Source organism: Elgaria multicarinata, chromosome 3, assembly GCF_023053635.1.
Source record: "Elgaria multicarinata webbii isolate HBS135686 ecotype San Diego chromosome 3, rElgMul1.1.pri, whole genome shotgun sequence".
NCBI classification, from domain to species: Eukaryota; Metazoa; Chordata; class Lepidosauria; order Squamata; family Anguidae; genus Elgaria; species Elgaria multicarinata.
In genome coordinates, this window is record NC_086173.1 from 153,944,797 (window position 1) to 154,066,459 (window position 121,663).

General features: G+C 45.7%; 4 protein-coding genes across 4 annotated transcripts; all 4 read right to left on the minus strand.

Annotated features, from left to right (window-relative positions):
• Positions 1–12,878: 12,878 nt before the first annotated feature.
• Positions 12,879–20,610, minus strand: LOC134395578 (E3 ubiquitin-protein ligase TRIM7-like). The gene is made up of 6 exons (XM_063121739.1): positions 20,176–20,610; positions 16,901–16,996; positions 15,900–16,130; positions 14,965–15,094; positions 13,837–13,869; positions 12,879–13,427 (listed from the first exon to the last, which is right to left on the minus strand). Exons 1-6 carry the CDS (start codon positions 20,608–20,610, stop codon positions 12,910–12,912), a joined length of 1,443 nt encoding a protein of 480 aa, XP_062977809.1. The 3' UTR covers positions 12,879–12,909.
• An 18,172-nt stretch (positions 20,611–38,782) lies between these two features.
• Positions 38,783–76,436, minus strand: LOC134395579 (E3 ubiquitin-protein ligase TRIM7-like). The gene is made up of 7 exons (XM_063121740.1): positions 75,392–76,436; positions 43,099–43,194; positions 42,098–42,328; positions 41,359–41,381; positions 40,883–40,998; positions 39,734–39,766; positions 38,783–39,331 (listed from the first exon to the last, which is right to left on the minus strand). The coding sequence occupies exons 1-7, from the start codon at positions 76,031–76,033 to the stop codon at positions 38,814–38,816; spliced, it is 1,659 nt and encodes a 552-aa protein (XP_062977810.1). The 5' UTR covers positions 76,034–76,436; the 3' UTR covers positions 38,783–38,813.
• A 1,183-nt stretch (positions 76,437–77,619) lies between these two features.
• Positions 77,620–86,859, minus strand: LOC134396073 (zinc finger protein RFP-like). Its single transcript, XM_063122426.1, has 7 exons — positions 86,437–86,859; positions 84,819–84,914; positions 83,855–84,085; positions 83,197–83,219; positions 81,932–82,047; positions 79,172–79,204; positions 77,620–78,360 (listed from the first exon to the last, which is right to left on the minus strand). The coding sequence occupies exons 1-7, from the start codon at positions 86,842–86,844 to the stop codon at positions 77,855–77,857; spliced, it is 1,413 nt and encodes a 470-aa protein (XP_062978496.1). The 5' UTR covers positions 86,845–86,859; the 3' UTR covers positions 77,620–77,854.
• A 19,615-nt stretch (positions 86,860–106,474) lies between these two features.
• LOC134396083 (E3 ubiquitin-protein ligase TRIM7-like) lies at positions 106,475–120,960 on the minus strand. Its single transcript, XM_063122435.1, has 7 exons — positions 120,538–120,960; positions 115,954–116,049; positions 114,767–114,997; positions 114,086–114,112; positions 111,294–111,402; positions 109,491–109,523; positions 106,475–107,231 (listed from the first exon to the last, which is right to left on the minus strand). Exons 1-7 carry the CDS (start codon positions 120,958–120,960, stop codon positions 106,717–106,719), a joined length of 1,434 nt encoding a protein of 477 aa, XP_062978505.1. The 3' UTR covers positions 106,475–106,716.
• Positions 120,961–121,663: the final 703 nt, after the last annotated feature.

Sequence of the window (121,663 nt, forward strand, 5' to 3'; positions counted from 1 at the left end):
AGCATTTGCCTTTCTTGCAGCCATATCGCACTGTTGGCTCATATTCAGCTTGTGATCTACAACAATTCCAAGATCTTTCTCGTTTGTAGTATTGCTGAGCCAAGTGTCCCCCATCTTGTAACTGTGCATTTGGTTTCTATTCCCTAAATGTAGAACTTGGCATTTATCCCTATTAAATTTCATTCTGTTGTTTTCAGCCCAGCACTCCAGCCTATCAAGATCACTTTGAAGTTTGTTTCTGTCTTCCAGGGTATTAGCTATCCCACCCAATTTTGTGTCATCTGCAAATTTGATCAGCGTTCCCTGCACTTCCTCGTCTAAATCATTAATAAAAATGTTGAAGAGCACTGGGCCCAGGACTGAGCCCTGCGGCACCCCACTCGTTGCCTATCCCCAGTTTGAGAAGGTTCCATTGATAAGTACTCTTTGAGTCCGATTCTGTAGCCAACTGTGGATCCACCTAATCGTTGTTCCATCTAGCCCACTTTTAGCTAGTTTGTTAATCAGAATGTCATGTGGTACTTTGTCAAAAGCTTTGCTGAAGTCAAGATATATGACGTCCACAGCATTCCCACAGTCCACAAGGGAGGTAATCCTATCAAAAAATGAGATCAAATTAGTCTGACAGGATTTGTTCCTGACAAATCCATGTTGGCTTCTAGTAATCACTGCATTGATTTCAAGGTGTTTACAGATTGACTTCTTTATAATCTGCTCCAGAATTTTCCCAGGGATGGATGTCAGACTGACTGGTCTGTAGTTCCCAGGTTCCTCCTTTTTGCCCTTTCTGAAGATAGGGACAACGTTAGCCCTCCTCCAGTCATCCGGCACCTCACCCGTCTTCCATGATTTTGCAAAGATAATAGACAAAGGTTCTGAGAGTTCTTCCACTAGCTCCTTCATTACTCTTGGATGCAGTTCATCGGGCCCTGGAGATTTGAACTCATTCAAGGAAATTAGGTGTTCTTTGACCATTTGTTTATCAATCTCAAACTGCAATCCTGCCCCCTCAAATTCTGCTTCACTTTTTCCAGGGGGGTCATAGACCCGCTTTTGGGAGAAGACCGAGGCTAAGTAGGAATTGAGCACTTCAGCCTTTTCTTTGTCATCTGTTATCAATTTGCCATCCTCATTAAGCAGTTGAACCACCATTTCTTTCCTCTGTCTTTTACTACTCACGTATCTGAAGAAAGCCTTTTTATTGCTTTTAGCATCCCTCGCTAATCTCAGCTCATTCACAGCTTTAGCCTTCCTGACGCCATTTCGGCACTTCTGCGCCACTTGTCTGTACTCTTCTTTTGTAGCCTGGCCTTCCTTCCACTTCCTATATGTATCCCTTTTTGTTTTCAGTTCATCAATAAGCTTTTTGTGGAGCCACATTGGTTTCCTCTGTTGTCTTCTATCTTTTCTCCTTGTTGGAATTGTTTGTAACTGTGCCTTTAAAATTTCATTTTTTAGATACTCCCACCCATCCTGCACTCCTTTTCTCTTTAGGCTCCCTTGCCACGGGACCTTACTTATTATAGTTCTGAGTTTATTAAAATCAGCTTTCCTAAAATCCAGAGTACGTGTATGGCTACGCTCGACTTTTGTCTCCTTCATAATCAAGAATTCAAGTATGACGTGGTCACTTTCCCCCAGAGTTCCCGTAACTGCCACTTTATCCACTAAGTCATCCCTATTGGTCAATAACAAGTCAAGGATTGCCGATCCTCTAGTTCCTTCCACCACTTTCTGTAGGAGAAAGTTATCACCCATACATGTCAGGAATTTCTTGGAAGGGCCGCTTTTGGCAGTAATGGTCTCCCAACAGATATCAGGGTAATTGAAGTCCCCCATCACTACTACATCACACTTCCTTGAAACACTGGTAATTTGTTTCTCAAAGGTTTCGTCCTCGTCTTCTCCTTGATTGGGTGGTTGGTAGTAGACTCCGATTATCATATTCTTTTTATTCCTAGCCCCATTTATTTTAATCCAGATGCTCTCGACGGGGCTCCCAATCTCATCCGCCTGTATTTCTGTGCAGGGATAGGTATTTTTAACATATAGTGCAACTCCACCTCCCTTTCTATTTCTTCTGTTCTTTTTGAACAAGTTATATCCTTCAATTGCTATATTCCAGTCATGGGAGTCATCCCACCAAGTTTCAGTTATACCTATCAAGTCGTATTTGCCTTCATGTAATAAGAGTTCAAGTTCATTCTGTTTGTTTCCCATGCTCTGGGCATTAGTATATAGACATCGAAGACCATGTGTTTTATAGTCTGGCTTTGTTCCTACCTTGTTGCAGACACTATTTTGGGACACTGTTGGAGCTGTTCTCTGTACTGTGGTGCATTGGCCTTCATCCATTGTTGCCTCAAAATTTACGTTAAATGAGGAAATTCATTCCTCATTAATCTGGCACACCTGCTTCCAACGTTATCAACATCGATCCGATTTCTATGCTTGTTCTTCATATAATGAAATGTCAAAAATGTTTGTTCACAAAGATATGTGGAACAATCCCATCATATTTCGGTTTAGTAGCTGCTAGACATGTAATAATTTGTTCAATTTTAAACTAGACGTTAGTAAAATTAAATTCGTCTTGATATTCCTAACTAACTCATTGTCATTTTTGCATGGTAATATCACAAATTTCATGGTCTGTTTTTTAATATACTCTTATTTTCTCCAAAAAAAATTGCTCCGCACATGTAATTTTCAAAAATTTTCAAAAGTAGGGGGTCCATGGCTTAACATTTGAAAAACAAGGGGTCTGCAGTACTTAGCTAATTAGGAAGCACTACCCTAGATATTAAATTGTTATTATTATTATTATTACTATTACTATTATTATTTACATTTATATACCGCCCCATAGCCTAAGCTCTCTGGGCAGTTTGCAAAATTTAAAAGCAATCAACAATATACAAAATTTAAAACCATAAAAAGCATGAAATATAAACAAAAACAGACAATATCTGTTAAAAACAACTATTCTGGGGGTCGGTATTCTGGCACTTGTTACATGGAATCCCTAAAGAACAGCTTCCTTTTGTATCTGAATGTGCACCAGCATCAAGCTTGATTTTATTACATTTAACACATAACATTTTAAAATGGAATCCTATGTATGTTTCTGTTTAAACATACATAGGATTGTGCCCTAAATCAAATTAAGGATGCAATCCTAGGCATGTTTAGACAGAAAAACATACACAGCACCTGCATAGCATTGGGCCTTAAATGTGCTTTAATCCCCCCCCCCCCCCGGTCAAATATTTCAGGTCAAATACTTGGGTTGTATTGGGACAAATACTAACGTAGGTACTTTGCTGTTTGCTAAATATAAGCAAAATAAATGTGCTAAATTATATCATGTTCTTGGCATCTGAAAATGTTACCACCACCACCACCAAAACACCGTATCACTGCTGGAAAGTAAACTAGGGTAATATACTCTAATTCATTTGCTAATAGAGGTTTTCTTGTTCTGTAGGACGTCCCACCACCACCAGCCTATTCAGTGTTGATTGCTCTTGGATTTAGAAAACAATCAACGTTCACAAAACAGACACGGAGGATGATTGTTTCCTTAAGGCGGTGATGAATACCTGCTTTAACAGCGAATCCCATTAAAACCAGAATTTCCTTTGCATTATGCTAAATGCTGCAGTCTTAAGTCTCCAGTCTAAACAAAGCTTTGACCGTTGAAACTATTAACATCACCATTCAAGTCATCATAACAATAATTTCCCATTATGTTTCAAGGGGTTTCACAAGTTGATGCAGTATTTATCTCCCCCAACTCCCCAAAATTTAACTCCTATTTTTAATTAAAGCTTTAATGAAGTGGCTCTCCAGGATTTCAGGCAAGTTGATTCTCTCTCCCTTTCTGGCGAAAATGGGGATTGAACCTGGATGCCAACCCTGTGTTCTAGCACTGAGCTACAGTGCTTCCTTTTGCTGGATAATGGTGACTCAGCAAGAAACCACAAGAAAGGCAACAGCCCCCAATTCCTTCTTCTGCAACCATGAGAACCCTCTTTTCTCAAAGACCCAGGGGTGGAGGGGAGGAGAAACAAATCATATTGGTTTGTATAAAGTGAAAGACAGTTCAGAATTCCTCGTGCCCACCACCCTCCTCTCAAAAATTCCCCAAGATAGGCTCTGGGTGGAATAAAGGAGAGAAAGAAAGACCAGGATAAGAAGAGGAAAAGAAGAACGGGGACTGGAAATGAAGGGGGAGGAGAGAATTTCCCAAACCAAGTGTTCCTCTTAGAGCGGCAGCACGTCAGAGGAATTCAGGAGTGAGGGCTGCACATATTTAAAAGAAGTTATTGAGGTAAGGGACTGAGGGTTTTTTCTTCCTTTTTTTAAAAAAATAACACCATAATAAACCCTTTTAAAATCCCCAGCACTTCTTGGATTATGACATCATATAGCCCCAACTCTTTTTTGGTATAATTTTCTGCCTGCAACTATATGGGAGAAATTTAAGTGGAGGGGGAGGAAAAAAACCTTTGTGGAGCCTGATTAAACCCCTGGCTGTGGTGAAGCTACGGTACTTCTGCAAAAGCCAAAGGTGCCAGTTTGGGGAAGTGGGAACATAAGAAGGCCCCTGCTGGATCAGACCAGCCGTCGACCAGGGACCCACAAGCAGGGCATGAGTGCAAGAGCACCCTCCTGCCCATGTTCCCCAGCATAGGTGTACATAGGCATTCTGCTTCTGATACTGGCGGTAACACATCTCCATCAGGTCTAGCTTTCTCCTCCAGGAATATATCCAATCTCCCTTTCAAGCCATCCAAATTGGTCACTACATCTTGTGGTAGCGAATTCCATAGTTTAACTATGCACTGTGTGAAGAAGTTAAAATCAGGTGCCAGTATTTCACAGGGCGATCTGTCTTCCTGCCTGCTTTTCCAACTCCCCCTTAAAAATTTCATTGCAAGCAGATTCCCAGCAATGGATTTGTAAAAATAGAAAATGCGGGGGGGGGGGGGTTTGAGCAGATGTGGAAGGAAAGGTGGGAGTTTCCCCTCTAATTTAAAAGAATTTGGTGTCTTCATGCTAAACTCTCAATGGGCCTGTTCAAAAGACACCTTAAACCATGGCTTTAACCACGGCGAATAAGGCGTTTTCCTTTATTCGCCGTAGTTAAAGCCGTGGTTTAAGGTGTCTTCTGAACAGGGCCTATTAGTCTGCTAAGAGATGGCGAGTCCTAAGGCCTGCTGGTAGCTGTAAGGCCGCTGAACTCACTGGGAAGAATATTGGAGGCAGTGCGCCTCGCCTATGCACACCAGTTGCTGGGGAACATGGGCAGGAAGGAGGTGTTGCACACACGTCCTGCTTGTGGTTTCCCATTGGCAACTAGCTGGGCACTGTGTGAATAGAATGCTGGAGTACATGAACCTTGTTCAGATGCAGCACAGGTCATAGCCTGTGGGAGAGGGCCTTCTCGGTGGTTGCTCCAACGCTCTGGAACCCCTTTCCAGGGGGGCTAGGCTGGCTCCCTTTGAGGTACAGTTTCGGAGGCAGGCCAAAACATTTTTGTTTCAGCAGGCATTTGGAACTATACTAGACCTGTGTTAATGTACTAGATTCCCCCCACACACACACCTGTTAACCTATTACAGTTTTTAATATTTTAACAGGTTTTTAATTTTACTGTAGGTTTAATTCTATTTTAACTTTTGTAATTTATATTTCTATGTTTTAATTGTACTTGTTTTAATCTCATAAACCACCTTCAGTCCCACTACTGGGAGAAAGGCGGGATATAAATAAATAAATATAATAACAACTCTACCCTGTGCCTGTTTGGTGCATTCTCTTCCCCTTCTTATTGTTTTATCATGATTTCATTAGAATGTAAGCCGATGCGGCAGGATTTTGCTATTTCGTTTTACTCTGTACAGCACCATGTACACCGATGGTGCTACATAAATAATCAATAATCCACCAAACACCAGGTTGGGGAAGGCCTGCTCTAAACAAAAAAAGAAGTAGGTGGCTCTAAGTTGTTCGTCATCAGTTTTCCACAACCCCACAGTCACCTCTGCGTATCCTATTCTTCACCCTGTCCTCATGGTTTATCTGCTTTGGCAGAATGAGAATTTCACTGGTACTTTCTGCCTCCTTAGCGCCTTAACTCCCAATTTCCCCGCTTTTTGGTGTTTGGTGGAAAAGTGTACGTCCTTAACGTTGTTTTATAACCCGTAGGTTTTTTTATTGATTGAATTTCATGGATTTTTGTAAGGATTTTGCTATTTTGTTTTACTCTGTACAGCACCATGTACACTGATGGTGCTATATAAATAATAATAATAATAATAATAATAATAATAATAGTAGTAGTAATTCTTATGCCACTTCCATTTTGCTCATTCTAGGCTCCCTTTTCTAGCCTCCCGCTGACCTCTGTTTTTCTTTAACCCTTTTCTTCCCCATTCTGCAGTGACCACTCGCAGTAATTTCCCTGCCTCTTTCTCCTTCCTGACTTTTCTACCCCAGTTACCTTTGCCTGCATTCATTCCTCATTAATCCGGCACACCTGCTCCCAGTGTTGCCCTCCCCTCCTCCCAATGTGTAGGTGTTTCAGAAGCAATTCTTAGCAGCAAATAGAGACGAAAATGGGAACAAGCCAGCCAGCCAGTTTGGACTCATGCCAGCAGCCCCGGCTCTTCCCCCAACTAACTCTTACCACTGCACATTCCAGGGAAGGCATTTTGGGGTGGGCCGCCTCAGCAACCACCACCACCAAGATAAAACAAAACAAAATACAACTGCCCAGAAGAAGGGTGGGGAGCAAATACGGAGTAGAGAAGAGGGAGAAGGAAAACCAACTCTCCACACCCCCTCCTCCTCCCCAAATGAGACACGCTGCAACCGCTTTACAAACTCACACAGCACAGCAGCTGTATCCCATTAATAGAAGGGTGGGTTGGGCTGAGAGTCTGTGACTGGCCCAAAGTCACCCAGTGGGTTTCCATGGCCAAGTGGGGACTCGAACCCGGATCCCCCGACTCCCAGTCCAACACCTTAGCCACTACACCACACTGAGAAGTGAAAAGAACAGGCAGCAGATAAGCGCTTCGCCTCATAACTGCTCCCCCACCGTCCCCTCAACAGGTTTTAAAAAATAAAATACTTTTTTTTAAAAAAAAAATAAAACATACACACATTAAAAACAAATTCTAGAGAAATTATTGTGTTAAGCCATTGATGTAAAATGCAACAACAGTCCTGTGGCACCTTAAAGACTAACGCATTTATTTTGGCATAACCTTTCATGAACACTGCCCACTTCATTAATTTGTTTATTACATTTCTATACCGCCCAATAGCCGGAGCTCTCTGGGCAGTTCACAAAAATTAAAAACATTCAAAGTTATAAAACAACAGTATAAAACCATAATATAAATTACAATATAAAAGCTCAACCAGATAAAAACAGCCGCATTACAAAATTACGAATTTAAAACACCAAGTTAGAATTTATTTATAGACTGTTAAAATGCTGGGAGAATAAAAAGGCCTTCACCTGGCATCTAAAAGCATATAATGTAGGTGCCAAGCGAACCTCCTTAGGGAGCTCATTCCTCAGCCAGGGTGCCTCAGCAGGGAAGGCTGTTGCAAAACAACAGTTGCAAAACAACAACCTCAAAACACAGTAACTTACTTGGTGGTCTAGGTTTGCTGCTGCTTTTGGAGACTGAATCTCGTTTGGTTAATATTCTTGCTCTTTTCCTTCCTTTGGCGGCACGCTTAACACCGCCACTCTCCATCACTGCTTTAAGACACTCCACATCTCCCACGTGGCACATCCACAGCACTCCTGATTGGCTCAGAAATCAGCCAAGTAATTGTTGCCCTCACCTGTGCGTCATCACCTCTTCCATAGCCTGATAAGTAATTACTCCTAGGTGTGGGTGTGGGTGTCACAACCTGGGTTTGGAAGTGTGTCAACCAGTTCTGGATGGGGTTACACTCCCCCTGAAAGATTGTGTTCATTTGCAAACCCCATACAATGTTCATTCCCCACACACACACACACAAATATGCTCCTGTAGCATGCAGCTTGTGGCCTTAGGTTAACTAAAAATGCACTCAGCTTCTGAGCACCATTGGAAAGAGATGGTCAGCAGGTCAAATACAGACATTCACTTTAGCTCCAAGCCTGGCCAAAGCAGTAGCAGCAGCGCACAGTGGATGCCCTGCCCGATTCTTGCAGGGTAAGGAAAACGACTGGTTTGATTCAAGCATGTTTCTGAGGGAACTCCACCCCACCAGGTGGACAAGCAGCAGGCAACGAATTCGAAATCCTCGCCGCCACAGCTTCAGCCGCTCGGCGTGATTAGGGTGACCATATGAAAAGGAGGACAGGGCTCCTGTATCTTTAACAGTTGTATTGAAAAGGAAATTTCAGCAGGTGTCATTTGTATATATGGAGAACCTGTTGAAATTTTCTCTTCATCACAACAGTTAAAGCTGCAGGTGTCCTGCCCTCTTTTAAAACTGGTCACTCTAGTATAGCTTCTGCAGCTTTAACTGTTGTGTTGAAGAGGGAATTTCACCAGGTTTTCCACATATACCAATGACACCTGCTGAAATTCTCTTTTCTATGCAGCTGTTAAAGATATGGGAGCCCTGTCCTCCTTTTCATATGGTCACCCTAGGCTGGAATTTATTTATTTTTATTTTTATTTTATTTTTATTACACTTATATACCGCTCCCATAGCCAGGGCTCTCTGGGCGATTTACAGAAATTCTAAAATTGAGGTAAAAACAAGTATACAAAATTTAAAACTCTAAAACACAGAACATACACACATAAAGCAATTAAAAACCGATTAAAAACTAAACATGTGGGTAATTAGGATGTGCCGCCATATGCCTGGGCAAAGAGGAAAGTCTTAACCTGGCACCGGAAAGATAGCAGCGTCGGTGCCAGGCGAGCCTCGTCAGGGAGATCATTCCACAGTCTGGGGGCCACCACCGAAAAGGCCCTGTCCCTCGTTGCCACACTCCGAGCCTCTCTCGGAGTAGGCACCCGGAGGAGGACCTTAGATGTTGAACGTAGTGACCAGGTATATTCACGTCGGGAGAGACATTACGTCAGGTATTGTGGTCCCAAGCCATGTAAGGCTTTATAGCTCAAAACCAGCACTTTGAATTGGGCTCGAAAACATACAGGCAGCCAGTGCAAACGGACCAGAGCAGGTGTTATATGGTCAAACCTTCTGGTTCCCGAAATCAATCCAGCCGCTGCATTTTGCACGAGCTGCAGCTTCCGAACCATCTTCAAAGGCAGCCCTACGTAGAGCGCATTGCAGTAATCTAACTTGGAGGTTACCAGAGCATGGACAACTGAAGCCAGGTTATCCCTGTCTAGATAGGGGCGTAGCTGGGCCACCAACCGGAGTTTGTAGAAGGCACTCCGTGCCACCGAGGTCACCTGAGCCTCAAGTGACAATGATGGGTCTAAAAGAACCCCCAAGCTATGAACCTGCTCCTTCAGGGTGAGTGCAATCCCATCCAGAACCGGTAGAACACCCCCCATCCTGTCAGCGGAATCAACTACTAACAGCATCTCAGTCTTGTCTGGATTGAATCTCAGTTTATTAGCCGTCATCCAGTCCATTGTCGCAGCCAGGCACCGATTCAACACATCCACAGCCTCTCCTGCTGAAGATGAAAAGGAGAAATAGAGCTGCGTGTCATCAGCATACTGATGACAGCACACTCCAAAGCTCCGGATGACCGCACCCAGTGGCTTCATGTAAATGTTAAACAACATGGGGGACAAAACAGATCCCTGCGGGACCCCATACTTGAGAGTCCACGGGGCTGAGTAATGTTCCCCCAGCACCACCTTCTGTAACCGGCCCACCAAGTAAGAGCAGAACCACTGCAGAGCAGTACCTCCCACTCCCAGCTCAGCGAGTCGTCCCAGAAGAATACCATGGTCAATGGTATCGAAAGCCGCTGAGAGGTCGAGGAGAATCAACAGAGTCACACTCCCTCTCTCCCCTGTCTTTCTCCCAACATAGGTCATCATACAGGGCGACCAAGGCTGTTTCCGCGCCAAAACCAGACCTGAAGCCCGACTGAAATGGATCCAGATAATCAGTCTCATCCAAGAGTGTCTGGAGCTGGCCTGCCACCACCCTCTCAAGGACCTTGCCCAGGAATGGAACATTTGCTACCGGCCTGTAGTTACTAAGATTTTGGCCTGTAGTTACTAAGATTTTCCGGGTCCAAGGAAGTTTTCTTCAGGAGTGGTCTCAGTACCACCTCTTTCAGGCGGTCTAGGACCACTCCTTCTCGTAGAGAGGTATTAATCACCTCCTTGGCCCAGCTGGCTGTTCCATCCCTGCTAGCTTTTATTAGCCAAGAGGGGCAAGGATCCAGTACAGAGGTGGTCGCGCGGACCTGTCCAAGCACCTTGTCCACATCCTCGAGCTGTACCAACTGAAACTCATCCAAGATTACAGGACAAGCCTGCGCTCTGGAAGAGCTGGGCCTCCCTCCACGTGGCTTTGTTGATAAACCACTAGGGGGGAGCCCTGTGGGCGGGGCCACCTGGCGGTGCGTCGCAGCCAATCAGCAGCTCTTGGAACGGAAATTCCCCTTGATAGTAACCAGGTGGCTAAAGAGAAAAATGGCATTGGCGCAAGGCCAGATTTCCGCTCTCTAGATGTTCCCGATTTCAATAGCCCTCAGCGCTAGCTAGATATTGTAGTCCAGAACAGCTGGAGGGTGCCAAGTTGGGGAAGAGTATGCTTAATTGGAAAACCCCAAAAAGGGGAGCAACAGGCACATACTGAAAACGGTTCGGTGGTGCAAATCCAGGATGGGGTAATAGCCTATTTCTAAGCATATTTATCCCAATATACATTTTACTGTGCTCTTTGGAGTTGGTTTCTAGGGTATTTTTTAGACAGACAAGGTATAAATTGAAATAATAATAATAATAATAATAATAGTGAGCCTTCTCTATTTTTATTATTTCCCTTCAAAAAGAATAAAAACAACAGTAAATTGTGCCTCTTTGCATAAGAGATTTTCCCTAGAATGTTACAACAGCCTCCCTGAGTAGCAACAATGAATGAGGATGTTTTTGGTGGTTTGTTTGGCTTTTGGGGGATCATGGCTTGTGGAAGTGGAAGGCATTGCTTGGGGCTGGGGCATTTGTGGAGTTCTCCCTTTCCTTGGAACAGGACAGGGGTCTCAAGACAATTTGGGAACAGTGCTGTAGTCCCCAGAGACGGTCTATGCAGCCACAAGACATTTAGGAGCCCCAGAACGGAGGTCAGAAACAGTGCTTTGACCTTGGAGCCTGGAAAACGCATATCTGGCCCCCCTCTGCCTCCCAACTGGTGCAGAGAGAATACTAAAGTTTTGGTGAATGACCAGAAGCCTGCATGACTGTTTAATCAATGAATGGTTTGACACAGAATAATGGGCTCAAGTGACAGGAAGCCAGATTCCTACTGGACATCAGGAAAAACATCCTGACAGAGCAGTACAATGGAACCAGTTACCTAGGGAGGTTGTGGGCTCTCCCACACTAGAGACCTTCAAGAGGCAGCTGGACAACCATCTGTCAGGTATGCTTCAGAGTGGATTCCTGCATTGAGTGTGGGGTTGGACTGGATGGCCTTATAGGCCCCTTCCAACTCTACTATTCTATGAACACTTTTTCATTTCGTTATTAATCATCCTGTGCTGGAGAGTAACAGCAGGAAGGGTTACAAGGTACACCTGACTGCCTTAATTAAGGAAGGAGAGACTGGTGCACATAGGAATAGGGGTGTAGATGATGGTTTGGAGGGGGGGGTGACTTGATGGAGCCAGATTGCTGCAGCTTTTGAAGAAACACCACGATTCCACTGCTGTGGGGTTGCAGCCCCCACTGCTGTGGGGTTGCAGAAGGGGCATTGTTGTTGCAAGTCCCCTACTTTTTTCCTGGGAAAATCCCGCTGTGGCTTCAAGGTGGCTGTTTGCGTCATATAATCAGCACAGCGCCACTGTGCAGCCACTATGGGGCTTTCAAAATGCATAGACAGACAGTAGCTTCAGGGGTTGAGCAAACATTTCTCTTAGGAGAAGAAGCACATTGAAGCAGTGGTGGTGGGGGGAACAGGAATGCTGCCCACTTCATTAAGATTCTCCTTCTCCCCCCCCATTCATATGCATTGGACATGATTATCCAGTTAGTGTTTTACGCGGCTTTTATTATGTTTTTAAAAATATGTTTTACCTCTTTAAATGCACTTTGAAATTGACTCATGAGCAGAATTTGGGAACTTCTGAGTGACACAAAGGACAGCCAATCTCTCCTTGCTCAAAAATAGCATTTTAATGCGAATATCAACAAAACAGAACAGAAAATACATTGTGTAAAAAAAAACACACACATTACATATACAGGAATATCATCATTTTCATCATATGTGTACCATTCATTAAAAAAGTGGGGGGGGGAGTTATACACAGGTTTCAAGAAAAGCAGAACAAATACAGGACAGGGCTCCTGTATCTTTAACAGTTGCATAGAAAAGGAGATTTCTGCAGGTGTCATTTGTATACACGGAGAACCTCAGTTAAAAGTGAGGAGCTATACTAGAGTTACCAGATTGAAAAGAGGGCAGGGCACCTGCAGCTTTAACTGTGGTGATGAAGAGGAAATTTCACCAGGTTCTCCATAATATACACAAATGACACCTGCTGAAATTCCCTTTTCAATACAACTGTTAAAGATGCAGGAGCCCTGTCCTCCTTTCCATAGGGTCACCCTACCTAAACAGAGTGTGTGGGTTGGGGCCTGCATTGGCTCAGTCCTGCAGAGGAGGCCCAAAGCATGTCATAGCTGCTTTGGGTTCATGTACGTCTGTCCCCACCCTTTGACCAGCTTAAGGAGAGAGGATCAGTTGGGCTTTCCCCCACACCCTAAAGAAGGGGAGAAGGGTCTCCCCAGAGAACGGGCCTGCTAAGTATGCAAAGATCAGGGCCGCTGTATCAGCATCATGAAAGGCCACCCATCCCGCTTCATAGTTCAGACTCACGCGGATCCTCTTGGGGTCCTCCCTTGGGGACAAATGAAATCTGGGTGAGAAAAAGGAGGCCCTGTACTCACCATCCCACTTCCCGATATCCCAGATGCCTTCCTGAGGACTAGGAATGAACTCTCCCTTCCTCCTCACAGACTTTCTGGCCACCCCCACAGACCAGTTTTCCTCGATCCCCACAATGACATCCCAGAAATGTCTGCCTGCTGTGAACCCTTGACTTCCCAACACAAACGGCACGCTGTCAAATCTGTTCAGATTTGGGGGCAGAATTTGACGTTCCTCTCCAAGCCTTGCACTTTTTTGACCCGCAGACAGGATGAGCCGGGGATTCGCTGTGTCTGGATCCAGAGTTACTTTTGCTGTAGGGAAGGGGAGGAGGAGAAAAATGAGGAAAGCGAATGTAATAAATGGAATTCAGCAGAATGTTACATCCTCAGCCTAGAGACACATCACAGACAGCCAGGTAAGTGGCTGCTGCCTTTGTGTCCAGGATGTGGCCTGGGGCCACGGATGGAAGCAGAATGCTGAACCTAACAGACCCTTTTCCCAAGTGGATAGTTCTTCGTCAAGGACGAAGGATGCGTGCATGTGTGTGTGCAAAATATATGGAGATGAACATAGAACTGCTTGATCCGCCTTTCCTATTTGTGTCATTTATAGTAACAAGGAAATCAAACAAAATACAAGCAGGCAACTATCGAACATGGCCCCAATCCCTCCGCCCCGCCCCCCTATAATTCTGTGCCTCCATCATAACCCACAATTTACCTTTCTTCAGCTGAAATCCAGATATCAGAGTGTCTGGGGAAAGAAAGGGAACAGAGGCAAAACGTCACTCTCTTCTGCTTAAAGCAAGTCTTGGAACACCCCTCCACAACCCCGAAATCATTTGATGCCTGTTTGGCCAAAATAACCCACACAGAGAACCCAGTCAGCAGTAGAGTATATTTAAACCAGAATGGGTTATTGTATCATCTGCCAGTGACTGTGGATTATTTTGGATGCCTATGAAGTTAGATCATAAGAAGAGCCCTGCTGGAGCAGACCAAGGATCCATCTAATCCACTACTCTGTTCACACATGGGCCAACCAGCGACCAACAAGCAGGACATGGTGCAACAGCACCCTCCCACCCATGTTCCCCAGCAACTGGTGCACACAGGCTTGCTGCCTCGAATCCTGGAGTTAGCACACAACCATCAGGGCTAGTAGCCATTGATAGCCTTTGCCTCCAGGAATGTATCCGACCCCCTTTTAAAGGCATCCTAATTGGTGGTCTTGTGGTAGTGAGTTCCAGACGTACTGCATGAAGAAGTACTCCCTTTTATTTGTCCTGAATCTCCCACCAATTATCGGATGACCCCATTGAGTTGAGAGAGGGAGAGAAATGTCTCCCTTTCCACATTCTCTCCACCATGCATCATTTTGCACACCTCTATCACGTCTCCCCTTCGCCTCCTTTTGCGCACCAAAAGCAGTCACAACAGGTTCCACTCTGCTCTTCCTCTGCTTTAGCACTTAGGAACACCTTAAAGGGACCGAGCCAGCAGTGTCACTCATGGGAAAGGAGCATTGCTGCGGCGTCATGCAAACTTAGGTGGCAGGGGTTATTTGAGGGTAGAAAATCCTTGAACAACCCCTCATATCTGGGTTCCCATGACATGGGAAGCCATGGCAAGCTAGGAACCTGTGGATGTCATGCAAAAATGGTATTCGCAGGCACCTGGAAAGGCATGAGAACCCCACAGATAAATTCAGCCACGTTGGGTTGTCATATTGCGCAAATCACGTCTCTTTGTCTTCTCTACAGGAACACAAAGTTCCCAATCTTCCCACTCGGCCAACATTACAAGTGACCTTTGCCACTTGGAATCCTTTGCAACCCGTCTCTGGTACCTTGGAACTGCTTCAGGAAACCCCCTAGAAAGAGGTTTATATCAGATTGGTCCCGGATCCTCCACTTCAGTGCAGGGGAGAAAACCACAGATTTCTCAAACTTATTCTCCTCACACCTGCAAGAGAGAAACAAATGTTAAGAACGTAAGACGTGCCATGTTGAACCAGCCCCGGGGTCCATCTAGTCCAGCGCTCTGTTCACACAGTGGCCAACCAGCTGTCGACCAGGAACCCACAAAGCAGGACATGGCGAAGCTGCTCCCTTCAGTGTCCTTTTAGCCAAACTGAACACTTCCAGCTGCTGTAACCTTCCCTCATAGGGGAGATGCTCCAGTTGCTAGATCATTTTAGTTGCCCTTTTCTGCACTCTTTCCAACTCTTATGGTATCTTTTCTTCGGTGTGGTGGCCAGAACTGTACACCGCATTCTAAGCGTGGTCGCACCATGGATTTCTATAAAGGCAGCATGATACTGAGTGGGATCCACTTACTTCTTCAAGTTGTCTTTCATATCCTAGAGTGAAAGGAGAGAAATAAAAAGGAACTCAGTACATACTGCAGTGTGTAGGAAATCAATGACAACATAAATTTCATGGGACAAGTGGGGTCATTTCAGTGCATTACAAAGCAATCTGTTAAAAACTCTTAGAAACTGAAGCAGATAAACATATATTGGACAAGAATTCTTAAAACAAGTCAATGCCAAACATCCAACGGCAATTCCAGACTCAATGCCTAGCAGGGAAACAACCCCCTCGTTCAGAAAAAGTTACTACACTATCCTGATCCTCTTTTATATGATCTTGGACATAATAAACCCATTACTTGCAACACTGATTGGGCCTCTCCGTGTCTTATGTAACTAAAGAAAGCACAGAAAAACTTCAGAACTAACATTCCCAGGAAGAGAAACCTTGGCTGTTTTTGCTATCTCACCTGCAGGAGTTCATTGGCTGACTGTTGACGTTTCCCCTCCATTTCCTGCATCGTTCTTTCCACCGAAGAGAGCTTCTTCGAGATCTTGGCCAAGTGCTCATCCCGTTTCCATGCGATTTCCTGTTCCAACTTGGTCATCTGGACCAGGCGAAGCTTCTCTTGTTCTTCCAGAAACTGGTGCAGTTGTTGGAACTGCTCCACTGTCTTTTCGTTCTCGGCTTTCATTTGCTTCTGCAAAAAGAAGATGAAAAGAAGTCAGGCGCTAAATGTGTTCCTCCGGTGTTAAAGGAAAGATTAAGAGAATCACATGGGAAGGGCACTTCCAGGCCATAGAAAAAGAGTCATCCAACAACATTTGTAACATTTCTATACTGCCCTATCTGCTAAAATCCACTAAGATGGCACATTGTTTTAACTGCTTTTACTGCTTTTAAATTATATATTGTTTTAACTTGGTTCATGGTTTAATTTGTTTTTAACTGTGCATGTTTATTGTTTTATACTGCATGCTTTTATCTGTACGCTGCCTTGAGATCTTAATGATATAGGGCAGGATGCAAATGTTTTAAATAAACAAAATAAATAAATAAATCAATAAAAATCCATCAAGGCAGTGAACAGCAGTGAAGAAAAAATAAAATCTCTCTACATTAAAATCAAAAACAATAAAAGTGTTAAAGACTACATGTTTTAATAGACAAAACTGAAAAGTGCATCTTTCTACCCTTTCTAAGGGCCAAGAGAATGGCAACCAATCGTACTCCTTGAGGGAGGGCATTCTATAATTTTGGAGCAATTTGGGGGAGAAAAGCTCCAAAGGGGATTCTCCTGCATTAGTCAGGGGAAGAGTTTAATAGTCTTCCAAGGCCCCAGCTTTTGACCAATCAAAGGAGGGCAAACAATGCAGGTTCCGAGGAGCAGGGCTGCCGTGTGACTTCATTCCCTGCTGCACATTTCATGGTTCCCAGATAGTTGCACTTTCCAGCCACAGTGACACTTACCAGCAGGTCTTGGCTTTCCTTTTCCACGTCTGCTCTAGATACCAGAAATTTCTCTCTCTCCTTCCTCAGAGTCTCCAGGCAGCTACAAATGTGATCCTGAAGAGAAGACAAAAGTTCCAGTTTGGTTCCTCTGCAGAGATTTAGTCAATATATTTAGAGTCTACTGATAAACAAATACAGAGAAGTTTTTTTAAAAAAATTCCCTCGGTCTCCCAGCTGCCTTGGTTGTTATCCCAGTAAAGCAATATGTTGAATATGTTATGACATCCAGTTGGAGTGTGGCTTTATCTCTCCTTGAGATGGAGAAGGGAGGAACATTGCAGTCCACGAAATGGGGAGACTTACTCCATGTATAAATCATATGATAGTGCAATAAACTGAAGGCTGTGGTTGTAATAACAGAACAGAAACCCCACTGTGTTGGGGTGGTGGTCTTGCCCGAAGGTGAGTGTTTATTGGAAAAAAGTGTTCCAGGAGATCAGTTCGATAACTGGACAATGGGTCCACCTATCTCCTCATTTAACTCTGCTAAATTTATATAGGGGACCAGACATTAAGCTCTTAAATAAGGAATTAATAAACTATCTATCATTGGTGGCTAGATGGTTGATAGCTAAACACTGGAAGGATGGCAAAGGGCTTACAATTGAAAACTGGTTTCAAAGAGGTTTGGCAGATTGCCCTCTTAAAAAAGCCGACTCAAAAAAATGATTAAAGCAATAGGACAACTAAGTGAAGATAAATTTGAGGGGGTATGCTGGAAATTTATTAATTATGTGAATAAAGAAGAAGGTGGGAGAACACCTCCACCGGCATACTTAGAAACATGGATAACATAGGTGGAAGGGGAAAGAGAGTTAGTCCCGGGATGCCCTAAGTTGAATTGTATTGAATGGAATTTCAATGAAATGAAATTAACTAATCAATGTTAAATATTTTACACCCAGGCTTGAATAATTAAGTATATATATTTGTATTGACTCCGAATGTACATATGTGATGTGTTAGTTGCCCCTTGTAACCAGAATCACACAATAAGAAATTATTTTTTGAAAAAAGAAGAAAAAAGGATGGATCTAGGGAGTAGTCCCAAGCTACACACCTGCTCCTTCAGAGAGGGCAACCCCATCCAGAACAGGTCCCTTACCTAGAGATTATTATTATTATTTATTTATTTATTTATTTATTTATATAGCACCAACAATGTACTTGGTGCTGTACAAAATATACAAATAAAACAGCGATACCCTGCCTAGAGGCTTACAATCTAAAAACACATTAAAACATATGAAGGGGGGGGGGGGGAAAGGGGTTCACAAAGCAGAAATAAGAGAATAATCATAGTAATAAGAACAGTAGATCAAGCTAAAATACCAAAAGCTATTGAAAACAAATGAGTTTTCAAACGCGTTTTTAAAATCTACCATGGAACTCGTGGTACGTAGTTGCTCTGGAGGAGGCGAAGCTGGGCAAGGGAGAGACAGAAACTCTTGGGAGGGAGAGCAACAAAACATTTGAAGAAAGGTAGAGGGGGATGGTAAAGTGAAATGAGAGACGAAAGATAAGAAGGTTTGAATGTCAGTGAAACATTTTTAACAGTAACAAAGAATGAAGAGCAGGGGAGGGTTTGGGAGGGAAGACAAGCAAAACTGTTTTCGCCATGTTTAGTTTTAAGCGATGCTGAAGCATCCAGGCTGAGAGATCAGGCTGAGATCCTAGCCTGAAAGTCAGAAGAATATTGGGGAGAAGAGAGAGATACAATTGTGTATCAGGTGATATTGGAGGCAATGAGAATGGATAAGATTACCTAACGATAACATGTATAACATGAGACGTGAAGGCCTGGGGAGAAACCGGAAAAATTCAGGAAAAAAATTGTGTTTTTTTCGTTTTTTCCAAAGCCTTCCCCCCTCCCCCAAAATGGGGGAAATTGAAAAAAATGAAGAAAAAACGAATTACGGGATGTTTTACTTTAGCCTGATGAATAATTACATTTGATGTTCCTAAAGTAACAAAGTGACTTTCAATCTGTAAAAAGTGCTAATATTGCATTATTTCAATTTCCCCGAAAATTTCCGGGTTTTTCATGGGGAAAAAACCGGGGGGAAACGGTTTTTCCCCATGGCTTCAAAGCTTTCGGAAATTTCACATCTCTGCCCTTCCCCAATGCCCGGACTTGGGAACCTTATCGGGACAGCATTTTGTGGATCCCGCTTTTGCCCAGGCCCGGCCGTCTCACAGCTCTCCCAATTCGGGGCTTGACCCGTTTCCGTGCCCCCACGCCGCCCCCGGCAGCCGCCCCCTCCTCCCGCCCTGGCATCGCTCAGAATAACGCTCAACCCACTCGTTTTATGTAGCCAGAGAGAATGGGCGAAGCCGGGCAAGAGAGAGACAGAAACTCTTGGGCGGGAGAGCAACAGAACACTTGAAGAACGGAAGGTTCAAGGAGGATGGTCAAGTGAAACGAGAGAGGAAAGAGAAGAAGATTTGAATGTCAGCAAAACATTTTTAACAGTAACAAAGAATGAAGAGCAGGGGACGGTTTGGGAGGGAAGACAAGCAAAACTGTTTTCGCCATGTTTAGTTTTAAGCGATGCTGAAGCATCCAGGCGGAGAGATCAGGCTGAGATCCTAGCCTGAACGTCAGGAGAAAGTTCGGGAGAAGAGAGATACAATTGTGTATCGTCTTTATACAGGCGATATTGGAGGCAATGAGAATGAATAAGATTACCTAACGATAACATGTATAACATGAGACCTGAAGGCCTGGGGGGAAACCGGAAAAATTCAGAAAAAAACTGTTTTTTTTTTCGTTTTCCAAAGCCTTCCCCCCCTCCCCCAAAATTGGAAAAATTGGAAAAAATGAAGAAAAAACGAATTACGGGATGTTTTACTTTAGCCTGATGAAGAATTACATTTCATGTTCCTAAAGTAACAAAGTGACTTTCAATCTGTAAAAAGTGCTAATATTGCATTATTTCATTTCCCCGAAAATTTCCGGGTTTTTCACCGGGAAAAACGGTTTTTCCCCATGGCTTCAAAACTTTCGGAAATTTCACATCTCTGCCCTTCCCCAATGCCCGGGCTTGGGAACCTTATCGGGACAGCATTTTGTGGATCCCACTTTTGCCCAGGCCCGGCCGTCTCACAGCTCTCCCAATTCGGGGCTTGACCCGTTTCCGTGCCCCCACGCCGCCCCCGGCAGCCGCCCCCTCCTCCCGCCCTGGCATCGCTCAGAATAACGCTCCACCCACGAAATGGGGATTCGTCCTGACCTCGCACTCCCGGGCAGCCTCCTGCAAGGGAACCACGTCGTGAGCTCGGTGCGCCTGGGACCTCTCGCACACCACGCAGATGGGCGCCGCGTCGGCCTTGCAGAAGAGGTTCAGGGGCTCCTGGTGCCCCTGGCAGACTTCCCATCCTCCGCCCTCTGCTTTCACCGGCAGGCTCAGCTCTTTGGCGATCTCCACCATGTTGGCCAGCTGCCTGTTGGGCTGGAGGCTCCGCCGCTGAACTCTGGCTTGACACTGAGGACAGGGGGCGTCCCTGGCCGTGTGTGTGGCGGGCGCATGGCCCCACCACTGCCCGATGCAGGCCTGGCAGAAGTTGTGCCCGCAGTCGAGAGTCACCGGATCCGCGAAAAAGTCCAGGCAAACGGAGCAAATCGCTTCCTCTTGAAGCCTCTTCCTGGGGCTCTCAGCAGCAGCCATGGCTCCAAGCAGACACCAGGACGATGCAAAGAGGATTCGCTTGGTTTCTTTCTCCCGCCTGCTCCGCTTCCCCGCCCAGGCAGTACTTAACTGCAGGCCGGGTGGGCGCTCCCTTATGTAGCAGGGCTAAAATTGGAGGCAGAAGAGGAGGAGGGACTTGGGGGTCAGGGCCTTCCCCAGAGATGACCCCTAAGGAGTTCAAAACAAGGCAACAAAAGATGCAAACCTACACAGCCTCTGGCCATTGGGCCATTTCCAAGAACGTTTCCCATTGTTTCCAAGAATACCTTCCATTACTCACAGTTAGCTCACAACACACAATAGAAACCATACACCGCTTATTCGGACTATGAAATTCAATTAATTCTAATTAACAACACACATTACATTCAAATTCTGTGACTTGTTCCTTTAGGAATATGCAAAGGCCCCCAAATGTCACCCACCTTCCCACCTTCCCAGAGAGTGGCAGTTGAGGAGGAGAGGAGAAGAAATCTCATGTGATCATAATACTGCTTCCTTTCAGTGAGCAAAAGAAGCCACATTTCTTTCTTTAGGGCATTGTATCTCCATTAGCTAAGTAAGGCGGACCTCTTGTTTTTCAAATGCCAAGCCAAGGACCCCTACTTTTGAAAATGTTCTTATCTCTATAGTAGTTACCTGTGCAAAGCAATTTTTTGGAGAAAATAAGGGGTAGCCCCTAATAAGCAAAGGATTTTACGTATACTAAATTTAAAAAAAGACCATAAAATTTGTGATATTTGTGATATTACCACACAAAAATGACAATGATTGAGTTAGGAATATAAAGACGAATTTTATTTTACTAACATCTAGTTTACAACTGAACAAATTATGAGGGACGGTGTAAAAGCCAGAATGGAACGTAACAGGCCGGAACAACCCCATTATATTAAAAAAACATACCAAAAACTGTGGCATGTGTTAGCAACACTTGGGAACAATATTTTAAGACTAGAACCATTGAAATATTATATCACTATTAACCCCAAAACTCCCAAAACAACATCCGGAACAGAATGGGATGGCCGGAACGGCCACTTCTGAATGAGCGATATCAACCAAATTCACTTGTCAAGTATAATTCCACGGCAGGGATGCAATAAGACACAAAAAGTCCAAAGAAACTGCGTTCTGATACCCATTCCACGCATACCGCATATTGTGCAAACTGGGCCGGGACAGCAGCTTCCAAGTGAGGTATGTTAACCAAACTCACCAGACACACATTACCAGGTGAGCCTGATATAATAAGCTCCAAAAATTGCCCCCCAAACATGTTCAGATAACTGTTCTGGGCAAAAGTCCGTATTGCACAAAACAAGCCGTGACTGCAGCTTCCCAATGAAGTAAGTCAACCAAACTCACCAGACGCACATTACTAGGTGGGACAGATGGAAAAAGTTCCAAATGTTGCCCCGAAACCACGTTCCGATATCCGTTCCAGACAAAAGTCCGTATTGCGCAAAACTGGCTGTAAGGAGGAAAGGAGAAAGAGGGGGGGGAATGGGAATAGCAGCAGTTAACATAATATTTTGCCTTCAGTGTAGATTATTCATTTCTCACAACACTTTGGGCATTTGAATATCCCACAAGAAGCTTGATTTATCTCAAGGCAATTGAGATGGTACCAGCCCTGACATGCTCCCTCGCACAGAACCATGGTGTCCTTCTTGGGTTTCTTGCACTGATCACCCATTAAGCACAAAGACCAAGATGAAGTGTAATACTGTTGCATTGCTGAAGACAAGAACTGGATTGTAGAGAACGTTCCTTTCAGTGATTTTCTAGAAACAGGACTATTGAATTGCTTAATTTCTCCCTGATTTATTTGCTTCTTTATTCTCTGCTGCTGTCTCTGCATTAAACTTGGCCGTGGAAGAAGTGATTTGTGTTTGAGAAGTTCATTTGCAATCCATTGCCGTACAGGTACCATGTCTGCTGGGAAAGGGACAGGTGAGCCACTGCATAGCAAATGCGCAAAAACATACAAAAACACCACAGTTGTAAGAGTCTATCTGAATTGGTATATCAAGTGGTGCATGAATGGCCCGTTCTGACCAATCGATGGGGGAAGTGGACTGCATCTCTATCAATGTTTGCAGCATGTCACTGTATTTTGTGGCCATAGTATGTGTGGAATCAAGATACAAAATTATTCTCCGCTTGAAGAAAACAATCATTAATATCCAATGAGATCTGTGTATGTTGGTGAGAATGAGCCAGATGGCCTTCGCCATCACGTCTGAGTTTATTCCAAAGTTATATATATAGTAGTTGTAGACCCATTTAATTCCAGAGACTGCATAATAAACGGTTATCTGAACTTGGCTTCGGGGCAACCTTTGGAGCTCTTTATATCTGTCCCACCTAGTTATGTGCATCTGGTGTCTTTGGTTGACTTACCTCATTGGGCATCTGCCGTTACGGCCCATTTTGCACAATTCGGACTTTTTCCCGGAACGGGTATCAGAACGTGGGTTTGGGGCAACATTTGGAGCTTTTTATATCTGTCCCACCTAGTTATGTGCATCTGGTGAGTTTGGTTGACTTACCTCATTGGGAAGCTGCTGTCCCGCCCCATTTTGAGCAATATGTGCTATGCGCAGAACGGGTATCGGAATGGAGTTTCTTTGGACGTTTTGTGTCTTATTGCCTCCCTGCCATGGAGTTATACTTGACAGGTGAGTTTGGTTGATATCGCTCATTCAGAAGTGGCCGTTCCGGCCATCCCATTCTGTTCCGGATGTTGTTTTGGGGGTTAATACTGATGTAATATTGCAATGGTTTTAGTCCTAAAATATTGTTCCCAAGTGTTGCTAACACATGCCACTGTTTTTGGTATGTTTTTTTTAATATAATGGGGTCTTTCCGGCCTGTTCCATTCTGTTCCGGCTTTTACATCATCCCCATTCCGATACTCGTTCCTGCAAAAGTCCGTATTGGGCAAAAGAAGAAAGATGAAAGAAGCTTGTATTGGATTCTATAAGAGTTAGGAAGCCAGTGGAGGGATTTAAAAGTGGGGTGACATGATCAAAATGAGGAGCAGAAATAACCAAAGCATGAACAAGGGTCTTGACGGAAGAGAGGCTACCAGCTTCCTCAACAGGATGGAGCGTAACTTTCTTCCAGGAGGGTTGTAGTTAGCCGATACTAGATTTCGAGGAGCAGAAAAGGACAACCCCGCTTCCCAATTTGGGGGATGATGTATATTCATAGTGGCACTCCTCGCTCAGCCCAGCGTCTGCTGAACAAAGACTCGCTAATTGCTCTAACAAAAACCTGGAACTTGAATATTCCCGTTAATAGGATTAGCTCAGGCCCTGGGGCTGCATTGCAATGGCCAGGCCTGGCTGTCTGAAAGAAAGAGAGCGCAGAGAACAGGGCTCCATCCTGGAAAGGAAGATTAGTGGAGGGGCGGGGAATGGGGGGGTGTTTTACCACATTCCCTTGAACCAGGAAAGGCAGGTTTCCCCGATGTGCTGATCCTTCATGTAGCATATCATAGAATAGCAGAGTTGGAAGGGGCCTACAAGGCCATCTAGTCCAACCCCCTGCTCAATGCTACCCTGTGCCTGTTTACACCACTCAGCGCCTGTATGCATTCTCTTCCCCTCCTTATCGCTCTACTATGATTTTAATAGAATGCGGCAGGGTCTTGCTGTTTACTGTTGTACGCTGTACAGCACCATGTACATTGATGGTGCTATATAAATAAATAATAATAATAATAATGCAGAAATCCACCTGATCTACTGCGAGCTGGTTTCTACACAAAAGGAGTAGGCAGAATAGTGGCAGCACATTTGCTTCATATCTCAGGTTCTAATAATAGAGACTATTATTATTATTAATGAAAGGTGACTATAATCTGGAGACTACAGCTCACCCCAAGGGAGGGGGTCACCTTCCCGTACCTTGAATGCTCATGAGCATGGATGACATTTGAACGTAAGAAGTGCCCTGCTGGATCAGACCAAGGGTCCATCTAGTCCAGAACTCTGTTCACACAGTGGCCAACCAGCCATCATCGGCCAGGGATGACCAAGCAGGACAGGGAGCAACAGCACCCTCCAACCCATGTTCCCCAGCAACTGGTGCACACAGGCTTATTTGCCTCGAATACTGGAGGTAGCACACAACCATCAGGGCTAGTAGCCATTGAAAGCCTTTGCCTCCAGGAATTGATCCAACCCCCTTTTGAAGCCATCCAGATTGGCAGCCATCACCACACCTTGTCCTCAAAATGTACCCCTTAGCCATCTCCCCTTTGCCTTCTGTTTTCTTTCACATACCAACATGAAACCGCCAAATCCTCTGTATGCTTACAGTGGGGAGAGGGGAGAGGTTAAGTCACAAAAAGCCCGTGCATTTTCCCTTGTGAATCTGGGACATCCTCCCAACACTTCCCAAATGTGTACATGCACATGTGTATTCACACACACACACAGATTGATTCTCTCTCTCTCTCTGTGCACACACGCACGCACACAGAGAGAGAGAGAGAGAGAGAGATGGAGAATATGTAAGCAGTTATTGGGATCTTTGTCCAGACAGGTCTCTCGTGCAGCAGAAAGTATTACATTTAATATTACATTTAATATTCAGCTTTCTCAAGTACTGGTTGCAGTTCTTGTTCCCCTCCCATTAATTGTGACGCTTACAAGGAGAATTGACATTTTATCTTCGGTATCTTCTTTATATTTCAGATTTTTCTCTCTTCCCTTCAGCAGAATCGCAAGGTAGCTGCCAAACTCAACCTGAAAAGAAAGAGTAAGATTCCCATTTGGATCTTTGTTAGAGGTTTACTGAATAGGACTATTAAAATTGTCAATGGAAAAAAAGGTCGGGGGGGGGGATGTGAATTGTATATTATGTTTGTTCCCAGCTTGATATCCCAACATCAGAACCAGGAAAATATAGTGGTTAGCGCCAAAATTGGCATCCCAGATGTCATTGAAATACCACACCTATCATCCCCAACCATTTGCCTTGCTGGTTAGAGATGATGGGAGCTGAATGAATGAATTGTGTATTACGTTCACAGCCAATTACAAATTTTTGTACAGAAGAAGATTCAGGTAATTAAAAGTAATTAAATAAAACCAATACATTGTAAAATGGGGCCAACGTAGTTTCCCCCTTGGTTGCATCCAAATTGCATCCTGTGAGGTAGGCTGGGCTGAGAGTCTCCCAGTGGGTTTCCATGGCCGAGTGGGGACTAGAACCCGGATCTCCCGACTCCCAGTCCAACACTTTAGCCACTACACCACACTACACCCGGATGGTCACAGAACCATGTTGGACTACTTCATCCCAGCCACTACAACTAGCGGCCCTGTTAGCCTTGAGTGACAGGAGTTCTAGAGGCGGGTGACCTAAGTAAGACACCTACGCACACCGGGATGGAGTACGATATGAGGCACACCAGGCTTCAGTCCCCTCAAAGCAAAGATTCAGCCCTAGGATATGTAAAGAATCATTAGTTGAAAGCTCCTGAGCATGTGCTGAAGTTATTTCTGCGCAACTGCATAAACAAAGCTATCTCCTGTGCCTTCCCAGTAGGAGAGAGTAGACTTTGGGCAGCCTTGAATGCTGGCAGCCTATACTTTAAAAGCATAATCTACCTCACAGGATTACTGTGAGGATAAAATGGAGGGGAAGAACATGTACATGGCCTTGAGCTCATTGAGGGAAAAGCAGGAGGTAAATGTACAATAAATAAATAGTCGAGAGCAGGCCACTAGTGAAAGAATATAGGCCTCAGACAGAAGACACAGGGTCGCATGTGATCGGACGCCTGAGGGGAGATCAGGACACCTAGGGAGGAGCTACCCAGACTTCCAGATAGGCTGCTGAGCTTCCTTTTTTTTAAAAAAAAAATTTTTTATTCATTTTCAACACTATATAAACATAGATAAACATTACCAAAATATAACTGAAACAAAACACAATAAGAAAAAGAAAAACATCAAATATCTGCTGCATACATATTGAATGATTGTTGAGTACAAATATCAAAAACTATTACATATACCTTATCATACTACAACATCTTCGTTCTTAACATAAAAGTGCACCCCCCACCTCGGGATCATTCTTGAGTCCAAAATCTAATCGTTTCTTCTGCTGGCTGCTGAGCTTCCTACTGCATTGAGGAATCTGAAATAACATAAAGCACCTATTTATTTATTACATTTTTATACCGCCCAATAGCCGAAGCTCTCTGGGCGGTTCACCTACATACAGCAGTGAGAGGATGAGACCCATTCACCAGGCCTCAGTCACCTCAAAGCCAGGATTCATCGCTAGAACATGTAAACTACAATTGGATGAGGAGACACCTGAGCATGTGCAGAGTCCGTTTCCACACAACTATTATCTGCCAGCTTTTCCCAACGTGGTGCCCTTCAGTTATGTTGAACTGCAGTTCCTCAGCCAGCACCACTCACTAGCATGAGGAAAGCTGAAATTAGCAAATCCTTCTCCTGTACCTGGACTTGCTGCTAAAGGCTTATCTGAGGAGTAGATTTGGGGCAGCCTTGAATCCTGGTGGCAGAGGTTTTTCAAAACATTTAATTTAATTTATTATTGCATTGATATACCGCCTTTCCCCCTCTAATTCGGCAAATATAATCCTCTTCCTCTCCATTTCTTCTTTTTTTTTCTACAATACTTAAACATACACATTACATCCTCTCATAAAGAAAAACAACAACATACTACATAATATTGAAACGTAGAATATATAATAACTTATCAAAATTAACATAGAAGTGCACCCCCCACCTCAGGATCTCATTCCTGATTCCAGAATCTCATACTTTCTTCTGCTGGTGGTTTCCCACTTCCTTTAGAAAACACAAATATTAGGAACTGTTTCCAAATTCCTTCAAAATCATTTGATTTAGCTATACCTCTTCTCCATTTAATATTACTTGTCAATTTATCATTAATAGCTATATCCCATACTTCTTTATACCATACTTCAATAGAATATTCCCCTTGAATCAGAGGGGTGTGTGATCATCCTTGCAGAAGAGGTCCAGGGGCTGATGGTGTCTCTCACATTCTGGCAGCCTGGCCTGCGCCTCTTGATCTGTGGACTCTTTCGAACCTTTAGCCATTTCATCGACTTTGGCAGGGTCCGTTACAGACGGGTCTGAATTTGAGTTACCTTGAATTCCCAAATTGCAACGGGGGCATCTGGCCTGAGTGCGAGAAACCTCCCAGCATTTACAGAAGTTGTGCCCACACTCTAGCGTCACTGGACCGATGAAGTAATGGAGGCAGAAGGGGCAAGTCGCTTCATGCCGACCCTTCTTCTCGGGGATCTCGGCATCCATGGCTTCTCTCCTGGAAGGCAGGGCAAAGTTTCCTTCTTCAGCAGCAGCCATAACCTGTTCAGCAGCAGCCATAACCTGGTATAGAAATGTCACAGAGTTACGATCACAGTGAACTTTAACTTGAAATAGGACATATTAAAAAGTTTGGGATATGGCACAGAAGGCGGCAGAAAGTCAGCAAAAACGGGTCAGCCTAGCCCAGGCAAGCGCTTTCTGCTAACACAAAGCTATCACTGGACATAAATCACTGGACAATATCCTTAGGTCTTGGATATTGTTGTAGCTGTTCATTCTTCAGGCCAGCCCAGTGATGCCTTTTTAGGCTGCCTACAGCACATGAAAGATCAACAAGGAACCTGGCAATTCCATTATCTAGCTGCATTTATTTCCTCCGCTATCTAAGGTGTTGGGTGTTCTCATCCAGTGATTCAAGATGAGACCTAGATTGAAAACTCAAAGTTATGCGGACTAATCTAGACTCCGTGTTCCGTGAACAGAAAGGCTACGAGAGAGATCTGCGACTTCAGACGCTCCCAAAAATTGTTCTTTCAACCTAGAGCAGATTTTCAGAGTGCACAAATAGTTACAGTGTCAGAGGCAGTATGCCTGTATGTACCAGTTGCTGGGAACATGGGCAGGAGGGTTCTACTGCACCCGTGTCCTGCTTCTGGGTTCCTGGACGACAGCTAGCTGGCCACTGTGTGAACGGAGTGCTGGACTAGATGGAGCCTTGGACTGATCCAACGTGGCTCTTCTGTTGTTCTTTTGTACAGAGTATCAGGGAAAATAAGCAAAAGATATTTCCCTCCTTCTGCCATCTAGTGTGAGATGTTGATTTAACCCATCAGCAACTGCCTACGTATTTCTTCGATTGTAAGATGCACACTAATTTCAGTATCACCAAGGGGGGGGGGGAAACACCCTAAGACACACCCACAATTCTAAGACACACCCCATTTTCAGAGATGTTTATATGGGAGGGGAAAGTGCGTCTTAGAATTGAAGAAATAGGGTATTTATTATTGTTAATTATTATTATTATTATTATTATTATTATTATTATTTATAAAGCACCATCAATGTTCATGGCACTGTACAGAATAAAACAAAACAAGACAACCTGCTTCCAATGTTATCAACATCGATCCGATTTCTATGCTTGTTCTTCATATAATGAAATGTCAAAAATGTTTGTTCACAAAGATATGTGGAACAATCCCATCATATTTCGGTTTAGTAGCTGCTAGACATGTAATAATTTGTTCAATTTTAAACTAGATGTTAGTAAAATTAAATTCGTCTTGATATTCCTAACTAACTCATTGTCATTTTTGCATGGTAATATCACAAATTTCATGGTCTGTTTTTTAATATACTCTTATATTCTCCAAAAAAAATTGCTCCGCACATGTAATTTTCAAAAATTTTCAAAAGTAGGGGGTCCATGGCTTAACATTTGAAAAACAAGGGGTCTGCAGTACTTAGCTAATTAGGAAGCACTGCCCTAGATATTAAATTATTATTATTATTATTATTACTATTACTATTATTATTTACATTTATATACCGCCCCATAGCCGAAGCTCTCTGGGCAGTTTGCAAAATTTAAAAGCAATCAACAATATACAAAATTTAAAACCATAAAAAGCATGAAATACAAACAAAAACAGACAATATCTGTTAAAAACAACTATTCTGGGGGTCGGTATTCTGGCACTTGTTGCATGGAATCCCTAAAGAACAGCTTCCTTTTGTATCTGAATGTGCACCAGCATCAAGCTTGATTTTATTACATTTAACACATAACATTTTAAAATGGAATCCTATGTATGTTTCTGTTTAAACATACATAGGATTGTGCCCTAAATCAAATTAAGGATGCAATCCTAGGCATGTTTAGACAGAAAAACATACACAGCACCTGCATAGCATTGGGCCTTAAATGTGCTTTAATCTCCCACCCCACCCCCACCCCCGGTCAAATATTTCAGGTCAAATACTTGGGTTGTATTGGGACAAATACTAACGTAGGTACTTTGCTGTTTGCTAAATATAAGCAAAATAAATGTGCTAAATTATATCATGTTCTTGGCATCTGAAAATGTTACCACCACCACCAAAACACCGTATCACTGCTGGAAAGTACACTAGGGTAATATACTCTAATTCATTTGCTAATAGAGGTTTTCTTGTTCCGTAGGACGTCCCACCACCACCAGCCTATTCAGTGTTGATTGCTCTTGGATTTAGAAAACAATCAACGTTCACAAAACAGACACGGAGGATGATTGTTTCCTTAAGGCGGTGATGAATACCTGCTTTAGCAGCGAATCCCATTAAAACCAGAATTTCCTTTGCAGGGATTACGCTAAATGCTGCAGTCTTAAGTCTCCAGTCTAAACAAAGCTTTGACCGTTGAAACTATTAACATCACCATTCAAGTCATCATAACAATCATTTCCCATTATGTTTCAAGGGGTTTCACAAGCTCTGGCTGGGCAGGTCCGTTCCATGAAGTCAAGAAGAGTCGGAAGCGACTGAACGAATAAACAGCAGCAGCCCCATAGCTGAAGCTACCTGGCAGTTTACATCGGAGGAACCCACTTTTTAACCACAGCGACTAAGGCAAAGCGCCTTATTCACCAGGGTTAAAGTTCTGAGTAGGCACACATTCAAGTAGGCACACATTCAAGAAAGCTATAAAGACTAATGTCTTCTGGCAGGCCAATCCAGGGGAATTTTAAGATGTTTTTAGGATGTTTTTAACAATGTATATTATGATTTAATTCAGTTTATGCCCCTTACGCCTGGAACGCTCTTCCAGAACATTTGAGAACTACAAGTTCAACCGCAGCTTTTAAAGCTCAGCTAAAAACCTTTCTTTTTCCTAAAGCTTTTAAAACTTGATGTTGTGCAGACTTCTACTGTTACTTTCTACTGTTAGTTTTTCCCTACCCTGTGCCTGCTTACCCTTCCCTGTACCTGTTTGCATTCTCTTCCCCTCCTTATTGTTTTACTATGATTTTATTAGATTGTAAGCCTATGCGGCAGGGTCTTGCTATTTACTGTTTTACTCTGTACAGCACCATGTACATTGATGGTGCTATATAAATAAATAATAATAATAATAATAATAATAATAATAATAATAATATGTATTTTGTTGTTGTTCCCTGCCTCGATCAGAATAGAGAGACGGATAAGAAATAAATTCGATGATGATGATGATGATGCAGTATTTATCTCCCCCCAACTCCCCAAAATTTAACTCCTATTTTTAATTAAAGCTTTAATGAAGTGGCTCTCCAGGATTTCAGGCAAGTTGATTCTCTCTCCCTTTCTGGCGAAAATGGGGATTGAACCTGGATGCCAACCCTGTGTTCTAGCACTGAGCTACAGTGCTTCCTTTTGCTGGATAATGGTGACTCAGCAAGAAACCACAAGAAAGGCAACAGCCCCCAATTCCTTCTTCTGCAACCATGAGAACCCTCTTTTCTCAAAGACCCAGGGGTGGAGGGGAGGAGAAACAAATCATATTGGTTTGTATAAAGTGAAAGACAGTTCAGAATTCCTCGTGCCCACCACCCTCCTCTCAAAAATTCCCCAAGATAGGCTCTGGGTGGAATAAAGGAGAGAAAGAAAGACCAGGATAAGAAGAGGAAAAGAAGAACGGGGACTGGAAATGAAGGGGGAGAGAGAATTTCCCAAACCAAGTGTTCCTCTTAGAGCGGCAGCACTTCAGAGGAATTCAGGAGTGAAGGCTGCACATATTTAAAAGAAGTTATTGAGGTGAGGGACTGAGGGTTTTTTCTTCCCTTTTTAAAAAAAATAACACTATAAACCCATTTAAAATCCCCAGCACTTCTTGGATTATGACATCATATAGCCCCAACTCTTTTTTGGTATAATTTTCTGCCTGCAACTATATGGGAGAAATTTAAGTGGAGGGGGAGGAAAAAAACCTTTGTGGAGCCTGATTAAACCCCTGGCTGTGGTGAAGCTACTGTACTTCTGCAAACGCCAAAGGTGCCAGTTTGGGGAAGTGGGAACATAAGAAGGCCCCTGCTGGACCAGCCGTTGACCAGGGACCCACAAGCAGGGCATGAGTGCAAGAGCACCCTCCTGCCCATGTTCCCCAGCATAGGTGTACATAGGCATTCTGCTTCTGATACTGGCGGTAACACATCGCCATCAGGTCTAGTAGCCATTGATAGCTTTCTCCTCCAGGAATATATCCAATCTCCCTTTCAAGCCATCCAAATTGGTCACTACATCTTGTGGTAGCGAATTCCATAGTTTAACTATGCACTGTGTGAAGAAGTTAAAATCAGGTGCCAGTATTTCACAGGGCGATCTGTCTTCCTGCCTGCTTTTCCAACTCCCCCTTAAAAATTTCATTGCAAGCAGATTCCCAGCAATGGATTTGTAAAAATAGAAAACGCGGGGGGGGGGGGGGTTTGAGCAGATGTGGAAGGAAAGGTGGGAGTTTCCCCTCTAATTTAAAAGAATTTGGTGTCTTCATGCTAAACTCTCAATGGGCCTGTTCAAAAGACACCTTAAACCATGGCTTTAACCACGGCGAATAAGGCGTTTTCCTTTATTCGCCGTAGGTAAAGCCGTGGTTTAAGGTGTCTTCTGAACAGGGCCTATTAGTCTGCTAAGAGATGGCGAGTCCTAAGGCCTGCTGGTAGCTGTAAGGCCGCTGAACTCACTGGGAAGAATATTGGAGGCAGTGCGCCTCGCCTATGCACACCAGTTGCTGGGGAACATGGGCAGGAAGGAGGTGTTGCACACACGTCCTGCTTGTGGTTTCCCATTGGCAACTAGCTGGGCACTGTGTGAATAGAATGCTGGAGTACATGAACCTTGTTCAGATGCAGCACAGGTCATAGCCTGTGGGAGAGGGCCTTCTCGGTGGTTGCTCCAACGCTCTGGAACCCCTTTCCAGGGGGGCTAGGCTGGCTCCCTTTGAGGTACAGTTTCGGAGGCAGGCCAAAACATTTTTGTTTCAGCAGGCATTTGGAACTATACTAGACCTGTGTTAATGTACTAGATTCCCCCCCCACACACACCTGTTAACCTATTACAGTTTTTAATATTTTAACAGGTTTTTAATTTTACTGTAGGTTTAATTCTATTTTAACTTTTGTAATTTATATTTCTATGTTTTAATTGTACTTGTTTTAATCTCATAAACCACCTTCAGTCCCACTACTGGGAGAAAGGCGGGATATAAATAAATAAATATAATAACAACTCTACCCTGTGCCTGTTTGGTGCATTCTCTTCCCCTTCTTATTGTTTTATCATGATTTCATTAGAATGTAAGCCGATGCGGCAGGATTTTGCTATTTCGTTTTACTCTGTACAGCACCATGTACACCGATGGTGCTACATAAATAATCAATAATCCACCAAACACCAGGTTGGGGAAGGCCTGCTCTAAACAAAAAAAGAAGTAGGTGGCTCTAAGTTGTTCATCATCAGTTTTCCACAACCCCACAGTCACCTCTGCGTATCCTATTCTTCACCCTGTCCTCATGGTTTATCTGCTTTGGCAGAATGAGAATTTCACTGGTACTTTCTGCCTCCTTAGGGCCTTAACTCCCAATTTCCCCGCTTTTTGGTGTTTGGTGGAAAAGTGTACGTCCTTAACGTTGTTTTATAACCCGTAGGTTTTTTTATTGATTGAATTTCATGGATTTTTGTAAGGATTTTGCTATTTTGTTTTACTCTGTACAGCACCATGTACACTGATGGTGCTATATAAATAATAATAATAATAATAATAATAATAATAATAATAGTAGTAGTAGTAGTAGTAGTAGTAGTAGTAATTCTTATGCCACTTCCATTTTGCTCATTCTAGGCTCCCTTTTCTAGCCTCCCGCTGACCTCTGTTTTTCTTTAACCCTTTTCTTCCCCATTCTGCAGTGACCACTCGCAGTAATTTCCCTGCCTCTTTCTCCTTCCTGACTTTTCTACCCCAGTTACCTTTGCCTGCATTCATTCCTCATTAATCCGGCACACCTGCTCCCAGTGTTGCCCTCCCCTCCTCCCAATGTGTAGGTGTTTCAGAAGCAATTCTTAGCAGCAAATAAAGACGAAAATGGGAACAAGCCAGCCAGCCAGTTTGGACTCATGCCAGCAGCCCCGGCTCTTCCCCCAACTAACTCTTACCACTGCACATTCCAGGGAAGGCATTTTGGGGTGGGCCGCCTCAGCAACCACCACCACCAAGATAAAACAAAACAAAATACAACTGCCCAGGAGAAGGGTGGGGAGCAAATACGGAGTAGAGAAGAGGGAAAAGGAAAACCAACTCTCCACACCCCCTCCTCCTCCCCAAATGAGACACGCTGCCCCCTCAACCACTTTACAAACTCTCACACAGTACAGCAGCTGTAACCCATTAATAGAAGGGTGTCTTTTCTTTTAGACCCCACTCAGAACTAGTTTCTTTGAAAGACTCCTTGACTGGAATTTCAACAGATGCACAAGCAGGAGGTAAGGACGCAGTTTATTTATTTATTACATTTATACCTGCTTTTTTCCTCCAAGGAACCCAAGGCAATGTACATAACCCTCCTCCTCTCCATTTTATCCTCACAACAACAACCCTGTGAGGTGGGCTGGGCTGAGAGTCTGTGACTGGCCCAAAGTCACCCAGTGGGTTTCCATGGCCGAGTGGGGACTAGAACCTGGATCCCCCTACTCCCAGTCCAACACCTTAGCCACTACACCACACTGAGAAGTGAAAAGAACAGGCAGCAGATAAGCACTTCGCCTCATAACTGCTCCCCCACCATCCCCTCAACAGGTTTTAAAAAATAAAATACTTTCTTTAAAAAAAATAAAACATACACACATTAAAAACAAATTCTAGAGAAATTATTGTGTTAAGCCATTGCTGTAAAATGCAACAACAGTCCTGTGGCACCTTAAAGACTACCACATTTATTTTGTCATAACCTTTCATGGACACCGCCCACTTCATTTATTTATTTATTACATTTCTATACCGCCCAATAGCCGGAGCTCTCTGGGCGGTTCACAAAAATTAAAAACATTCAAAGTATAAAACAACAGTATAAAACCATAATATAAAATGCAATATTAAAGCTCAACCAGATAAAAACAGCAGCATTGCAAAATTACAAATTTAAAACACCAAGTTAAAATTTATTTATACTGTTAAAATGCTGGGAGAATAAAAAGGCCTTCACCTGGCATCTAAAAGCATATAATGTAGGTGCCAAGCGAACCTCCTTAGGGAGCTCATTCCTCAGCCAGGGTGCCTCAGCAGGGAAGGCTGTTGCAAAACAACAGTTGCAAAACAACAACCTCAAAACACAGTAACTTACTTGGTGGTCTAGGTTTGCTGCTGCTTTTGGAGACTGAATCTCGTTTGGTTAATATTCTTGCTCTTTTCCTTCCTTTGGCAGCACGCTTAATGCCTCCACTCACCATCACTGCTTTAAGGCACTCCACATCTCCCATGTGGCACATCCACAGCACTCCTGATTGGCTCAGAAATCAGCCAAGTAATTATTGCCCTCACCTGTGCGCCATCACCTCTTCCATAGCCTGATAAGTAATTATTCCTAGGTGTGTATGTGGGTGTCACAACCTGGGTTTGGAAGTGTGTCAACCAGTTCTGGATGGGGTTACACTCCCCCTGAAAGATTGTGTTCATTTGCAAACCCCATACAATGATCATTCCCCCCCCCACACACACACAAATATGCTCCTGTAGCATGCAGCTTGTGGCCTTAGGTTAAATAAAAATGCACTCAGCTTCTGAGCACCATTGGAAAGAGATGGTCAGCAGGTCAAATACAGACATTCACTTTAGCTCCAAGCCTGGCCAAAGCAGTAGCAGCAGCGCACAGTGGATGCCCTGCCCGATTCTCGCAGAGTCAAGAAAACGACTGGTTTGATTCAAGCATGTTTCTGAGGGAACTCCACCCCACCAGGTGGACAAGCAGCAGGCAACGAATTCGAAATCCTCGCCGCCAAAGCTTCAGCCGCTCGGCTTGATGCCTGCTGGAAGAGCTGGGCCTCCCTCCACGTGGCTTTGTTGATAAACCACTAGGGGGGAGCCCTGTGGGCGGGGCCACCTGGCGGTGCGTCGCAGCCAATCAGCAGCTCCTGGAACGGAAATTCCCCGCGATAGTAACCAGGCGGCTAAAGAGAAAAATGGCATTGGCGCAAGGCCAGATTTCCGGTCGCCTTGTGAAATCGCCGATTGAGGGCTTGAAGGGCAACTTACTTTCTGGATATTAAGTGACAACAGAGCAAATCGAAACTGATCGTTTATCTTTGATGCGGCAACACAAGTCACATGTCATGCTGCCTAGGAAAGCCTTCCCCAACCTGGTGCTCTCTAGATGTTCCCGACTTCAATAGCCCTCAGCGCTAGCTAGATATTGTAGTCCAGAACAGCTGGAGGGTGCCAAGTTGGGGAGGAGTATGCTTAATTGGAAAACCCCAAAAAGGGGAGCAACAGGCACATACTGAAAACGGTTCGGTGGTGCAAATCCAGGATGGGGTAATAGCCTATTTCTAAGCATATTTATCCCAATATACATTTTACTGTGCTCTTTGGAGTTGGTTTCTAGGGTATTTTTTAGACAGACAAGGTATAAATTGAAATAATAATAATAATAATAATAGTGAGCCTTCTCTATTTTTATTATTTCCCTTCAAAAAGAATAAAAACAACAGTAAATTGTGCCTCTTTGCATAAGAGATTTTCCCTAGAATGTTACAACAGCCTCCCTGAGTAGCAACAATGAATGAGGATGTTTTTGGTGGGTTTGTTTGGCTTTTGGGGGATCATGGCTTGTGGAAGTGGAAGGCATTGCTTGGGGCTGGGGCATTTGTGGAGTTCTCCCTTTCCTTGGAACAGGACAGGGGTCTCAAGACAATTTGGGAACAGTGCTGTAGGTCTATGCAGCCACAAGACGTTTGGGAGCCCCAGAACGGAGGTCAGAAACAGTGCTTTGACCTTGGAGCCTGGAAAACGCATATCTGGCCCCCCTCTGCCTCCCAACTGGTGCAGAGAGAAAACTAAAGAGGGAATTTGGAAGAGGGAGGGGAAAGGCCAGGATCCTGATTTAGTTTTGGTGAGTACCAGAAGCCTGCATGACTGTTTAATCAATGAATGGTTGTCACAGAGGAGGGCCAGGGTCTCTTCTCGATCATCCCGGAGTGCAGGACACAGAATAATGTGCACCATGTACATTGATGGTGCTATATAAATAAATAACAATAATAATAATGGGCTCAAGTGACAGGAAGCCAGATTCCTACTGGACATCAGGAAAAACATCCTGACAGAGCAGTACAATGGAACCAGTTACCTAGGGAGGTTGTGGGCTCTCCCACACTAGAGGCCTTCAAGAGGCAGCTGGACAACCATCTGTCAGGTATGCTTCAGAGTGGATTCCTGCATTGAGTGTGGGGTTGGACTGGATGGCCTTATAGGGCCCTTCCAACTCTACTATTCTATGAACACTTTTTCATTTCGTTATTAATCATCCTGTGCTGGAGAGTAACAGCAGGAAGGCTTACAAGGTACACCTGACTGCCTTAATTAAGGAAGGAGAGACTGGTGCACATAGGAATAGGGGTGTAGATGATGGTTTGGAGGGGGGGGGGTGACTTGATGGAGCCAGATTGCTGCAGCTTTTGAAGAAACACCACAATTCCACTGCTGTGGGGTTGCAGCCCCTAATCCCTATGCAGAAGGAAATGGTGGGCTTCCTGCAGCCATTCAACTCACTGGAGTCCCCTGGGCTTCTGGCAGCCAATCAGAGGGTGGCATCCACCGGAAACTGGAAACTGCCTCCACCTCAACAATGGAGCAAGTACAGACGGCAGAAGGGGCATTGTTGTTGCAAGTCCCCTACTTTTTTCCTGGGAAAATCCAGCTGTGGCTTCAAGGTGGCTGTGCAGCCACTATGGGGCTTTCAAAATGCATAGACAGACAGTAGCTTCAGGGGTTGAGCAAACATTTCTCTTAGGAGAAAAAGCACATTGAAGCAGTGGTGGTGGGGGAACAGGAATGCTGCCCACTTCATTAAGATTCCCCTTCCCCCCCCCCATTCATATGCATTGGACATGATTATCCAGTTAGTGTTTTACGCGGCTTTTATTATGTTTTTAAAAATATGTTTTACCTCTTTAAATGCACTTTGAAATTGACTCATGAGCAGAAGGTAGACTTCTGAGTGACACAAAGGACAGCCAATCTCTCCTTGCTCAAAAATAGCATTTTAATGCGAATATCAACAAAAACAGAACAGAAAATACATTGTGTAAAGAAAAACACAAACACTACATATACAGGAATATCATCATTTTCATCATATGTGTACCATTCATTAAAAAAGTGGGGGGGGGGAGTTATACACAGGTTTCAAGGAAAGCAGAACAAATACAGGACAGGGCTCCTGTATCTTTAACAGTTGCATAGAAAAGGGGATTTCTGCAGGTGTCATTTGTATACACGGAGAACCTCAGTTAAAGGTGAGGCGCTATACTAGAGTGACCAGATTGAAAAGAGGGCAGGGCACCTGCAGCTTTAACTGTTGTGATGAAGAGGAAATTTCACCAGGTTCTCCATAATATACACAAATGACACCTGCTGAAATTCCCTTTTCAATACAACTGTTAAAGATGCAGGAGCCCTGTCCTCCTTTCTATAGGGTCACCCTACCTAAACAGAGTGTGAGGGTTGGGGCCTGCATTGGCTCAGTCCTGCAGAGGAGGCCCAAAGCTTGTCAGAGCTGCTTTGGGTTCATGTACGTCTGTCCCCACCCTTTGACCAGCTTAAGGAGAGAGGATCAGTTGGGCTTTCCCCCACACCCTAAAGAAGGGGAGAAGGGTCTCCCCAGAGAACGGGCCTGCTAAGTATGCAAAGATCAGGGCCGCTGTATCAGCATCATGAAAGTCCACCCATCCCGCTTCATAGTTTAAACTCACACGGATCCTCTTGGGGTCCTCCCTTGGGGACAAATGAAATCTGGGTGAGAAAAAGGAGGCCCTGTACTCACCATCCCACTTCCCGATATGCCAGATGCCTTCCTGAGGACTAGGAATGAACTCTCCCTTCCTCCTCACAGACTTTCTGGCCACCCCCACAGACCAGTTTTCCTCGATCCCCACAATGACATCCCAGAAATGTCTGCCTGCTGTGAACCCTTGACTTCCCAACACAAACGGAACGCTGTCAAATCTGTTCAGATTTGGGGGCAGAATTTGACGTTCCTCTCCAAGCCTTGCACTTTTTTGACCCGCAGACAGGATGAGCCGGGGATTCGCTGTGTCTGGATCCAGAGTTACTTTTGCTGTAGGGAAGGGGAGGAGGAGAAAAATGAGGAAAGCGAATGTAATAAATGGAATTCAGCAGAATGTTACATCCTCAGCCTAGAGACACATCACAGACAGCCAGGTAAGTGGCTGCTGCCTTTGTGTCCAGGATGTGGCCTGGGGCCACGGATGGAAGCAGAATGCTGAACCTAACAGACCCTTTTCCCAAGTGGACAGTTCTTCGTCAAGGACGAAGGATGCGTGCATGTGTGTGTGCAAAATATATGGAGATGAACATAGAACTTGATCCGCCTTTCCTATTTGTGTCATTCATAGTAACAAGGAAATCAAACAAAATACAAGCAGGCAACTATTGAACATGGCCCCAATCCCTCCGCCCGCCCCCCTATAATTCTGTGCCATCATAACCCACAATTTACCTTTCTTCAGCTGAAATCCAGATATCAGAGTGTCTGGGGAAAGAAAGGGAACAGAGGCAAAACGTCACCCTCTTCTGCTTAAAGCAAGTCTTGGAACACCCCTCCACAACCCCGAAATCATTTGATGCCTGTTTGGCCAAAATAACCCACACAGAGAACCAAGTCAGCAGTAGAGTATATTTAAACCAGAATGGGTTATTGTATCATCTGCCAGTGACTGTGGATTATTTTGGATGCCTATGAAGTTAGATCATAAGAAGAGCCCTGCTGGAGCAGACCAAGGATCCATCTAATCCACTACTCTGTTCACACACGGGCCAACCAGCGACCAACAAGCAGGACATGGTGCAACAGCACCCTCCCACCCATGTTCCTCAGCAACTGGTGCACACAGGCTTGCTGCCTCGAATCCTGGAGTTAGCACACAACCATCAGGGCTAGTAGCCATTGATAGCCTTTGCCTCCAGGAATGTATCCGACCCCCTTTTAAAGGCATCCTAATTGGTGGCCATCACTACGTCTTGTGGTAGCGAGTTCCAGACGTACTGCATGAAGAAGTACTCCCTTTTATTTGTCCTGAATCTCCCACCAATTATCGGATGACCCCATTGAGTTCTAGCATTTTGAGAGAGGGAGAGAAATGTCTCCCTTTCCACATTCTCTACACCATGCATCATTTTGCACACCTCTATCACGTCTCCCCTTCGCCTCCTTTTGTGCACCAAAAGCAGTCACAACGGGTTCCAATCTGCTCTCCCTCTGCTTTAGCACTTAGGAACACCTTAAAGGGACCGAGCCAGCAGTGTCACTCATGGGAAATGAGCATTGCTGTGGCGTCATGCAAACTTAGGTGGCAGGGGTTATTTGAGGGTAGAAAATCCTTGAACAACCCCTCATATCTGGGTTCCCATGACATGGGAAGTCATGGCAAGCTAGGAACCTGTGGATGTCATGCAAAAATGGTATTCGCAGGCACCTGGAAAGGCATGAGAACCCCACAGATAAATTCAGCCACGTTGGGTTGTCATATTGCGCAAATCACGTCTCTTTGTCTTCTCTACAGGAACACAAAGTTCCCAATCTTCCCACTCTGCCAACATTACAAGTGACCTTTGCCACTTGGAATCCTTTGCAACCCGTCTCTGGTACCTTGGAACTGCTTCAGGAAACCCCCTAGAAAGAGGTTTATATCAGATTGGTCCCGGATCCTCCACTTCAGTGCAGGGGAGAAAACCACAGATTTCTCAAACTTATTCTCCTCACACCTGCAAGAGAGAAACAAAAGACGTGCCATGTTGAACCAGCCCCGGGGTCCATCTAGTCCAGCGCTCTGTTCACACAGTGGCCAACCAGCTGTCGACCAGGAACCCACAAAGCAGGACATGGCGAAGCTGCTCCCTTCAGTGTCCTTTTAGCCAAACTGAACACTTCCAGCTGCTGTAACCTTCCCTCATAGGGGAGATGCTCCAGTTGCTAGATCATTTTAGTTGCCCTTTTCTGCACTCTTTCCAACTCTATGGTATCTTTTCTTCGGTGTGGTGGCCAGAACTGTACGCAGCATTCTAAGCGTGGTCGCACCATGGATTTCTACAAAGGCAGCATGATACTGAGTGGGATCCACTTACTTCTTCAAGTTGTCTTTCATATCCTAGAGTGAAAGGAGAGAAATAAAAAGGAACTCAGTACATACTGCAGTGTGTAGGAAATCAATGACAACATAAATTTCATGGGACAAGTGGGGTCATTTCAGTGCATTACAAAGCAATCTGTTAAAAACTCTTAGAAACTGAAGCAGATAAACATATATTGGACAAGAATTCTTAAAACAAGTCAATGCCAAACATCCAGCTAGACCAGCCTTCTGTTCCCCAAAATACAACAGCTAACGCTAACAAGGATACTTTTCATTAAAGCATCCTTGTAGCTTTGAAAAGCCCTGAAAAGCCTCACTGACACTTTTCCAGTTCATGCAGGGTACGCCAGCAATACAATTGTCTTTTCCCACAAGTCAGATCTTAGTAGAAAGTAGGAGGTCAAGACATCTAAGTCGAAGGCAGGAGGTCAAGACAGAAAGCAAGTGAAATGCAAGACTCTGACAACAGTGTTCCCCAGATTGTCGAGAACTTCTTAGTAAATGAAGAACGGCAATTCCAGACTCAATGCCTAGCAGGGAAACAACCCCCTCGTTCAGAAAAAATTACTACACTATCCTGATCCTCTTTTATATGATCTTGGACATAATAAACCCATTACTTGCAACACTGATTGGGCCTCTCCGTGTCTTATGTAACTAAAGAAAGCACAGAAAAATTTCAGAACTAACATTCCCAGGAAGAGAAACCTTGGCTGTTTTTGCTATCTCACCTGCAGGAGTTCATTCGCTGACTGTTGACGTTTCCCCTCCATTTCCTGCATCGTTCTTTCCACCGAAGAGAGCTTCTTCGAGATCTTGGCCAAGTGCTCATCCCGTTTCCATGCGATTTCGTGTTCCAACTGGGTCATCTGGACCAGGCGAAGCTTCTCTTGTTCTTCCAGAAACTGGTACAGTTGTTGGAACTGCTCCACTGTCTTTTCCTTCTCAGCTTTCATTTGCTTCTGCAAAAAGAAGATGAAAAGAAGTCAGGCGCTAAATGTGTTCCTCCGGTGTTAAAGGAAAGATTAAGAGAATCACATGGGAAGGGCACTTCCAGGCCATAGAAAAAGAGTCTTCCAACAACATTTGTAACATTTCTATACTGCCCTATCTGCTAAAATCCACTAAGATGGCACATTGTTTTAACTGCTTTTACGGCTTTTAAATTATATATTGTTTTAACGTGGTTCATGGTTTAATTTATTTTTAACTGTGCATGTTTATTGTTTTATACTGCATGCTTTTCTCTGTACGCCGCCTTGAGATCTTAATGATATAGGGCAGGATACAAATGTTTTAAATAAATTAATAAAATAAATAAATCAATAAAAAGCCATCAAGGCAGTGAACAGAAGTGAAGAAAAAATAAAATCTCTTTACATTAAAAACAAAAACAATAAAAGTGTTAAAGACTACATGTTTTAATAGACAAAACTGAAAAGTGCATCTTTCTACCCTTTCTAAGGGCCAAGAGAATGGCAACCAATCGTACTCCTTGAGGGAGGGCATTCTATAATTTTGGAGCAATTTGGGGGAGAAAAGCTCCAAAGGGGATTCTCCTGCATTAGTCAGGGGAAGAGTTTAATAGTCTTCCAAGGCCCCAGCTTTTGACCAATCAAAGGAGGGCAAACAATGCAGGTTCTGAGGAGCAGGGCTGCCGTGTGACTTCATTCCCTGCTGCACATTTCATGGTTCCCAGATAGTTGCCCTTTCCAGCCACAGTGACACTTACCAGCAGGTCTTGGCTTTCCTTTTCCACGTCTGCTCTAGATACCAGAAATTTCTCTCTCTCCTTCCTCAGAGTCTCCAGGCAGCTACAAATGTGATCCTGAAGAGAAGACAAAAGTTCCAGTTTGGTTCCTCTGCAGAGATTTAGTCAATATATTTAGAGTCTACTGATAAACAAATACAGAGAAGTTTTTTAAAAAAAATTCCCTCGGTCTCCCAGCTGCCTTCCTTGTTATCCCAGTAAAGCAATATGTTGAATACGTTAGGACATCCAGTTGGAGTGTGGCTTTATCTCTCCTTGAGATGGAGAAGGGAGGAACATTGCAGTCCAAGAAATGGGGAGACTTACTCCATGTATAAATCATATGATAGTGCAATAAACTGAAGGCTGTGGTTGTAATAACAGAACAGAAACCCCACTGTGTCGGGGTGGTGGTCTTACCCTAAGGCGAGTGTTAATTGGAAAAAAGTGTTCCAGGAGATCAGTTCGATAACTGGACAATGGGTTCACCTATCTCCTCATTTAGCTCTGTTAAATTTATATAGGGGACCAGACATTAAGCTCTTAAATAAGGAATTAATAAACTATCTATCATTGGTGGCTAGATGGTTGATAGCTAAACACTGGAAGGATGGCAAAGGGCTTACAATTGAAAACTGGTTTCAAAGAGGTTTGGCAGATTGCCCTGTTAGAAAAGCAGACTCAAAAAAATGAGGAAAGCAATAGGACAACAAAGTGAAGATAAATTTGAGGGGGTATGCTGGAAATTTATTAATTATGTGAATAAAGAAGAAGGTGGGAGAACACCTCCACCGGCATACTTAGAAATATGGATAACATAGGTGGAAGGGGAAAGAGAGTTAGTCCTGGGATGCCCTAAGTTGAATTGTATTGAATGGAATTTCAATGAAATGAAATTAACTAATGTTAAATATTTTACAGCCAGGCTTGAATAATTAAGTATATATATTTGTATTGACTCCGAATGTACATATGTGATGTGTTAGTTGACCCTTGTAACCAGAATCACACAATAAGAAATTATTTTTTAAAAAAAGAAGAAAAAAGGATGGATCTAGGGAGTACTCCCAAGCTACACACCTGCTCTTTCAGAGAGAGGGCAACCCCATCCAGAACAGGTCCCTTACCTAGAGATTATTATTTATGTATTTATTTATATAGCACCAACAATGTACTTGGTGCTGTACAAAATATACAAATAAAACAGCAATACCCTGCCTAGAGGCTTACAATCGAAAATCACATTAAAATATATGAAGGTGGGGGAAGGGGTTTACAAAGCAGAAATAAGAGAATAATCATAGTAATAAGAACAATAGATCAAGCTAAAATACCAAAACCTATTGAAAACAAATGAGTTTTCAAACGCGTTTTTAAAATCTACCATGGAACACGTGGTACGTAGTTGCTCTGGAGGAGGCGAAGCCGGGCAAGGGAGAGACAGAAACTCTTGGGAGCAACATAACATTTGAAGAAAGGTAGAGGGGGATGGTAAAGTGAAATGAGAGACGAAAGATAAGAAGGTTTGAATGTCAGTGAAACATTTTTAACAGTAACAAAGAATGAAGAGCAGGGGAGGGTTTGGGAGGGAAGACAAGCAAAACTGTTTTCGCCATGTTTAGTTTTAAGCGATGCTGAAGCATCCAGGCTGAGAGAGATCAGGCTGAGATCCTAGCCTGAAAGTCAGAAGAATATTGGGGAGAAGAGAGAGATACAATTGTGTATCAGGTGATATTGGAGGCAATGAGAATGAATAAGATTACCTAACGATAACATGTATAACATGAGACGTGAAGGCCTGGGGGGAAACCGGAAAAATTCAGGAAAAAAATTGTGTTTTTTTCGTTTTTTCCAAAGCCTTCCCCCCTCCCCCAAAATGGGGAAAATTGAAAAAAATGAAGAAAAAACGAATTACGGGATGTTTTACTTTAGCCTGATGAATAATTACATTTGATGTTCCTAAAGTAACAAAGTGACTTTCAATCTGTAAAAAGTGCTAATATTGCATTATTTCATTTTCCCGGAAATTTCCTGGTTTTTCACCGGGGGGAAACGGTTTTTTCCCATGGCTTCAAAGCTTTCGGAAACTTCACATCTCTGCCCTTCCCCAATGCCCGGGCTTGGGAACCTTATCGGGACAGCATTTTGTGGATCCCGCTTTTGCCCAGGCCCGGCCGTCTCACAGCTCTCCCAATTCGGGGCTTGACCCGTTTCCGTGCCCCCACGCCGCCCCCGGCAGCCGCCCCCTCCTCCCGCCCTGGCATCGCTCAGAATAACGCTCCACCCACGAAATGGGGATTCGTCCTGACCTCGCACTCCCGGGCAGCCTCCTGCAGGGGAACCACGTCGTGAGCTCGGTGCGCCTTGGACCTCTCGCACACCACGCAGATGGGCGCCGCGTCGGCCTTGCAGAAGAGGTTCAGGGGCTCCTGGTGCCCCTGGCAGACTTCCCATCCTCCGCCCTCTGCTTTCACCGGCAGGCTCAGCTCTTTGGCGATCTCCACCATGTTGGCCAGCTGCCTGTTGGGCTGGAGGCTCCGCCGCTGAACTCTGGCTTGACACTGCGGGCAGGCGGCGTCCCTGGCCGTGTGTGTGGCGGGCGCATGGCCCCACCACTGCCCGATGCAGGCCTGGCAAAAGTTGTGCCCGCAGTCGAGAGTCACCGGATCGGCGAAAAAGTCCAGGCAAACGGAGCAAATCGCTTCCTCTTGAAGCCTCTTCCTGGGGCTCTCAGCAGCAGCAGCCATGGCTCCAAGCAGACACCAGGACGATGCAAAGAGGATTCGCTTGGTTTCTTTCTCCCGCCTGCTCCGCTTCCCCGCCCAGGCAGTACTTAACTGCAGCCCGGGTGGGCGCTCCCTTATGTAGCAGGGCTAAAATTGGAGGCAGAAGAGGAGGAGGGACTTGGGGGTCAGGGCTTTCCCCAGAGATGACCCCTAAGGAGTTCAAAACAAGCCAACAAAAGATGCAAACCTACACAGCCTCTGGCCATTGGGCCATTTCCAAGAACGTTTCCCATTGTTTCCAAGAATACCTTCCATTACTCACAGTTAGCTCACAACACACAATAGAAACCATACACCGCTTATTCGGACTATGAAATTCAATTAATTCTAATTAACAACACACATTACATTCAAATTCTGTGACTTGTTCCTTTAGAAATATGCAAAGGCCCCCAAATGTCACCCACCTTCCCACCTTCCCAGAGAGTGGCAGTTGAGGAGGAGAGGAGAAGAAATCTCATGTGATCATAATACTGCTTCCTTTCAGTGAGCAAAAGAAGCCACATTTCTTTCTGTAGGGCATTGTATCTCCATTAGCTAAGTAAGGCGGACCTCTTGTTTTTCAAATGCCAAGCCAAGGACCCCTACTTTTGAAAATGTTCTTATCTCTATAGTAGTTACCTGTGCAAAGCAATTTTTGGGAGAAAATAAGGGGTAGCCCCTAATAAGCAAAGGATTTTACGTATACTAAATTAAAAAAAAGACCATAAAATTTGTGATATTTGTGATATTACCACACAAAAATGACAATGATTGAGTTAGGAATATAAAGACGAATTTTATTTTACTAACATCTAGTTTACAACTGAACAAATTATGAGGGACGGTGTAAAAGCCAGAATGGAACGTAACAGGCCGGAACAACCCCATTATATTAAAAAAACATACCAAAAACTGTGGCATGTGTTAGCAACACTTGGGAACAATATTTTAAGACTAGAACCATTGAAATATTATATCACTATTAACCCCAAAACTCCCAAAACAACATCCGGAACAGAATGGGATGGCCGGAACGGCCACTTCTGAATGAGCGATATCGACCAAATTCACTTGTCAAGTATAATTCCATGGCAGGGATGCAGTAAGACACAAAAAGTCCAAAGAAACTGCGTTCTGATACCCATTCCACGCATACCGCATATTGTGCAAACTGGGCCGGGACAGCAGCTTCCAAGTGAGGTATGTTAACCAAACTCACCAGACACACATTACCAGGTGAGCCTGATATAATAAGCTCCAAAAATTGCCCCCCAAACATGTTCAGATAACTGTTCTGGGCAAAAGTCCGTATTGCACAAAACAAGCCGTGACTGCAGCTTCCCAATGAAGTAAGTCAACCAAACTCACCAGACGCACATTACTAGGTGGGACAGATGGAAAAAGTTCCAAATGTTGCCCCGAAACCACGTTCCGATATCCGTTCCAGACAAAAGTCCGTATTGCGCAAAACTGGCTGTAACGGAGGAAAGGAGAAAGAGCGGGGGAATGGGGATAGCAGCAGTTAACATAATATTTTGCCTTCAGTGTAGATTATTCATTTCTCACAACACTTTGGGCATTTGAATATCCCACGAGAAGCTTGATTTATCTCAAGGCAAGAGAGATGGTACCAGCCCTGACATGCTCCCTCGTACAGAACCATGGTGTCATTCTTGGGTTTCTTGCACTGATCACCCATTAAGCACAAAGACCAAGATGAAGTGTAATACTGTTGCATTGCTGAAGACAAGAACTGGATTGTAGAGAACGTTCCTTTCAGTGATTTTCTAGAAACAGGACTATTGAATTGCTTAATTTCTCCCTGATTTATTTGCTTCTTTATTCTCTGCTGCTGTCTCTGCATTAAACTTGGCCGTGGAAGAAGTGATTTGTGTTTGAGAAGTTCATTTGCAATCCATTGCCGTACAGGTACCATGTCTGCTGGGAAAGGGACAGGTGAGCCACTGCATAGCAAATGCGCAAAAACATACAAAAACACCACAGTTGTAAGAGTCTATCTGAATTGGTATATCAAGTGGTGCATGAATGGCCCGTTCTGACCAATCGATGGGGGAAGTGGACTGCATCTCTATCAATGTTTGCAGCATGTCACTGTATTTTGTGGCCATAGTATGTGTGGAATCAAGATACAAAATTATTCTCCGCTTGAAGAAAACAATCATTAATATCCAATGAGATCTGTGTATGTTGGTGAGAATGAGCCAGATGGCCTTCGCCATCACGTCTGAGTTTATTCCAAAGTTGTATATATACTAGTTGTAGACCCATTTAATTCCAGAGACTGCATAATAAACGGTTATCTGAACTTGGCTTCGGGGCAACCTTTGGAGCTCTTTATATCTGTCCCACCTAGTTATGTGCATCTGGTGTCTTTGGTTGACTTACCTCATTGGGCATCTGCCGTTACGGCCCGTTTTGCACAATTCGGACTTTTTCCCGGAACGGGTATCAGAACGTGGTTTCGGGGCAACATTTGGAGCTTTTTATATCTGTCCCACCTAGTTATGTGCATCTGGTGTCTTTGGTTGACTTACCTCATTGGGCATCTGACGTTACGGCCCGTTTTGCACAATTCGGACTTTTTCCCGGAACGGGTATCAGAACGTGGTTTCGGGGCAACATTTGGAGCTTTTTATATCTGTCCCACCTAGTTATGTGCTTCTGGTGAGTTTGGTTGACTTACCTCAATGGGAAGCTGCTGTCCCGCCCCATTTTGAGCAATATGTGCTATGCGCAGAACGGGTATCGGAATGGAGTTTCTTTAGACGTTTTGTGTCTTATTGCATCCCTGCCATTATTATTATTATTATTATTATTATTATTATTAATTTGTTTATTTATATAGCACCATCAATGTACATGGTGCTGTACAGATAACACAGTAAATAGCAAGACCCTTCCACATAGGTTACAATCTAATAAGTTGTAGTAAACAATAAAGAGGGAAGGAGAATGCAAACAGTCACAGGGAAGAGTAAACAGGCACCGGGTAGGGTGAAGCTAACAGTATAGAGTCAGAACAAACTCAATATTTGAATACTTGACAGGTGAGTTTGGTTGATATCGCTCATTCAGAAGTGGCCGTTCCGGCCATCCCATCTGTTCCGGATGTTGTTTTGGGGGTTAATACCGATGTAATATTGCAATGGTTTTAGTCCTAAAATATTGTTCCCAAGTGTTGCTAACACATGCCACTGTTTTTGGTATGGTTTTTTAATATAATGGGGTCTTTCCGGCCTGTTCTATTCTGTTCCGGCTTTTACATCATCCCCATTCCGATACTCGTTCCTGCAAAAGTCCGTATTGGGCAAAAGAAGAAAGAAGAAAGAAGCTTGTATTGGATTCTATAAGAGTTAGGAAGCCAGTGGAGGGATTTAAAAGTGGGGTGACATGATCAAAAAGAGGAGCAGAAATAACCAAAGCATGAACAAGGGTCTTGGCGGAAGAGACAAATAAGAACAGTCGAATTCGAGTGATGTTGTACAAGAAAAAACGACAAGATGTAGCTACAGCCTCAATATGTGACAAAAGAAAAGTGAAGGATTAAAAATAAGACCAAGGCTACCAGCTTCCTCAACAGGATGGAGTGTAACTTTCTTGCAGGAGTGTTGTAGTTAGCCAATACTAGATTTCGAGGAGCAGAAAAGGACAACCCCGCTTCCCAATTTGGGGGATGATGTATATTCATAGTGGCACTCCTCGCTCAGCCCAGCGTCTGCTGAACAAAGACTCGCTAATTGCTCTAACAAAAACCTGGAACTTGAATATTTCCATTAATAGGATTAGCTCAGGCCCTGGGGCTGCATTGCAATGGCCAGGCCAGGCTGTCTGAAAGAAAGAGAGCGCAGAGAACAGGGCTCCATCCTGGAAAGGAAGATTAGTGGAGGGGCGGGGAATGGGGAATGGGGGGGGGGGGCGGTTTACCACATTCCCTTGAACCAGGAAAGGCAGGTTTCCCGATGTGCTGATCCTTCATGCAGCATAGAATCATAGAATCATAGAATAGCAGAGTTGGAAGGGGCCTACAAGGCCATCGAGTCCAACCCCCTGCTCAATGCAGGAATCCACCCTAAAGCATCCCTGACAGATGGTTGTCCAGCTGCCTCTTGAAGGCCTCTAGTGTGGGAGAGCCCACAACCTCCCTAGGTAGCTGATTCCACTGTCGCACTGCTCTAACAGTCAGGAAGTTTTTCCTGATGTCCAGCCGGAATCTGGCTTCCTTTAACTTGAGCCCGTTATTCCGTGTCCTGCACTCTGGGAGAATCGAGAAGAGATCCTGGCCCTCCTCTGTGTGACAACCTTTTAAGTATTTGAAGAGTGCTATCATGTCTCCCCTCATATCATAGAATAGCAGAGTTGGAAGGGGCCTACAAGGCCATCTAGTCCAACCCCCTGCTCAATGCTACCCTGTGCCTGTTTACCCTACTCAGCACCTGTTTGCATTCTCTTCCCCTCCTTATTGCTTTACTATGATTTTATTAGAATGTAAGCCTATGTGGCAGGGTCTTGCTGTTTACTGTTGTACACTGTACAGCACCATGTACATTGATGGTGCTATATAAATTAATAATAATAATAATAATAATAATAATAATAATAATAATAATGCAGAAATCCACCTGATCTGCTGCGAGCTGGTTTCTACACAAAAGGAGTAGGCAGAATACTGGCGGCACATTTGCTTCATATCTCAGGTTCTAATAATAGAGACTATTATTATTATTAATGAAAGGTGACTATAATCTAGAGACTACAGCTCACCCCAAGGGGAGGGGGTCACCTTCCCGTACCTTGAATGCTCATGAGCACGGATGACATTTGAACGTAAAAAGTGCCCTGCTGGATCAGACCAAGGGTCCATCTAGTCCAGAACTCTGTTCACACAGTGGCCAACCAGCCATCATCGGCCAGGGATGACCAAGCAGGACAGGGAGCAACAGTGCCCTCCCACCCATGTTCCCCAGCAACTGGTGCACACAGGCTTATTGCCTCGAATACTGGAGGTAGCACACAACCATCAGGGCTAGTAGCCATTGAAAGCCTTTGCCTCCAGGAATTGATCCAACCCCCTTTTGAAGCCATCCAGATTGGCAGCCATCACCACACCTTGTCCTCAAAATGTACCCCTTAGCCATCTCCCCTTTGCCTTCTGTTTTCTTTCACATACCAACATGAAACCGCCAAATCCTCTGTATGCTTACAGTGGGGAGAGGGGAGAGGTTAAGTCACAAAAAGCCCGTGCATTTTCCCTTGTGAATCTGGGACATCCTCCCAACACTTCCCAAATGTGTACATGCACATGTGTATTCAGACACACACGCACAGAGATTGAGATTTTATACACACACACAGAGAGAGAGAGAGAGAGAGAGAGAGAGAGATTGAGAATATGTCAGCAGTTATTGGGATCTTTGTCCAGACAGGTCTCTCGTGCAGCAGAAAGTATTACATTTAATATTACATTTAATATTCAGCTTTCCCAAGTCCTGGTTGGAGTTCTTGTTCCCCTCCCAGTAATTGTGACGCTTACAAGGAGAATTGACATTGTATCTTCGGTATCTTCTTTATATTTCAGATTTTTCTCTCTTCCCTTCAGCAGAATCGCAAGGTAGCTGTTAAACTGAACCTGAAAAGAAAGAGAAAGATTCCCATTTGGATCTTTGTTAGAGGTTTACTGTATAGGACTATAAAAATTGTCAATGGAAAAAAAGGTCAGGGGGGGGGGATGTGAATTGTATATTATGTTTGTTCCCAGCTTGATATCCCAACATCAGAACCAGGAAAATATAGTGGTTAGCTCCAAAATTGGCATCCCAGATGTCACTGAAATACCACACCTATCATCCCCAACCATTTGCCTTGCTGGTTAGAGATGATGGGAGCTGAATGAAAGAATTGTGTATTACGTTCACAGCCAATTACAAATTTTTGTTCACAAGAAGATTCAGGTAATTAAAAGTAATTAAATAAAACCAATACATTGTAAAATGGGGCCAACATAATTTCCCCCTTGGTTGCATCCAAATTGCATCCTGTGAGGTAGGCTGGGCTGAGAGTCTCCCAGTGGGTTTCCATGGCCGAGTGGGGACTAGAACCCGGATCTCCCAAATCCCAGTCCAACACTTTAGCCACTACACCACACTGGCCCCGGATGGTCACAGAACCATGTTGGACTACTTCATCCCAGCCACTACAACTAGCGGCCCTGTTAGCCTTGAGTGACAGGCGTTCTAGAGGCGGGTGACCTAAGTAAGACACCTACGCACACCGGGATGGAGTACGATATGAGGCACACCAGGCTTCAGTCCCCTCAAAGCAAAGATTCAGCCCTAGGATATGTAAAGAATCATTAGTTGAAAGCTCCTGAGCATGTGCTGAAGCTATTTCTGCGCAACTGCATAAACAAAGCTATCTCCTGTGCCTTCCCAGTAGGAGAGAGTAGACTTTGGGCAGCCTTGAATGCTGGCAGCCTATACTTTAAGCATAACCTACCTCACAGGATTACTGTGAGGATAAAATGGAGGGGAAGAACATGTACATGGCCTTGAGCTCATTGAGGGAAAAGCAGGAGGTAAATGTACAATAAATAAATAGTCGAGAGCAGGCCACTAGTGAAAGAATATAGGCCTCAGACAGAAGACACAGGGTCACATGTGATCGGACCCCTGAGGGGAGATCAGGACACCTAGGGAGGAGCTACCAAGACTTCCAGATAGGCTGCTGAGCTTCCTACTGCATTGAGGAATCTGAAATAACATAAAGCACCTATTTATTTATTACATTTTTATACCGCCCAATAGCCGAAGCTCTCTGGGCGGTTCACCTACATACAGCAGGGTTGAATATGAGAGGATGAGGCCCATTCATCAGGCCTCAGTCACCTCAAAGCCAGGATTCATCTCTAGAACATGTAAACTACAATTGGATGAGGAGACACCTGAGCATGTGCAGAGTCCATTTCCACACAACTATATCTGCCAGCTTTTCCCAACGTGGTGCCCTTCAGTTATGTTGAACTGCAGTTCCTCAGCCAGCACCACTCACTAGGATGAGGAAAGCTGAAATTAGCAAATCCTTCTCCTGTACCTGGACTTGCTGCTAAAGGCTTATCCGAGGAGTAGATTTGGGGCAGCCTTGAATCCTGGTGGCAGAGGTTTTTCAAAACATTTTATTTAATTTATTATTGCATTGATATACCGCCTTTCCCCCTCTAATTCGGCAAATATAATCCTCTTCCTCTCCATTTCTATCCTCACAACCACCACCCTGTGAGGTAGGTTGCGCTGCGAGTCTGTGACTGGCCCAAAGTTACCCAGTGTGTTTCCATGGCCGAGTGGGGTCTAGAATCCGGTGGAATTCCCCTTCCACCTGTCCCACCTAGTTATGTACATCTGGTGAGTTTGGTTGACTTACCGAGTTGGGCAGCTGCCTTTACGGCCTGTTTTGCACAATATGGACTTTTGCCCGGAACGGGTATCAGAACGTGGTTTCGGGGCAACTTTTGGAGGTTTCTACATCTGTCCCACCTAGTTATGTGCATCTGTTGAGTTTGGTTGACTTACCTCATTGGGAAGCTGCAGTCACGGCTTGTTTTGTGCAATACGGACTTTTGCCCAGAACAGTTATCTGAACATGTTTGGGGGGCAATTTTTGGAGCTAACTATTTCAGGCTCACCTAGTAATGTGTGTCTGGTGAGTTTGGTTAACATACCTCACTTGGAAGCTGCTCTCCCGGCCCATTTTGAGCAATATGTGCTATGCGCAGAACGGGTATCGGAACGCAGTTTCTTTGGACTTTTTGTGTCTTTTTGCATCCCTGCCATGGAGTTATACTTGACAGGAGAGTTTGGTTGATATCGCTCATTCAGAAGTGGCCGTTCCAGCCATCCCATTCTGTTCCGGATGTTGTTTTGGGAGTTTTGGGGTTAATAGTGATGTAATATTGCAATGGTTCTAGTCCTAAAATATTGTTCCCAAGTGTTGCTAACACATGCCACAGTTTTTGGTATGGTTTTTTTTAATATAATGGGGTCGTTCCGGCCTGTTCCATTCTGTTCCGGCTTTTACACCATCCCAAATTATGACATGTCTAGCAACTACTAAACCTAAATGCGATGGGAGAAATCATGCCTCTTTTTGTCCTGAACAATCCCTTCCACATCCGGTTCAGTATTTCCTACTTTTAATCTCAAATCTGGATCAACATCGATCCGATTTCTATGCTTGTTCTTCATATAATGAAATGTCAAAAATGTTTGTTCACAAAGATATGTGGAACAATCCCATCATATTTAGGTTTAGTAGCTGCTAGACATGTAATAATTTGTTCAATTGTAAACTAGACGTTAGTTCAATTAAATTCGTCTTGATATTCCTAACTAACTCATGGTCATTTTTGCATGGTAATATCACAAATTTCATGGTCTGTTTTTTAATATACCCTTATTTTCTCCCAAAAAAATTGCTCTGCACATGTAACTATCATAGAGGTAACAAAATTTTCAAAAGTAGGGGGTCCATGGCTTAACATTTGAAAAACAAGGGGTCTGCAGTACTTAGGTAATTGGGAAGCACTGCCCTAGATATTAAATTATTATTATTATTATTATTATTATTATTATTACTATTATTATTATTATTATTATTATTATTATTATTATTATTATCATTTATATACCGCCCCATAGCCGAAGCTCTCTGGGCAGTTTTCAAAATTTAAAAGCAATCAACAATATACAAAATTTAAAACCATAAAAAGCATGAAATACAAACAAAAACAGACAATATCTGTTAAAAACAACTATTCTGGGGGTCGGTATTCTGGCACTTGTTACATGGAATCCCTAAAAAACAGCTTCCTTTTGTATCTGAATGTGCACCAGCATCAAGCCTGAGAGTTATTACATTTAACATATAACATTTAAAAGTGGAATCCTATGTACGTTTCTGTTTAAACATACATAGGATTGTGCCCTAAATCAAATTAAGGATGCAATCCTAGGCATGTTTAGACAGAAAAACATACACAGCACCCGCATAGCATTGGGCCTTAAATGTGCTTTAATCTCCCCCCCCCCCCCGGTCAAATATTTCAGGTCAAATACTTGGGTTGTATTGGGACAAATACTAACTTAGGTACTTTGCTGTTTGCTAAATATAAGCAAAATAAGTGTGCGGAATTATATCATGCTCTTGGCATCTGAAAATGTTACCACCACCACCAAAACACCTTATCACTGCTGGAATGTAAACTAGGGTAATATACTCTAATTCATTTGCTAATAGAAATTTTCTTGTTCTGTAGGACGTCCCACCACCACCAGCCTATTCAGTGTTGATTGCTCTTGGATTTAGAAAACAATCAACGTTCACAAAACAGACACGGAGGATGATTGTTTCCTTAAGGCGGTGATGAATACCTGCTTTAGCAGCGAATCCAATTAAAACCAGAATTTCCTTTGCAGGGATTATGCTAAATGCTGCAGTCTTAAGTCTCCAGTCTAAACAAAGCTTTGACCTTTGAAACTATTAACATCACCATTAAAGTCATCATAACAATCATTTCCCATTATGTTTCAAGGAGTTTCACAAGCTCTGACGTGGGCTGGTCCATTCCATGAAGTCAGGAAGAGTCGGAAGCAACTCGCAGGGTAGGTTTGAAATGTGTTACTGCTGGCTTAGAAAGAAACAAGCCATCCTTTGCTCACTCCTTGCGCCCGCCTCGCAGGGTTGGTTTGCAATATGTTACTGCTGGCTTAGAAAGAAACAAGCCATCCTTTGCTCACTCCTTGCACCTGCCTCGCATGGTTGGTTTGCAATATGTTACTGCTGGCTTAGAAAGAAACAAGCCATCCTTTGCTCACTCCTTGAGCCCGCCTCGCAGGGTTGGTTTGCAATGTGTTACTGCTGGCTTAGAAAGAAACAAGCCATCCTTTGCTCACTCCTTCCGCCCGCCTCGCAGGGTTGGTTTGCAATGCGTTACTGCTGGCTTAGAAAGAAACAAGCCATCCTTTGCTCACTCCTTGCACCCGCCTCGCAGGGTTGGTTTGCAATGCGTTACTGCTGGCTTAGAAAGAAACAAGCTATCCTTTGCTCACTCCTTGCGCCCGCCTCGCAGGGTTGGTTTGCAATGCGTTACTGCTGGCTTAGAAAGAAACAAGCCATCCTTTGCTCACTCTTTGCGCCCGCCTCGCAGGGTTGGTTTGCAATGCGTTACTGCTGGCTTAGAAAGAAACAAGCCATCCTTTGCTCACTCCTTGCGCCCGCCTCGCAGGGTTGGTTTGCAATGCGTTACTGCTGGCTTAGAAAGAAACAAGCCATCCTTTGCTCACTCCTTGCGCCCGCCTTGCAGGGTTGGTTTGCAATGCGTTACTGCTGGCTTAGAAAGAAACAAGCCATCCTTTGCTCACTCCTTGTGCCCGCCTCGCAGGGTTGGTTTGCAATGCGTTACTGCTGGCTTAGAAAGAAACAAGCCATCCTTTGCTCACTCCTTGCGCCCGCCTCGCAGGGTTGGTTTGCAATGCGTTACTGCTGGCTTAGAAAGAAACAAGCCATCCTTTGCTCACTCCTTGCGCCCGCCTCGCATGGTTGGTTTGCAATGCGTTACTGCTGGCTTAGAAAGAAACAAGCCATCCTTTGCTCACTCCTTGCGCCCGCCTTGCAGGGTTGGTTTGCAATGCGTTACTGCTGGCTTAGAAAGAAATAAGCCATCCTTTGCTCACTCCTTGTGCCCGCCTCGCAGGGTTGGTTTGCAATATGTTACTGCTGGCTTAGAAAGAAACAAGCCATCCTTTGCTCACTCCTTGCGCCCGCCTCGCAGGGTTGGTTTGCAATATGTTACTGCTGGCTTAGAAAGAAACAAGCCATCCTTTGCTCACTCCTTGTGCCCGCCTCGCAGGGTTGGTTTGCAATATGTTACTGCTGGCTTAGAAAGAAACAAGCCATATTTTTCTCACTCCTTGCGCCCGCCTCGCAGGGTTGGTTTGCAATGCGTTACTGCTGGCTTAGAAAGAAACAAGCCATCCTTTGCTCACTCCTTGCACCCGCCTCGCAGGGTTGTTTTGCAATATGTTACTGCTGGCTTAGAAAGAAATAAGCCATCCTTTGCTCACTCCTTGAGCCCGCCTCGTGGGTTTGGTTTGCAATGCGTTACTGCTGGCTAAGAAAGAAACAACCAGCCATCCTTGCCGCACTTCCTTGTGCCCCCAGAAATGTCTGATGCCTGCCTGCCTTCCCTCCCTCTTCCCCTGCCTGCCTCGCAGGGATGGTTTGTGTGTGTCTTGCTTAGACTCAGGGGATAAGTCCTTCCTGCGCTCACTTAGACTTTTTGAAGTTCCAAATAAATTTTTCAAGTGTGGGAGAAGATTCATATTTTGGTTTATCTACTCCCCAATTCATGGCATGTTGCGGTTTCCTTTGAAATGGCCCCATTGAGCTGTCTGCAGCTTTAAATCCCTGAGATACTGGGGTGTCCGGTTTTCAAAAATTCCCCCAAAGTCAGGGGAGGCTTGGATTGGTTTGAGTCTTGGCATGCGTGTGTATACGTCCATGAGGTGTCATGGTGCTGAACTTGAGGCTTCTAACGTGAAAATTGACTCAGATATAGAAAGGGGTGTTGGAATTGGGGTTAGGGGTGCTGCGTTGGAGTTTAAAGCCCCTCCAAATCAGGGGATGATGGAATCTGCTTGAAACTTGCCATGAATGCGGATGTGCCTGTTTCCAAGTTTTTATCTGTCAAAATGTCGGAGAACAGTCCATGTCTGAAAATGGGATGTCCGATTTTCAAAAATTCCCCCAAAATCAGGGGAGGCTTGGATTGGCTTGAGTCTTGGCATGCGTGTGTATACATGCATCAGGTGTCATGGTGCCTAACTTGACATTTCTGACATGAAAATTGACTTGATTTGGGGTGAGTTAAAAGGTTAAAGCCCCGCCAAAAATCAGGGGATGATGGGATTTGCTTGAAACTTGCCATGAATGTGGATCTAGATGGCATCTGTGAGGGTGCCCACTTCAAAAAAAAATTATCTCTCAAAATGTCAGAGTAAATCCCATGTTTGGAAATGGGGTGTCCGATTTTCAAAAATTCCCCAAAAATCAGGGGAGGCTTGGATTGGCTTGAAACTTGGCATGCTTGTGTATACGTGCATGAGGTGTCATGGTGCCTAATTTGACATTTCTAACTTGAAAATTGACAGAGTTATTGAAAGGGGTGTGAATTGGGGTTATGGGTGATGCATTAGAGGTTAAAGCCTCGCCAAAAATCAGGGGATGATGGGATTTGCTTGAAACTTGCCATAAATGTGGATCTAGATGGCATCTGTGAGGGTGCCTGCTTCCAAGTTTTTATCTGTCAAAATGTCAGAGTAAATCCCATGTCTGAAAATGGGGTGTCCAATTTTCAAAAATTCCCCGAAAATCACGGGATGTTTGGATTTGCTTGAGTCTTGGCATGCATGTGTATACATCTATGAGGTGTCATGGTGCCAAATTTGAGATTTCTAACTTTAACAGAAAAAAAGTTGTAGGGTTTTTTGGATTTCAATGCAACCCTATGGGGGGGAAACGGAGCTCTGATCCGGATCTGGAGCTTCACTGCGAAGTGGAGCGGACTATAGGCGGATCGGAGCGGATTGGAGTGGAACCGATCCGGAAGTTGTGGATCTGGAAGAGAAGCGGATCGGGGGGTCCGTGCACACCCCTAGTTACAAGCAGGGCATACCCATCATACATAGCAATGAATTTTCTAAGATGGGGTTACTTTTGCTAACATCTCCCTCCTCTAAAACGTTTCACAGATCTATAAATCTTAGTTCATTGTCTATCTCTTCAGCGCATACCTGTTCATACATTACAAGCATTTGCTTGGTAAGAGAAGTTTCAATTAGCCGTTGGGCAAGCCCAAGAGCACAAGGAATAATACAGCATCTGAAAAGTACTAGCACCCTTACTACTACAATTAAGGAGATTACGATTGAGGCAGCCAGGTTTTTCCATCTTCTAAACTATTTTTCTAACCAGGCAGTTACAGGGTTATTTACTCCTTTTGACTCCAATGTATCTCGCAGAGCTTTTACAATTACTTCAGGCTCATTGATCAAACTGGGTATCATAGCAAAATCTCCTACAGTAAGGGGGTGTTCATAGAACAAGATCGCTTCTTGACCATGTTGGTTAGACATATTTTCGGCATGAGCTTTAAACCAGTTCCCATGCCCTTCTTGGATTAAAACAAGGAGGATCAAGATTAATTTCAATCCTTGGAGGAGAAGCACAGCTTATTGTAATGGTGGCTAGCTAAAGATTGAATTTATGCTAGGCGCCAATGATACCTGCCTGGCTTATAGTAGGGGTGAGAAGCTACTATGAACGCCTGTTCTCTTGTTACTTCAATACTGGGAGGATTAAGTGTAGTCACTCGTCCTTTTAGGAAGGGATTCTGGGTGTTTCGCCTGCCTATAGGGGAGCACCAGATACTATCTCTTCGTGTCTCCGGGGGCAATATGTTGGTCCACCCTTGCAATCTAGGGATTATGGGGCATGTGAGAAGTGTTTGTGGGCTCCCTCCCATGGACTTTATGAGTGATTATTTTAACTTTGTTTTCCCCAAGGGGAATACAAATATACTTAACAGTCTTCTCTGGATCCTTGCTAGATTCTTCTCCTGCGCTCTGAACTGCTTCTGGTGAGTCCAGAGACGAAGAGCTGTTGTCCTCTCTGTTGCCCGTGTCCTCCTGGCACGCGGGGCCAGGGGGAGGCAGGGGTGCTCCGTAGGGCTTGATTCTAGAACAATGAATCCATTTATTCATTATTATTATTATTATTTATTTATATAGCACCATCAATGTACATGGTGCTGTACAGAGTAAAACAGTAAATAGCAAGACCTTGCCGCATAGGCTTACATTCTAATAAAATCATAATGAAACAATAAGGAGGGGAAGAGAAGGCAAACAGGCACAGGGTAGGGTAAACAGGCACTGGGCAGGGTAAAACTAACAGTATAAAGTCAGAACAAAATCAAGTTTTAAAAGCTTTAGGAAAAAGAAAAGTTTTTAGCTGAGCTTTAAAAGCTGCGGTTGAACTTGTAGTTCTCAAATGTTCTGGAAGAGTGTTCCAGGCATAAGGGGCAGCAGAAGAAAATGGACGAAGCCGAGCAAGGGAAGTAGAGACCCGTGGGCAGGCGAGAAACATGGCATCAGAGGAGCGAAGAGCACGAGCGGGGCAATAGTGTGAGATGAGAGAGGAAAGATAGGAAGGAGCTAGACAGTGAAAAGCTTTGTAGGTCAACAGGAGAAGTTTATATTGGATTCTGAAGTGAATTGGAAGCCAATGAAGAGATTTCAGAAGTGGAGTTACATGGTCAGAGCGGCGAGCCAAGAAGATGATCTTAGCAGCAGAGTGGTGAACAGAAACCAACGGACTGATGTGAGAAGAAGGAAGGCCAGTGAGAAGAAGGTTGCAGTAGTCCAACCGAGAAATAACCAATGCATGAACAAGAGTCTTGGCAGAAGAGACAGACAAAAATGATCGAATCCTGGCAATATTATACAGGAAAAAACGACAGGATTTAGCTACTGCCTCAATATGAGGAATAAAGGAGAGCGAGGAATCAAATATAAAGCCAAGACTATGAGCTTCCTTGACTGGAGTAAGTGTAACATCATTGACAGTAAGAGAGAATGAGAGATGAGGAGAAGGTTTAGAAGGAAAAACAAGCAATTCAGTCTTTGCCATATTAAGTTTCAAACGACGATGAAGCAACCAAGCTGAGATATCTGAGAGACATGCCGAGATACGATCGTGAACATCAGGAGAAAGATCTGGAGAAGAAAGATATAGTTGTGTATCATCGGCATACAGATGATATTGGAGGCCATGAGATTGAATAAGATTACCCAAGGGCAACATGTATAAAGAAAACAACAACGGACCAAGCACCGAGCCTTGCGGAACCCCTACTGAAAGGGGAAAAGAAGAAGACGAGCTGCCATTAGCCAACACACTGAAAGAGCGACCCGCTAGATAGGAGGCAAACCAGTTATAGACAGAGCCACAAAGTCCAAGGTCATGAAGGGAATCTAAGAGAAGATCATGATCAACCGTGTCAAAGGCTGCAGTTAGATCAAGGAGAATAAGAACGGAATAATGGCCTTTAGACTTGGCAGTAAGAAGATCATTGGTAATCTTAGTAAGGGCTGTTTCAGTGGAATGCAAAGGACGGAATCCAGATTGAAAAGGATCCAGAGCAGAGTTACTAGAAAGAAAATCAAGACAACGAGAGTAGACCACACGCTGCAGGATCTTTGAAACAAACGGCAACAAAGAGACAGGTCGGTAGTTAGACAGAGATAGCATATCAAGAGTAGGTTTCTTGAGAATAGGAGAGACTGTAGCATGTTTAAAAGCAGAAGGAAATGAACCAGAGGACAGAGAAAAATTAATAATATGAAGCAAGGAAGGGAGGATAGCAGGGATAAGATTAATAAAGACGCGAGAAGGAATCGGATCACGAGAACAAGTGGAGGGCTTCGAAGAGCGCAGTATTGTATTAACTTGACAGCTGAATGATTTACAAGTCCTACTGAGTAAGGTCCCTCCCACTGGTCAGAATCGGGGTTCCACTTCTTCAGCAACACTTCGTCTCCCGCCTGGAAGCGATGGATCGAGGCATCAAGTGGCAATCGCTGGAAAGGTGCGGCGTACTTGTGGAGCTGCATCAAAACAGACTGAAGGGCAATTACATAGTCAAATAACATTTGATCTCCCATCTCCCACTTAATTTCCACTCTTATCCCAGTCAAAATACGCAGTGGAAACCTAAACATTAATTCAAATGGTGACACCTTTAAACCTTTTGGGGGCATTCTCTTAAGTTTGGTTAAAGCTAATGGCAGGGCATCCACCCAGTTCTGGGAGGCCTCTAATTGAATCTTTTTAAGTGTCTCTTTAAGGGACCTCCCACACTAGAGGCCTTCAAGAGGCAGCTGGACAACCATCTGTCAGGGATGCTTTAGGGTGGATTCCTGCATTGAGCAGGGGGTTGGACTCGATGGCCTTGTAGGCCCCTTCCAACTCTGCTATTCTATGATTCTATGACCTATTCATCCTCTCAACTTGTCAGAGGCCTGTGGCCGCAAGGGAGTATGTAGCTTCCAATCTATCCCTAACTCTTTTGCTATGCCCTGTACTACTCTAGAGGTAAAATGACTGTCCTGATCTGATTCCACAACTTCGGGCAGGGAAAAGCGAGTCACAATCTCTGACACTAACTTTTGGACTACAGTTCTAGCTTGATTATTTCGGCATGGAAAGGCCTCTATCCAACCTGTGAGTTGGTCAATAAAAACAAGCAAATACTTAAACCTTTTGGCTGGGATCATTTCAGCAAAGTCAACTTGAAGGCACTGATATGGGTAGTGGGCCCAGGGTCTTCCTCCCATGGCAGATGCCTGGGTGTCTTCTCCATGGTGTTGGTCTTCTGGCAGATGGTACAGGTTGCAGTTATTCATTGCGCTTCTTGGTGCATTCCTTTTCCAATAATGGTTCGTTGAAGAAGTTCGACCACGCTGCTGGCTCCCGGGTGTCCCAAAGTCTGGTGAAGATCTTGTAGGATTTTTCTCATAACTAGTTGAGGCAGCACAGCAAATTCTTCGGGGGTTATCCACCAACCACTTTCATTCTTCTGGGCCTTAGCCTCTTGGGCTAAGGCTTCGTCTGTGGGTTCATACACTGGCGGAGAAGGTTTAGCAGGTTACACTAAAAGATTCCTGCTTCTCCTTGTAGGGCAGCTTGTTTAGCAGCCTGGTCTGCCTTCTGATTTCTTTTTCTTAATTCTTTCTCGGGTGCACATCCATGGGCTCTCACATGCATCACAGCTACTTCAAAAGGGAGCATCAGGGCTTGCAATAGATCGTTGATGAGGTTGTCCATTGGCGATGATGAAGCCTCTTTCTTTCCATAGGGCACTGTGGGCATACAGTACAGAGAAAGCATAACATGAATCACTGTTTCAAACTTGAGGGCTCATGTCAAGGCAATCAATTCAGCTGCTGGGGCTGAGAAGTGCAGGGGGAGCCTTTCCTGCCATATGGTTTTCTCATTGGTAACGACAGCAGCACCTGCATGCCTCTTCCCTTCCGTTACAAAACTAGACCCATCAACAAAATAGGTTACATCGGGATTTTCAAGAGGAATGTCATTCAAATCAGGTCTGAGGGCCTTACTTGACGAGGCCTTAGCGCGCCTTCTGACCCGGTTTCCCTGCTGTGCGTCCAGATGACGCACAGGGGAATCCGGAGGCAGGTCACGCTGAGGCCTGGTCTAACGCGCCATAAGCGAATGCGCTTATGGCGCGCTTTTTCCCCAGCTCAGGCCGGGGCTGGGGGAAGTGTGGAGACTTCCGCGGCTTTTCGCGGCTCCTCGCTTACTCGCGAAGAGCCGCGAAAAACCGCGGACCTGGCACAGCGCTCATAGGAGTGCTGTGCCCATCGGCGGGGGGGAAGGATGGCAGGGGCAAGGATGGGAGGGTGGGTGGCACGGGGGGAGGGCGGGTGTGATCGCGCCGCTCGCCGCCCGAGCAAGCAGGCGAGCGGCGCTTGCCCGGGCAATGCCGCCCCATCCCAGGCATTGCCTGGGCAAGCGCCGCCTAACTGGCCTTTACAGAAGCGCCGGCCCTGGACATGCGCAGTGCAAAGGGAGAAAATACTGACCACCAGAGTTTTGTTTTGTTTACTCCGAGGTATAAAAGGTGACCGCACCCTGCGTCTATTGTCCGGTCTGCTACTTGCTCCCGGCACCGTGCTTGCAAGCAGTTATACTGCCTGTTTGGTGCATTCTCTTCCCCTCCTTATTGTTTTATTATGATTTTATCAGAATGTAAGCCTTTGCAGCAGGGTCTTGGTATTTATTGTTTTACTCTGTACAGCACCATGTACACTGATGGTGCTATATAAATAAATTATTATTATTATTATTATTATTATTATTATTATTATTATTGTTGTTGTTGTTGTTGTTGTTGTTATTATCATGAATAAATCTATGTGTTGCCTCCACTTTTGCCTGCTGGCTGATTCCTTGGGGCTTCAATCGGCTTTGCCCACAGGAGAAAGAACTTCTGAGCACACGTGGAGAAGATCGGGCTGCAAAAGCAGGTCAAATACGGACATTCACTTTCGCTCCAAGCCTGGCCAAAGCAGTAGCAGCAACGCACAGTGGATGCCCTCATAATCCTGCCGAGTAAGGAAAGCGACTGCTTTGATGCAAGCGCGTTTCTGAGGAAACTGCACCCCCACCAGGAAGAGGACGAAGCAGCAGGCAAGGAATGCGAAATCCTCGCTGCCAAAGCTGCAGCCACTCCCGCGCGAAGCCTGCTGGAAGAGCCGAGCCCAGCTTCCCACCCCCACACACACACACCTCCACGTGGCTCTGTTGACAAACACCGGGTGCTCCTTGTGAATGGGGAAGCCCCGTGGGCGGGGCCAACCTGGCTGTGCGTCGCAGCCAATCAGCAGCTCCTGGAACGCTATCGGATAGATTGCTCCGAAGCTCGTCACTGGAGGAAATCCCCTTGATCGGAATAACCAGGCAGCTAAAGAGGAAAGCGGCATTGGCTCAAGGCCAGACTTCCCGTCTCCTTGTGAAATCGCCGCTTGAGGGCTTGGAGGGCAACTTCTGTTCTGCATATTAAGTGACATCAGAGCAAATCTAAACGGATAGTTTATCTTTGATGCAGCAATACAAGTCACATATCTTGTTCAATCGCAGCTTTTAAAGCTCAGCTAAAAACTTTTATTTTTCCTAAAGCTTTTAAAACTTGATTTTGTTCTGACTTTTATACTGTTAGTTTTACCCTACCCTGTGCCTGTTTGGTGCATTCTCTTCCCCTCCTTATTGTTTTATTATGGTTTTATTAGAATGTAAGCCTATGCAGCAGGGTCTTGCTATTTTATTGTTTTACTCTGTACAGCACCATGTACATTGATGGCACTATATAAATAATAAATAAATAAATAAATAAATAATAATAATAATAATAATAATAATAATGTCATGCGGTCTAGGAAAGCCTTCCTCAACCTGGTGCTCTCCAGATGTTTCCGACTTCAATCAGGGCTAGCCAGAATGACCAATGGTTAGGAATGCTGGAAATTGTAGTCCAGAACCTCTGGAGGGCACCAGGTTGGGGGAGAGTATGCTTAATAGGAAAACCCAAATGGAAGAGTAGCAGGCACATACTGAAAACGTTCTGGTGGTGCAAATCCAAGGTAGGATAATAGCCTATTTCTAAGTACATTCATCCCAATGTATATTTTACTGTGCTCTTTGGAGCTGGTTCTTAGGGTATTTTTAGATAGGAAGGGTATAAATTGATATATTATACTATAGAGAGAGAGAGAGAGAGAATATCAACAAAACCGAACAGAAAATATATTGTGTAAAGGAAGAAAAAAAATTACATACTTGCAATTGGAACACCTGCTGGAATCTAGGTTTGGTCCAGCTGCTTTTACAGCTTTAGAGCCTCCAGCATTGTTAGAAACACATAACAGCTGAACTGACATGTTGATCCACAACCCATATATGTATGTATTTTGTAGCAGCAAATAAATATGATACTCATAGTTTAAGACAGGACTGGAATAGAGAATAGGAGTTCCCTATCTTGCCTAACCAATGGATGGTTGCTCTAGCATCTGTATCTGAAGCTTCTATGGACCTCAGGGTACATCTTTTTCAGCAAAAAAAAAAAAAAAATGTTTTGGGTTTATTGGACTCCACAACACCTTTTCAATAAGGGTCTGTCTAATTTGCCTCCAGGGCGCCCTGAAACTCTTTGTGTAGATCCTGCCCTACCTGGCCAGAAGAGGCGGAGGAGGAGGAGGAGGCGGCCCCGCATCGTCTCTCGCGGGGACGTGGCGAAAAGTTCCCGGGCTCGGCGGCTTCGCTGGGGAGTCCTTGCCGCCGCCCACCTCCCCGCCGGCCTCCTGCTGCCGGCGAAAGAGCCACCCGGGTTGGAGAGCTCGGCGGAAGAAGCCCCTGCCTTCTTCCGCCGAGCTCTCCGACCCGGGTGGCTCTTTCGCCGGCAGCAGGAGGCTGGCGGGGAGGTGGGTGGGGTGGCGGCGGCAGTGGCGGCAAGGACTCCCCAGCGAAGCCGCCAAGCCCGGGAACTTTTTGCCCCGTCCCCGCGAGGGGCGATGCGGGGCCGCCGCCTCCGCCTCTTCTGGCCAGGTAGGGCAGGATCTACACAAAGAGTTTCGGGTCGCACTGGAGGCGCACGCTGTAAAGGAGCACGCACCAGCAAAAGCCGGCCCTTGAACTGGATTTAGCACAGATCCCCAGAACAAACACTCACAGCTCACAATTTTGGAGGTTTAAGACCATTTATTTCAGGAAATGGGTAGGTTACATGGGATTAGCAACTAAAACTATTAAAACATGCATATATATAAGAACCCAGAAAAAGCAAGCCAGAAAACTAAAACTACAGTTCATACATCACCCAGCCATGGAGTCAGCCAGCACCCTGAACTCCCCCCACAAAGTATATTTTATAGTCTCTTTTCCTCCAACTCCTTCCCTCCTCCCCTTGGCTTCTCATACGTAGATCTTTCACACCTCCGCCTAAGATGTTAATGTCTCTCAAAGCCGGGCGGACATGCCTCAAGCGGTTCCTGGCATCACCATTCTCCCCCATGCAGCTGGACCGCTTATCTCCCTTTTCCTATGAACCAAAACAATAAAATTAACACATTAAAAGACAGGCCAGCCCCAGTTCCAATCACCCATCCCTTACACCTCCCCCCTTAAGATGGAATTTCTAGAAAATTCCATCCTACCCATACCTTGTTTTATTTGCTTACACATTGACCCCTGTACTTTATTCACTCTTTTGTGCCCACGCAGGGGCAGGGATTTATCCTCTTGATTCCCATTCCCTCCCTCCCGGTTGAAGCTCCGGGACAGTCCATCTGCCACAACATTCTCTTTGCCTTTTATATGGGAAATGGTAAAATCAAAGTCTTGTAACGCCAAACTCCATCGCAGTTGTTTCTGGTTGGTGTTTTTTACCCGGGCTAGCCAGCAAAGCGGGGAGTGATCGGTTTGAATCTGAAACGGGCGCCCCCACAGGTACGGGCGTAATTTCCCCACCGCCCAGACTATAGCCAGGCATTCTTTTTCAATGGTGGCTAGGGCCCTTTCCCGAGGCCAGAGCTTCTTGCTGATAAATGCCACGGGCTGCAGCTGCCCCCCCCCCCACCTTCTTGCAGCAGTACCGCTCCTAAACCTGCCTCAGAAGCGTCCGTCTGATTTACGAATGGCTGAAAAGATACTGACTAGCCAGAGGAACAAGACAAGGATGTCCGCTCTCGCCGGTCCTTTTTGTAATGGTTATGGAAGTTTTGGCGAAGGCACTAAGGGAGGATAAAGAATTAGAAGGAATTGGAGAGGTAAGGGAGATAAAGCTAAACATGTTTGCGGATGATACTTTATTGACCATTAAGAATCCATTAAGAAAATTAGAAAGAATTAAATATCAGTTGAGGGAATTTGAGGAAATTACAGGGTTAAAAATAAATTGGTCTAAATCAGAGATGATGTTGTTTAACTATACTAAGAAGGAAGAAAAGGATTGGGAATTTAAGGGGATGGAATTGAAAGTTAAGAATGAGATTAAATACTTGGGAATTAAAATTACAAAAAATCTAGAGAATTTAGAAAGGGAAAATTTAACGAGGTTAAAGAAGGAGGTATTAGAGAAATTGGAGAAATATAAAAGATTAAATTTATCTTGGTTTGGGAGAATAGCTTTGATAAAAATGAAGATACTAGCTAAAATTAATTTCGTATTTAGGATGCTACCTATAAAAATATCAGAAACCGAGATAAAAAGTTGGCAAAATATTATTAATAAATATTGTAATGGAGAAAAGAGAGCAAGAGTGAATAAAAATAATTGGTACCTAAGCCAAAAAAAGGGGGGAATGGGTCTCCCAAACATAAAATTATACTACGTAGCAAATAGATTAAGACATGTTGTAGAAGCAATTATGGGAGTAGGAGATTTATACTGGATGGAAGAAAAAATCATAAGTAAGGTAGAGATGAATCTGGAGAATGTTTTTTTTAAAGATGGAGGAAGAAAATGGGTTGGAAGTATAGATAATCCACTCCTGAGGACTCAATGGGAAATTTGGAGCAAATTTAAAGGGAAGCTGCTTCCGAGCAACTCTCCCTTAGCACCGATAATAATGTTAAAGAATTTCCCAGAGGATCTAAAGGGTAGATTATGTAAAATATTAAAAGAGAAAAATAAAATAAAATTAAAGGATTGGGTAAGAGATATTAAAACAAGAGAAGATATGGAAAATTTGTTAAAGGAGAAGAAGCTATCTTGGCTAGAATATGGTCAATTAGAACAATGGAATAAAAAGTGGATTAAAGATAATAGAATGTGCAGAAAGATGACGAGGTTTGAAGAATTAGTAGTAAGTAAGGAGAAAGGAAAAGGAGGTAGTATAGTTTCAAAAGGATTAATGAGTGAAATATATAAAATATTGTTAGAGAAGGAGTTTAGAGAGAATACAGAGAAAGTGATTTGGGAATCAGATTTGAAGATACAAATAGGGCGACAGAGCTGGGAGGGACTATGGAAACAAAGAGTGTTGAGAAGTTTATCAGTAAGAATAAAGGAGAATTATTTTAAAATTTTATGGAGGTGGTACCTAACCCCGGTTAGATTGAACAAGATAAGTGATCAACATTCAGCAAATTGTTGGAGAGGATGTGGGGAAAAAGGAACGTATTTACATATGTGGTGGCAATGCAAATATGTACAAAGATTATGGAAGATGGTGTTCTCAGAAATTGAAGAAATAGTGGGAATGAAAATAGAACAAACACCAAAAATAGCATTGCTGTCACTATTTGAAGATATAAAGTGTGGAAAAGGAACTATAGAGCTGATATCGAGTTTGTTGGTTGCAGCACGATTGATGATAGCTAGGAACTGGAAGATCCAAGGGGAATATTCTATTGAGGAGTGGTATAAAGTAGTATGGGATATAGCCATTAATGATAAACTGACATGTAATATTAAGTGGAGAAAAGGCGTAACTAAAATAAATGAGTTCGAAGGAATTTGGAAACAGTTCCTAGTGTTCGTGTTTACTAAGGGAAATGGGAAACCACCATCAGAAGAAACGATTAGATTTTGGACTCAAGAATGATCCCGAGGTGGGGGGTGCACTTTTATGTTAAGAATGAAAATGTTGTAGTGTGATAAGGCATATGTAATAGTTTTTGATATTTGTACTCAACAATTATTCAATATGTATGAAGCAGATATTTGATGTATTTCTTTTTCTTATTGTGTTTGTTTCAATTATATTTTGGAAATGTTCATTTATGTTTATATAGTGTTGAAAATGAATAAAAATTATTAAAAAAAAAAAAAAAAAAAAAAAAAAAGAAGCGTCCGTCTGATTTACGAATGGCTGATCGAAGTCGGGCGCTCGGAGGACTGGGGCCCGCTTCAGCTTTCCCTTTAACCCTTCAAATGCTTGCTGACATGCTTCCGTCCACTGCACCCTTATCGGTTTTCTCTTTCGGCATAACTCGGTCAAGGGGGCTACTAGCTGGCTAAAATTAGGGACAAACCTCCGGTAGTACCCTGCCAGTCCCAGGAAGGACTGGACCTGTTTCTTAGTCCGGGGGACGGGCCATTGTTGGATTGCCTCTACCTTGGCCTCCATAGGCTTTAACGCTCCCTGTCCCACTCTATGGCCCAAATAGGTCACCTCCCCCCTCCCGAACTGGCACTTGGAGGCCTTCACGGTCAACCCGGCCTCCCGTAGCCAGCTTAACACTTGGGATAAATGCAATAAGTGCTGCTCCCACGTGTCACTGAACACTGCCACGTCATCTAAGTAAACACACGAAAAAGCCCCCAGGCCCTCCAGAACCCGATCCATAAGTTTTTGAAAGCCTCCCGGTGCATTCGAGAGCCCGAAGGGAAGTACCGTAAACTGATAGTGCCCCCTAGGTGTGGAAAAGGCGGACTTCAAAGCCGCATCCTCGTCCAAAGGCACCTGCCAATATCCCTTGGTCAAATCAAGCGTGGAGATGAATTTAGCCTTCCCCAGTGTTTCTATCTGGTCATCCGTGCGGGGCATGGGGTAGGCCGCCACCGTGGAGACACTGTTCAATTTCCTGAAGTCCACGCAAAAACGGACCGACCTGTCCTTTTTAGCCACAAGCACGAGGGGAGAAGACCATGGGCTTTGGCTCTTCTTAATTACGCCCATAGCCAGCATTTCCTCAATCTCCCTATTCACGATTTCTAATTGCTTTCCATTTAGCCGGTGGGGTGGGGACTGAATGGGCGGGTGCTTCCCGGTATCAATGGAGTGCGTGGTCAGCGACGTTCGCCCGGGCAACCCCAAAAACAATTCCTCGAACTCCCATAAACACCGCTTTAGCTGCTTCCTCTGCTTGGGGCTCAATTCCTCTGGGACCTGAATGTCGGCCAGCCCCTCCTTCCCCCTATAGCTAGCCAAGACATCCAACCCTGCTTCCTCATCCAGGGGGTCCTCCCTCCCCACTTGACACACACGCACCACTCGCTCGAGGAACGGCTTCATCATGTTTACATGATACACCTTAGCCCGGCGCTGGCGGTCGGGGTCCCTTAGCAAATAGTTGACTTCATTTAACTTCTTTTCTACCACTAATGGTCCCTCCCACCGAACCGCCAGCTTTTCCGGCTTCAGCAGTTTCAACACCAACACTTTGTCCCCTTCTTGGAACACCCACTGTCTGGCCGTCCTATCGTACCATCTCTTCTGGGATTGCTGAGCCTGAACCAGATTCTCCTGGGCTGCCTCCCCCACCTCCCTCAATAAATTTTGTAAATTTTGCATATAGTCCACCACTGAGACTGGAGTAGGAGCGGTCCGTCCTTCCCAACCCTCTCGCAATAATTTTAATGGACCTCTTAATTCCCGCCCGAAAACCAATTCGTTGGCTGAGAATCCCAAGCTATCACTTTTAGCGTCCCGTGCCGCAAAGAGAAGGTAGGGCAGAGCCTGATCCCAATCCGCTGCATGTTTAGTGGCATACGCTTTCAGCATCCTTCCCAAAGTTTGGCTAAACCGTTCCACCAGTCCATTTCCCTCATGGTGATAAGCCGCGGAGGTGCACTGTTGCACTCCGGCTAGCTTCCATAACTCTTTCAGCATTTGCGACATAAATCCCCCTCCCAAATCATGGACCAACACTTTAGGGACCCCCACCCTGGTAAAAATCATCATGGCCTTCGCCAATTGTGGGGCGGAAATAACCGTGAGGGGCACCTCTTCCGCATACCGGGTAGCGTAGTCTACCAGCGTCAAGATGTACTTCTTCCCTGATCGGGTAGCCGGGCTAAAGGGTCCCAATATATCCACCCCCATCTTTTCAAACGGCACCTCTGTAATGGGTGAGGGACGGAGGGCTTTTGGATGATCCTTGTGGAACCCGACTCGTTGGCAAGCGTCGCACGAGGCACAGAAGTCCCGTACCTCTTGGGGGACCCCGGGCCAATAAAAGTCCGGGCTCACTCGTTCTAATGTTCGGCGGATCCCCAAATGTCCCCCCCACAGCAACTCATGGGCTGCTTCCAACACCTTCCCCCTTGAGGACTGGGGCACCACCAGCTGTTTCCTTTCTACCCCCCCTCCTCCTTTGGGCGAGAACTGCCGGTAAAGCCTTCCCCGTTCCCAAGTGAACACAGCCGTCCCCACTTTCCCTCTCCCCTCCGCCGGGCTACCCGCCGCCTCCCGACACTCCTGTAGAGTGGGGTCCTGCTGTAACTCCTGGCGAAACTCTGGCGTATCCAAACCCGCGGGGTTGGGATTCCCATCTTCCCCTCCCCTTTCGGAAGATTCAGTATTGGAAGGTTCTGTTAAAGGGCCCTCTGGTTCTTCCCCCCCCCCCCCAGCTCTTCTTTTCGCTGCGCCGCTTTCCCCCGGGTCGTCATCGCGAGCTGGGTAACTTTAAAACATAAGTCGTTACCCAAAAGGAATGCTGGCCCTTCCGTATGCGTGAGGATAACTATCTCCCCCTTCCACCCTTGGTACTCAATGTTCACTCAGGCCAGCAGTGCCTCGAACGGAGGCACCCCGTACGGGGTTACAGTTACGGTTCGACCCTCAAGTCTCTGTCCTGGCTTATGCAAACCCACATGGGCACTGCTAAGGTCTGCGCCGGTATCTCTTCGAGCCCGAACCGGCCTCCCATCGACCACTACACACTCACAGAATTTCCTGCGACTCCACTGGAGCTGGGCCGGGGTCACCAACCGCATGGAGACAGCCATCGCGGAACCGGGCTTCCCTGGATTTGCCGTCGCCTGTGCCACTCCGGCGGGCTCGGTGCGCATATACTCCCATTCCAGGTCAGCTACTTCCCCTTCGCTGTTGTCGCTCCAGTTGGACACCGGGGATGTCGGCGCCGGTGGGGCTGCCGCCGCCCGGACCACCGGCCGAGGAGCTGGGCCACCGCTTCCGCCTGCCTGCTTGGCCGCCAGCTTGGGACACTCTCTCTTCAGGTGCCCCGGTTCCTTGCAATAGAAGCACCCCCCACTCGCTTGGGGTCCGGTCGCCGCCGCGCTGCCTGTTGCACTCCCTTTCTCCCGGCGTTCCTTTCCAGGCCATGCCGCTTTCTTTTCCACCGACATTCCTCCAGGACGTCTCTCCTGGCCTTTCTCCATAGGCCGTGGAGTCCCTCCGGCTCCCTTCCGCTCGAACGTCTGTAGATGGTCTGCCATCTTCGCTGCTTCCATCAGAGTTGTGGGGTTCTTCTCTCCCACCCAAGCATCGTATTTTTCGGGGAACTGTCTATAGAGCTGTTCCTTGGCCACCAGATCTTTGGCTCCTTTCAAGTCTTTAACCCCCTCTGCATCCATCCAAGCCTCCATAGCTGTCATCATCCGAGTAGCGAAAGCAGCGAACGTCTCCTTGGGGTTTCTGGTCAGCTGCCAAAACTTTTGCTGGCAATGATCTGCCGTAAGGGCAAACTGCTCTTTGGCTATAGCCTTGAAATGCGTATAATCGTGGCGCAACTCCCGAGGGATGGTGGCTATCATTTCTCTCAAAGTTCCAGTAACTTGTGGCCGCAGTAGACTCATCCTCTGGTTCTCCAAGACTCCCAGCTCATCACACGCATCTTCAAAGAGTGCCAGGAAGGCTCCCACATCATCTCCCTCCTGGTACATCGGGAAGGCCCATCGGTCGAACCGCTGCCCCGGCGCTCCTCCTCTCTCCCTCTCCACGATCCTCAGGTGGCGGGACATCAGCTCCAAACATTCGGTATACATGCGCTGCACCTTCTTTTCCTCGCTCTCCCCCTTTGGCCCTCACGCCCAGGCCGTTTCCGTCCGCCGTTCCCTGCGGACGAGGGGTCTGTAGCAGCGGGGTTCCCTGCAGGTACGGGGCCTGCACGCTCGAGGTGTCTCCTTCCATCATCACCGTGGGAAATGAAATCTTCGGTTGGACCTCGAACCATGCCCTCTCCCGCTCCTCGCCTGGCGTCCAGAGCTGCACAGCATGTCGTCTCCTGGCCCTCTCCTCGGAGCTGGGTGTCCCTTGCATCCCCCACTCGGCAGTGGCTGGACTGGACCCCCCTTTCCGCTCGCTCCTGAGAGGTCGCCCCCAACAACTCTACTCCTGAAGCTTCCGCTCCCCGATTCTGAGACATCCCTGGCTGGCCTACTCGACCTTGTTTGATCTGGGTTCGAACCTATGCTTCGTCACTCTCCTTTTTCCTACCAGCGCTTCGTTCCTCCGGATCTGTGTCGAATCCCAGCACTGCCCACCATGTAAAGGAGCACGCACCAGCAAAAGCCGGCCCTTGGACTGGATTTAGCACAGATCCCCAGAACAAACGCTCACAGCTCACAATTTGGAGGTTTAAGACCATTTATTTCAGGAAACGGGTAGGTTACATGGGATTAGCAACTAAAACTATTAAAACATGCATATATATAAGAACCCAGAAAAAGCAAGCCAGAAACTAAAACTACAGTTCATACATCACCCAGCCATGGAGTCAGCCAGTCGCACTGAACTCCCCCCACAAGTATATTTTATAGTTTCTTTTCCTCCAACTCCTTCCCCCCTCCCCTTGGCTTCTCATACGTAGATCTTTCACACCTCCGCCTGAGATGTTAATGTCTCTCAAGGCCGGGCGGACATGCCTCAGGTGGTTCCTGGCATCACCATTCTCCCCCATGCAGCTGGACCGCTTATTTCCCTTTTCCTATGAACCATAACAATAAAATTAACACGTTAAAAGACAGGCCAGCCCCAGTTCCAATCACCCATCCCTTACACACGCAAACGCCTTCAGGACGCTGTGTAGATCCTCTCCAGGTTGCATTGCTAATACAAGGTAAGGTGAATACAATTCACAGCTTACATTCGATGCCGATTGGTTGAAAGTTTTTCCTTTGTCTAAGATGCACTTAGAATCCGCCAGACAGGAATGTTGGTGGTGGGTGGGTTTCTTAACCTTTCACCTGGAGCATAGACTTATTTCACAGAATGAAATTCCCTTTTACACACATCAAACACACATGAAAGATTCAAGAGATATCTCTTTTTACAAAACAGACTTATACCCCTTGACCATATTTTACATCTCTAGGAATTTCTTCGCATCTTCCTGGTTCTCCCGAATTGGGTCCTGGATAGCTGGCACTGTAAGCAACACACGGTTAGATGAAGCTGGCAACATATTCTTAAAGGCACTACAACAGATAGACACGCATTTCTTGTGCCCCACAACAGGTCAGAAAGATACATACCAAAGCTATAAGGAAGATAAAAAGTTGCTTTAACCATGAGAAATTCGGAAGCTAGCCATGAGAAATCAAGTCCCTGACACAATATTGTGTAATTTCCACACCTTTGACTCTACTAACTGAATTGTCAGACAAATTAAAAAAATAAATTCCTTCAAATTCTTCACACTCATGGTTATGTTTTAGCAACAGATGGCTGCTCGATTTTGCAGGGTGGCAGCTCTTATCCCTTGTATTTCTGCACTTATTGCTGCGATGGCTTGTGAAGTGTAATTCATCCCTTTGGCCTGTGCACAGGCTACCTTGTTTAGCTGCATGCTGTCAGCTACAGCTGAGCCAGGGACGCCCACCAGTGACACTGCTAGAGATACTGTTTCTGCTTTGCTCAGTAAATCTATGTTGCTGTCACATGACTCATCTAAAACTACACCTCGCTTTTTGACGGTGATTCTATGAATCAAGGCAGCTTTCCAGCCCCCCTCAGAGATCGCCCACCCCAACTTCTATCCAATCCCGTTTTGCTGCTTTCTGGCCTCGGGGGTGGAGACAGTTCAGTCCCCCACCCCCAGCAATCACTCCCCCCCTCCTCTCCTGGCGCCTCTCCAAATATCTCTCATTCCCTGCAATGAGGACTCGCCTTTACCTTGTACTCCTGGGCAGCCTCCTGCAAGGGAACCACGTTGTGAGCTCGGTGCTCCTTGGCCCTGTCGCACACCACGCAGATGGCGGCCTCGTCGTCCTTGCAGAAGAGCTTCAGGGGCTCCTGGTGCGTCTCGCAGACCTTCCACCTTCCCTGCTCCGCCTTCATCTCTATAGCAATCTCCACCATATTGGCCAGCTGCCTGTTGGGCTTCAGGCTCCGCCGCTGAACTCTCTCTCGGCACTCAGGACAGGCGGCTCCTGTGGGTGAATTCCTCCAGCACTTCTCGATGCAGGCCTGGCAAAAGTTGTGCCCGCAGTCCAGCATCACTGGAGCCGTGAAAAAGTCCAGGCAAATGGAGCAAGTCACTTCCTCTTGAAGCCTCTTCCTGGGGCTCTCAGCAGCAGCAGCCATGGCTCCAAGCAAAGTCCAGAACAATGCAAACTGGGTGAGTGTCGTCTCTGCTGCCTGCTCCTCTTCCGCATTGCTTTGCTGCAGGCAGGACGGGGCGTTCCTCTTCCTGGAAGTGCTGAAACTCGAGTCAGAAGAGGAGGGACTTGGGGTCCGTTGCCTTCTCCAGAGGATTCTCTTCAAAACACAGCAACAAGGGACGCTGCCTTCTACAGAGTCTGACCATTGGTCCATCAGGCTTTTAGGGTGGCCACGTGGCCTACTTTGTGAAGTGCAGTCCTCTACTTCACCAGCTATCCAGTCCTCGTCTGCCCTGTTAAAGTGCCGGAGCTATACTAGAGTGACCAGATTTAAAAGAAGGCAGGGCACCTGCAGCTTTAACTGTTGTGATGAAGAGGGAATTTCACCAGGTTCTCCATATATACAAATGACACCTGCTGAATTTCCCTTTTCAATACAACTGTTAAAGATACAGGAGCCCTGTCCTCCTTTCCATATGGTCACCCTATGTTAAACCGATCATGGCTCCTTCTCTTGGAGAAGTGGAAAAGAAAGAAAGCTGGCAAAGTGGTGGTGGTGTGCATGTGTGCTTGCTTGCATCTTCAAGTTCATGAACTACAGATGTGCTGGTTCTCTTACTCAAAAGTAAATCCCATTGATTTCAACTGCTAACATCACATGCTAGCTTACCTTTGAGGAAAGTCCATTGAACAGAGTGTCTTATTATTATTATTATTTTATTTATATAGCACCATCAGTGTACGTACAGAACAATGCCGATACACATACAGATCATGGAAGGGGGAGGGAGGTTTTCGGACAAGCATGAATGGAGGGGGAGTTGTCCAACTTACAACAACCAATAAACTGTAGGGGGAGGGACAAAGGAGATCAATGGACGAGGCCACGGTGAAAACAGCAAGGTGAGAGTGAACTTCAGTGGGGTAATGGCAATGCGTTACAGGAGAGGTGTAAGTTTGCAAGTTTTCATACGGTATAGAACCACTATATAAACGAAGTGGGATAATTCGAGGGAGAACCACAATAAAAGGGTACGTGGGATGAAGGCTTTAGTGTCTGCAGAGGTGTCAAAGTGTCAATCCACAGTTTGTAATTTCGTTATTCATCATCCTGGGCTGGAGAGTAACAGCAGGGAAGCGTGCAAGGGAGACCTGATTGTCTTAGTGAAGGAAGGAGAGACTGATGCACAGAAGAACAGGGTTGGCGGCGGAGGGTTTTAGCTCAAGCAGTTAAGCAGGCATTATCTCTACCCCCAACCCCCCACTTGTCTCAGAATGAAAGATGATTGAAGGGGGGAGGGGCAACAGGAACGTGGTTGACTTATGAGGAGAGACTGAAAGAACTGGGCATGTTTAGCCTGGAGAAGAGAAGATTGAGGGGAGACATGATAGCACTCTTCAAATACTTAAAAGGTTGTCACACAGAGGAGGGCCAGGATCTCTTCTCGATCCTCCCAGAGTGCAGGACACGGAATAACGGGCTCAAGTTAAAGGAAGCCAGATTCCGGCTGGACATCAGGAAAAACTTCCTGACTGTTAGAGCAGTACGACAATGGAAACATTTGCCTGGTAAGGTTGTGGCCTCTCCCACCCTAGAAGCCTTCAAGAGGCGGCAGGACAACCAACTGTCAGGGATGCTTTAGGGTGGATTCCTGCACTTAGCAGGGGGTTGGACTCGATGGCCTTGTAGGCCCCTTCCAACTCTGCTATTCTATGATTCTATGATTCCTTAGGTTCCCCTGCCTAAGGAAGTCGACCCTGGTGAGCACACACTCACATGCATTTGACATGATCAACTAATTAAGGTTTTATGCAGTTTTATTAATTTCTTTTAAAATGTTTTATCCTATAAATGCACTTTGAAATTTACTCATGAGCAGGAGGTGGACTCCTGAGTGACCCAAAGGACAACTGGCCTCTCCTTCAACAGAGTGCGTGGATTGCGGCCTGCCTGAGCTCAGTCCTGCGAAGGAGGGCCAAAGCATGTCAGAGCTGCAGTGGGTTTATGCACATCTCTCTCCACCCTTTGACCACCTTAAGGAGAGAGGGCCAGGTGGGATTCCCCACAAACATAGAAAAAGGGGTTAATGGTCTCCCCAGAGAATGGGGCTGCTGAGTAGGTGTAGATCAGGGCCGCTGTATCAGCATCATAAAAGGCCACTTGGCCCGCATCATAGTTCAGACTCACGCGAAACCGCTTGGGTTTCCCACATAGAGAAAGGCAGCTGTCAGAGGCCCAGTACTTACCATTCCACTTCCCCATATCCCAGACCCCTTCCTCAGGACCAGTGATGAACTCCCCCTTCCTCCTCACAGACTTTCTGGCAACCCCCACAGACCACTGTCCCTCATGCCTCACAACAACTTCCCAGAAATGTCTGCCTGCTGTGAATCCCTCACACCCCAACACAAACGGACATTCATCAAATCTCTCGGGGTTGTTGGGCAGATTTTGACGTTCGTTTCCAAGCTTTGCAGTTTTATGATCGTCAGACAGGATGAGCCATGGATGAGCTGTGTCTGGATCCAGAGATACATTTGCTGTGGGGGTGGGGAGGGGGGAGAAAAATGAGGAAAGAAATGATAAACACCATTTACCAAAACGTTACGGCCTCAGCCTGGAGACACATCACAGGAATTAACTTTACCCTAAAAATGCAGGGGAGGGGAGGAAACAACTGCCCAACCTTGGATGGCTTTAAAGGTTTTAAAGGAAAATTAAACAAATGGAGACTTTAGGTCTATCACGAGTTATGACAGCGATTCTCTCTCTAACTGGAAACTCCAATATTAATCTCAGTAGGTTTGCACGAAACTGACACCATGAATGTCCCCAGACTAGAAACATCTCATTAAACCAACAGACAGCTGATGAAAGCCATCATCAACTTTATTACGGTCACCGACCAGACATTGCACATGCACGAGAGTAGGGAAAAATTACATACAGATTTGAAAAGTATCCAACGCTTGGATGACTAAGAGAAAGGGAAGGAGATCCCCCTTCTTGCTCACCTGGAAGAGTTCCTCCTCCCCCTCAGACAGCCAGGTGAGTGGCTGCTGCCTTCGTGTCCAGCTTGGACCCTGGGGCCACGGATGGAAGCAGAACGCTGAACCTGACAGACCCTTTTCCCAAGTCGACAGGTCAAAGGATGATGGGTGTGAGCTTGTGTGTGTGCATAATATATGGAACTGCTTCATCCTCCTTTCCTATGTGTGTCATTTATAGTTTATAGTTTGAACGAAGGGGGAAATCGTATGAAATACAAGCAGGCAACTTTCACACGTGGCCCCAATGCCTCTGGCCGTGCCCCCCTATAATTCTGTACCTCTATCATATCCCACAGTTTACCTTTCTTCAGCTGAAGTCCAGATTTCAGGCTGTCTGGGGAAAGAAAGGGAACAGAGACAAAATATCACACCATTATACACAAAGAAAATCTTGGAACAACCTCTGATTCCCTCTTTTGTATCTAGTCATGCTCCTGCAGCTTTAACTGTTGTGAAGAAGAGGGAATTTCACCAGGTGCTGCATGCATACAAATGACACCTGCTGGAATTCCCTTCTTTATACAACTGTTACAGGAGATACAGGAGCCCTGTCCACCTTGTCATATGGTCACCCTAAATTGGGTCGATTTCCGCCTTTATTTCAAATAAAGCTTCAAGTGAATTCTGACATGTATCTCAGAGAGATGGTTTTGACCTGGGCTTTGACATCATGATAACCCACAATGGGTTACATAAGTGATAATGCTTTATTTAATCTATGGTGGATTGTAATCTGTTGGGAGATATTTTTTTTAACCCGTAATGGTTTACTTGGCAAAACTAACCCACGCATTGTAGTAGGTTTTATTTAAACCATCATGGATTATCGTGTCGTCTGGCAGTCACTGTGGGTTATTTTGGTGTCCTATGCAGTGGCAACGGCTGCTGCTCTGCTCTTAGCCAGCTTATCGGAACACCTTGAAGGGACTGAGTCAGCCGTGTCAATCAGGGAAACGAGCCCTTTCTCCATTGGGAACCCAGTTAAAACAAGCCAGGTAAAGCGCCCAAGACCACAATGACGACGAGGGAAAGTCTGCAGCGTAAATGGAGGAGGGGTGCAGGGTTTTGATGGTGCATCAGGTGCCATTTCACTAGAGGCGGCAGCGTAAGGGATTTGGTCCCGATCCTGCAAATCCCCAAGGCATCACCCCTGTTTTGGGTGCACCTGGGATTTTCGCTCCTTTCACAGTGCTCAGGGTTCTGTCAATGGGTGAAACAGCACCGCTTCTTGGGGGAGAGGACTGCAGAAGGACCGGGGGCGGAGGGGATGTTTTCGGTGGCGCTCAGGGGCTTTATAAGCGTCTCTCCTCGCTCGTGTGGTGGTGGATCGTGGATTATTAACAAAACAAGCTACTGCGACTTCCAAACACAGCCAGTGAGAGGGATCCCCTCCCCCACAAACTTTCAAGTTTGTCTTCTGCTAATGGGAATTTCCTCAATGTTCCCAATTTGTGGAATTTGAATACAAAAGAGTACATGCCCTACATTTGCTGGAGTAATTTGAACCAGAGCTGTTTCTACCATGATTGATTGATAGGATGAACTCATTGGGCCTCTTTGCATGTCACAACAGACCATCAGGGCTTAATTTACCCATCAGGGCTGTTCCATTGTGCCAGTGGCCTGCTGGCACCTGTTTTGTTCAAACTATAAATGACACAAATAGGAAAGGAGGATGGAGAAGTTCTATGCTCATCTCCATATATTTTGCACACACACAAAAATACATCCTTTTGACGTACAAACTAGAATGTCCATTTCCCCTGACACACAGACACATATCCAGACATGCATTCACACATGCAAGCGCACACATGCACCCCCTCTAGGACACCCCACCAGGAGCCCACCTGGGGACACCTGGAAAAGGCGAATGGGCACAACAAGGCAGGTAAGGGGAGTAGCCAGATGCCCCTCAGTAAAAACTCCATTTACAGCCATGCAAGTGGCACGTAGACACTTTCCCAGCCCCCTAGCCTTGTCAGCCCCAAAGGACACCGATTGAGTTAATCCCATCAAATCCACCCATCAGCTGGCTGCCCAGACCTCACCCTATAAGGGAAAAGTTAAGTGCAGGTATGCAGGGCAAAGGACAACTGGGAACAGGTATTTCACACTGATGGCGGTAGCCGGATATTCCCCCCGCCCAGCTCCAGTGCCACCTAACTTCAAGTAAAACATCACTTAAGTGCACTTTAACACAATAGGTCAGTTTCAAAATGACACTGACCAGTTAAACTCAGCCAAATCCCTAGGACTGCCCCCTAGCCACATCACCAATAGGGGAGGGGCTACAGAAGCAAAGCACATGGCAACCTCAGCTGCAATTCACCTAGTGACCACTGCATAGAAGTATATAAGCTATTGTCCTGCCCCAGCCCAGTGTGACTCTGATTTAGCAGTGTGAGCGCAAGGGTCACCTTATTCTCGAGAATAAATGTTAGGAGCCCAATGCCTTGTCTGTGAAATTTCGCGCGAGTCTTGATAATTGGACTTTGGCACACTAAGATTTGGCATAATTTATGCAACACTTTGACCTAAGAACTGTTGACTTGGGAAAAGCGTCTGTCAAGTTCAGCATTCTGCTTCCATCCGTGGCTCCAGGCTGGACATGAAGGCAGCAGCCACTTACCTGGCTGTCTGATGGGGAGGAAGAACTCCTCCAGGTGACCAGGCAGGTGGAACTCCTTCCCATACTGTTTTTCATGGCACCTGACTTGCCATGGATTGTTGTCATGCAAAAATTGGTTATTTAACGGCTGTTTAACCCTGAAACAATCCCTGATACCTGGGTTTGCATGACATGATAAGCCAGGACAAGCTAGGAAACTGTAGATGTCACGAAAAATGGCTTTTGCAGGGCAAGGCATGACAGCCACCATGGGTACATTAAGCCACAGCTGATTGTCATATAGGGCAAACCAAGCCATTTTGTCTTCTCAACAGAAACACAAAGTTCCCCATTTTTCAAACTCTGCCAATATTACAAGTGACCTTTGCCACCCACATCTGGACCAATTCAATGCACAGCGCGAAATACTTTACAGACACTCTTTAATACCTTGGAACTGCTTCATGAAACCCTCCAGAAAGGGATTTGTATCACACACCTCCCAGATCCTCCACTTCAGTGCCGGGGAGAAAACCACAGAATTCTCAAACTTTTTCTCCTCGCACCTGCATGAGAGAAATAAATGTTGACCCAGCTTCTGCAGAATCCAGAATTCCCCAAAGAAAGGTTGAAGGGAAGAAGGGAATGGCAGAAAGCCCAGGGACACGGGCAGGGCAGAGAGGCAGAGGGGGATGGAGGTGCTTTGTGGAGGAAGTGGACAAGGGGACAAAAACACCAATATTTAATGGTAATTTCCTCAGTGAAAAGTAAAAAATTATACCCTAACACTCCCTCTTTTTTATCCCTACTTTGTACTGTTTTATATAATGGTGTATCTTCTTGTTTTATATTGGTCTGTTGACTGTAAATAAAGAAATACAATATACGTAGATTTAAAAAAGACAAATTGATGCGTACACTAGCTCGACGTTTCGGGTCCTTAGGTTCTTCATCAGGAGCTGTACCGTCGTTGAGTATCTTTTGCAGTTTAAGCAGTCCTCCTCAGGACAGTATAGAGAAAGATACTCAGCATTTGTTATACAAACAAACCTCGATGACGGTATAGCTTCTGATGAAGGACCTAAGGACCCAAAACGTCGAGTTAGCATACGCGTCAATTTGTCTGTTTTAAATCTACGTATTATTTTTTACTTTTCACTGAGGAAATTACCATTAAATATTGCAATTTTTATTCAACACCAGAGTATACATCTCTCTCTCTTCCCCCCCCCCCCACCAGCTTTGTGGAGAAGCCTCTCCCTCACTCTGGCTCCGAAATCCACAAGGACCATGAAGAATAATCAATGGCTGTCGCCATGCAGTGGTGCAGCTCGGCCTGGACCTGGGGGGAGATGCATGGGGCCTCGCAGCCCTGGGGGTCCCCAAACGACCACCCAGAGAGCAGCAGATGAACAGGGCAGGAAGAAAAGTGCCGAGCTGATTAAGTCCAGATTGTTCTTGTAGTCAGGATGATGCTATGATTTAAGCGAGATTAAAATGTGAGACTGCACAAGTTCACAGCAATCAAGATTGGCCCATATTTGCATAATGTAATGGCCCTTTGTATGAGAATAGGAGGATTGCAAGTCCAAAAGGATGTTGCTACGTTCATCTGTGGGACTCTAACCCACAGTCCCCCACCAAACTCCACTCCTGCTGTCCTGAACCTTCCCAGTATCATGAGGCATGAAGGGAAATGAGTCGGATCCACCTACTTCCTCAAGGTGCTTCTTATGTCCTAGAGGGAAACGAGAGAAATAAAAGGGAACTAAGCACATGCCACTCTGTCTAGGAAATCATTGAGAAAATGAATTATGCAGAAAAGACGAAGTCATATCAGGGCAATAAAAAGCAATCTATTAAAACCTCTTAGGAACAGAAGCAGATAAACATATATTGGACAAGAATTCTCAAAATGAGTCAATGCCAAACATCCAACTAGACCAGCATTCTGTTCCCCAAAATTACAACAGCGAAAGCTACAAGGATGCTTTTAATTAAAGACACAGAAGCCCTGAAAAGGCTCACTAACACTTTTCCAGTTCACACAGGGTACGCTACCAATACAACTGCATTTTTCCAAATTAGATGTGCACAGAAAGCAGCAGGTCAAGGCAGAAAACAACTGAGTCTGACAACAATGGTTTCAGGACTATCGGTAAATTCTTAGTGAATCAAGGTTGTCAATTCCAGACTAAATGCCTAGCAAGGAAATAACCTTCTAGTTCAGAAACGTCCATGCAAAGATGAATACACTATCCTGTTCCTCTGGCTTGGGACATAACAAACCCATTAGCTACAACACTCATTGAGCCTCTCCATGTTTTCTGAAACTAAAAAACACACATAAAAGGTTCAGAACTAGTATCTTACCTGCAGGAGTTCACTTGCTGATAGTTGACGCTTCTCTTCCATTTCCTGCATCATTCGTTCCACGGAAGAGAGCTTCTCCGAGATCTTGGCCAAGCGCTCATCCCATGTCCTTGCGATCTCCTTTTCCACCTCGTCCATCTGGACCAGGAGAAGCTTCTCTTGTTCTTCCAGAAACTGGCGCAGTTGTTGGAACTGAACCACTGTCTTTTCCCTCTCAGCTTCTATTTGCTCCTGTAGCAGGTGAAAAGAAGTCAGGCACTGAATGCGTTCCTCCACTGTTAAGGGCCAGATTAAGAGAATCGTATATGAAGGACACTTCTACTAAATAGCCATCAAGGCTATGCTGACCCATATGAAAAGGAGGATGGGGCTTCTGTGTCCTAACAGTTGTATTGAAAAGGGAATTTCAGCAAGTATCGTTGCTTTTGCATGCAGCACCTAGTGAAATTCCCTCTTCATCAGAACAGTTAAAGCTGCAGGAGGCATACTACAGTGACCAGATACAAAAGAGGGCAGGGCTCTCCTGTAGCTTTAACTGTTGTGATGAAGAAGAAATTTCACCTGCTGAAATCTCCTTTTCAATACAACTGTAGAAGATACAGAAGCTCTCTAAGCTGGATCTTTATACCCTTTCTAACGGCCAAAGAGTGGCAGCTACTCGTAGTACTTGAGGCAACACATTCTCTAATTTGGGGAGAATTGGGGGGAGAAAGCCCTTTTTCCCTGACGAAAGGCTTCTGTGGATTATGGTGCACTCAAAGGAGCCTCTCCTGCTTTAGCCAAGGAAAGAGTTTTCAATAGACTTCCAAGGGCCCATCCTTAGCATGGCCTTTCATGGACATTTTAAGGGAGATCAGATCCAGTTATTCCAGCTGAGGAGCCGGGCTCCCTTGGTTCTTTATACCTTACAACACATTTCAGTGTTTCATCTACAGGTTTACTTTCCAGCCACAGTGACACTTACCAGCAAGGCTTGGCTTTCCTTTTCTGTGTCTGCTCTATGTGCCAGAATTTTCTCTCTCTCCTCCCTCAGAGTCTCCAGGCAGCTACAGATCCGATCCTGGAGAGAAGACAAAAGTGCCAGTTTGGCACCTCAGTAAAGATTTTACTCAATATAAGTATATTTAAAATGCTACCGAGAAACAAAGTCAGGTTTTCCCCCTCTGCCTTCCAGTGCTCTGTGTGTGCGCACGCACAAGGCTCTTCCAGCTGCCTCAGTCTTTATCCTAGTAAAGCAATGGGTTGAATAGATTCTGACATCCAGGTGGAGTCTGGGTCTATCACTCCTTGAGATGAAGAAGGGAGCAACGTCGCAGTCCATGAAGTGGGGGATCTTACCCCCTGTAAATATTTATTTGTTGCACTTATATACTGCCCCCATAGAATCATAGAATAGCAGAGTTGGAAGGGGCCTACAAGGCCATCGAGTCCAACCCCCTGCTCAATGCAGGAATCCACCCTAAAGCATCCCTGACAGATGCTTGTCCAGCTGCCTGTTGAAGGCCTCTAGTGTGGGAGAGCCCACAATCTCCCTAGGTCACTGATTCCATTGTCGTACTGCTCTAGCCAGGGCTCTCTGGGCGGTTTACAGAAATTCTAAAATTAAGATAAAAACAAGTATACAAAATTTAAAATTCTAAAACACAGAACATACACACATAAAGCATTAAAAACTGTTAAAAAAACTAAACATGTGGGTGATTAAGATGTGCTGCCATATGCCCGGGCAAAGAGGAAAGTCTTAACCTGGCGCCGGAAAGATAGCAGCATTGGTGCCAGGCGAGCCTCGTCAGGGAGATCATTCCATAGTCTGGGGGCCACCACCGAAAAGGCCCTGTCCCTCGTTGCTACACTCCGAGCCTCTCTCGGAGTAGGCACCAGGTGGAGGACCTTAGATGTTGAACGTAGTGACCGGGTATATTCATGTCAGGAGAGGCGTTCCGTCAGGTATTGTGGTCCCAAGCCGTGTAAGGCTTTAAAGGTCAAAACCATCACCTTGAATTGGGCTCGGAAACATACAGGCAGCCAGTGCAAGCGGACCAGAGCAGGTGTTATATGGTCGAACCTTCTGGTTCCCAAAATCAATCTGGCCGCTGCATTTTGCACGAGCTGCAGCTTCCGAACCGTCTTCAAAGGCAGCCCTACGTAGAGTGCATTGCAGTAATCTAACTTGGAGGTTACCAGAGCATGGACAACTGAAGCCAGGTTATCCCTGTCTAGATAGCGGCGTAGCTGGGCCACCAACCGGAGTTTGTAGAAGGCACTCCGTGCCACCGAGGTCACCTGAGCCTCAAGTGACAATGATGGCTCTAAAAGAACCCCTATGCTACGAACCTCCTCCTTCAGGGTGAGTGCAATCCCATCCAGAACCCCATCCATTTCATATCATATGAAATCCACAGGTTCCACTATCGATTTTGTGCATCCGAGTTTTACGCATTCCCGTCTCACAGCTCTCCCAATTTGGGCCTAGAACCATTTCAGTGCCCAAACCCTACCCCAGCCTCCGCAGGAACACACTCCGCCTCTCCCGGCACCTCCCACAATACCCCTCACACCCCGCAATGAGGACTCGCCTTTACCTTGTACTCCTGGGCAGCCTCCTGCAAGGGAACCACGTTGTGAGCTCGGTGCTCCTTGGCCCTGTCGCACACCACGCAGATGGGGGCCTCCTCGTCCTTGCAGAAGAGCTTCAGGGGCTCCTGGTGCCACTCGCAGACTTTCCACCTTCCCTGCTCCGCCTTCATCTCTATAGCAATCTCCACCATATTGGCCAGCTGCCTGTTGGGCTTGAGGCTCCGCCGCTGAACTCTCTCTCGGCACTCAGGACAGGCGGCTCCTGTGGGTGAATTCCTCCAGCACTTCTCGATGCAGGCCTGGCAAAAGTTGTGCCCGCAGTCCAGCATCACCGGATCCGCGAAAAAGTCCAGGCAAATGGAGCAAGTCGCTTCGTCTTGAAGCCTCTTCCTGTGGCTCTCAGCAGCAGCCATGGCTCCAAGCAGGCACGAGAATGATGCAAACAGGATTAGTTTCGTTTCTGCAGCCTGCTCCTCCTCCTCCTCCCCGCCCAGGCGGGGCTCAGCTTCAGGCAGTTCCTCTTCCTGGAAGCGCTGAAATTAGAAGCGGAACAGGAGGAGGGAGTCCATCGCCTTCCCCAGAAGATTCCCTTCAACTGTGCAGGCAAGGGAAGCAAGCTGCTTCCTGGGGCTCTCAGCAGCCTTGGCTCAAAGCAAAGTCCAGAATGATGCAAACAGCGTGAGTGTCTTTCCCCCCCCCGCCGTACTCCCCCTCCCCGCCCGGGGAACACGGAGCTGCATGCAGAATGGCAAGGAAGGCTGTGTCTGTTGCTCTTTCTAAAACTTCTAAAATTGGAGAGAGAATAGGAGGAGGGACTATTGGCTTTTTTAGGGGGTTGTCCCAAATATGTCCTGAGTTCAAAACATCGCATCAAAGGAAGCTGGCTTATACAGAGTCTGAGCATTGGTGAGGCAGGTGGCTCCTAGGACAGTGGTTCTCAACCTTCCTAATGCAGCGACCCCTTAATACAGTTCCTCATGTTGTGGTGACCCCCAACCATAAAATTATTTTCGTTGCTACTTCATATTTAAGTACTCTCACATTTAAGCCTTCACAAGACACCTCCCTCAGACTCCACAAATTAAGCCAGATGCAATGACAGCAGGTCTGTGTATTTAAATGCTTAACTGCCCCAGTCATGTGGGGGATCTACACTATTGCTTTTAATTTAAAGCACTTTGAAACGTTTTGAAAACTGTATATGCAGTGTGTTCTGCAACATATTTCACTGCACCTGTATTTTTGTTGTTGTTTATTCGTTCAGTCGTTTCCGACTCTTCGTGACTTCATGGACCAGCCCAAGCCGGAGCTTTCTGTCGGCTGTCGCCACCCCTAGCTCCCCCAAGGTCAAGTCTGTCACCTCCAGAATATCATCCATCCATCTTGCCCTCGGTCGGCCCCTCTTTGCCTTCCACTTTCCCTAGCATCAGCCTCTTCTCCAGGGTATCCTGTCTTCTCATTATGTGGCCAAAGGACTTCAGTTTTGCCTTTAATGCCATTCCCTCAAGTGAGCAGTCTGGCTTTATTTCCTGGAGTATGGACTGGTTTGATCTTCTTGCAGTCCGAGGCACTCTCAGAATTTTCCTCCAACACCACAGTTCAAAAGCATCTATCTTCCTTCGCTCAGCTTTCCTTATGGTCCAGCTCTCGCAGCCATAGGCTACTACGGGGAACACCATTGCTTTAACTATGCGGACCTTTGTTGTCAGTGTGGTGACTCTGCTCTTAACTATTTTATCAAGATTTGTCATTGCTCTCCTCCCAAGAAGTAAACGTCTTCTGATTTCCTGGCTGCAGTCAGCGTCTGCAGTAATCTTTGCGCCCAGAAATACAAAGTCTGCCACTGCCTCCACGTTTTCTCCCTCTATTTGCCAGTTACCAATCAAGCTGGTTGCCATAATCTTGGTTTTTTTGAGGTTTAACTGCAACCCAGCTTTTGCACTTTCTTCTTTCACCTTCGTCATAAGGCTCCTCAGCTCCTCCTCGCTTTCAGCCATCAAAGTGGTGTCATCTGCATATCTGAGATTGTTAATGTTTCTTCCTGCGATTTTAACTCCAGCCTTGGATTCGTCAAGCCCAGCACTTTTCTCACAGTTAAGCACACATCAGTATCAAAACTTGGCTGAAAAGAAAAACACTTGAGATTTCAAGGCTAAACACACACACACACACACCCCTCATTGCAAGGCAAGAGTTTATTTTATTGCTTGCATATGGACAACGGGAAGGGAAATAGGTGCACCCTAGAATGAGGAACCTACACAAAAACCTGAAGTTCTATCTGATATCCTTAGTTTTAAGAAATGCAGTTATGAATTCTTCTCTCTATCACAGATTCCTAACAAAATAGATTAAAGAAATTCTATAATTCCACTTAATAAAATGTCTGCCTTAAAAAAAAAAGTTGTTTAAATCTACAGCGCCTAAGAAATTATAGGTGTTTTAAAGTTAATGAATGACTAATAACATGTTACATTATGCTAAAGAATCCCCCAAATTTATGAAAATAATTTTTGAACACTGTAATCATAACCCATTTATTCAGTGGAACCCACTCCTTAATAAGTGCATGAAGGATTGCAGCCAGGAGATTATGGGAAACATTAAGATAAATTTCATGATCAGCAGTCAAGATCACCAGGCGGCGCCTTCGACTACGAGCTGCTAACCCTAACCCGCGCAGCGCGTTCCTGCCCCGCGCCCACGTCTTCCCGGGCGGCGTGGTGGACGCGGCCGACTTCTCGCCCGACTGGCTGCGGCTGCTGCCGGACCGGCCGCGCTGCGGGCTCAGCCCCGTGTGGGCGGGTGGGCTGCGGGCGCCGAGAGACCTTCCAGGAAGAGAGGGGCGCCGTGGCCGCGTGCGGAGAAAGGGAATGGATCCGGCCGGGACGCCCTGTTTATGAGGAAAGGGACGGACACACTCACACGCACACACACACGATCTTGCTATAGGGTGTGCGCACGTTCTCCGCTCACAACAAGAGCGGCGTGTGGACTAGCGCGAGGAGAAGAGAGAGAGAGCGCCGGGCGCATCCCGCCCGCTCACTTTCCTGGCAGGTTTCTTTCCCGCCGCCGGCGGTGTCGTGGGCGAACTCTGAGGGAGGATGGAGGAGCGGCGTCTCGGTTCTTAAGACCGTCGGAAATATGCGTTTTCCAATGGTCTTAGGCGATCCCTGTGAAATGGTCGTTGGACCCCCAAAGGGGTCGCGACCCACAGGTTGAGAACCGCTGGAGGAGGGCCTTCTCTGCTGCGGCACCCGGGAGCTCCCCTGAGAGGTCCGTCTGGCGCCTCCACTGTACTCTTTTCGTCGCCAGCTGAAGACCTTTTTATTCTCTCAGTATTTTAACACTTAATTTTAACTTGTTGCTGTTCTAACTCTGTATTTTAATCTTATATCAATTTTGCTGCGTGGTTTTACCCTGGTTGTGCTTTTTATACTGTATTTTGTATTTGTGTTTTCAACCTTTTTGTTTGTTGTTTATTCGTTCAGTCGCTTCCAACTCTTCGTGACTTCATGGACCAGCCCACGCCAGAGCTTTCTGTCGGCCGTTGCCACCCCTAGCTCCCCCAAGGTCAAGCCTGTCACCTGCAGAATATCATCCATCCATCTTGCCCTTGGTCGGCCCCTCTTCCTTCTGCCTTCCACTTTCCCTAGCATCAGCCTCTTCTCCAGGGTATCCTGTCTTCTCATTATGTGGCCAAAGTACTTCAGTTTTGCCTTTAATACCATTCCCTCAAGTTGGTTGTTTTATTATGGTTTTAATTTTTGTGAACCGCCCAGAGAGCTTCGGCTATTGGGCGGCATAAAAATGTAATAAATAAATTAAATAAATAAAATAAGGTAGGGTGACGGCAGGGCTCCTGTATCTTTAACGGCTGCATAGAAAAGGGAATTTCACCAGGTTCTCCATATATACAAATGACACCTGCTGAAATTCCCTTTTCGATACAACTGTTAAAGATACAGGAGCCCTGAACTCCTTTTCATATGGTCACCCTTCGTGACGCCCTCACCATTCCCACGGAGACAGCCTGTACCCGCAGCCTCTCCGAGCTCGTAAAAGAGACCTCAGAAAGGGGCAAAGGGGGGCATTTCTGGGGGAGGGGAGGGGATGTGAGAGTCTGGCTTAGGCAGCAACTCCAGGCCTCTGCAACCTCCTTTCCTCACCCTCCTAAAGTCGCTAGCTAGACAAGCAAAAAATCCCGCCTAGCTAGAGTGCCTCCCACTCTGCATTGGACACTCTTAAGCCTTGGAGATTGAGCATCCATAAGTGTCCTTAATGGCTTACTGCCTTTTAAAGAAAACTACAGAGGAAAGAGAGAGGGGAATAACTCTGGTGAGTGATCTGAAGCCTGTGTCATTCACCAGACTGGTAGAGCTGTCAAAGGGTTGATAAGCTATATTTTATTTATTTATTCGTTCATTCATTTATTGCATTTCTATACCGCCCAATAGCCAAAGCTCCCTGGGCAGTTCACAAAAATTAAAACCCTCAGACACAAATTGAAGTATAAAACAAACAGTATAAAAACACAACATAAAAGCACAGCCAGGGTAAAACCGAGCGGCGACGCAGAGATTTATTCAGATTTGAAATACAGATTTAAAAGAGCAAGGTTAAAAGACTTAAGATGATAAACTGTTAAAATGCTGCGAGAATAAGAAGGTCTTCACCTGGCATCGAAAAGAGTATAACATAGGTGCCATTACTAATCATCCTGGTTGGGAGAGTAACAGCAGGAAAGATCGTGGGGTACATCTGACTACCTTTGTGAAGGATGGAGATACGGGGGGGGGGCGATGGAGAGTTTTGGCTCAGGGGGTTGAGCAAGCCTCCCCCCCCACATACTTGTCTCAGCAGTGAAAGCTGATTGAAGCATGGGGGAGGGGCAACAGGAATGTTGTCCAGTTTGTTAGGTTCACACACACACACACACACACACACACACACTTGATATGATTAACTCCTTAAATGTTTTATCAGGTGCTTTATTAAACTTATGAGCCTCGTGTGGCGCAGAGCGGTAAAGCAGCAGTTTCTCCAGCCAAAACTCTCCCCACGGCCTGAGTTCGATCCCAGCGGAAGCTGGTCTCAGGCAGCCGTCTTGGGTCGACTCAGCCTTCCATCCTCCCGAGGTTGGTAAAATGAGTACCCAGTTAGCTGGGGGAAAGGTAATCATGGCCGGGGAAGGCAACGGCAAACCACCCCGCTATAAGGCCTGCCAAGAAAACGTCAGCGAAAGCTGGCGTCCCTCCAAGAGTCAGTAATGACTCAGTGCTTGCACGAGAGGTTCCTTTCCCTTTCCTTTATTAAACTTATTAAAAGTTTGCTTTGCCTTCTTGAAATGCGCTTTGAAATTAACCCTAAACCAATCCCCTTCAAAAAATGTGATATTTATTATTTATTGATGTCAATATTTTGTCAAGTAAAGGTTTAAGTGAACTCTTATATTCATCTGAGGGGCTGCCTATATGGTGTGGCTCCGTGATGGCACAGCGTCGCTTATACAATGCAGCAGCCACCGCAGAGCCATTCCTGGGCTTTCCCCTGAAGCTGCAGAGTAAAAAAAGTCAGGGAGATACCCCGACTTTTTCTCCTGGAGCGAGACAAGGACAACGCATCCGCTGTCCGGTGCCCCTCCAGAGTCAGGGCGGAGGCGTGGGAGAGCGGATGGCAACGTCTGATTGGTTGCTGTCCGCCCGGGTGGAGGGGAGGGAGTGGGCCCCGCTGACGGAAACCCCATACTTTCACTGCTGTGTGGGTATTACCAGCACCACCCCCACAGCAGCGAAAGTGCAGAGTTTCGCTTAGCGTAGCACCGACCTGCCACCATGAACGCAGCCCCTGAGAGAGGTGGAAGTGCGGGTAATCCTTCTCCAACTCTACTTTTTAAAAAAATATTCAAGTTCATCTTCTCATACTGGCGATTTCCTCAACATTCCCAATTTTGCATGTTAGTGGAGTTTGAATACATAAAAGTACATGTGCTATGTTTACAGAAGCAATTTTAACCAGAGCCCTTTCTACAATGAACTCATCATCATCATCATTATTATTATTATTATTATTATTATTATTTTATATAGCACCATCAATGTACATGGTGCTGTACAGAGTAAAACAATAAAATAGCAAAACCCTGCCGCATAGGCTTACATTCTAATAAAATCATAATAAAACAATAAGAAGGGGAAGAGAATGCACCAAACAGGCACAGGGTAGAGTAAAACTAACAGTATAAAAGTCAGATCAAAATCAAGTTTTAAAAGCTTTAGAAAAAAGAAAAGTTTTTAGCTGAGCTTTAAAAGCTGCGATTGAACTTGTAGTTCTCAAATGTTCTGGAAGAGCATTCCAGGCGTAAGGGGCAGCGGAAGAAAATGAACGAAGCTGAGCAAGGGAAGGAGAGACCCTTGGGCAGGTGAGAAACATGGCATCAGAGGAGCGAAGAGCACGAGCGGGGCAATAGTGTGAGATGAGAGAGGAGAGATAGGAAGGAGCTAGACTGTGAAAAGCTTTGTAGGTCAACAGGAGAAGTTTATATTGTATTCTGAGGTGAATTGGAAGCCAATGAAGAGATTTCAGAAGTGGAGTAACATGGTCAGAGCGGCGAGGCAAGAAGATGATCTTAGCGGCAGAGTGGTGAACAGAAACCCACGAACTGATGTGAGAAGAAGGAAGGCCAGTGAGAAGAAGGTTGCAGTAGTCCAACCGAGAAATAACCAATGCATGAACAAGAGTCTTGGCAGAAGAGACAGACATCTTGTCTTCTTAACTGGAGCACTCGGTACCCCATTTTGCTAACCCTGCCAACGTTACACGTGACCTTTGCCACATACATCTGGGCTAGTTCAATACACAGTGTGAAATCTTTTGCAGCCACTCTTTGGTACCTTGGAACTGCTCCAGGAAACCCTCCAGAAACGGATTTATATCAGAGAAGTTCCAGTCCCACCATTTCTTCTCATGCCTGCAAGGGAGAACCAAATGTTAACCCAGCCTCTGTTGACATTCAAATTCCCCAAAGAAATCCCCCAAATCCTGCTCCCCTGTGAGTAGCGTCGGGGGCGGGGCACATTGGATTGGGTACCACATTCATCATGTTTGGCTCCAGAATCATGTTTGGCAGCATGGTACGAACCCAGGCATTCATGTGACCTAATGAAATGGCTGGTTTTCGTTCTTTTTTTACAGGACCAAAACAACTACTGGGACTTTGCTTTGGAGAAGCTCAAAAAATGTGTTCCTTAATGGGGGGTGGGAGTTTGATTTGTAGATTATTCAGCCCTTGCTTGTTGAACCAGAATCCTCAAAGTACAAGGCAGAGTAAGCAGATGTTAATCCTGCAGTATTTGGCCCCCTGGCCTTAAGGATCTGCACCCCTGCTATTGAAACTACCGTATTTCTTTGATCGTAAGACGCCATCGATTGTAAGACGCACACTAATTTCAGTACCACCAACAGAAAAAAAAAACCTAAGACACACCCGCGATTCTAAGACACACCCCATTTTTAGAGATGTTTATATGGGGGGGAAAGTGTGTCTTAGAATCGAAGAAATAGGGTAATACATTTTGAGAAACGACTATTACATTTTAGAATGCAATACTAAGGACTGGAGGTACACTGTACGCATTTACCATGTCTGATTTAGTATAAAGAACGAGTGAAACCTGCAAAAATGGAGTTTTCTTCAAAGGGTTTTCAACCCACATCTTTACCGAGGCTTCCGCTTCCAGGTTTTTGTGGGATTAAGGAGCTGACCATATGAAAAGGAGGACAGGGCTCCTGTATCTTTAATAGTAATGTAGAAAAGGGAATTGCAGCAGGTGTCAATTGAAGTGGGTGAAATGCCCTCGTCATCACAACAGTTAAAGCTACACTAGCTATAGTAGAGTGGCCAGATACGAAAGACGGCCGGGCTTCTGCAGCTTTAACTGTGTTGATGAAGAGAGAATTCCACCCTCTTCAATTGACACCTGCTGAAATTCCCTTTTCTACATTACAGTTAAAGATACAGGAGCCCTGTCCTCCTTTTCATATGGTCACCCTAGATTAAGGTCGGCCCGTTACACATGTTTTTTTTCTGGGCTTTTCTTCCTCTGCTTTTCTAGATGTTTCATTATACAACCACTAGGTGGTGAGACTGTATAGCGGAATTGTGGAAATACATGAGGGTTTCGTGCCATTCACTGATATACCAGTCTTTCTTCGTTAGGAGGGGGTTCATTAAAATGGTTGCAAAGCACGGGATGGGCCCTGGAGTATGAGAACATTGTGTAAAGCCCCTGCAAGCTACCATGAGGGTGGAATCAAAAGTGTACAGTAAATGCCTTGTGTAGAAAAGCTCAAAATGCTGCAGTGTGGACTGGTTTTGCCGGATATTCAATTCTATTCCATTTCCCACCCCCCACCCCCGTTTTTCTTCCCAAGATCAGTCAGCATTCTGCATCTGAGATTTCACAGGGCTGATAAAACTCCTTTCTGTATTTTTGTAGTTCCTGGAAGATGAACCAGTGGGAGCAGGAAATTTAAAAAGATTTTGAATCCGTAATATTATAAAACACTTTGGGATAGTCCTGTTGGGTTTCCTTTTCTAAAACTAACACGAAGTACATCAAGCAGAGAAGAATCCTTTCTGTAATGCAATGATCTTTGTAAAAGAATAAGGGTACTACAGGTCCAAAAAGATGTTGTGACTTTCATCTGTGACATATTGGACTCCACAAACACACACCCAAAATGTCTGGAGGGCCAAATTCCATTCATGCTATCCTGAGCTTTCTCAGTATCATAAGTATGAAGAGAAAAGAGTGGGATCCACTTACATCTGCAAAATGTTCCTTTTATCCTAGAGGGAAAGAAGAGAAATAAAAGAGAACTCATCAGTGCTTGCCACTCTGTGACGGAAATATCGACAAAATGAATTCCACCACCAACATAGGGTCATTTCAGTGCAATGCAAAGCAATCTATTTAAAACTCTTAGAAATTGAAGCAGATGTATTGGACAAGAATTCAGAAATGTGTAAATGCCAGGCATCCATCTAGTCCATTGTCCTGTTCCCAAAAATTACAATAACAAAAGCTATAAGGATGCTTTTAATTAAAGGTACAGTAGCCCCCAAAAGCCACAATACCACTTTTCCAGGGTGCTGTTGCACCTGTGTTTTGCATGGAAAGAATTCCCCACATATCAGATCTAAGCAGGAGATCAAGACAGAAGCCACTGAAACAGGAGACTGAGAACAACATTTTCCAGATTGCCCTTAAATTCTTAGGGAATGACAGGTGGCTATTCCAGACTAAACACCTACTGTTGAAACAATCCTCTAATTCAGAATGGGCCATGCTAAGGGGGAAACACTCTCCTGTTGCTCTTTTATATTATCGTGGACATAATAAACCCAGTTACCTTTAACATAGTTTGGATCTCTCCAAGTTTGGTGTAAGTGAAGACACCACACGAAAGAATCAGAACCAGCATTATTACCACAAAGAGAAAACTTAGCAGGTTTTGCCATCTTTCACTCCCTGATTGTTGATGCTTCTCCTCCATTTTCTGCATCCTTTTTTCCACAAAAGAGAGCTTCTCCAAAATTTTGGCCAAGTGCTCCTCCTGTTTCCTTGCGATCTCCTTCTCCACCTTGTCCATCCGGGCCAGCAGAAGCTTCACTTGTTCTTCCAGAGACTGGTGTAGTTTTTTGAACTGAACCACTGTCTTATCCCTCTCTGCTTCCACTTTTTCCTGTAACAAGCAAGTGAAAAGAAGCCTGGAATATAATGTGATTCTGCAGTGTTAACAGGTAAGGGCTTTTCTACACCTGTGTTAGGTAGTGCGATTGTTTTTCTTCATGCGCAATATTTTCCGGGAGGTTTTCATTAGGGCTGTGCTCCACTTCTCTTTGGGTCGGAGAAGCAGTAGCGGATCGGGGTGCTTCGCCTCCCCTTAAGGCGGAGGCTAAGAGAGTCTGGGAGGGGCAGCGGAGCGTCACGGAGCGAATCAAGATGAAGGCAGATCCTTCCCCTCGATCCAGAGCTCTGAAAAAAAGATAAGGGGGCCTTACCTGGCACTGCCGCTGTCTGTGTGGCAACGGTGGCAGAGCCAGGTCAGGGGTCAGGGTGGGTCTTACCTGGTCTGTCGCAGCCCGTCACTGGCTTCACTTGAGCTCGTGGCTCAACCCAGAAGTGTAGGCCCCAAGCGGGGCCTAAAGTTCCGTGTTGAGCCACAGGCTCAAGTGAAGCTGGCAACGGGCCACAACGGACCAGGTAAGTGATGTGCATGAGGGGTGGTTATCTGGCCCTGCCGCTGCCCATGTGGCGACGGCAGCAGAGCCAGGTAAGGGGGGGGTCTTACCTGCTCCGCTGCAGCCTGTCGCCAGCTTCACTTCAGCTTGCAGCTCAACCCGGAAGTGTAGGCCCCGGGTTCAGCTGAGGGCTCAAGTGAAGCTGGCGACAGGCCGTGGCGGACCAGGTAAGTGGTGTGCGTGGGGGGGGGGGTTACCTGGCCCCACCGCCGTTCATGTGGCGACAGTGGTGCAGCCAGGTAACTCCATGGGTGGGGGGAAACTGAGCTCCGATTCGGATCCGGAGCTCCGTAATGAAGCGGACCGGGCCACAGGCGGATCATGGTGGGGCGGATCAGCCTGATCTGCAACTCCCGGATCAGGCCGCGAAGAGGATCGGGGGGGGGTCTGTGCACAGCTCTAGTTTTCATGACAGTGTGGCCTTTCAGTCATTTCAATAATAGATTGAATAAGTTACTACGATAAATTGAAGTCTGAGTTTATCACTTCCTGAGTAGGAGAACAGAGAGACATTGCAGTCCATGAAATGGGGAGCCCTATCACCCATAAAAGTCATAGGAAATCAAAAGGTTCCTTTATACAAATCTATGGTGCGGCCACACTTAAAACACTGTGTACAGTTCTGGTCCACCACACCTAAAAAAAAAAGAAAAAAGATATCGTAGAGCTGGGGGGGAAATGCAGAAAAGGGGAATTAAAATGTTAAAGTGAATGGAGCATCTCCCCTATGAGGGAAGGTTACAACACCTGGGGAGGGGGGAGGTTAACTTGGAAGAAAGGAGGCTAAGGGGAGATGTGACAGAGGTGTACAAAATTATGCATGGTATGGAGAATGTGGATAGGGAGGCATTTTTCTCCTCCCATAATACTAGAACCCAGGGTCATCCGATAAATTTGACTGGTGGGAGATTCAAGACAGATAAAAGGAAGGACTTCTTCACACAGCGCAGAGTTAAACTATGGAACTCACTCCCACAAGATGTGATGACAGCCACCAGTTTGGATGGCTTTAAAAGAGGGTTGGATGAATTCCTATAGGGGAAGCCTATCAGTGGCTACTAGTTCTGATGGCAGTGTGCCACCTCCAGTATCTGAGGCAGTAAGCCTATATGCACCAGCTGCTGGGGAACATGGGACACGGTTGCACCGTGTCCCATTTTGCAGCTCTCCCACTTTGGAGCTGGACCCAGTTCAGTCCCCCAACCCCATCCTAAGCAGTCCTTCCCCCTCTTCTCCTGCCCCGGCACCTCTCAGAATATATGATCTTTTGCAGTTCAAGCAGTCCTGAGGACTATACAGGGAAAGTGATTCAGCATTTATTGTATAAATAAACACTGGCAACGATGCAGCTCCTGATGAAGGACCTAAGGGCCCAAAACATCAAGCTTGTGTCTCTTTTAAATAATCTATGTATTATTTTTTATCGAGGAAATTACCATTAAATATTTCAAACTTTATTCAACACCAGAGTATACATCTCTCTTTTTCTTCAATTGCTATTGGTGTTTTTGTCCCCTTGTCCACCTCTCAGAATATGCCTCAATCCATGAAATGGGAGTCATCCTGACCTCGTACTCCTGGGCAGCCTCCTGCAGGGGAACCACAGCTTGGGCTCTGTGCGCCTTGGACCTGTTGCAAAACCACACCGGGGTTGCCTTCACAGTGCCGGGTTGGTGCCGCCTCCCTCCCAAACCCTGCTTTTTCCCTCTCCTGGGGCAGCACGGGGTATCTGGGAGGCCGGTGGCCCTGCCCTCTTCCTGCACGTTCCCCAACTAGCCACAGACGTCAGGGATGGAAGGAAGTTGGGAGCCGCTGCAAAGCAAGAGGCAGCTGGACAACCATCTGTCAGGGATGCTTTAAGGTGGATTCCTGCATTGAGCAGGGGGTTGGACTCGATGGCCTTATAGAGCCCTTCCAACTCTACGATTCTATGATTCCTCACTATCTGCCAGACTCCAGAGAGAGGAAGAAGGGGTGATTGATGAAGGCGCTGAGTGCCAGGGCACAAAGGATGCCACTGCTGCAGGAGAGACAAGAGAAAGGAGGCAGAGAAGGAGGCAGATGATGGGCTCTTTACTCTGCTGCTGCCCATTCAAAGGCACTCAGGGCAGGTTTTCTTTCTGCCGCCCCCTTCCTGGTGGAAGGCGACCAATCGCCAGTCGCCTTCCACTAGGCTCGGCCCCTAGGTTGACTCCAGATTGGCCACGGTGCGACATTACACAGCAGGAGCACTGCGTTGATGCCACTCCCTTAAAAAAAAGTCGGGGCAAATCACAGCATCACAGGGAAACCCCACGGTGGCTGCAAACTTGCCCCTGCGTTGTATAACCAACAGGGCGCAGATCCACAGCCACTGCAGGGCTGTCCCCGCATATAGACAGCCCCACAGATGGGGGGCCTCATCATCCTTGCAAAAGAGCTTCTTTGGCTCCTGCTGCCTCCTGCAGACGATCCCCTCCCCTTGGCTTCACCTGCATAATCAGCTCTTTGGCAATCTCCACCGCGTTGGCCAGCTGCCTGTTTGGCTTCAGGCTCCGCTGCCGAACTCTCCCTCTGCACTGAGGACAGGTGGCTCCTGTGGGTGAACTCCTCCAGCAACTCTCGATGCAGGCCTGGCAAAAGTTGTGCCCGCAGTCCAGAGTCACTGGATCCGTGAAAAAGTCCAGGCAAATGGAGCAAGTTGCTTCCTCTCGAAGCCGCTTCCCGGGGCTTTCAGCAGCAGCCATGGCTCCAAAGAAACAGCAGAACAATGCAAACAGGGTGAGTTTCGTTTCTCCTCCCTGTTCCTCCTCCCCACCCAGGCAGTGCTCAGCTACAGGTAGGATGGGGCATTCCTCTTTCTAGAAGGGCTGAAGCCAGAGGCAGGAGAGGAGGGGGGGCTTTGGGGGCGATTGTCTTCTCCAGAGAGTTCCCAAAAAACTCAAAATATAGCAACAAAGGACACTGTCTTACACAGAATCTGACCACTGGTCCATCTAGCTCAGCCTTCCTCAACCTGGGGCGCTCCAGATGTGTTGGACTGCAGCTCCCAGAATGCCCCAGCAGCTGGCTGGGGCATTCTGGGAGTTGTAGTCCAACACATCTGGAGCGCCCCAGGTTGAGGAAGGCTGACAGCTCGTAGGGTGACCATGTGCCCAACTTTACAGAGGAAAATCCTCTCTTTGAAGGAGTCCTCTATTTAGAAGGCTGCCTGGTCCATGTTTACACCAACATTAAAATCACTCCACTGGCTGCCAATTAGTTTCCGGGCAAAGTACAAAGTGTTGGTCATTACCTTTAAAGCCCTAAATGGTTTGGGTCCAGGTTACCTGCGGGATCGCCTTCTCCCATATAGTCCGCCCCGCACACTCAGGTCCTCTGGGGTGAACTTACTTCAGTCAGCTAAAACTCAGCTGACATCAGTTTCCCAGAGGACCTTTTCTGCTGTCGCCCCCAGATTGTGGAATGGCCTGCCGGAGGAGATTCGTAAAATTAACTCTCTGTGTGATTTTAAGGCAGCTTTAAAGACTAGTCTTTTCCAGCAGGCCTATCCAGATCAATGTTAAATCATGAATTTTTAAGATGTATTGATTCCTGTTCTAATGTTGTTCCCCGCCTTGATCCAAAGGGAGAGGCGGGTAAGAAATAAATAGATGATGATGATGATGATGATGATGGTGGTGGTGGTGGTGGTGTCTGGTTGAAAGAGAAATGGCCGACAGAAGGGAGAGCAAGAGGGAGGATGTGAAGTCACCCCCCATACAGCTGCCAAGCTGATCCTGAAAAGAAAGCAAAATGTTCCTGTTTGCGTCCTCCTTAGAGGTTTAATACAGATTACCATCAAAATGGTCAGTTAGAGAGGAAAAAGAGAAAGAAAATGCAGTTGGATTATACCCTGGAGCTGGGGTTGATGGAGTTGCAGTCCCACAAAAATTAGAGGGCTACCATGTCCCCATCCCTATGCTAGGACTGGGGAGGCCCACGTTCAAATTGCCTCAGCCATGAAGTTCTCACTGGGAAATTTGCTGTATATTAGCCTAGCCTACCTTGCAGGGTTGTTGTGAGAATAAAATTAGTGGTGAACCATGTACTTGCTGGAGGAAAGGGAGGCAGTAAATGTAGAATAAATACATTTAAAAGACAGGAGCGGGCATCTATTTGAAGCACATTTACGCAAGGAGAGCCAGGATATCATGTAACCTGGTACCTCAGGCTGGTCAGACAGCCTTGGGGGAGCTACTGTGACTTTCAGGTCGGTCGCAGAGGCTCCAGCCGCATTAAGGACACACAGGAAATATCCAAAACAGCCTTCCCCAACTTAGTGCCCTCTGGGCATACTTGGACTACAACTCCCATCATCCCCATCCAGAAAGTTCAGTGCTGGACAGGGTTTGTGGAAGTTGTAGCGGCAACATCTGAAAAGCACCTGGTTCAGGGCGGCTGGTCTCAGGCCCCTACGCACACCAGGGATGGGTTGAGGCCCACCAAGCCTGTACCCTCAAACACAGGATTCAGCCCTAGGACACGTAAAGTAGCCTTAGACAGGAGGGCTCCTGAGCATGTGCAGAGTCCAATCCCACACCACTGCTTCTCTCGTAACTGGGATTAGGGATAAAGGCTTCCCAGGGGCTCTGGGTAGGCTTGAACCCTGACAGCTCAAGGGTTTTCAGAACAGGCTTATTGTTAGGAGTCTGATGTATTGCACTCCCTCAGAGCATGCACAGAGTGCAAGCACACGTCAGCAGAGACAGAGGTCACTGGCAGCAGGCAGATGTTCACGAAGTGAAGGAATACTCAGACACAGCGTTTTTGACTACTAATCTAAGTTTACTTTACAAATATTTACATAGAGCGTAACATAGTTGAGGAACTTTACACAATAGCTCTTCACACAAACTCTCCACACCCTTCAATCACATGTCACATATTAATAGCCTTGTGAGCCAATCATAGTGTCCACATGCAATATGAACACCGGATTGCATCGCCAGGATTGTGTTGCTATGCCTCAAGAAAAAAACATGGGCAAACGGCCTTGGTGAGAGAGCCATCCAGCTGCACATCCTGGCCGCTCTCAGAGACCTTGAGATGGCTCTCTCAGAGGTTGTTACTTTTGTTCTTCAGTTCCAGAAAAACTTCCACTTAGATATGAACACTTTCAAATCAAATACCTGACACTTATTAGCTCTTCAAAATCAGTGTTGGAGAGATGATGTCTTGCCAACAGGATTCCATTGTCTGTCAAAGGAAAGATTGTTCCATTTGCTCTATTTATTTATTTATTAAACTTATATACCGCTCCCATAGCCAGGGCTCTCTGGGCGGTTTACAGAAATTCTAAAATTGAGGTAAAAACAAGTATACAAAATTTAAAACTCTAAAACACAGAACATACACACATAAAGCATTAAAAACCAATTAAAAACTAAACATGTGGGTAATTAGGATGTGCCGCCATATGCCTGGGCAAAGAGGAAAGTCTTAACCTGGCGCCGGAAGGATAGCAGCGTTGGCGCCAGGCAAGCCTCATCAGGGAGATCATTCCACAGTCTGGGGGCCACCACCGAAAAGGCCCTATCCCTTGTTGCCACACTCCGAGCTTCACTTGGAGTAGGCACCCGGAGGAGGACTTTAGATGTTGAACGTAGTGACTGGGTATATTCACGTCGGGAGAGGCGTTCCATCAGGTATTGTGGTCCCAAGCCGTGTAAGGCTTTATAGGTCAAACCCAGCACCTTGAATTGGGCTCGGAAACATACAGGCAGCCAGTGCAAGCGGACCAGAGCAGATGTTATATGGTCAAACCTTCTGGTTCCCGAAATCAATCTGGCCGCTGCATTTTGCATGAGCTGCAGCTTCTGAACCGTCTTCAAAGGCAGCCCTACGTAGAGTGCATTGCAGTAATCTAACTTGGAGGTTACCAGAGCATGGACAACTGAAGCCAGGTTATCCCTGTCTAGATAGGGGTGTAGCTGGGCCACCAACCGGAGTTTGTAGAAGGCACTCCGTGCCACCGAGGTCACCTGAGCCTCAAGTGACAATGATGGGTCTAAAAGAACCCCCAAGCTACGAACCTGCTCCTTCAGGGTGAGTGCAATCCCATCCAGAACCGGTAGAACACCCCCATCCTGTCAGCGGAATCACTCTAGCAGTACACAGTACTACACTCTAGCAGTAGCCACAGTCTGTCCACCGCCGAACATGAATATTTCACCTGATAAGACGAGCTCTGGTCCTGTGGCAGCATTACAAGGGCCAGGCTCTGAAGACCTCAAAGGAAGGGGTCTCCATGGAAAGGGAGATTAATGAGAGGAGGGAAGGTAGGTTACCACATCCCCCAGAACCAAGGAAGGCAGATCTCAGGACTACAAAGGTGTGTGTGATTCTTTCCACCACCTCAGCTCAGCGGTAAACTACGCGCTTTGCACTAAATGGCCGCAGGGTCAACCTCTGGCATCTGGGAAAGGGACCGTGGAAATGAAGCACCCAGAGGGAGAAGTGGTTCTCCCAGTCCCTCTCACGTCCTCCTCTGCTGCCTCGTTCTTTCCTCCCCCGTTTTTATTTTTATTATATGTATCTGCAGAGCTCCACAGATAGAGATTAGAAAATTAAAAAGTAGGGGGAGGAACGGCCCCATTCCTTTCCTCTCCCCCCACCCCCACTTTTTCTTGTCTTTTCTTTAAAGGCGCAGGGCCAGAAAAATTGCACTTGCCTTCCTTCCGGAAAGGAAGACAAGTGCGGGTGCACGGCGCCTCGCAGCACCAAAGCGCTTCCATAAAGACGGAGGCCTCCCTGTCGGTCAGTTTATAGATGCATCAGGAGAGGAAGGGGGAGTTTGTGCTCCCTCCTATCTCATAGCTGTTAATATATAGCTGAAGCATCCATAAGCCAAGTCTTCACTGTGTAGTGTGTACATAGGCATTCTGCTTCTGATACTGGAAGTAGCCCCTAGCCAACAGGACTAGTAGCCATTGATAGCCTTCTCCTCCAGGAATTTGTCCAATCCCGTTAAAATAATAATAATAATAATAATAATAATAATAATAATAATAATAATAATAATCTGTTCAAGAGATCTGTGGCAATTGGGAAGACTGAGGACAGGAGGAAAGGGACACAGTGAGAGCTACCGTGATGCCACCATCGCAGCTTTAAAGGCACATACTGGCTCCCCCCTCTTGCAAGTAGCTCGGCATCCTTAGAATAAAGCGAACTGGACTTCTGAGCACACGTGGAGAAGCTCGGGCTGCAAAGCAGGTCAAATACGGACATTCACTTTAGCTCCAAGCCTGGCCAAAGCAGTAGCCGCAACGCACAGTGGATGCCCTAATCTTGCGGAGTGGAGCAAAACGACTCCTTTGATTCAAGCGCGATTCTGAGGAAACTCCTCCCCCACCAGGAAGAGGACGAAGCAGCAGGCAAGGAATGCGAAATCCACTCCGGCGCGACGCCTGCTGGAAGAGACGCGCCTCCCTCCCTCCGTCCTTCCCTCCCTCTCTCCACGTGGCTCTGTTGACAAACCACCAGGTGCTCTTTGTGAATGGGGAAGCCCCGTGGGCGGGGCCACCTAGCTGTGCGTCGCAGCCAATCAGCAACTCCTGGAATGCTACCAGCTGGAGAGCTCCAGGATCGCTGAGCGAAATTCCCCAAGATAGCAATAACCAGGCAGCTAAAGAGAAAAGCGGCATTGGCGCAAGGCCAGATTTCCGGTCTCCTTGTGAAATCGCCGTTTCAGGGTTTGGAGGGCAACTTCTGCTCTGCATATTAAGTGGTATCAGAGCAAATCTAAATGGATAGTTTATCTTTGGTGCGGCAATACAAGTCACATGTCATGCAATCTAGGAAAGCCTTCCCCAACCTGGTGCTCTCCAGTTGTTTACGACTTTAATACCCATCAGTGCTAGCCAGCACAACCAATGGTTAGGAATGCTGGGAATTGTAGTCCAGAACCTCTGGAGGGCACCAGGTTGGGGAAGAGTATGCTTAATAGGAAAACCCCAAAAGGGGAGCAACAGGCACATACTGAAAATGCCTTGGTGGTGCAAATCCAGGGTGTGATAATAGCCTGTTTCTAGGCATATTTACCCCAATGTATGTTTTACTGTGCTCTTTGGAGCTGGTTCCTAGAGTATTTTTTCTTAGATGGGTGGGGTATCAATTGAAATAATAAAAAAAATGCCTTCTACATTTTAAATTTTTCCCTTCCAAAAAAACAACAGTAAACAGAGAGATTTTCTTTGCAGAAAGATTTTGCCTAGAACATCACAACAGCCTTCCTGAGTAGCAACAAGGAATGTTTTTTGTTTGGCTTTTGGGGATCATTATGGCTTGTGGAAGTGGGAGGCATTGCCTGGGGGGGGTGCCCATCTGGAGTTCTCTCTTTCCTTGGAACAGACAAGGGAGTCAGGACAATTTGGGAGCAGTGCTGTGGGCCCCCAAAGAGCGTCTGGGCAGCCATAGGACATTTGGGAGCCCCAGATCCGAGGTTGGAAATGGGCTTTGACCTTGGAGCCAGGAAAGCTCCCTCCTTGCCACCTCTCCATCCACCTCACAAGTGGCAAAAAGAGAACCGTGGAGACTTCATCTCCAATGGAGCAAAAAAAGTGGCCTTAGAGAGGAGGTGAAGAGGGCATTTCTGTGGGTGGGGAGGGGACGAGAGAGATTGGCTTATGCAGCATCTCCAGGCCTCTGTTAGTTTTGGTGGGTGACCACAAGCCTGTGTGAGCGTTTGCAGTGCTGCCAGAGGGCCAATGCACACTTTTTAAAATTTTGTTATTAATCAGCCTGGGCTGGAGAGTTAACAGTGGGAAGGTTTGCGAGGAACATCTGACTTCCTTAGTTAGGGTGACCATATGAAAAGGAAGACAGGGCTCCTGTATCTTTAACAGTTGCATAGAAAAGGGAATTTTAGCAAGTGTCATTTGTATATATGGAGAACCTGGTGAAATTTGTTCTTCATCACAACAGTTAAAGCTGCAGGAGCTATACTAGAGTGACCTGATTTAAAAGAGAGCAGGGCACCTGCAGCTTTAACTGTTGTGATGAAGAAGAAATTTCACCAGGTTCTCCATATATACAAATGACACCTGCTGAAATTTCCTTTTCTATGCAACTGTTAAAGATACAGGAGCCCTGTCCTCCTTTTCATATGGTCACCCTACCTTAGTGAAGGAAGGATGCACATAGAAACAGGGGTGGTGATAGAGGTTTGGGGGGGCTGCCTTGACAGCAACAGATTGCTGCCGCTTTTGGAAAAATACAGTGCATTCGCTGCTGTGGGGTTGCGCCCCCTAATCCCTACGCAGAAGGCAGCCATTCAACTCACTGGGCCCGCTCCCTGCCCTCTGCCTAAACTTCTGGCAACAAATCAGGGGGTGCCATCAGCCCAAGACCACCTCCACCTGGACGATGGAGCAAGGACAGTCAGCAGAAGGGCCGAAGTTGTTGTAAGTCTCCTACTTTTAAATTTGAAGCTTCATGGGAAAACCCTGCTGTGCCTTCAAGGTGGCTGTTTGCACAACGCCACTACGCAACCATCATGGGGCTTTTAAAATGCATAGACAGCCAGTGGCTTCAGGGGTTGAGCAATAATTCCCCGCCCCCCCCAACTTGTCTCAGGAGAAAATGCAGCTTGAAGCAAGTGGAGAGGAGTGACAGGAATGCTGCCCACTTCGTTAAAATTCCCCTGCCCCCCCTCCCCCACGTGCACAAACTCACATGCATCAGACATGATTATGCAGTTAGGGTTTTATGTGGCTTTTATTAAATTTTAGAAAATATGTTTTCCCTCTTTAAATGCACTTCGAAATTGACTCGTGAGCAATAGGTGGACTCTTGAGTGACACAAGGGACAGCCAATCCCTCCTGCTCAAAACAGGTCTCTCCTTAAATAAGACTGTGTGGATTGGGGCCTGCCTGGGCTCAGTCCAGGGGAGGAGGCCCAAAGCGTGTCGGAGCTGTAAGTGAGTTTAGGGACGTCTGTCGCCACCCTTTGACCTCCTTAAGGAGAGAGGGTCAGGTGGGCTTTCCCACACATCAGAAAGGAGGGCAGAAGGGTCTCCCCAGAGAATTGGACTGAGTAGATGTAAATCAGGGCCGCTGTGTCAGCATCATGAAAGGCCACCCGGCCCCCATCATAGTTCAGACTCACACGGATCCTCTTGAGCTCCTCCCTTTGGGCCAAACAAAAAATGCCAGTGGGTTCTAAGGCCCTGTACTCACGTCCCAACTTCCTCATAACCCAGATCCCTCTCTTAGGATCAACGCTTATCACACCCGTCCTCCTCACAGACTTTCTGGCGACCCCCACAGACCATTGCCCCTCACTCCCCACAACAACTTCCCAGAAATGTCTGCCTGCCGTGAATCCCTCACGTCCCAACACAAACGGCGAACAGTCAAATCTCTCAGGATTGCTGGGCAGAGGTTGACGTTTCTCTCCAAACTTTACACTTTTATGATCCCCAGACAGGATGAGCTGGGGATGCGCCGTGTCTGGATCCAGAGATATGTTTGCTGTGGGAGGGGGGAAAGATCAGTTAAGAAAATTTAATGAATGGAATTTTCCAGAATGTTACTTCCTCTGCCTAGAAACACATCACAGGAACTATTTTTCCCCTAAAAAAAAGTTGGGGGGGAAAGACTTCCTAACCTTTGATGGCTTCATCCATTTTCTTCTGCTGCCCCTTATGCCTGGAACGCTCTTCCAGAACATTTGAGAACTACAAGTTCAATCGCAGCTTTTAAAGCTCAGCTAAAAACTTTTCTTTTTCCTAAAGCTTTTAAAACTTGATGTTGTTCGGACTTTATACTGTTAGTTTTACCCTACTCTGTGCCTGTTTGGTGCATTCTCTTCCCCTCCTTATTGTTCTACTATGATTTTATTAGATTGTAAGCCTATGTGGCAGGGTCTTGCTATTTACTGTTTTACTCTGTACAGCACCATGTACATTGATGGTGCTATATAAATAAATAATAATAATAATAATAATAATAATAATAATAATTAAAGGAAAATTAAACAAATTGAGAGTTAGGGCAAGAAAGAGATATGAAGGCCCAGAAAAAAACCAGAAAAATTCTGGGGGAAACCAGGTTTTTCTGATTTTTTCCAAACCCTTTTTTGTTTTTTTCTGAAAAATTGGAAAAGAAGAAAAAACAGATTACGGAATGTTTTATTTTAGCATGATGAATAAAATGTTTAAGACAAGGTGTTCAGATATTTACTTCTCCAAATGATTTCTAAAAACTGTACAGTATCAGATTATTACAATGTGTGTGCACCAAATAGAAGCAAGTCCTAGGTTGCAAACTGAGACTTCAACTCTCAAATTCAAGAGCAAGATGCATTTCTGCCCCTAGGGGGCAGCACTGCCATTGAAGCAGAGACTGAAAGTGATAGTGATAGCTATAGGTCAGAAAATGAGTCTGATTAAATTTCATGCATATTCATTGAACCTTGGTTTCCCCCTTTTTCTCAGTTCTTTTTATGGAAATGGGTGCTTTATGTCTTCATACTGGAGGACTAGCGGAAATAAATAATTTTCTTTGTTACTAATGTTGGTGGTTTCTTCTGTTGTTGTTTTTTAAATAGTTTTTTGCCTGCTCCTCATAAACTGGCAGAACCAAAGAGGTTCCTAACAGTTCAGGAGCTTGTAGTTCCATTTGTTACCAAAAAATATATTAATTTTTTTTTAAAAAATTTAAAAAGTAAATTCAATTTCGTAAGAATTTTTGAATATACTGTACTTTTAATATACCAAATGTAATAATTTTATACCAAACCAACTTGGACATGATTACATGTTATGTTCCTAAAGTAACAAGGTGACTTTCAACCCGTAAAAAGTGCTAATGCTGCATTATTTCAATTTTTCCGAAAATTTTCGTTTTTTTCCATGGATTCAAAATTTCCGGAAATTTTACATCTCTCGGGCAGGATCTACACTACTGCTTTGTAACGGTATTGAAGTGCACTGACACCTGTTGGGGCCCAGGACACATTCCATAGACTGTTTTCGAACCACTTTCAAAGTATTATATCCTGCTTGGTGTAGATTTGGCCAACAAAGACCTGATGGCAATGCTTGGATGACTAAGAGAAAGGGAAGGAGTTCCACCTGCCTGGTCACCTGGAGGAGTTCCTTCCCCGCCCCCCTGACAGCCAGGTCAGCGGCTGCTGCCTTCGTGTCCAGCCTGTAGCCACGGCGGGAAGCAGAATGCTGGAGAGACACTTTCCCCAAGTCAACAGTTCTTATGTCAAAGAATCTAAGGATGTGTGTTTGTGTGTGTGCAAAACAAATGGAGATGTGCAAAACATATGGAGAATCTCTTCTCGATCCTCCCAGAGTGCAGCACACGGAATAACGGGCTCAAGTTAAAGGAAGCCAGATTCCAGCTGGACATCAGGAAAAACTTCCTGACTGTTAGAGCAGTGCGACAATGGAATCAGTTACCTAGGGAGGTTGTGGGCTCTCCCACGCTAGAAGCCTTCAAGAGGCAGCTGGACAAGCATCTGTCGGGGATGCTTTAGGGTGGATTCCTGCATTGAGCAGGGGTTTGGACTCGATGGCCTTGTAGGCCCCTTCCAACTCTGCTATTCTATGATTCTATGTACAGAACTGCTCAATCTGCCTTTCCTATTTTTTCCAATTTAAAGCTGGAATGAATGGGGAAATGGAACGAAATACAAGCAGACAACTTTCACACATGGCCCCACTCCCTCCACCCCTTCCCTCCGTTAATTCTGGACCTCTATCATATCCCACAGTTTACCTTTCTTCAGCAGAAGTCCAGATATCAGCGTGTCTGGGGAAAGAAAGGGAACAGAGACAAAACATTACTCCCTTCTGTTTAAAGCAAATCTTGGAACACCAAGATTTGGTGCAAAAATAATAATAATAATAATAATTGATGTCATTATTCTGTCACTTTCTCCCCTTATTTCAAGTAAAGCTTTATGATCATTCTGACATGAATCTCGAAGTAGTGGTAGTGACTGGATTTGGACATCACAATAACCCAAGAAGGCTTATATAAAGTGCAATGGTTTATTTAACCCATGGTGGGTTGTCACCTGTTGGGGATTTTTCAATCCATGATGGCTTATTTGGCCAAAATAACCCACGCAGAGAACCCACGGTCTGCAATAAAACAAATTTGGGCAAAATAACCCAGGCAGAGAGCCCACGGTCTGCAGTAAAACAAATTTGGGCAAAATAACCCACGCAGAGAACCCACGGTCTGCAGTAGAACATATTTAAACCATAGTGGGTTATTGTTTCGTCTGGCAGTCACAGTGGATTATTTTGGTCACCTATAGAGTTGCACAGCAAGAGTGGTCACAACAGCTGCCGCTCTTCTCTTCTCCAGCTTTACAGCTTTCGAACACCTTAAAGGGATCAAGCCGGCAGTGTCAATTGAGCAAAAGGAGCAATTTCTCCATTGGGAACCAAGTTAAAACAAGCAACCCAGTTGTGTCAATGGGGGGAAATGCATAGTCACTTTTGTGTTAAAGTGCTATAGAGTCTTACCGACATTTGAAGGCAATTAAAGCAGCCAAGACCACAGGGACTATGGGGGAAAGTCTACAGTGTCAATGGGGGGGAGGGGATGCAGGGTTTTGATGGTGCGTCAAATGCCTCCTTAGCAGAGGAGGCAGGGTAGGAGGTTTGGTCCCACTCCTGCAAATCCCCATGGTGTTATAGGCGACACCCCCTTTTTGGTGAACCTGAGATTTCTGCTCCTTTCATAGTTAGCACGCAGGGTTCTGTCGATGGGCAGGACTGCAGCAGGACAGTTGGGGAAAGGCCTCAAGGGACACTCAGGGGCTTATTAAGGTTCTCACAGTAGCTTAATAGTTCACTCGTGTGGTGGGGGATCATGGGTTATTTACAAAATTAGCTACGGTACGTAACTTATTAAGCCATCGTGGCTTAAAGTGTCATCCAAATGTGACCACTGAGGGGAATCCCCTCCCTCACAAATATTCAAGTTTGTCTTCTCCTCAACGTTCCAAATCAGGCATGTTAGTGGAGTTTGAAAATTTAAGAATACATGTGCCACATCTGCTGGAGTAATTTGAACCAGAGCCCTTTCCACAATGGGCCTCACTGGGCCTCTTCGCACGTCACAACAGCCCACCATGGCTTAATTTACCAACGGAAGCTGTTCCATATGCCAGTGGCCTGCTGGCACCAGTTTCTCATGGCACTGACTTGCTGTGGGTTGTTGTGTCATGCAGACTTAGGTGGCAGGGGTTCGTTGGGGGTTAGACAATCCTCAAACAATCCCTCACACCTGGGTTCGCATGACATAATAAGCCATGGCAAGCTGGGAACCTGTGGATGCCATGCAAAAATGGCGTTTGCAGGCCCCCAGCAAGGCATGAGAGCCCCATGGGTAAATTCAGCCACAGTTGGCTATCATATCGTGCAAGCCAGGTCATTGTGTCTTCTCAAAAGGAACACGAAGTTCCCCATTTTTCAAACTCTGTCAACATTACAAGTGACCTTTGGCTCCGACAATTGGACCAATTCAAAACACAGCGAGAAATCCTTTGCATCCATTCCTTGGTACCTTGGAACTGCTTCAGGAAACCCTTCAGAAACGGATTTATATCACAGAAGTCCCAGATCCTCCACTTCAGTGCAGGGGAGAAAACCACAGACTTCTCAAACTTATTCTCCTCACACCTGCAAGAGAGAAACAAATGTTAAGGATGTAAGACGTGCCATGTTGAATCAGACCCAGGGTCCATCTAGTCCAGCACTCTGTTCACACAGTGGCCAACCACAAAGCAGGGAATGGTGCAACAGCACCCTCCCACCCACATTCCCCAGCAATTGTTGCATATAGGCTTACTGCCTCCAATACAGTAGGTAGTATATAGCCATCTGAACTAGTAGCCACTGCTAACTGTATCCCCTAGGAATTTATCCAACCCCCTTTTAAAGCCATCCAAATTGGTAGCCATCACTACATCTTGTGGTAGTAAGTTCCATAATTTAAAACTATGCGCTGTGTGAAGAAGTCCTTCCTTTTATTTGTCCTGAATCTCCCACCAATTGGATTCATGGAATGATCATGGGTTCTAGTATTATGGGATAAGGAGATAAATGTCTCCCTATCCACATTCTCCATACCATGCATAATTTTGTATACCTCTATCAAGTCTCCCCTTAGCCTCATTTTATCAAGTTGTTGTAACCTTTCCTCTTAGGGGAGATGCTCCAGCCCCTTAATCATTTTAGTTGCCCTTTTCTGCACTTTTCCCAGCTCTACATTATCTTTTTTACGTGTCATGACCAGAACTGTACACAGTATTCTAAGTGTGGTCGCAACATAGATTTGAATAAAGCCAGTATGGTACTGGCAGTTGTATTCCTAATTCCTTGGAGTTTGCCTTCTTTACAGCAGCTGCACACTGAGCTGATATTTCCATAGAGCTGTCCGCCACAACCCCAACACCTTGGTCAACGCCAGCTCAGATCCCAATGGGCATCACTTTACACTTGCTTACATTGAACCACATTTGCCATTTGGAAGTTTGGAGAGACCCTTTTGGAGCTCCTCACAATCTCTTTTTGTTTTAAACACAATAAACAATTTAATGTCAGCAGCACTTGGTCACTTCACTGCTCACTCCTAATTCCAGATCATTTATCATCAAGTGGAAAAGAACTGGTCCCAATACTGATCCCTGTAGGACCCCATTATTTACTTCCCTCTATTGGGAGAATTTCCTATTTATCATAGAATCATAGAATAGCATTGTTGGAAGGGGCCTACAAGGCCATCGAGTCCAACCCCCTGCTCAATGCAGGAATCCACCCTAAAGCATACCTGACAGATGCTTGTCCAGCTGCCTCTTGAATGCCTCTAGTGTGGGAGAGCCCACAACCTCCCTAGGGAACTGATTCCATTGTCGTACTGCTCTAACAGTGAGGAAGTTTTTCCTGATGTCCAGCTGGAATCTGGCTTCCTTTAACTTGAGCCCGTTATTCCGTGTCCTGCACTCTGGGAGGATCGAGAAGAGATCCTGGCCCTCCTCTGTGTGACAACCTTTTAAGTATTTGAAGAGTGCTATCATGTCTCCCCTCAATCTTCTCTTCTCCTGGCTAAACATGCCCAGTTCTTTCAGTCTCTCTTCATAGGGCTTTGTTTCCAGACCCCTGATCATCCTGGTTGCCCTTCTCTGAACCCGCTCCAGCTTGTCTGCGTCCTTCTTGAATTGTGGAGCCCAGAACTGGACGCAATACTCTAGATGAGGCCTAACCAGGGCCGAATAGAGAGGAACCAGTACCTCACGTGATTTGGAAGCTAAACTTCTATTAATGCAGCCCAAAATAGCATTTGCCTTTCTTGCAGCCATATTGCACTGTTGGCTCATATTCAGCTTGCGATCTACAACAATTCCAAGATCATTCTCGTTTGTAGTATTGCTGAGCCAAGTATCCCACTCTCTGCTTCCTGTTCGTTAAGCAGTTGCTCTTGACCCGGCTTCTGCAGAATCTAGAATTCCCCAGGGAAAGGAAGGGGATGGCAGAAAGCCCAGGGACACGAGCAGGTGCAGAGAGGCAGAGGGGGATGGAGGTGCTTTGTGGAGGAGCCTCTCCCTCACTCTAGCTCCGAAACCCCCAAGGCCCAACCAGACATCATGAAAAAGAATCAATGGCTGCTCCCAGGCAGTGGTGCAGCTGGGCCTGGACCGGGGGGGGGGGGGGGAGATGCATAGGGCCTTGTAGCCCTGGGGCTCCCCAAACAACCACCCAGAGAGCAGCAGATGATCAGGACAGGGACAAATATGTGAACGCCTGAGCTGACAAAGTCCAGGTGGTTCTTGTAGTCATGATGGTGCTACGATTGAAGTGAGTTTAAAATGTGAGTCTGCACAAGTTCAGAGGAATCCCAGAGTGCAGGACACGGAATAACGGGCTCAAGTTAAAGGAAGTCAGATTCCAGCTGGACATCAGGAAAAACTTCCTGACTGTTAGAGCAGTGCGACAATGGAATCAGTTACCTAGGGAGGTTGTGGGCTCTCCCACACTAGAGGCCTTCAAGTGGCAGCTGGACAAGCATCTGTCAGGGATGCTTTAGGGTGGATTCCTGGATTGAGCAGGGGGTTGGACTCGATGTCTTTGTAGGCCCCTTCCAACTCTGCTATTCTATGATTCTATGAATCAGGATTGACCCATATTTGTGTAATCTAATGGTCCTTTGTCTGCCCATTGGGATGTTGTTAGTTCCATCTGTGGGAGCCCAACCCCTAATCCCCTGCACCACAAGCAGCCTGGAGGGCCAAACTCCACTCATGCTGTCCTGAGCCTTCTCAGTATCACGAGGCATGAAGGGAAATGAGTGGGATGCACTTGCCTCTTCAAGGTGCCCTTTATATCCTAGAAGGAAATAAAAGGGAACTCAGTACATAGCACTGTATGTAGGAAATCGTTGACAGAATAAATTTCATGGGACAAGAGAGGTCATTTCAGTGCAGTGCAAAGCAATCAATTAAAAACTCTTAGAAACTGGAGCAGATAAACATCCATTGGACAAGTATTCTCAAAACGAACCAATGCCAAGCATCCAACTAGACCAGCCTTCTTTTCCCAAAAACACAACAGCTAAAGCTACAAGGACGCTTTTAATTAAAGACACAGTATCCCTGAAAAGCCTCACTACATCTTTTCCAGTGAATACAGGGTCCGCTACCAATACAATTGTGTTTTTCTATAAATCTGATCTAACTAGAAGGTAGGAGGCCAAGGCAACTGCCGTGCAAGAGTCTGACAACAATGTTCTCCTGGTTATCGATGAATTCTTAGTGAATGAAGGATGGCAATTCCAGACTAAATGCCTGGCAGGTAAACAAACGTATAATTCAGAAAAGTTTGCTATCGTGTTGCTTTTTTATTGGTCCTTGGACATAACAAGCTCATTACCTGCAACACTAACTGGGCCTCTCCATGACTTGGGTAATGAAATTAAGCACACAAAATGTTGAGGACCAGTGTTCCCAGGAAGAGAAGCCTTGGCTGCTTTTGCTGTCTCACCTGCAGGATTTCACTCACTGACTGTTGACGCTTCTCCTCCATTTCCAGAATCGTTCTTTCCACAGAAGAGAGCTTCTCCGAGATCTTGGCCAAGTGCTCATCCCGTGTCCTTGCGATCTCCTCCTCCACCTCATTCATCTGGACCAGCAGAAGCTTCTCTCGTTCTTCCAGAAACTGGCGCAGTTGCTGGAACTGAGCCACCGTCTTTTCCCTCTCGGCTTCCATTTGCTTCTGCAAAAAGAAGATGAAAAGAAGTCAGGCACTGAATGCATTCCTCCAGTGTAACAGGAGAGAATAAGAGAATCATACATGAAGGACACTTTCCAGTCTATACAAAGAGCTTCTAAGCTCCATCACACCAGGGGGAAACACGCTCCCTACCGTCTCTTCTCCGCCCGTGTTTTCCTTCCTCAAGTTACTTCCTCTTTCAAAAGAGGAAGTACAGAACGAGCACGAGGCCCATTGAGTCCGCTGTTCTAATGGCGCTGCTTCTCCGGCACACAGCAGGAGAGAGCAGCAATTCAGTGTTTAAAAATACATCTGACTTAATGAGGGGTTGTTTTGTCACGAAAGGAAGGCCAGAAGGGGCGGGAGGCAGACGACGTTATGTGAGGGACCTGAGCAAACTCCGTGAGGGCCCAGTAACAAGCGTACAATAAAACGCTCATTGAACGGAGCCCTCTGTCAACATTATTTATTTATTTGTAACATTTCTATACTGCCCTATCTGCTAAAAAGCCATTGAGGCAGTGAAAAGCAGTGAAGAAAAAAATAAAATCTTTCTACATTAAAAACAAAAACAGTAAACATGTTAAAAACTACATGGTTTAAAAGACAACATTGAGAAGCGCATCTGTTTACCGTTTCTAGGGTAAATTATGGAGCGTTTCCCATAATTTGGGGGCAATTTGGGAGGGAGAAAAGCCCTTTCACGCGTTCCCGACAAAAAGGCTTCTGTGGGTGATGGTGCTCCCAAAGGGGATTCTCCTGCATTGGTCAGGGGAAAAGTTTTCAATAGTCTTCCAAGGGCCCAGCTTTAGCATGGCCTTTCATGGACATTTTATGACCAATCAAAGGAGGGCAAACAATGCAGGTTCAGAGGAGCAGGGCTGCCGTGTGACTTCATTCCCTGCTGCACATTTCATGGTTCCCAGATAGTTGCACTTTCCAGCCACAGTGACACTTACCAGCAGGTCTTGGCTTTCCTTTTCCACGTCTGCTCTAGATACCAGAAATTTCTCTCTCTCCTTCCTCAGAGTCTCCAGGCAGCTACAGATTTGATCCTGAAGAGAAGACAAAAGTTCCAGTTTGGCAGAGATTTAGTCAATATAAGTATATTTAGAGTCTATTGATAAACAAATATAGAGACTTTTTTTAAAAAAAAAAATCCCTTGGCCTTCTAGTGATGAATTTGTGTTCAGGGGTCTTCCAGCTGCCTTCATCTTTATCCCAATAAAGCAAAACGTTGAATAAGTTATGACCTCAAGTTGCAAAGTGGATTTATCACTCCCTGAGATGGAGAAGAGAGGAACATTGCAGTCGTATGAAACAGGGAGTCTTACCCTCTGTAAAAATTATTTGAAATCCACAGGAGCTATTATTAATTTTATTTAATTATTTATTTATGAAAACATTTGTATCCCGCCCTAGATCACTGGGATCTCAGGGCGCCGTACAGATAAAAGCAGAACATAATATACACAGCTATAAAAGTATTACATCGTTAACAAATTAAAACCAGTAGGAAATTTTTAAAAGCAATAAAACGATTAAAACTATGTGTGCCCATGGAGAATTTAGCTCTCAAAGGCTTTGATAGAGCCATGTTATGACTTGGTGCCGAAATGAAGCCAGGGTTGGCACCAGTCAGGCCTCCAAGGGGAGGGCATTCCTCAACCGGGGTGCCACAACAGACAAAGCCCTCCCCCATGTCCCATCATAGCATATGTCTTGCATTGGTGGGATGCAGAGGAGGGTTCCTCCAACAGATCTGAAATCTCTGGCAAGTACCATGGTCCCAAGCTGTTTAGGGTTTTAAATGTCACGGCCAACACCTTGAATTCTGACCGGAAGCATATAGGCAGCCAATGCAATTCTTTTAAGACTGGTGTTATATGCTCTTTAAAGGGTGTTCTGGTGAGCAGTCTAGCTGTTGCATTTTGCATTAGCTGCAACTTTCGAGTCATCTTCAAGGGCAGTTCCACACAGAGGGCATTACAGTAGTCTAATCAGGAAGTTACCAACACATAGAATCATAGAAGAGTAGAGTTGGAAGGGGCCTATAAGGCCATCGACTCCAACCCCCTGCTCAATGCAGGAATCCACCTCAAAGCATACACGTCCAGCTGCCTCTTGATGGCCTCTAGTGTGGGAGAGCCCACAACCTCCCTAGGTTATTGATTCCATTGTTATGCTGCTCTAACAGTCAGGATGTTTTTCCTGAAGTCCAGATAGAATTTGGCTTCCTGTAACTTGAGCCCATTGTTCCGTGTCCTGCACTCTGGGAGGATCAAGAAGAGATCCTGGACCTCCTCTGTGTGACAACCTTTCAAGCACTTGCTATCATGTCTCCCCTCAGTCTTCTCAAAGCTAAACATGCCCAGTTCTTTCAGTCTCTCCTCATAGGACTTTGTTTTCAGACCCCTGATCATCCTGGTTGCCCTCCTCTGAACCTCCTCCAGCTTGTCTGCATCCTTCTTGAATTGTGGAGCCCAGAACTCGACGCAATACTCAAGATGAAGCCTAACCTGTGCAGAATAGAGGGGAACCAATATCTCATGCAATTTAGAAGCTATACCTTCTATTAATGCAGTCCAAAATCGCATTTGATTTTTTGCAGCCACATCACACTGTTGGCTCATATTCAGCTTGTGATCTATAAGAATTCCAAGATCCTTCTCATTTGTAGTATTGTTGAGCCAAGACTGAGCCCTGAGGTACCCCACTCACTACCTCCCCCCAGTTTGAGAAGGTATTCTGTAGCCAATTGTGGATCCACCTAATAGTTGTTCCATCTAGCCCACTTTCAGCTAGATTGTTAATCAGAATATCATGGGGCACTTTCTCAAAAACTTTGCTGAAGTCAAGATATATTATGTCCACAGCATTCCCACAGTCCACAAGGGTGGTTACCCGATCAAAAAATGAGATCAGATTAGTCTGGCAGGATATGTTCATGACAAATCCATATTGGCTTCTAGTAATCACTGCATTGATTTCAAGGTTCTTACAGACTTACTTCTTTATAATCCGCTCCAAAAATTTCCCAGGGATGGATGTCAGACTGACTGGTCTGTAGTTTCCAGGTTCCTCCATTTTGCCTTTTTTGAAGATAGGGACAACGTTAGCCCTCCTTCAGTCATCCAGCACTTCACCCATCTCCCATAATTTTGGAAAGATAATAGACAGTGGTTCCGAGAGTTCTTCTGCCAGCTCCTTCATTACTCTAGGATGCAGCTCATCAGGCACTGGAGATATGAACTCGTTCAAAGAAATTAGGTGCTCCTTGCCTATTTGTTTATCAATCTCAAACTGCAATCCTGCCCCTTCAGCTTGTACTTCATTTTTTCCAGGGGGGGTGTGTGTCACAGACCCGCTTTTGGGAGAAGACTGAGCCAAAGTAGGAATTCAGCATTTCAGCCTTTTCTTTGTCATCTGTTATCAATTTGCCATTGTCATTAAGCAGTTGAAGAACCACCATTTCTTTCCTCTGTCTTTTACTATTCACATATCTGAAGAAAGCTTTTTTTTTATTGCTTTTAGCATCCCTCGCTAGTCCCAGCTCATTCTCAGCTTTAGCCTTCCTGACGCCATTTCGGCACTTCTGCGCCACTTGTCTGTAATCTTCTTTTGTAGCCTGGCCTTCCTTCCACTTCCTATATGTGTCCTTTTTTTGTTTTCAGGTCATCTCTAAGCTTTTTGTGAAGCCATATTGGTTTCTTCTGTTGTCTATCTTTTTTCCTTGTTGGAATGCTTTGTAATTGTGCCTTTAAAATTTCCTTTTTAAAAAAACTTCCACCCATCTTGGACTCCTTTTCTCATTAGGGATACTAGCCATGGGACCATACTTATCATAGTTCTGAGTTTATTAAAATCAGCTTTCCTAAAATCCAGAGTACATGTATGGCTACACTCAGCTTTTGCTTCCTTTATAATCAAGAACTCGAGTATGACGTGGTTACTTTCCCCAGAGTTCCCGTAACGGCCACTTTATCCACTATTGGTCAGTATCAAGTCAAGGACAGCCAATCCTCAAGTTCCTTCCTCCACTTTCTGTAGGAGAAAATTATCACCCACACATGTCAGGAATTTCTCGGAAGGGGCACTTTTGGCAGTATTGGTCTCCCAACAGATATCAGGGTAATTGAAGTCTTCCATCACTACTACATTGCACTTCCTTGAAACACTAGCAATTTGCTTTTCAAAAGTTTCATCCTCATCTTCTCCTTGATTGGATGGTCGGTAGTAGACTCTGACTATCATGCTCCTTTTCTTCCTTGCCCCATTTATTTTAATCCTGATGCTCCTGATGGGGCTCCCAGTCTCATCCACCTGTATTTCTGTACAGGGATAAGTATTTTTTATTATTATTATTATTATTATTATTATTATTATTATTATTATTTATTTATTTATATAGCACCATCAATGTACATGGTGCTGTACAGAGTAAAACAGTAAATAGCAAGACCCTGCCGCATAGGCTTACATTCTAATAAAATCATAATAAAACAATAAGGAGGGGAAGAGAATGCAAACAGGCACAGGGTAGGGTAAACAGGCACTGGGTAGGGTAAAACTAACAGTATAAAGTCAGAACAAAATCAAGTTTTAAAAGCTTTAGGAAAAAGAAAAGTTTTTAGCTGAGCTTTAAAAGCTGTGGTTGAACTTGTAGTTCTCAAATGTTCTAGAAGAGCGTTCCAGGCATAAGGGGCAGCAGAAGAAAATGGACGAAGCTGAGCAAGGGAAGTAGAGGCCCTTGGGCAGGCGAGAAACATGGCATCAGAGGAGCGAAGAGCACGAGCGGGGCAATAGTGTGAGATGAGAGAGGAGAGATAGGAAGGAGCTAGACAGTGAAAAGCTTTGTAGGTCAACAGGAGAAGTTTATATTGGATTCTGAAGTGAATTGGAAGCCAATGAAGAGATTTCAGAAGTGGAGTAACATGGTCAGAGCGGCGAGCCAAGAAGATGATCTTAGCAGCAGAGTGGTGAACAGTGGTGAGCAGAGTGGTTAACATATAGTGCAACTCCGCCTCCCTTTCTATTTCTTCTGTTCTTTTTGAACAAGTTATATCCTTCAGTTGCTATATTCCAGTCATGGGAGTCATCCCACCAAGTTTCAATTATACCTATCAAGTCATATTTGCCTTCATGTATTACGACTTCAAGTTCGTTCTGTTTGTTTCCCATACTCTGGGCATTAGTGTGTAGGCATCGAAGAGCACAGACTACTGTGGCTAGGTTGTCCCTGTCCAGGACATGCCATAGCTGGTAGATCAGCCAAAGCTGGCCCCACCTACTCCAAGCCAAGGAGTCCACCTAGGCCTCCAGTGACAAGGATGGATCTAGGAGTACTCCCAAGCTACGCATCTGCTCCTTCAGAGGGAGGGCGACCCCATCCAGGACAGGTCCCTTACCCAATGCCTGGACTCAGAAACCACCAATCCACTGAGCTTCCATCTTATCAGGATAGAAGGGGCCTGACCCATTTCAGTGCCCCACCCCACCCCCCAGAATATTCCTCATTCCACGAAATAGGGACTCGCCTTTACCTTGTACTCCTGGGCAGCCTCCTGCAAGGGAACCACGTTGTGAGCTCGGTGCTCCTTGGCCCTGTCGCACACCACGCAGATGGGCGCCGCGTCGTCCTTGCAGAAGAGCTTCAGGGGCTCCTGGTGCCACTCGCAGACTTTCCCCCCTCCCCGCTCTGGCTTCAGCTCTTTGGCAATCTCCACCACATTGGCCAGCTGCCTGTTGGGCTTGAGGCTCCGCTGCTGAACTCTCTCTCGGCACTCAGGACAGGCGGCGTCTCTGGACGCATCTGTGGGCGCATCGTCACCCCAGCACTTCTCGATGCAGGCCTGGCAAAAGTTGTGCCCGCAGTCCAGCATCACCGGATCCGTGAAAAAGTCCAGGCAAACGGAGCAAGTCGCTTCGTCTTGAAGCCTCTTCCTGGGGCTCTCAGCAGCAGCCATGGCTGTAAGCAGGCACCAAAATGATGCAAACAGGATTAGTTTCGTTTCTGCAGCCTCCGCCTCCTCCTCCCCCTCCCCACCCAGGCGGGGCTCAGCTGCCGTTCTTCTTCCTGAAAGCGCTGAAATTGGAGGCTGAAAAGGCGGCGGCACGTGGGGTCCATTGCCTCTCCAGGGGATTCTCTTAAAGATGTCTCGACTTCAAAACATAGCAACGAAGGGCGCTGCCTTCTACGGACTCTGACCATCTGGCTCTTAGGGTGGCCATGTGTCCTACTTTACAGAAGAGATTCCTCCCTTTGAAGGAGTCCTCTATTTAGAAGGCTGCCTGGTCCACCAGGGCTCATCTACACCCAGCAGGATATAACACTATGAAAGCGGTTTATAAAAGGTAGGAGCCACACTACTGCTTTATAGCGGTATTAAAGTGCACTGCTAACCGTTGGGGCCCATGACGCATCTACACCAAGCAGGATATAACACTATGAATGAAAGTGGTTTATGGTATGTGTCCGTGGGCTCCAACAGTGCACTTCAATACCGCTATAAAGCAGTAGCGTAGATCCTGCAGTGGACTTAAATATCGCTATAAAGCAGTAGTGTGGCTCCTGCCTTTTATATACCACTTTCATAGTGGAATATCCTGCTTGGTGTAGATGAGGCCCATGTGTGGCCGACAGAAGGGAGAGCAAGAGGGGGGATGTGA

What these genes read in the sequence shown, in the direction of transcription:
- LOC134395578 (XM_063121739.1), bottom strand. Translation starts at nt 20,610, where the DNA reads ATGGCTGCTGCTGAGAGCCCCAGGAAGAGGCTTCAAGAGGAAGCGATT. An exon ending in AGGAAAGCCAAGACCTGCTG is followed by an intron (nt 16,131 to 16,900) that starts GTAAGTGTCACT and finishes TTCTTTTTGCAG; the next exon opens with AAGCAAATGAAAGCCGAGAA. An exon ending in TGGATTTCAGCTGAAGAAAG is followed by an intron (nt 13,428 to 13,836) that starts GTAAATTGTGGG and finishes CCTTCCCTACAG; the next exon opens with CAAAAGTAACTCTGGATCCA.
- LOC134395579 (XM_063121740.1), bottom strand. Translation starts at nt 76,033, where the DNA reads ATGGACCAATGGTCAGACTCTGTAGAAGGCAGCGTCCCTTGTTGCTGT. An exon ending in TTTCCTGAAGCAGTTCCAAG is followed by an intron (nt 39,767 to 40,882) that starts GTACCAGAGACG and finishes TTCTTTCCCCAG; the next exon opens with ACACTCTGATATCTGGATTT. An exon ending in TGGATTTCAGCTGAAGAAAG is followed by an intron (nt 39,332 to 39,733) that starts GTAAATTGTGGG and finishes CCTTCCCTACAG; the next exon opens with CAAAAGTAACTCTGGATCCA.
- LOC134396073 (XM_063122426.1), bottom strand. Translation starts at nt 86,844, where the DNA reads ATGGCTGCTGCTGAGAGCCACAGGAAGAGGCTTCAAGACGAAGCGACT. An exon ending in AGGCTGCCCAGGAGTACAAG is followed by an intron (nt 84,915 to 86,436) that starts GTAAAGGCGAGT and finishes TCTTCTCTCCAG; the next exon opens with GATCGGATCTGTAGCTGCCT. An exon ending in CAGCAAGTGAACTCCTGCAG is followed by an intron (nt 83,220 to 83,854) that starts GTAAGATACTAG and finishes GTTTCCCTCTAG; the next exon opens with GACATAAGAAGCACCTTGAG.
- LOC134396083 (XM_063122435.1), bottom strand. Translation starts at nt 120,960, where the DNA reads ATGGCTGCTGCTGAGAGCCCCAGGAAGAGGCTTCAAGACGAAGCGACT. An exon ending in AGGCTGCCCAGGAGTACAAG is followed by an intron (nt 116,050 to 120,537) that starts GTAAAGGCGAGT and finishes TCTTCTCTTCAG; the next exon opens with GATCAAATCTGTAGCTGCCT. An exon ending in AGGGCACCTTGAAGAGGCAA is followed by an intron (nt 111,403 to 114,085) that starts GTGCATCCCACT and finishes TGCAGGTGTGAG; the next exon opens with GAGAATAAGTTTGAGAAGTC.